This window comes from Lepidothrix coronata, unplaced genomic scaffold (assembly GCF_001604755.1).
Source record: "Lepidothrix coronata isolate B3197 unplaced genomic scaffold, Lepidothrix_coronata-1.0 Scaffold51, whole genome shotgun sequence".
NCBI classification, from domain to species: domain Eukaryota; kingdom Metazoa; phylum Chordata; class Aves; order Passeriformes; family Pipridae; genus Lepidothrix; species Lepidothrix coronata.
This window is the reverse complement of record NW_016690231.1, coordinates 4,278,378-4,422,556: the sequence shown is the minus strand read 5'-3', so window position 1 is coordinate 4,422,556 and position 144,179 is coordinate 4,278,378. Positions and strand designations below refer to the sequence as shown.

At 40.8% G+C, this 144,179-nt stretch overlaps 1 long non-coding RNA gene across 1 annotated transcript; it reads right to left on the bottom strand.

Annotated features, from left to right (window-relative positions):
• Positions 1 to 29,395: 29,395 nt before the first annotated feature.
• LOC108497708 lies at positions 29,396 to 137,279 on the bottom strand. The gene is made up of 3 exons (XR_001874938.1): positions 137,193 to 137,279; positions 49,986 to 50,172; positions 29,396 to 29,632 (listed from the first exon to the last, which is right to left on the bottom strand). It is a non-coding gene; the product is annotated as an uncharacterized LOC108497708 (long non-coding RNA).
• Between the last annotated feature and the right edge of the window lie 6,900 nt (positions 137,280 to 144,179).

Genomic DNA, 144,179 nt, shown 5'->3' with positions numbered 1-144,179 from the left:
AATTTGGTTTAATTAGATTGTGTTCAGAAATCTCAGTTTTTGTGGATAGAAGGTGTTGGAGAAAAACAAATGACTAATTTTTAATTCATGCTATTTTGCCTTTCAGTTGTAACACATGTGCTGCACAAGAACAGAGTGTAGAGGGATTTTGGGAGCACCCAACTGCAAGAGCACATAGTGGATATCTGCTTTATTCTAATTTTTACATAAACTTGAGTCAACTTCATGAGTATGAGTCTGATCTCACTGGTAGTTTTATAGTCAGGAATAGCATCACAAAAGCCTGCAAATGTACATCAGTATAAAATTAGGATTTATTAAATCCAGCATCAGATGTGCTATTTGTTGCTCTCCAGTATGAACATTCAGAAGGGGAAAAGGCTTACTGACCAATTGTAAAAGTCTTATTTGAAGGTCAAGGTTTCTTTAAAAAAATTCAATTATAAAAGTATTATAAAATATCCACTTTCAACTTTTATTCCACTCGCACAGTAGGTCAAAATGCAGATGGACAAAATACTACAATCACCTAATCCCAGATCAAGTGTTTCTTACGGAAGGATTTTAAGATCAAAGAAAAGAACTCTCTGCCCTTCAACACTCCGTAAAATTGTTTTGGAGACAGAGAACAGGTCTCTAAGGAGAACCTTTACACCCAGAGACTGAGGTTTGTATGTCACTGTCTATAGGAGATGACACATACCATTAAAAAAGCTGTGATCTTCCTATTCATTCCTGTGAGAAGGAAGGTTGAGGCAGACTTGAAAGAGCTACAGCTGTGGGAGGGAATGGACATGATCTCAATGCAGATTTGGGATACAAGTTTACCCTGTTTTCAGAAGCAAGAATGATTAATGGAGTACAAGCATAGGAGACATGAGTGAACTTTAACAAACTCTGTAGCACGCTGAGAGAGATGATTTGTGAGCTGTATTTTCTCTGTGGGCCTTTCCCATCTATGCATCATAAATATGCACACTGGCTACAAAATGAGACAGAGAATTCTGTCGTGGCCTTAAAATCTCTGATCCTCCTCCCTCTTCATCTTGCCTGTCTGCACGTCTCGCCCTCTTCTTTGGATAATTTATGGGCGTATCATCTTTATAAGCTTAAGCTTGAGGACGGAACATAAGAACTAATAGCTGGACACTGTGAATGCCAATGAACTCCAGAACCCAGCTGCCACTCAAACTTCTCTTATTCTTACCAGGTGTGATCTAGGTAGGGCAGATGGCAATTTTAACGTGTACCTTGAGGAAGGAGCAATTTATTGCTGCCCTGAGAGGCACATCAGAGATTCAGCAACACCTCAACCTCTTGTTCCACTGTTTTTTTCTGTAGAGAAGATGACCCCTCCTCCTGCATGCAGCTTCTTGAGCAGACTGCAGCACAGACTGGGAAGCAGGGCTCTGATCCCATCCATCTCTCCTGCTTGCCTACCCAGAGCAGCTTAGCACTCTCTGTTCTCTGCCCAGGAGCCGCAACCACTGAACGAGGCACGACAGAGACATGGAGTGTGTCTGCACTCTCCTCAAGGTCCCTAAATAAGCCCGGGACAATAATGTTTACCACAGTATTTCCTGCTCACAGGTTTGTAAATCTAGCTGCTTTTTGAAGCTCCCCTTTTTATTCCTGTTGGGTTTTGGCTGCAGGCAGAGCCTGTTGTGAAGATCAGCCCCTGCACACCGTGGGCATTTTTCATCCAGAGATTGTTTAAAAAAAAAATAAAATCTTATCCCCAAAGAGGTGCTGAGATCCAGGCTTCTGGCAGGTGGTCATCTCCTGAGACAGCTAACTGTGCTATCAGCAACGTGGAAACAGTTCTGGCATCCTGTCCCTTCTTTCTGGGTGAACTGTGAAATCCAGGGAAGAGCTGACAGGAAGGAAGTGTTTGCAGTGCAGGTCAGCAAGGGCTGCAACACTCACACTGTAGTGCCTGGTACCAAGGTCCCTCAACACCTCTCACTTCCTAATTAAGATCAGGGAATAATGCTTTTCAGATGATGGGAGGGGTGTGGGTTTGGTACTAAAAACTGCCCTTCACTCACTTAATTGCTGTATGATTGTTTTTGAAAATAAGCTTAAATATATCCAAAAGGAGTCTATCCCTGTTTGTTCATTCTAACCAAAGTCAGCATAGAGCTTCATTGACTTCCAGCTGCAAATTTAGAGCCTATAGTGACTTAAAACCCAAACCAAACAAATACTGATCTATTACTGTTTAGCAGAGCTGGAGTGAAGAAATTTCTCAATGAAAAAAGGCTCTTAAGTCATCAAGTGAAAACAGAAATTACAACATAAAGCTTTTTTTTCCCCCCGAAAGAAATAATCAGGAAAATATTATCTTCCTTCAAATATAATTGTCATTTTTAATCCAGCTACGCAGAGTATACGATCTATTCAGATGGAAGGCCTTTTTGTCAACAGATTGTAAACCAATTTGAAAAAAAAGAAAAGAACCCTTTGATTTTAAGCTGTAGATAAAAGTTAAACTCACAAAGCAGCTGAGAGGGAGCAGAACAATCAATCATTCCCCTACTTCCAACTGCAGCTAATTGCCTCCAGCACCATCTTAACACTATGGAACAAATCAGAAATCAAAAGCTATTTAATGTCAACACATCTAAACTACAGCATTGGTTTTCACCAAATTATTAGAAAGCAATTTTCTTTAATTCAGAAATGGAACCTGCCTCAAATTTCAGCCTTACCTAAGCTCTGGCAACGTACCAGGAGAGTAAATGCCAACTCTGGTTCCACTGAGAATGTTTTCCTTCTTGGATTTCAGAGATAGCTCAGTTTTCTGCATCCACAGAGACCTGGTTCACCCTCAAGGGCACTTGGCACCTAAAGAAAGAAATTCTGTTACAATTGCACTTTCTTTCCCTTCACATTATCTGAGTATTCCAGTAAGGATATATGGGCAGGACAAATGGTTGGGTTACAGCCCAAGGAAGTTTTCAATCCTCCTATTGCTGTTTTCCTCCCTTCCATTCAGAGCTATTTCTCCACTTGGCACTAACGAAATGGTCAGGGAATAGACACCCAAAACAACAGATCTCATGTCACCTCCCTCAGACCAGATGTAGTAAGTGGTATCATAAGCCCTCAGTGCAGTGCAGTGGTAAGAATAAAGTCCACTTACATGCACTTCCAAAGCCATGGAATAACTTGGCCACTGGAAAATCCCCCACCCATCCATAACTTGCATGCTGTGTGTTATATACTGTAGGTCAGCTGAGAGTTTTCTCGTTAATTATTTTTCCACAGGGAAATATTTATTAGTGACCAACTTTTGCCAAAGAAAAGGGTTGGGAAAGGGAGCCAAATAAAAAGAACTATGGTGTATAAGAATTCATGTCTTACTTTCCACCATGCTGGAAGTTTCCTATTCTATTTGGTCTTGAAGTACTTGAGGAAGTTTTGAACTCTAAGGAAATGTAAAGGTCTTCAGCTCTCCTTTATGAAAAGGGTATACATTTTTTTTTAAGATGAAAATGTTTTTTTAGTAATAGAAAAATCAGTTTCTGCTTATTTCTGTCAGATTTATACTTGGGAGCTCCAAATTTCTTCCAGCAGAGGGCTGTGGGATGCACACCACAGTTCTCAGGCAGTTCATTCCAATGTCCTCGTAACCAACTGTGACTTTCACCCCAGGGACACACAGGCTGCACTGTGAAATGCAATGATTAGCCAGGAACACGTTTAACCAGGAATTTTCATTGTACATAATAGTTCAGTGGCCATTTTATTTCTCTGACTTTAGTGCTCTCCTTTCAGACGTGTACACTGTGCAGGCACCTACAGCTGTGTTTAAAGCAGTTCTGTTTTACACAGGCAGCCTTTGTTCTCAGCTTTGTTTCAAGTATAAAAGTGAGTTCTGGGTTGGTAAAACATACCCAATATATCAAAAGATGGCAATTATTTAAAAGCAGCAGTTTCCAAATAACATTTTTACAGCACAGAATTAACTCCTTGACTATTTCTGACATGAGATCATGTTTTGGAGACATTGCAGTGACTGCTTTTGAACCCAGAATGATTCTACCTCACTGAGTCCAAAGCCTAGAATAGGACAGCCTCTGTGTGAGGCAGAGGGCAGGAGTTAAAATTTGCTCTCCTGTGGTTCCCAGTGTACTGCATTCTACTACCAGCATGATGGTCTTTATATCTGCAGTGTACCAGAGCACACCATTTCATTAAAAGGGTACTAAAGGTATCCCTTCTGCTACCTTTCTCCCCTTTAAAATACACCTAAATGACTTCAAAAGCCAGAGAGTAAGCAAAATCTCTTCCAACAGTGAAATATGTATCAGAAAAGAGAATAGATGTTAGTTTCAAGTTTTGGAGAAGTTATTAAACAACAGAGAAAAATGGAGTCATGTCCAACAAAAAATTCAACTGAAAGTCCTCATTACATTAAACACTGGTTTTTGGAGTGTGCCTCCTAAACATTCTCTCCTGGAGCACCTTCAATATCATCCCTTCTCCCCTGGAGTACATTGAACATTATCCCCCCTCCCCAGCCAGCTCCCTGTTCCTGCATTCCCAAGCTCACACCTCCCTCTTTGTCTCTTCCATTTGTTTGTGTTCATCAATACTGCACTGGAACCCCCAGCCAGTGACCTAATCCTGTGCCAAGGGAAATGCAGATGGAAAGGGCAATGATTCCCATTGCCTACATCCAGGCCTGGGCTTAGAGAGCACTTCTGATTTGTTCAATGCTCTGTGCACGTGAACACAGCCCAGAACAGTGAGGCTCTGGGGGTAAAATGAGGATAGAGCTTGGGAAAGCAAAGGTGCATCCACACATCACATGAGATGGCAAAAGTATCATTGCAGCATTTTGAGGAGTGCCCAGACAGTGCCCCAGGCAGGTTGTGAACCTGCCACTTAAAACCTCCCCTCTGATACCCACGTTTGGACATCCAGGGGCACAGGAGAGCAACAGCAACAACTCCAGAGGAGTCAGTCCCATGGCACAGCCTAAGACAGGCAGCATGAACAATCCTCAGAAATTGGATCTTTTTCTCCCTGGCCTTCATTTGAAGGCCCTGTGAAATGTTTAGAACAGTGCCTAACTTGTGGAAGGTCAAAGATGGGTAAAATATTTATCATGAGCTTCCTTCAACACCTTTAGCTGCGTGGGTGCCCTGGGAAATGCTTCTCAAGATAATTAATTAATCAACATCAACAATTAATTCAAATTGTTATCTTTTCAAGATAGACATCCTCCACAGGTTTTCTTGGGAACAAAAAAAAAGCAGATTTCTTTTTGTCTTCTTGTGTGTGTGTGTGCCACAGGTTTTGCAGAATTTGGCAGCTTGAGAAGGCTGACATGATTGCAGTGATTTCTTTCTAAGTTTTGCACTTCAAATTCCATCTTTTTTGCTAAAAAAAAAAAAAAAAATCTTGTCATTAATTTTCTCACATTTTCCAAAAAATGTGAGGGCTCTTTAGCACTTCTCTTTTGTTGTCATATTACAAGTCTAATTGATGTTTCTGTCAGGCCTGGGGGGCATGGCCAGCATACAACGTTCTGTCTCAGCACATACCTACCAATAGTGTCAGTTCAGAGGGACTGAAGACAAGATATTAAAAATTGAAGTTAACACAAGAAAAACACTTAAAACTTGCTTCATCATTCTCTGAGAACAGTGAGCATCTTTTGACTGGATTCAGTAGACTTCAGGTCAAGCCCACAGAGCATCTTCCGATGGATGCTTAGTGTCTCTGCCCCTTAACCAACACATTACCGTGGGAGAGAAAACCTCTTTTTTTGGTACAGGTTAGTCAGCTACTGCTATATCTTTTTACTGTCATGTACTTTGGTACCTGGAGACTGCCACATCATTCACCTTCCCTGAGTAACTCATTCATTCAATGGGAAAAGCAAACTAGCATCCCTGACTATATCTCAGCTCCCTCACCTTTCTCTCACTCTGATTCTGTACTTAATCCCACAGCATTAAAAGAAGTGCTATCACTCACTGGGTCCTACTAATGAAACAAATGAAAAGTGCATCTCAGAGGAAACAAACACCTTCAGCAGTTTAAAATGCCATTCATATTTATGCTGCAAGACAAGACGAGCTACATTCATCTGAGATGAGGAGTTAATGTAAGGTAGGTCAAATATCTTGGGTTCTGAGATCTGTGAATCCATGAAATATGGATGCTTTTGCTTTGCAGAGGATATTCAAATAGCTGAATTAGGGTTCACTTCACCTCCAGCACCTTTGTGTGTTTGTTGGAATTCCCTTGACATGCACCCTGACGTGCTAAGGTAAATATAGTCATAAAGATAGGATTGTTTGTAGAATAAAGGAAAGCTTCTATTCTGGAGAGATGTTTTTCAACACAGGGACTATTCTCTGGTGTTTGTATATCATTTACTTTAGTAGGAACATGAATTGACAGCAGACAGTGGTGCTAAACAATGTGTCAGATTATCGTGGTGATAAACTCGACACATACAAAGCTCCAGCTGGTTTTTAGGGTTTTACTCTTAGACTGAGTCAGTGGGAAAACTGCCATTGACTTCAGTGGGTTTCTGGATCAGGGCTCTCCAGAGAGATAATTTCCTGAAATAAAACCCAGCAGATTTCAGCACAAACATCCCTCTGGAACTGAACTTAATTATTACTTTGACAAGCCTGTACTTCTTTCATTTCATCACGGATTTAGTGAGAAATTCTATGATGCTTCCTTTCTCCTGCAAATATTTAAATACATGCACTATTTCATTATTGCTTTTCTCTCTCTCTTTCTCTTTGTATAAAATTCCCTGCACAGGATATATGCCCCAAAGGGATCAAAACAGAACAAGGATAAATGATAGCTTATTAAAAGAGGAAAGGGAAATATCTTTCTGATTACTTCTTTACTTCTCTGTCCACTGTTAAACCCTGCTTTAATGGCCCTTAATGATCAATTTTGTCATGAACTGTGAGGCACTCATATGACATTGTTGACCTAATTTTTGGTCAGCAATACTTTGCTGCACAGGCTCACAAGATAACAACCTTCTCCAGTCGATATGGGCTGGATGTATAATAGGTTGAACATCAGCCAGCCTAAATGGGGAGTCTGTCAGCAGACAAAGCACTGCACTGGAGACTGAATGGACAAGAAGGAACAGAGTGAAGTGAAGCATAATTAAATATGCTGGAGCTATTTTTGAACCTATTGAAATAGAAGACAATTGAATGGAAAAGAGCCAGGAGAGATTAAGTTATGTTATAGATGGACAAGAGAAGTTGCATATCAAGGGTATGGACCCAATCATCGTTATGTTTGAATTCTGGAAAAGGTCAAGAGCTTGCAGCACTACAGATTGGGGTAATGAAAGAGGAAATGGGGTTAGCAAAGATGATGGCAGCTGCAAATGGACCACACAGCCATGAGACCTTCAGAAAGAGTGAATAAAAAAATAGGCATGAGTTCTTAGGGAAAAAAAATAACAACCCCCCTCTCCCAAAAAATCACAATATGGGTCTGTTTCTGCAGATCTTTGGGTAACTATAGTAATACTTTGGGCCTTTAATGCCATGGTATTGAGAAAGCAGCTGTGATCTGTACCTGGGAAACACTAAACCAGCACAGTGGTTGTTACCAGCCTGTGGGACATTGATCAGCGATTTTTGCTGAGATTACCTCTGGTTTCAGATGTCAGCAGCAGAGGATTAATCCAATTGTGACAGACAAAATGACATTGTTACACATCGAAACTGGCTCCCTGGTCTGAGAATTGCATTTTGATGTGAATTTTCAGTTTGTTCATCAGTGCACAGCTGCACTCATATTGCTGGATAAATGCTCAGTTCAGTGCTAGTCTTTGCTGAGCTACTTCCAACAGCTTGAAACCGAACTGGCTGTACGTGCTCTTGTGCTTTGCCTTAATCTTTGAGGAGACACAACACGACTGTGAGAAGTTCTTTTGATCTCAATCCAGTCCAGCAGGCAGCTTTTAAGCTGTAACACGTTATCTCCAAGCCTAAGTGAGGCTCACACTACATAGAACAGGCAACTGCAAATTAGAAAGTGTAAATTGTGCTGAGGAAGAGGGATACTGAAGCCAGCAGCCCTCCTCTTCAGCACAGTCCCACACAGTGTAAACAACTGGAACACAGAACTGTCCAGTGCAGCTTTCTGTGGAGCTGGGGTTGAAATCCATCCCAAACTGGCTGCTCAGTTTGGAATCCAGTTTAAACCAATATTGGCCATCTCCACAGTCAAGAGAGAGGGAGGAAGGTACTTCCAAAAGGTTACTCCTGTGTTTTGGAAACCTTCCACTGGGACTTGAAGGAAGCTGGGTGATGTGCTTAGACAGTATTTTTAGATGGTGAAGTTAAAGTTAAAGAAGATATCCTCACAAATTTTCTGGAAAGTTGTCTTCCCTGGGTTTATGCTCCTGTTCACAGAAGGGCTTCCTTGGGGATCACTGCAGACAGTGCACAATGAATGCTGAGCTAAGTAAGAGGACAAATTTTTGCCAAGAACCAAAGCCAGTGTACAGTGTCCAAATGAACCCTTTAAAATTGTTTCCTATGATTTAGTCTTTTTGCACTTTTTGAACTGAATTACATTTTTCCAATTTCCCACCCATAATTTGATTATTACAGGTAATCTCTATGATTACAACTAGTAAAAGTAAAGAATTATAGACTAAAGCACTTGAACTTAATTTTCTGGAGTTTTTAGTTTGGCATAATCATTGAACTAAACACAGAAAATTAGGAATATGCTATTTAGTTATTTCTTGTTCAAATGGGATCTTCATCAATTAAACCTCTTATGGATATTTGGATGAACTATGAAGTCTGTAGAGTTTATTCCAGATCATAAAAATAGATAAAGGAAGAAAACCTATAAAATCAGCCTTCCTAGAGAGAATAAGTAAAAATGGCAAGCACTTAAATTTTCTTTTAATAAACTATATAGTAATATTTATTTAATGATTGCCCAATTCAGCTACTGTAACATTCTTTAATAACTCATAAAGCATATTTTATGCCAGCCATGAGATTTAATGTCATCACAGCGGAAGGAAAATATATCTTGACATGAAGTTTCTGAAAGCAATGGGGAAAAATGAAGCTGAGGCTTTTGGAAGGGAATTTTTATTTTTTTTTTAAATGAGTTAAATGCTTTCTATCACCTTCTTTGTCTGTGTTCTGTAGCCAGGCAGCCATTATATGCAATTCGAGCCTGCCAGCTGAAGAGCGTGATGCATATTAGAGTGGGTAAAAGTAGTTGTGAGCAAGTTAAATTTAGACCTCATTACCTGCATTATGTTAATGCCTCTAGGTGCTAACAGATTGAAACCCGTTGTGATAGACACTGTACAAGCACATAGCAAGACAGGAGTCATTCAGGGCATGGACTGAATCAAAATAGACAAGACAGAAAAAGGTAGGAGGCTTGGAGATGAAAGCAGAGAAAAATAAAGAACTGGCAGAGTCAAGGGAAAAAACGGCTTATGATTTTTTTTTATTTTTTTTATTTTTTTGGCAAAAATATATTTCATCTATAAGTGAACATTTGTCAAAGCCCTGAACGGTTTTCATGAGCGACATTCTTCCCTGGGCATGTAAAAGACACACACACCAGTTAGTGCAGACCACGTACAGATCTGATCTTCACAGATTAAAAGAATTCGATCTTTGGTCTCCTAAAGAGTGACCTCGTGACCAAGCTGCTGCAGTTCCTTCAGGGTGTTTTTCTGAAGACAAAATAGTGAGGCTCCTCGAAACTTCACAGGGTTTCATGGCACGGGAAACAGATTTTCAAGACATCTCCCACCAGGAACATCAACCTGCACCCCCAGAGGCCTCTCCCTCCCCAAGCCCAGCCCGGTGCTCTCCCCCATGGACTGGGCGCTCTCACACTTTAGAAGTACTCTTTGTCTTTTTCTGTTATTGCTTTGATTTTTCCTAACCACAAAAACCACTGCTCCCTTTGGACCTTAATTTTCTTCTAAGCAAATAGCTGCAAGTTTGTAAACTTTCGTTAAGTACACGCCCAAGGACTCTGTTGTTGTTAGAATTAGAACCACTGGTGACACAGCTCACTGACAGCTGTAACCTCAGTTTAACTCCATGTGTCCAGTACATGTAGTAGAGTTTTACACAGCACCTCAAAGCAAACCAAAATTACTTGGTAGATTATACTAATAACAATCACTGAGCTGTGAAGTGGCACAATGATAACTTGAAGCTGTGATAATGGAAGCAGGGAAGAGGAAACTGTTGCTGGTCTACTGATTATGGGCATACTTTATTTTATTTAGCAGCTAAATACCTGCACAGAATGATTTAATACAAGGAGACACAGAACATGTATGTGTGTAGATATCAAATTAGTAGCTGACAAGCTCTATCATATTGTGGCTTTATTTCTTTGGCTGTTCTAAAATTTCCATTTTAATGTCCTTTCAGGTGACTGTTGCATGGTGACAGACGAGGAGAGCATTCCCATGTTTGAGAATTTGGAATGGATGTCATCACACAATGGTTTGAGGCTTCTCCCTAGCCTTGCATTGCAAGGATGTGAAAAAATACTCCCCCAGGAACAGCCCAATTCCCCACAGCAGCGCAAACAAAGTGCTGTCATTTTGGTGAGTTTTGTTTTGAAACTTATACAACAGCTGATGGCATGCCTGGAGGAAGGCAAATATCTCTGAACTGTCTACGTTTCCCCAGAACTCCCACATTTCAGCAGAAGAAAAATTGAAACTTCTTTCCCCATCCCCTTTCCAATCGTGTTTGTGCTCCCTGGGTGCCCGTGAGCCTGTCTGATGTCACCACAGGGGAAGTTATAAAAATGGATGCTTCAGAACCATTTTCCTCTGGCAACTTAATTTTAACAGTGTTTGCAGCTTTACTGAGCTTAATAATGGCAATGGGAAAGCCTAATGAATACAACTCTGGGCTGTGCCTTGGACCTAAGGATGGGAATGTACTTTCTTCAGTATTGGAGTACAGGGATGGATGGAAAAGTGATATGTCACATTTAAGTATTAACACTTCAGCTTTGATATTTTGTCACGTTTCTCCACCTTGTCCAACTTGGTTGAAAAGCATCAATAGGAAAATCAGCTTCACTGGGTTTATACAACCAACTCTGTCCCTTCTTCTGTCTGACAAAACTGCAGCTTGTCACAGCCACATACTGGCATCCTGCTAATGTACAGAAATGTGCCATCAAGAAAAGCTAATTGCAGTCTAGTCCCAAGAGCAGAATAAGGTATGAAACTGTGAATGTTTTGTTTTGTTTTTTTTTTTTTAATATGCTCCTTTTTTTCTATAGCTGACAGGAAGATGGAGGTTTTTCTAGATTTATGATGAAACAAAACCTGAACTTAGAGCTGCCCTCACTCTGCTGAGTTTGACTTTGCATCCCCAGCCCTGCAGAACCCAAACAGTCCTTACACAGCTCTAACTGCATTTACTCATCCAACCACCCAGCTTGTTCTTGGTCACAACCTTGAGTGTCTGGGGACAGCACAGGGAAAACTCAGGACAAGACACAATTCCAGATCACTGCCAGTTATGTGCAGGAAATAATTTTTCCGTAATTAAGTGCTGATAATAAAGAAAGAAGCCTTGGCCTGGCTAGTACCTTTCCTTCATTTACAATTCACCTTCCTAACTAGTTCTTTAATTTTTCTAAATTTTTAAAGAACAAAATTACCAAAGGTAAAGGGGTCTAATATGGACACTGAAATCAAAACAACCCTGTAAAGCAAAGCATCTGAAACAGTCTCAGTTTGGAGCACCAAACAAGTTACAAAACCAAGGTGAGTACCAAGAACATTGCTTTGCAAATTTCTGTAGCAGGTTATGTGGCCCCCACTCATATAAAAGCCTCAAAGACTTTAATTTATTTGTCCTCACAAGATATTACACTAGGGAAAGTGAAGAAATATTTCTCCATTCATTAGTCAGAGAGAGACTGAGAGACCAGACCAACACAGAATATATGTTGCCACTTACTTCCCCCTGAAATGGCATTAAGGGAGAACTAGAACAAGTAACATGCTTACATAATTTATTTACCTATATTGCTATTACCAATAAAACTCAACAAAAACATACTAGGGAAAAACAAGATGAGCATCTACAATATGGGAGCTCAGCAAAAATGCATCAGAGTAGGTACCAAACACACTCCTTCATTTGGGATGCCCTGACCCTTCGTGTTTCTTAGTGACTGATTGATATTTATGCAAACCACCACTTCAATTAGAAACCTGGTGGGATTAATTGGATGGAAAAATACTTGCAAAGCAGCACATAAAGGAAAAAAAATAATCAAAGAGATCTTTTCTCTCTTTGTCTATTGCCACCAAAATAATGCAGGCAGTTACATGTTTGCTACAGGGCTGTACCCCCTAAAGTGTTTCAAACTAATAACCTTTGAAAGGGATTTGCAGCCTTGGAGAGGCAGCAGGGATTCACTAGGGAATAAGATTTGATTGAAGATGAAGCCTGGCTCACGTGCTCATTAAAGTAGCTTGCTCACCAACAAAATGTCACACCATCAAAGCCATCCTGGATACTCAGAAAAAATCTCAGTTTCAATTATTTTACCCCCTCAGCCCCATGGACTGCATGAAGTTGCATGAAGTGAAGGTGGTGCCTTAATCCTGGAATTCCAGACCATTAGGAGTGGGAGCAAAGAGCCACATTGCTGCCTCCCCTGTGGTTGTGTGCACAGCTACAGCAAGGGCCTTCTCATCTCAGCCCTGCTTTTTTCCCATCAAACTTCTAAAGAATATCACACAGAGGGTTCCATTAACATTGTGTGTGTGTGTGCATTCAACAGGCTGGTTCATGTTTAAAATAGTGTATGAAGAGGAAAAAGAGAGAGCTTCAAGTGGCTTCAGGATAGATTAAAGCCCTTGCTGCAGACTGCATGCCATGGAATTCCTTCTGCTTCCTGACTACATTCCAGTGAGTTCATGTAACACCTCTCCTACAGATCACAAACTTTCCCAGTAGCAGGAAACTCAAGATCACAGACAGGAGACTTCACTTTTCCTAAAAAGCAATTATCCACTAAAGGCACCCTAACTCTACCTAACTTTGTCTGACAGTCCTGTTCTCACCAGAATGCCACTGCTGGCACACTGAGGGCAGAATTTTGCCCACACCCACCAAGTGTTGCACAGAAAAAAGGAAGAAATTGCTTGCTGTGCTTTTTAATGTTACCACTATATTTAGACAAGGGCTCAACAATACTTCAATTGCAAGATAGTTGTGAAGAAACTACTTTCATGAGGCACAAACTCACTAGCAGTTGGCCTTACCTAGAAAGGAAATTCTCCATAGGCTCATACCCATGAAAATAAAGATGCAATAAGATATTAGATCTCTGCAATTAAAGAGAACATTTTAAACGCATATATTTCCATTTATTTTTTAAGTTTTTCATCTATACCTCCAGCAATCCATCACGTAAGCTCAAAACTGAGCCATGAAGTATAATATTTACCACTGAGCCCTGGAACACTTGCTGCTCTTATTTACACCCAGGAGGCCTCAGGTCACAACCTGTTGTGGAACCAGTGCCAATAGCTGTGGGATGGATTCACAGAGTCATCAGTTTAAGGACAGGCAGAGCCAAGAAATAATACATACTGTTAATCATTGTGGCTCATCCTATCTGGGTGACCAAAGACAAGCCCCAGCCTGTCAGCAGGGTGAATGCCACACAAAGGGGAGAGTCCACATGCTCTGGGGTGCAATTCAAGAAAGTATGTTTAAGTAAGTGAACACAGTGGAGGAGGATCAAATACAGAACAAAACAGGAGGTTTTGTATTGTTTTCCATTAGAACTCCCTTTACCTACATCATCTGTCAGTGTAAAACATGGTCATTTTTCCATAATACTTTAAATAATTGTCTACATCTCTCATTTTCTGTTTGGGAACAGGGCTTTACCTGCCCAGAGCGATGCCCACTGATCATGTTTTTCTCTCATTCTCCAAGTGTAATCCTCTTCAGAAACAATGAACCTGGATCTTTCATCAGTTTTCCTAAGAGTTTAATTCTATCATCTCAGAGAAACTTTCTGACCACCTGCACCTGAGTGAGAAGCAGGCCCTAATCCTCTTCCACATCCATGAGCTTCCCAGCCAGATTCCCATATAAATACATAAAAATCAAAGAGGTTTCTTGTAAGAAGTCAAATCCCTTTCTTCCCCTCATTGCTAAAACAGTGGGCCAGTTGCTTGAAAAATTAATACCACCTCTCTCCTCTCTCCTTTTTCTTGCCAATGGGTCATGTTTTTCCTCAAAACTTGGCTTCAATTACCACCGCACTAAACCACTGTACACAGTGTGAACAAATCAGGTCTTCTAAACAAACAAACAAAAAAGTTTCTAACTGTTAAATGGAAAACTCAGCTTCATTCTGCTGTCCTTAAAAATGGTTATTGTGGATGACAGAAATAACTGTTTGTCAACGGAAAAAAATGTTATGGGGTAAAATGTTTCAACCTAAATTATTCAGCTAATGTTTATTACCTCTGCAAAATGGAATAAAGAGCCTTGCAATGCTGCTCTGGCTAAAGCAATTTTGCTGCTGTACCTACAGAAGTAGTGTGAAATGTCTCCCCTAAGACAGCACTCAGAACTTCAGATTCTTGGAGAAAGAGCCACTGCAGAGGCACTTGCATAGTAGATTTGAAGAGCTTGATTACACTCCGGTGTACGCTGCTTTTTCACTTTTGGCAGGGAGTTTGGAGCTGTCTGCACGAGCTCAGAATCTGATTTGCACGGTTCTGCTGCTGCTTTTAAACAGTCCCTTGCAATGCTGGTTCGTTCCTGCTGCCGTTTGGAGGTGTTTTCTGCTTTGATGGACAAGATGCTGGGTATGTGCTTCCTCTTAGCAGCATAATTCACAGACTCCTCAGCCTTCTTGGCATATCAAGCGGGAAATGGCTTATTGTGCACTCTGTGTACGTGCGCTAATTTTGGCAACCTTCGCACTCAGCATAAGGAATGTAGGATGCCTTTGGCTATGTGCCCTCCTCAACCCCTAAAAAAAGGCACCTTGTCAGTGGTTAGCAGAGCTGACAGGGTAGGAAGTTTGCCTCTCAGCTTCTGTTGAAATGGCCTCAGTTGGGAGTGGGCTGACACTGGTTTATGGAGGGGTTTTCTACCTGAGTCCTGCTCCCGTGTGAGCTGGTTCAGCTCCAAGAAGGTCAGGGAAAATCCTGTTTCTTCCACAATCCAGGATCCACCCAGGCTGGCTCTTTGCATTTCTTCTCCTCCACAGCATTTTCTGCTGCTCCCTTCCCGCTGTGTGACACACAGGTCTGCCTCCCCTGTTGTCACACGAGCTCTCTCTAACCAGCTCAGGACAGCAGCTTCCCCGAGGTGCATAACTTCCTCTCCCACCTACACGACTACTTTCTGCTTAAACAGCAGATGGAACAGTGCTCTGCGGGGAAGGAGGGCTCTGACATAGCTTTAAATCCCACACAGACAATACTGTTTCCTCTCCGGGCTGCCCACCACCGGGAGCTGCCTGGCACTGCCTCTGTGCTCACACAGGCACCCTCCTCCCTCTGTCCTCATTAGGAGTGTGTGGGTGCTGCTCTCCAAGCTTCCCTGAGCCCATTCTGGCAGTTCCACATCGTTAGTGATGCCAACAGGTCTCACAGCACCCTCCCGGCTGTCCCTCTGCCACCATCACGCACAGTGGAGCACAGGGAGAGAACAAAAAGATGCTGATCAAACCCCATGGATATGATGTCTCAAAAGCTCAGATATCCCTGCAGCTCGCACAGCTACCCTCCAAAGCTCCCTCACACACAAATACATACACGTACATGTATATATATGGATTAGTTCTTGGATGGATCAGTCATCTACAGTGATAAAATGCATTTGACTACCTGATAAAGATGAGGATTTAGCAGCCCAAGTGTGTGTTAGAGATCCACAGGGCAGGACTCATCTGGAAAATCTTTATCTAAGCTGATCTAAACTCAGAAGTGAAAAATCTGCTGTTGGCAAAGGACCTCATTTTTTTGGAAGTGCTAAGTGTCTGTCATCCATCTGTATTTCTTTGTCACCAGGCATTCCTAAAAATCTTAAGCCAATATGTATTTAATATGCTTTTGTAGACCAGTCATGGGCCATTTGCCATGGTTTTAAAGCACAGCAATGAGCTATAGATCATATTATCTGACCCATTAGAAGGGATTTAGCTGTTCAGTCATTACGAACTTTGAAGGGGACAGGTACGGTCAAGTACATTCTCCTCTTTCAAACACCTCTGCTCAGCATTACTAATCAAAGTGCTTAAAATCAGAAAATGTTAATATTGGGAACACATGTATGACCGCAGAACCACTTTCTTTAGTGACTGATGACACACCGTGACACCGTCACAACCTATTTAAAAGTGATACCGTTTTTTATCCACGACAGAAATCAGAATTTATACCAAAAATTGTTTAATTTCAAAAGTAAAGCCACATCAATGAAAGCAGTTTTGTGCAGGCTTTCCCGTGTGGATGATGCAGCTTTTCCCCATTGTAACCACAAAATCTACACACATACTGACAAGGTGATAACCTGCAGGATCATAATAAAGATGTCTGAAAACCTGGATCCACTAAATGGGAGATTTTCTACAGTCTTCAACAGCACTGGGATTCACATCACTGTTAGCGTAGATCCTCTTGGGGAAAACAAGTGTTTTTGTCACATCAAAAATATGAACCAAACTTAATATTTGCTACCTGAAATACTGGATTTTTTCCCCCCTAATTTTATAAGGAAGAAAAGATCAGCATCACTGTTAAGGGATTTTTGAGATTATAACTAAAGAATCTGAGAGAGCAACTAGTACAGTTTTAAAGTTTATATATAAAAGAGATGCAAAGCTAATGTTACCTATTTAGGAAAATTTTAAAGTAAAAATTCCACACTCAAAGTCTGAGATAGACAATCATTTTCTCCAGCTGTGGTCAGAGGGTCACTACATTCCTCTTGTTTATTACCTGCTATTTAGCTGAAGAGGTAAATAAATAAGGAAACATGAAAAAGGATGTAATCTACAAAGAACAAATGCAAATTTCTGCATTGAAGATCAACCACTTTTACAAGTGCAGAGTGAAGGATACAGGCTGGTCCCTTTTCTGCAGAAAGAAAAACCCTGAGATTATAGAGAGTCAAAAGCAGAACATGAACCAAAAGTTTGACAAACCACACAGGAAACACAAATAGTAGTTTAGCTCCAAGCCATGTGATTCTCTACTCTCCTCTGACTGCATCAAGCTTTGGAAACTACACTTCAGGTAAAAAGTTGACTCATTCTTGCAGTGAGAAAGATCAAAGCACTAAACTTAGGAGGTGAGGCTGAAAGATCTGGGGCTGTGCAAACTAGAGAAGAGACGGCTAAAAGAAGGGATAACAGCCTTCAAAGTACATAAAAGGCTGCTGCAAAGGAGAAAAGGAATAAGCAGTTTTTGTGTGCTTATTTTAGGGAGGAGTAATAGTAATGGGCCTCATCTGCAACAGGAGAAAATTAACTTAAATATAAGGAACATTCTGTAAAACTAAATCCTGAAATAGATTGTGTGGGGAGATGGGGAATCTCTGCCTTTGAAGTTTTTAAGGAATGTGCCAGGCAAACATCTGACACAAATCATACAGGTATATTTTCTCATGCCCAGGAGTGGGGAGATGAACTCCAGGAGTCTGTGGATTATCTGTGCCACAGGGCGAAGCCAGGAAGCCTGGAAATACTGCACAGACATAGGGACCACCCCAAGGTCCTGCCAGGCTTGGAGGGTCACTTCACCATCTCTGTGGGCCTGGACAACAGCCACAGCAGTCCAGCCTTGGGTGAGCCTGCTGATGGTGCCCCAGGAAGAGGAGGTTGATCAGCCAAACCTTAATGCCTGTCCAGCCTTTCCCCCTGTGACCTGCACACTGACATGATCAGGGAAAGAAATATGTCCATCCTCAAGTTGGGTCTATCAAATGGAATTGTTGTGGGCAAAGCCAGGAAACAAATTATTCATTGAAGGGTTGCTGCTGATGTGAAAATGAGCTGCAGAAGAGCGTGGGAGGAAGTAGTTTCTTTGCTTAAGGGTGTGAATGTTTCAACCTTGTCCCCATGGCAGACGTTCTGGTTACAATCCTTCTGGAAGAGGTATCACTGAGAACATCTGTAAAGAGTCACCTCCAAGAAAGAGTAAGACCTGTGATGTTAATGTCTACAACACCATTTCTGTGGTGTTGCTTCCCTCCTCCACCATGCCCTGACTGTGAATTTGAATAAATTATACAAGTTGACTTGACGAGGGAGCATTAATGGGGCCATTTACCACCTGAGAAGTGCATTAACAGGTCCTTAATGTGTACCCTGCAGTGTTCTGCTCTTAGGACTCAACAGATATTTCATATTTTTAAAAAGATTATTCCTTTTTTTTTTAAAGCAACCAAAATTTTTTACTTCCATTTTTCTCCCTTCCTCTGCATAACTCTTTAGGTTGTAGGGGAATAACAATTCATTAAAAGAGAATGAAAAAAGAGTTAAATAAGAGCAGCAGCTTTCTGTTATTCTGTGGACATACATAGGAGGAACATGCCTATTCTGTGACCTCTCTTCTCACAGGAATATGACACAGTTTCACATAAGCTTCAGTTGAGATATTAATGCCCTTAATTCAGGAGACTGACCAGAAGGAAAGCTGAAATCAGTGAAGCTGAGAGTTCTCCCAGCTCCTAATTATCACACGGAGAGCTGAGGATGCCCTGCACTTCATACAGGTAGGACTGGATGGGGAAAAAAGTAACTCAGTGCATGAAACTGTGCCAGGATTAGCCTTTGTACTGAGGAGAAAGTGGACACTCAGGTTTCCACAGCCCTGCTCTCAGTGCAAATGTTGCTTTTTGAACACATGAGGCACTGTCGGGTCGTCAGTGCTGAAAGGAACACGAAGAATCAAGAGTTGAATGAAAGCCCTTATTGCAATGTCAGAGATGACATCATTTTCCTTTTTTCTTCTCTCTTGTCTATACAAGTTTGGGGATGAAAAAATAAGGTTTTAATACCATCGGAAAATTTGCTGTTCTATCAGAAATGTGTCTTTTGCCAAATGAATGCAGATGTTCATGCCAGGACAGGAGTACTTTGTAATTGGAAAATAGCTGAAAATAGAAAAAAAGGAAGTGTATTCCTACCATGCCTTAAATTGCCTGTAATCCTTCAAACATAATCAATTGTATTCAGCTACACTGAAGTCTTTTGCTTGATTACTTCTCAGCCTGACAACAATAGTTGGAATTTCTATAAAGGGAGCAAGTGCTTTTTAAAAGATAATTAGTCCACTTTGATGTGCATTGAGAATTTTTTGGAAGAGGACAGTACCTGTCTAGTTTTCATGCATTCACTGAGCCTAAGAACAAAGAGCAGTAAAAGATACCAAAAACTTTTACAGCACCTTCTGAGTGCTCTCCTCCAGAAAGTGCACTAGACACTGAGATCTGCTCAGCAAAAGAGGTGCACTGGGGCTGGAAATCAGACAACATTATCCCCCTTGGAATTCTTTCTTTGTGATCACTTGTAAGCTTTATTTCTTATAAATAAATGGAAATGTTGTAAATCACAGGTAAGGACTCTGAAAGTTGGATTTTTCAGCTCCTGAAAACAATGCAAAGGACCCTGATCACAACGGCAAAATGCCTGTGTGCACGAAAGGAGATTCTGAAGCATTAGGTCATAAAGAAAACCAAGGACAGGAAGAGTGATGTAACCAGAATTTCAACAAGTTTCAATTTCAACTTTTATTTGCAGCAGCTTGAGGCCCAGAAAGCAACTCCTCAATGCCAGCAGTAATGAACTGAGCACTGTGAGCACGATGGGAGGTCACAGATCAGGGTAAGGACTTAGGACATATTCACACCCCACCAGGAGCCATGAAAAAATGCATCAGGTTCTTACTTTCTAAGAATTTTTGTGGCTCTGTGTTCAGGTACTTCCGGACAGAGGGAGCCAGACTCTCATGAAAATTGAAGTCAGGCCTTCGTAAGATCTTATCTAAATTTAATAACCCAAATGAAACATGCTTCTCCATCCCACTCCATCTGTAAGGCATTATTATTGAGTTTGCAGTGAATAACTGTTTATTATTTTCTTAATTTTCAGCCACAGCACAGTCTATTTTAACATAGCAACCTTCCAATGAGTCTGGGCTGCAGAATATGTGACTGTCTTTAAAAATAAAAAGCAAACTAGTAATACAATGAGAGGAGCAAGCCAGCCTGCAGGCTATGGATTTCCAAGAGAAAACGTTGATTGAACTGACCGTGCTTGGAACAGCTTTTAGTTTGAGCTGAAGGAAATGGATGTGGCAATAATCCCATGTTACCTATTGAATGATAATTTCAGAGACATTCTTTGCTGAGTGTTTGAAAGGACAAAATTTAAATTCTAATTTCCAGAGAATGCAAAGGCATTTTTAGCAATTGCCTTTGTGTAATTGCTAGAATACAAACTGTATGCAGGGGCACAGGACAATGCATCTCATAAGGAGTCAAAGATAAATGACTTAATCTGAGATCTACAACTCTAATTATATACATCTCTCTATCCTAAAGGGGTTTATTTTGCTATAGTTGCTTTTAGAGCCATTAACAAAAGGTTGCATTATATCTCTGTTAGTGTGGGGGCATGTGCAAAGATTGCATATATGCCTAAAGCCTATTTTTGTATTGAATGAGCCCTAAAATGGAATTCAAAATCAGTTTGTTTCTATTACAGTGCTGTGTTCATTACAAGTTACTATTTTTAAAAAAGTATTGATAATCACATTTATGCATTGAAATGGTGTATAAGAAAGGAATAGAATTCATATTAAAAAGGTGAATTAGGAAATACTTACAAAGGAGCAAGCAAAGAATGAATCTGGCTACAAATGCATTATCCCCTTAGCAACACAAATCTCAACCTAAGCTTTCCTCAAGCTCAAGTTCTGCTGGCTGCAAAAACAACATTTCCTCTGCTTCCACACTGAAATTGGAACTCTGACTTCTCCATCCTGGTGGAAATGTGTAAAGATTTACTTGCAAGGATGGGAAATTACAGTTCAGCTGAGCAGCACAGATCATCATTCCAGGAGGATCCACATTACCAAACACATCTGTTGAGCTACGTGATGTAAGAAATTATGGGAAAATATTATCGCTACTCTGAAGTTGGAGTAGCCAAGGGTGGCTCAGAGGCACTCAGAGAACTGCCAGTCAACTATGCAAAGTTTGATATTAAAGTGATATCCTCTGTTTCTGCTGACAAAGGTCACAAAATGCACAGGATCAGGTTCTGCATCTATAAAGTGCTCCCTCTATCAAAGCTCCTACAGTTGCATCAAAGTGGAACTCCTGGATAAGTTTTTTTTTAACACTATAGCAGTATAAGAGAAAGCAGATACATTTTCTACCTGTGTTATTTCTTACTCACTGGGTAGATGCATTTCCTATGGAAAAAAAGGGTTGTATATCTTCAAAAACAAAAATTAAAAAGAAGGGAAATACAGGCTAAAAGAAGAAGAAGAACATGCAAATTAGACCTGAAGTCATTCACTCAACAAGTTTTCACTGCAAATCAGAGATGCAGGGCAAGTTACAAACAAGGTTGATTCTACCAAAGATGTTCTGGCTACTTAAGAGATCAATTGTCCATACCATGTCTTTGATCAAGAAATCCAAAAGCACAGACCAGCTGCACAACCACAGCATAAACAACATTTACTGTAGATAACCCTGGGGCTCCCAGAATAGGTTATAAGCTTCAAGCCAAAAGAGAATTACCAAGAACAACAATCAGCATAGATTCTTTGTTCTCTTAATCCTTATGGTCTAACTTTGTGTTCTCCAAGCTGCTTGGCCCTTCAAAGCAGAAGAGGTAATTGAATTTCAATTGTGTCATGGTCTGATTGAAAATAACCCATAATGGCACTCATTCCAATATTGCACAGTGCTGATTTTTATTCTGGGGGTAGTGTCTGGTCTTTGCTGTAGGAATTTCCATATGCTCCTTGCCCTGAATTTCAAAGAATAATTTTGCCTAATGAAGTTGAATATTGAGATTTTCCCCCCATGACTTATGGGTGCAATTTGAAAGGGGGGGGGGGGAAGCAACATGTAAATGAAAAGCACGTACAACACTATGTGATGACAAACATTTGCTTAGCCAGAGCTTGTTTTTCATTCCCAGAGGCACCAGTCACTTTTATCATGAGATGACAGCTGAGTTTTATTCTTAAGATTGTGCAGATTTCTCACCTGACTGGCTCACGACTGTATTTCAGGTCAGAGAGCAACACAAGCTGGGCTCTATTTTTCTCTTCATGGCCTTTCTCCCCTGTCATTTCTTTATGTTGATTTCCTTTTCTCAGTCCCACCAATAAGTTCCATTTCCCCAAATTATTTATTTATATATTTAAAGGAGATTTTAGAGCAATCCACATGCCTTCTTTCACAGGGCATCTCGTGCATGGCTCACCCTCCACACCCTAAACACAGACCCGCTACGCCGAGGGCTGACTGGTGTGTGATCACAAATGTCTGCTTTCTTCTTTCATCACCATATTCATCTGCACATTGTGAGCACTTGGAAGTCGCATTTTCTGTGCTACTGTGAGCAGACAATTTGCTGTAGTGTGAGAGTTAATGGACATGGGAGACCATTAGTGACATTTATCGGTAACAATTTATGTAACTTAAAGGGTAGAGCACTGACTGCAGTTCAGAAGTTCAATTATCAGCTCTGCTGCTGGTCTGCACAGTTACCTTGGGCTAGTTGCTGCCATCTGGTATTTTAGTTTTCCACTGTAAATGGACAAATTATGCTTCTTTGTGAAATCCTTAAATCACATGTATCTTGTATATGACAGACTGGCTGCCTAGAAAACAGTGTCTACTATTTTTAAATGTGCCTATAAACATCTGGCAGGGAGATATTCTCTATATCAGTTCAATAGAATAGGATCCATTTCTGAGTCCCTGGCTTTGAGGCAGATTGGTAGCATCATCTCTACCACATAGTTGAGCAATTTTTAATTGGTTGTTGCAGGACTGGAATGACAGTAAGAACAGACCTGACATTTTTTCTGCCAACCTCCTTTTCCAGGGCTATCAAACTAGCATTGCTCCATTTCACTGCTTTTGCTTAATAAAGTAAGTAATAATTAAGTACACAATTCACATCTGCACTGACAGGTCAAAAAATCAGAAAACTTGGATAAACACCAGCCAAGCCAGATGGGACATTTAGTTAGCAGAGACTGCAGTGAAAAGCTGTATTAAAACTTAAATCACGACGGCTGTTTTTCAGGGTCGGTAAGATCATCCTCAAACACTGCTGCTGTACTGGGCCATGTCAGGTACTGTTAAGATCAGCTCAGAAAATTCAAGGTCCCAAAAGGGATGAGTAGATTGAATCCTCTCCAGAAATTTTGCTTCACCGATTAAAATCTCTGCAAGTTTCACGCACAGCTCAGGCTCTGCTCGGCAGCTCCCAATATTGAGAACATCTATGCCTTTGAAATCATCTTCCTCTAGGAGTGTACACCATTTAGGGAGTTTTAGCAATAAAATCCAGACTCTATCCTACACTTGCAATGCCACTTGTAAGACTTAAGACCATCTCTCCATACTATAGGTTCAGGATCTAGTTTAAGAATGAAAAACATCTCAAATCTGAACATTTCCAAACATATCTTTTACTTGTCAGATGAGAACATGGTTTTCACATTACCCATGGCACTTGAATTTATTTATTTATTCCTCAAAGTCTTCCTTTGGTAACCTTACCATGTGTAAATTTCAAGAAACAAAGAAACAATTTTATAAAATAATGGAACAGTTTCCAAAATCTGCTACAATTGGATTGGAATGGAATGTCAAGCCCCTGAGGACCCTCCCGTGGTTTTGAACCATTAAAGGGATGAAGGATGAAGTGAAGCATCCTGGAGAAAAGGGTTTTAATATTCTCAGTCACCAACTGGGCAAGCAGAAGCTCAGCAGATTTTCTCATAGATACTTGCACTTATGTGATAAATTCATGGATGCACAACGATTTTAATGGAATATCTTAAACTTTCCATAATTTCTATGAATTTCCTTACAAAGAAATGACACTCAAGCAGGAGCCACTTATCAGAAAATTCCTGGCCAATTTTGTATCATATACTGGTGGGGTATTGCATGGTAAAAAAGCTGAGTTCTCTCAACACCTTTTTAGATTTTTACAAACAAATACATAGTTAATCACACATAGAAACTGGACACTTCACCTCTGACAAAATGAAACTTCAAGTCTTTGGATGGCTAGCTGGGATTAGGTTGTTAATATTTCCTCTCCCATTTTCCCCCCTTTCTATATTTTCCCCTGAAAAACAAAGAAAAATAAACCCTGGGCTCCTTTAATCCATTTGAAATGCGTGTTGGCCAAGGAGCAGCATTACGCTCATCTGTGGAGGCAGCTGCTCGCCCACCCTTCTGTCTGGAGAAGAGATAAATACAGAGGCTCAACAGAATTTTTCATTTTTCCAGTGTTTCTTGCCTACTTAATCAAAATCCAGCCTTGCTGCCAACTGTCAGCAGACTCGCGGTTTATAAATGTTGTAGTTCAACAGGCGCTAACGCTGTATGTTATCTTAAAATAATTACAACTTTCATCTTGAGTAAAATCGAGATTTTTTTTTTTGTGTGAGGAGGAGCACGCTTGCTAATGTTCAGCTTTAGTTTAGTTTTATAACAGTCTGGCGGTTTCAGATGGGGGCTGAGCACTTGTGTTTTGTGTGAAGGTGTTAGAGGATAAAGCTACTGAATTTTCTTTGATGTTATGCTAAGATTCAGAAAACTTGGGCAGCATTTCACATTCTGGAGCCCTGATTTTTTACTAAGGTGGGGAGGTATGATGTAATAGATTTACAGCTCTGTAATAGAAAACATACAAATGCAGTATTCTCAGGGATTGTCAGAAAGTTTTTTACTGGGAAGGATCCACCTAATCCAAGTCCATCCTCCCTGAGATCAGAAAACTGCCACACGCAAACAACTAAAAAATAGGTTTTTAACTTCAAGCATCATGAAAAGGAAAAAAAAAACAGAAAGAAAATAATTCCCATCTTTCTGAAAGATAATAATCCTATCAGATTTAGAAGCAGACCAGCATTTCAGAAATAAAACCTCTTTACTGCACTCTTGTGAGCAAACCCTTTGTCCTGCTGGAGACCCTTGGCCTCCGTGGGTCCACACCAACCTGGGGCACGTGGTGTGTGGGTGCATCTGCAGAAGGAAGTCCTGGCAGTGCTGTACAGCAACAGAACTTTCTTTAAATGGCCCCAGCAGGTGAAAGGGCCATTTCATGTCCTCATAAAGATCTCCTATGGAAACTGGAGTTCTTTGTTTCTCTGACAGAATGGGGTTTGTTTTGCTCCTTCCACTGGATTAACTAACTCCAGAACATCATAGCTCTTAACCACCATGATTTATGGCATTCTTCCTACAGCTGTGAGAGTCAGACACTGCTTCAGGGAAACATTTGGGAACGTTCGACCCTCCCATGGCTGCACAGACATCCTGCAAACAGAAGTAGCCAAGTCACCCTTAAAACACAAATTGAAATGATACTTGACAACAGGTTGTCAAGCCTGTACCTTCTGCACCAGCCAACATAAACAAAGAACTCTGGGAAAACAAGGAATATTGAGAGCAGATTACACAGTCGCTCTCTTCTGCATCTCCCACCTGCTTTACCAATTTAACAGCACCAGTACCTGAGCAGAGACTTGACTGTAGCCTTGAGGGGGGATATTTCATTATCTTCTCAGAAAACAACATCTGGCTGCATAATTGGCTGTGGCTGCTGCTCATGAGATTGCAGTGGCTTGGATGAGCAGGACTGGAGAAGGAGTCAGAAGCAGTTTTGATTGGGAAGACAGAACCTGATCCCTTCCAAACAAAGCCAGCTTAAAGGGGAAGACCACAAGGTTAAGAAAGAAATTCCTTTGGGATTGGTTTTAATAGTATCACACAGAGATTAAAAGTGCTTTATTTTGAGCATGCAACTGAGAACAGCTCTTTTCTAGCAATCCCTGCCTGAACTGTGAGACTTGATTTCCTCTCAGGAAAACTAAACCCCAGGTTTGCCTGCAAAACTTTCAAATACTTAGACTGATTTTGTAAGTATCTTCATAAGGGATTAACACAGAATTTTAAAGTGAAATTCAACACTAAGACATCAGGATAGGCAAGAAAGGATCAGCTTGTCACTTAACTAAAGGAGCCTGGAAGGAACTTTCCCATATCAAACTGAAAGGATGCAGAAAAATACCTTGTTTGTTTTTATGATGAATTCTGCCACTTATGTAAATTAGAGCAGAGTTCAAGAGATGTGGTATGTCTAAGTGTGAGTAACAGCTGGGGAAAACTGCACAGCAGCTGCCAATATCAATAATTTATTATTAATTGGTTCCACAGCCATTTCTGAAACAGTCATGCCAAGAAGCTGTGCAACAGGATAACGGTATTATAGGGTAGGGTAAAGCCATGCATTTCTGTACTGCTGTCCTAGAATTTCCCCAAATATTTGTGTATTGCTGTGTATGCAGCTGTTTTTCTTTGAGATACAAATGTTATTACAAAATGCAACCAAACAACAACGAAACCGGCAAAAAGAGAAAACAAATCCATGGATTTGTGTTCACCACAAGTACAGGAAGACAGACATGGAGGTGGAATATGTGCTAACCATAAGTCCTGTGTTGCAATTGCACAAATAGATATGGTTTCTCATCAGAATGAGATGGGGCTTTGCAAACCTCTGCTTGAATTTGTGGGGGCTAAATCCACTTCTGTTTTGATATTGTATGTTATCAATTAATTTGACTGAACTTCCTGGGCAAGTTATTAAGTCCCCATGCCACTTTCTCATTATCTGTAAAATAGGGCTAACAGTATCAGCCCTAGCACTTTACAAAGGAGATCAAGGATTATATAGAACGACGAATAATTCACAAATCCTGGTTGAAAATTGCATGCCAACTTTTTCCTCTTATCTGAAAACCTCCAACCTCCCTCCAGTGTCATTAAAACAAGACTTATTCCAGCATATTATTTTATAAAAACAAAATAGGCAGTAAGTATTTAAGATGATTATTTGCCTACAATCATAGCTTGACTGCCATTCTCCTTGTTTTCTAAAAGGAATCTATTTTTGAAGGTGACCTGCATTACTGCAGTGTTAATAAAAATGCACTGTGTGTAATCAGTTATTATTTTATCTCTAAGCATATTCAGTCATTCCAAATGTGTAAGCATTCTCAAGGGGAGCATCATGCCAGCAAGAGAAGACTCTTCTTCAGGAAAAAAGGGGGTCAAATCCTTCCCCAAAGTACTGAGTCCCTAATGATACTGATCTATTTAAACACTGCACAATACATTTCATATTTAGATTGTTATAATGTCTTGGACTTTGTCGCATATTTTATGTTTTGCCACAAGAATAACTTACTGTAAATGAAGGTGCCTCTGAGATCCCATTGGCCACAGTTCAGGTGAAAATATTTCTCATGAAAAAGAATTTTTTAAAAGTAATGCTGAGCTGCTGAAAAACAATTTAATTTTCATGAAAAACTGCCCAACCATGTGCATCCTCTTTTTTTTGCTTTCAGTCATGCTCTCTTGATTCCCAGAAAACTTGAGATTTCTAAAGAAAAGCATCTCATTTTTTTATGCTTAGTCTTAGGAGCACAATATATGTACAGGATTCCAGGGTTAGGGGGAGGACAAACCCTCTGATTTCCAGTGATTCCCAGGAGCAATTTCATGATGGAACCTAAGTAGCTATGGAAACAATCTCTTTTGTTTCCTGTACAATAGTCTACGTTTCTAAAAGCTTCCACTCACAGAGAAGGACACCACTCCCTCACAATGACAGTACCCTTTTCCACTGAGACACGACATGAGTTCAGCTGCTTCACTCCAAAACAGGTGAAGCAGTGAGTTTGTCACTCTGGAGGAATATACTGGATCCGTGGGGAAAGGCAGGGAGAGGAGGAGTCCAACTAACAGAGCTCTCAGCCTGAGCTGTGCAAAAGGGGTAAGTTCTATTTAGAAGAAATATTACACTATATAATACCCTGAATTACCTTCTGATTATCTATAAATAGTAATTACATATGGTAGCTGTGGTCCTAGCAAATTGAAGTGTGAGGTCCTATAAGGTAGGAAATTGGATATGGAATGGGCCAAGAATGAAAAGAGGTAGGTGAAACTCCTTGGTTAAATTTAGATATTCTGTGTAAACTTGGGCAAATCAGTTCATCGTTCCTCCTTTCCAATTTTCACAGAGAAATGGGAATCACACATTGCAAGAGTTGTACAAGGACATGCACAGCTTGGCTCATACTTTCAAGGCACCTAATGAAAGAAAGGTCTACAGCTCATTTCTCAACAATTATCTCTTCCCCTGTGATCACCCAGGATGGCATCAATCCTCTGGGTCATTTCTTGCCTTACTGGGGACTAGAGAGGCCACAAGAAGAAGCCACTGTCTGACACCTTCTCTCTGCACAGCACCCCAAACGTGGCAACTACCCACAAGATTCAAATACAGCTCTCAAAACTAAATTAATTTAGATAGTATCCTCTACTGCCATTATTTAGTAGATGCCATTTATTAGAGTAGCAACAGGAGACAGTTATGTCTTTTCAACCTTTATTCCTTAGCTAGGACTAATTTTTAGTCCTAGTTATGAGTTTTGTTATTTCTGTGCAGTGCATGATTATGTCTTTACCAAGCCTCTCCTGTAAATGAAATCTGCTGATTCCATAGAAAACATCCAGCCAACCATGATTAATAAAGCAACAGAGAATACAAAGCATTTGAGTTCAGCTATCTTTCACACAAGTTGTCCTATCTATAGGGGAAAACTGTCTTCAAAAAGAGAAAAATTTTAAAAAAAAATACAAATATACACACATATATTTGAAAATTTCCTTGCATGTCATATAGCTTTGACCAGGATGTGATGGACATTCCAGAGTTGACAGCACCAAAGAAAAGTGATACTTGTTCCACATTCACACTGTGGCTGGTCTGAACTTTATAAAATATGTGAATTCGGTAAAAGAAGAAGCCCTGAGTAAATGTTTTATCTTGGAGTGTCCAATCCAGTGTGGGAATCCCCCGTGAAGGGACAGCAGTACAGAGCAAACCCAGCTGCACTCACCCCAGTGAACCACTGCTTGCTGCTCTAAAGGTAAAACAAACGGGATCTGCTCCACACACAAACAAGCATCACAACTCACAGTCACACTCTCAGGTACTTTAAAGTGCCTTCTCTCCATGGATTCCTGGGCACATACTGAGTTTTATTTACATCAACTTAAATCTGGCCTCCAATAGGCCAGACCAGTAGTAGATTAAGATCTGATGTGGATCTGGGAAAATCAGGATTCCCTTCTGCCTCTACAGTGATTTCCAGTGTGACTGTGGTAAAAGTCATTCTGTGTCCTTCTGCCTCAGTTTCCTTTTCTACAAGAACAGGACAATGACATCCACCTCCCAGAAGTGTTTTAAAGTCTTCTGATGGAAACTGCAAAACGAGAGTGGCAAATATATTTATCAGTGGAGAGAAAAATAATCCTACCGCTCTCTGTACATATATTGAAGAACGGGGCAATAGATTTTCTTCATCTGATTTGTTCCCTCCCCAGCAGATTTAATTCTTATCTAAAACTTACTCTTGAAAATCCCATTTAGTTTTATAACATGCTTGGGAATCCTTTGGAACAGTATCTACTTTATAAATGCAAGATAATACCCAGTGTTTCCAGGCTTCTGCCTCTAACTAACATTCATCCAAAAATGTAAACAGGCTGAAAATTTTGTCATAAATGCTCCATTTCTTTCCCCAGTGTTCCATAACATTTGAGTGGGGGAGCAAAAAGAACTGCTCTAACCACATTTGCTTTTTGGTAGGTTACACAGAGCTCATTAAATCATGTACATGAGCTGGATGCCAAACACATCTATTGCAAAATTAACTCAAAAAAGAGGCCATATCCTTATGCATTCAGGCCTTTGGGCACCAGGGCTGGGATACACGAACACTGCCCAGTCTAGAAGAGTCAATAACAGAAAACCAATATTCTCAAGTAATATTTGGAATCTCAGGAGAGCAAGAACATCTTCTACTGCTTTCTTGGTTTAAGTCACTTGATGACAGCTTCATTTCTAGCTCATCAGATGTCATACTAAATCTGATTTACCTTACTGTAATGATTTTTCAAGGATAGGGTCAATTTTTCTCATTTCTTTAGTGTATTAACATTTAGAGAATGAATTCGACTCCTTTCCTCCATGGATGCACACTACATAAGGTTACTAGATGAAAAAAGACTGCTTTAAAATGAACCTAATGACACTTTCAAAGACCCCTGAGTCATTCCAATCCTTGCAAATAGAATTCCTCCTGCCTTTGGAGAGGAATTCTGGTTTCTTATGAAGGCTCTGATGTACATACGGGCCTGGAACGTGCCTAACAAACCTACAGCTGCAAAAATGGAAGAGCCATTTCAAATTTCAGCTGTGGGAATGCAAACTCCCCCTAATCACACCTTTACTAAACTGGCATTCCCAGACTTTTGGGAAGGGACCGTTCTGACACATCCATTGAACCAACACTGGAATCCAACTCCACCCAACGTTATTTTGGGGGAAGGCATATCTTGCTGTCCCAGGGCAGCTGGAGAAATTGAAGTAAAAATCACTCTTTTAAAAATACCTCTGTGGCACATCTTTCAGTATTAGACCTTTTAAGGATCCTTATCAAATACATACTAACCAGAGGCCTCAGATTTCCCTTGCTGGACTGCCTGCCTGCTTTTTACTGACCACCACTGTTAAAGGTAATTTTTACTGGAATAGTTTGAATAGTTAGCAGCCATTTCTGTAGCTCACTCACCTGTTTTCTGGATACTGGTACATATTTAAAACTACTTTCTTCATTGATTGGCTTTTCCATCATCCAGTCTTCCCAGGGCTGGAATACCAGCAGTTCCTAGCCCTACTTTCAGGTGTACAATCCTGAGATATCAGTGTCTTAGGGGGTAACCTAAATCTTTTGCAATATTTTAGCTACTACCATCCACTGCACCCTTCAAGCTGCTACACAAGCTGCTTCTTGTACCACATTGTATTTTTAAAACCACAGGCAATCTGGACTTTCATTTCAGTCCAGGGCTGGTGTTCATCCCCAAACAAGAGAGGTAATTAAACGTGCTAATTGTGTTCATGTGCTTCTGGTACACGACTGACACCATCACATTTGAACCATAAATGGCAAAAACAAAGCCAGAGAATGGAATGCACTGAATAATTGAAAGGGATTTCCTTTCATGGACACCCCCCCCCCCCAAACTAGAGAGCAGCACTACTGAGGGTGTGAGAACTACAGGTTCTGTGAGTCACTCCACATTAAACCGGGATTACTTTCCTTGATTCCAGGGAACACGAGGCCGTTTGTAAATATATTCAAAATTATGAATCTTACCAGCAGACCTGCATTCCCAGAAGCAGCTCATCATGGAAATAAATAGTCTGAAATCAGCTACCAGAACTTCCCAGTTCAATTATTTCAATTTGTTACAAAGAATGAGAAAAAAACATGCAGAGCTGTTCTTTGTCCATGGTGCTTCTTCCCTCTGTGCAGACAATGTCTCAGTAAAGCAGCAGTGGTATGAAGCAATGTTTGCTGCTGCTTTAGAAGGGGTTTTTGAACAAAAAGATAGTTCTCTGCAAGCCTCTAAAATCCTCCTGCAGAAAAGGAACTTGGTACTTTAGGCAATACTTCAGGAAGATTAAGATATTATTGCTCTGATAGAAAAATAAGAATTACACACAACTATTAAAAAGACCAAACAAACAAACAAATAGCCAAGAAGGTAATGAAACAGCCTAAGAGATCCAACATTTAAGCAAGTAACTTTGCTTGAAAGATGAAGACAACTTCAAGCCCATCTTTATAACTAGAATCAAAAATCCAGATTTATCTTGCTAAGAATAGAAAACCTGACAGAACATAAAGCAGGAGATGAGTGAATAGATCTGATACCATTTTCTCTGTTCATAAATTGTTCAGTAAGTTTGGAGACCTTCTTCCTGTTTCTGATTAAAAAACCCTAAACCAGCACCAAATAATCAAAGCCCAAACATATTATCCAAAGGCCTAAATTTCTGAACTAGCTGTGGAACTCAGGGGTTAGTTTGAGCAGCCTGGAAGGGATTACACCTTTTCTTTATGGAGCCTGGCAGACATGCTTAAAATAGCCCAGCCTGAGATTTTTGTCTGTGCCAAGTTTCCCAGCACTGCAGTAAATTGAGGGCTGTCAGCTGCAAGTTTCTGCAAGGGGAAGGTTAGAAGTCTGTGCACTTGTAGATAAAATGAAAAAGTCCTGATCCCTGAAACCTTCTGAAAGTCATTGGGAACTCCATCCTGAGAAGTTCCAAGAGCAGAGAGGAGCCATCTCCTCCTGAGAGCTGGCCTGGCTTGGAAGACCTAACAAAACTTTGGCCATGCTGCTTGTGTCAGATACACACCAAAATAAGAAAATATTTGAATCACAGACCTACATGCAGAGATGCACTAATGATTCTTTTCCGGTTTAACATGAAGAGGTTGGAATATTCCATATTCCTTATGCAATAATTTTGAGGAGGGTGACACAGGTGAGGGTGTGGTGCTGATACCAACAAGAGAAGTAGATGAACACATTCGACAGCTGCTACAGGATCCGAAGGGTTCACAATCCATAAAAATAAAAGCTGTGCTCTAAAGGGTATCTATGCCATGGTTTTTTTTAACCTAGATATTATTAGATGGTGAAGCTTTCTATAAGTGAAAGCAGTTGTGTTTATTCCCTTGACACACACTCAGCTGAGATCCTTAGTCAAATTGGAGGAGATTTTTTAACCATTTTCTTTCAACTCATGCTCTTCAGGTACAAAATGGCACAGAAATGTTTGGAACAAGAAGCCCTTCTGGATTCACTCTACTGAGCACTGGTTTTGCAAAGCACTTCTAGGCCACGTTACTTGAAATTTTGCTATTTTAAAGGTATTAAGTCTTTGGCACCATCTGACATCCTGACTTTTGCACACAATATCTGGAACAGCTACTTGTTAGAACACATCATCAAATTGTCCTAACACACAAAGATGTTATTTCAGACTCCAATAGAATCAGTCCTGCTTTGTTATGAGGAAAAAAATTGTTTCTTCAAATCATACCACAGAGCCAGGTCTCAGTTTAAATTCTCCAGCTTATTTTTCCTACTTTCAATGTTTGATCTCAGTATTTTATCATTTTCAGGATTGCTCTCCTCTCCTAGTGACATTCCCTAGATGAAAATCAGGGAGAAGAACCACCCCTCAGAATTTTTATTAGTTTTTCTGATTCGGGACATTTACTTGCAAGAAAGGTTGCAGGTTTATCAACAGTGACCAAGGAAATGATCTCAGGAAATGTGCAGAAGGTCAGAAGTCAGCCCCTCCACGTCTTCATATCTCATTGGAATTTTACTCCTGTGCTTCTTTTGAATTCTCTGGCAAAGAATTTCACATCCCTAGAAATGGTTCAGCCACATTGAGAGAACATTTTTCAATCTGTCTCTTCCTCATAGTTTTATCTATAAGCTGACTTTGGCCATTACCATTTTCTTTCAAGCTGTCCTTTCATCACTGTCTGCACTGCAGTCTGACAGCTATTTTGCTTCAGTGCCCTGAAGAATCTTACCCTGTACTGACCCCGGACTTAAATTCAGTTCCTGCTTTTACTTTCACTCATGAATATTTAACTGCTGCAGTTTACACCTGCTGGATCTCATTTTCTGTCATTAAGAGCATTCAAGTTTACTGTGGGGGAAAGAAAATAAAGTGCTTTGTGATGTCAAATAATTCTCTGAAATGATTCTCCTCTCAGATCTGGTCCCATCATACTCCTTTTAACCTCTTTTTGCACCGTCAGGTCTCACTCTGATGATCCCTTTACTCAGCTGCCACCTTTCCCCACAGCACAGGCCTTTGGACAAACCTTTTCTGAGTGTTCTTATCCAAGTGAAAATAAAGAGAAAACCCCACTAGAGGGTCACCTTTATCGTCTGAATGGGGGTTAAATTCAAATCCCATGAACTTGGCTCCAAATTTATGATCATTTCGTTCCTTGCACCAGCATGAAAACGAGATCAGTGGGACCAGCAGCTCTTTCCAGTATCTACATGTGACATTAACTTCAGAGGCTGAACACCAATTTCTTCACTTTGAAAGCTTTTCCAGCCTGCAGCCCACTCAGTTATTCTACACATTGACAGACTTCGAAAGGAAAAACCAATGCATTTAGATATATATTTATATATATATATATATATTTAAGTTTGAATCAGAACAAGAATTTTATTCTTAAGAAGGGATGATAGGCTGATGTCCTAAGTCCTGCTTTGGCACCAGTGATGCAACCCTGCCCAGCTCTGCTTCCCTTTGCACACCTTCCTTAGCCACACAATCTCAGTGTAGTTTAGGATGGGAGGAATCTAAGGAAGTTACCTGCTCCAACCCTGCTCAAAGTATGGATATGACACTAAAACAGGAACAGGGATTAAAAAAACCCCTTTGTTTCCTATTTCTTAAAGCAGTTAGTCCACAGAAAGTGCCTTCCCCTTAGCCTATGACAGCTCAGCTACTTTCAAAAGTTTTGATGATGAATCTCACTTGGAAGTTTTTTGCAAATCCATCTAACGCAGCACAAACCAGATCACCCTTCACATATTTATTGATTCCATCAGAAAACTCTAATGGATTTGTGAAATATGACTTTCCTCTACAAAAACAATGTTGTCTTTTCTCCAGCATATTTATCTAGGTGTCTATCAACTCTGTTTACTACACTTTTCTACCATTTTGTCCAGGAGAAAAATCACACTTGCTGGTCTGTAGTTTCTCAAGTTTCTCCCACACTTTTTAAAAGAAAAAAAATCCTAGTTTTGGTTTTATATGCCCTACCTTCCATTCCTTAAAACCACTGCAGAGTTCATTTCAGTTCTCTGGAAGCCCTTAGTGCAGAATTTTGGTTGCTTTGGTAGGGTAATGTTTCAGTTCTTTGACCCAGGAGAAGAAATAATACAGCATTTCATGCATTTTTCATCACTGTTTATGACAAGTCTGGCACAAACAGAACTGGTTTTTTAATGTTGCTAATATGACAACTGGATTTTTGGCTAAAAACTCACTTTTTTAAAAAACTGCAGAGGAGGTTATGTTCCTGCTGTTTCTGCAAGCCAATGCCAGAAAAAGAAATGGAAGATGGCAATGCTTTTACACTTACAGAGGAAATCAAAAGAAAGAGCAAGTTTGATCCTTTACCACTGATTGAACAGAATATCTTGTGGTTGAACTCCAGTTATGATAAGAGTGACTTATTTACATGGTAAAATTGTACCAATTTTGCACTGAAAGTGATGAGAAAATAGGAATTGGAAAGTTTTTAAACTATTATAAATGTAAAACACATCACCCATTCTGACTACATGTAGATCTTTTGTGTCAGGAAGTTTTTCCTTCAGCCTGCAACAAGTGGAAATTTGTTCTGTTATTTGCTGATATTTAGACACAGGAATAAAGCAAATGAGCTGTAAAGCAGAATCTTCCATGTTATTGCTCTGCAGATTAGGAATGTTGTTTGTTCCCAAGTTGAATCACAGTCTATTAATAAAGCAATAAACAGTTTGAAACTACTTAAATTTTTAAATGGTATAAAATGTTTAAAATTAGCACTTTCTTTCCATAAAATAAATCTGATTATGTGCTCTATAGTTAGATTCAGAGAGATAAAAACAGATTATGCAGGTTCTAAATAATCTACTTGGCTGTTGAAACCCGATTCTTATTATCTTGTTCATGATTGAACCAGCAGAATCCTAATACATTCCTGTTTGCAGCATGTATCTCACTAAATCAAACCATAAAGTATAAATGCAGTGTCCATTTTAGCCAGTGATCAAACCTGCTGGTATTTCCACTGTCCTTGTCTGGAAAAGGGACACTGTTCATTTACAGGAGGCAGGAAACCTGGATGGTAGAGCTGAGTACTCGAACACTTGCAGAGTTAAGTATACAGTGTTTTAATGGAAGCATCGGTTGCCAAGCATATTATACAGGCTGTAGTAATAAACATCAGTGTAGAGAGAGAGGTCTTGGGGAAATAGGGACATATTTCCAGATTAAATTCACTGGGTGCAGCGTGATTCCACAACAGAAGCATTAGATGGAAGCAGTGGGGTTACCTTAATAGACCATATGGTCACCACCGAATGTCCCCATAAACCTTGGAACACAACACTGACCTAGAGAGCACAAAGGCATGAAATAATGGCCACTGCTTTCCTCTTCTTATAAGACTTTAATCTAAATCACTTCTTCCTGCTTCTATGACTGTACTATTGACTTCAGGGAAATTACTTGCATCAATAACCAGAAAGACATCGAAAACCCCAGGAACTCGTGTTCTTTGCTCTCTCTGCCTCCTACAGACACATACATTGTCTTGCCCAACCAAACCACTCAGAACTACACAATAATTTTAAATATATGCCAAGGTCAATCTGAACACATAGAGAAGAGATGGCATTTTAGCCTCAGTCTTCACATCACAGCACATAAAAGGACAGGTGCCAGTGGAATTATCTCTAATCACCAAATGCTGATTAGGAGTAAAATGACTGCTAGGAAATGTGTTGGGGGAAAATGGAAGCAGTTCTCCTAATCCCAGTTCTACCTTCGACTTTACCATTACTGTAAAGTAAAAATTCCTGGGTTCCAGAACTGTTTTGAGACCTGTTTACTAATACCTTCTTATAAAGTAAGGATTGACATCATTTTTACAGCACCTTGCACAGCAGAGCCATTTCCAAAACCAGAGTTCTTAAAACACTAAAACAAAAATTAGAAGTTACTGTCTGAGCCCTTTGATGGTACCCAAACCCACAGCCCCACTGCACTATCACCAGCAGAGACAATCCTGCTCACAGATTTGTTTCTTTCTTTCTTTGTCTAAGTGAGATGCTCAAATCATCTCCTGAAGGTCACACAGAAAGTCACCAGCAAGGAATGGAGCTGGATTAAATGTTTTACATTAAAAAATAAAAAAATAAAAAAATAAATAAATAAAAAAAGAACAAAGTCACGACTTCTTGCCTGTTTGAGAGATCGAGGACCAGTGTATACTGATATATTTTAGGACATAATGACAGAGTGCGAGCCAAGGCACATGAGCTGTGCTATGCTGCAAAGTATTTGAGTGCTCTAAAATATTTTCATACTCCAGAGGTTGGAATAGGCTGTGAATTTATGCTTTTTGTTGCTATGGTAATTTGTATTGTCAAAGTTTTAATAACCTCATCAAAAACTCGCATTCAGGAGCAATGTGGCACCTCTACGTAATTTAACACCAATCCACTCATAGCTTGTGGTACCATTTGAAACACTGCACAAGGAAATTAAAAACAAATAGAAATAAATCACCACAATAGGGAAACCAATAAATATTTAGGCTGAAAAGGTGAGCAGTCAGTGGAAAGAAAAAGACATTTTCAGAGAAATGATGGAAGCCTCTGAGACAATTATTCTCCTACCAACAGCAGCAGCAAGGTTAGCCAACATCAGTGGTAATTAGCCAAGAACTATGGGCTTGTTTGCTTGTGTGTGTGTATGAAAAGCCATTTTAAGCAAAAGCTTTTCAAAATTCAGATTTGTTAGGCTCGAAGTACAAAGTACACATGCTGCTAATATTTAATTAAGGCAGGTTAAAAATTACAGGCTAAAATCTACACAACGTTAGGACTATACACATGACAAACTCTTTTCGAGTTCGACTTCAATAACATCGGTGGGATTTCATCCGGGTGTAATTTGGTCCTGTATCTAAATTTCCTCAGTGTCCTAATACACCATCAAATTACTCGTATCATTTGTTTGGTAGCTTTACATGCTGCTCGTGCACCATTTGCAGGAAGAGATAATTATGTTTCAGCTCTTTGGTTTATTTTTCTGCTTGAACTTTATTGCGTTTTAATAGTTTTTCTTGCTCTCTCCAGCGCCGAAATAAGGGAAGGAAAAGGGTCTTTAATAAATAATTATTTTTTTCATCACTGTTATGGCTCAATGTGTGAAAATGGCAACACCTTTGACTTCCTTGAGTTTTTAAGTTGTACTGGGAGAGCTTGAGTTATACGGGGCCAAATACTAAACACTGTGTATTAACTTAACTGAAGCCAAAAAAACTTCTGCCAAACAAGACTCCAGTATAGTGAGAACTTGAATTAACTTCAATGTCTGGCAGATGCACAAAGTGTACAACCCACAGTTCCCCTCTGAATGCCTGGTTTTCCTCTGGACAGTTTTATTTTCCTCTGGACCAATTCTCTGCACCTCCTCCCAACGTGTATTCTTGCCTTTTGCAGCCACAGTTACACCAGAGCAGCTATTTCAGTATATCAACTTGGTTTAGTCTTACTGAAAACAAGACGACAAATATTTATTTATTGCCCTACCTCCCACTTGCAGCAAGTGTATATAAAAAGTGGTGCTGATCCTCCTGGCTTCATACTGCTACTGGATCAGAGAGAAGGACAACTGAAAAGCCAAGTGCTTCAAGGCACAAAGAGAAATTGGCATTTTCATGGAATGGACAACACTGTCAGTGGATTTGCAGCAATCCTTCCAAACCGAGAGCTCCAAAGAGACTGGCAAAAAAAACCTGTGGGGAATCAAATTTCCTTTAGCGCTGTGATGATGGGGTTCATAGTGAACCCAAACCCACAAATTACAGCACAGGTAGAAGCTCCTGCATTACCAAAAGCATCTTAACAAAACCAGCCCCTGCCCCACTTGCTAGAGCTGCTCTGAGGGCCAAATTGTTTCTTTCCCATGAGAAGGAAGAGTTCACAACCTGAAACGCCTCATGAAGGAACTTCTTGATTTTGGTATCTGCCCTCCCAAGTAAGCCAGGTCTGTGCCATGGCAGCAGTGAGCACTCTTACTGCTCTCCAGTCCTGGAGGAGCTGAAGTTCTCCCTCGGTGCAAGAGGCACATTCACCATGAATATTTTAATAGCCTTGAATACCTCAGGCAGTAATCAGAGGTTCCCCAGGTGCACAGTTCTAAATGAATCTCATATTGAGCTTTTATTTTTAGAGAAATATAATGATCAGAATTCAGAATAGCGCAGTTACGGTTGTCACTTCATTTCGAGGGACTTCAAAAATAATCAGACTTAAAACGTTTATGGTTAATTAAGGAAAACAAAAAGATTTATAATGTATAGAGAAGCCCTGTGTAAAAAGGTGTGAATGACGAGTGATCTAATTTCTTTGATGGCCTGGTGATGTGAGTGGGGGTGGGAAGGCAGAAATACACAGAATAAATAAGACAAGAAAAGGTTTACTGTAGGTGGAATTTGGCAAGAAAGTCCCATTTATGTCAACAGTGTCATCACCTATGGAAGAATAAGAAGGATTTGAACATCATGGGAGGATGCAAAAAGAATTAAAGGTCATTCCATCAGCTCTTCTTTACTGTCATAGCAGGATCTTCTGAACATTGCTCCACTGGTTCCTGAACACTATGAGCTATTGAGATATCCTTGATGTTGCAAGTTATAAACTATTCTTTCCCAGCTGTATGGTCAAGCCTACCAATGTTAAAGTAACACTTTTGTTGCAGCCACAAAATTACTTTCTTTTTCTGTGTTTTCAATTTTCAGACATTTACCATCACTAGATTTTCTATACTGAATATTATTAACAATATATACTAATTTTCTTTGCTCTCTTTTCAGCTACTGTAGCCTCCAGCAGAGACAAAGGCTCTTTCTGAACCTCTCCAGAGCAGATAATCTCTTCCTGATGGCAGAGAGTGCAGTTGCTTAGGAGACTGTAAGGCCCTGTAAGAATTTTAGTAGCTGTAATGTGGGATGCTATTGTATCAAAGCAAGTCTTAACATCAATAGAATAATCACAACTCAATTTCTCTTTAAAACACTGGGTTGTTTCTTTGCTCCACCTCATAATTAGAGCTTGTGTCAGAGCCTAAGCAAGAAGGCTTTTCAGATACCTGTCTAGAAATAATGAGAACTTGACTCTGTGCAAGCTGCTTGAGAGGCAGGCAGCTGTCTACTCAAGTCCCCAACCTGAGACCAGGCTGCATTTCTCTGATAAAACCAGCTACAAAAGCACTTGAAAGCAGAAAACTTGGTCCGAAAACACATTTCTTTCTCTACTTTAAATGTTTCCCACCCAAACAGAAAAGCTCTGCAGTGTTGTAAACTGCATCCCAGGTACCAGTGACTAGACCAGTCAATACAACATTTAGACAAATTGCAATGTTGGTGATATTGCAGTAAAGTGTGTTCCTGTCACCTATGCACCTGGCTCCTTTGGCAGAGGTTCTGGGCAGAAGACACTAATCAAGCAAAGTACTGACTTAGGAAAGATTTAATCAAATTATTTCCATAGATGCCTTATTTTCACAGTCTCCCATGAGCAGTTCAGGATTCAGATAAGAGACTTCATGTCCATCTCTGCTTGCTCTTGATTAAAATCCAGCATCATTTCTACAAATACTAGAGATCCAGACACTTTGGAGGTTTGTTGTCACTCTCTGCTTCGCAAATACTTTAAGACCAGGCTGTGTGGTAAATACTCCCTAATCCAAACTGGAAAAGCCTGGTGTGCAGAAGCACAGCTGTCAGTCTCAGATGGCATTTGCACAATTGACTTTTTGCCTTTGAAAGACAAGAATCTTCATGTTTCAGCCTGGAAGAGGAACACAGCCCTGTATTTATACAGTATTTTACAGTCCTTCCCCCACATTTATCAGATATGTCCCCATTCTGCTGCCATCTCTTCCTACACTGGGGCCAGATTTGGGATCACTGGTCTCCTTGTGTTGGAAAGCAGGGGCTGGGAAGTGAGGGAGTAAGGATCACTGGTGTCCCATTGCCACCCCTTTGTCATGGTGATGACCTGCCTTGTTCAGGAGGCACAGCAGGAGGGATGGGCTGTGTCAGACCCGTGCAGGGAGGGGAGGCAGCCCTGGCAAAGGTGGGACCACTTGACTCTAGATGATGATTCTGTCCTGGGCACGGTCCCTGTGTGGTTTGAGGGATGTGCTGTCCTTCACCACAGGGAACTGCAACAACTCAAACCCACCCTTCAGTGTTCTCACAGTACGGGAGGCAGGACGTGTCTGCAACCCAGAGGCTCTGCTGTTCATTTTTCCAAGCCACATTCCAGCCAGGAACAAAGCCAGAGTTCTCTGAAGAGAATTAAGTCCTGTGAACAGCTCTGTCCAATTATTAAAAAAAATTCTTTGAAAATTTTGCTTACGGACATGAAAGGGAAATCTGACTTTGCGAACACCACGTTTGGGGGGAACAATGAATTTCCATTTTCAAAGTGAAATGTCACCAAGGTTTTCAACAGAGGCTATCACAGCAAGTACAGCAATTTATTCAGTATTCTAGAAACTGCCAAGGCAGAAGTGGTGATAACATGGCCAAGTTTGCAGTTCAATTTGGTTCCGTTCTTTTCATTTTTTAATTAAATCTTGATAGTTGTAGGATAGGACCACTTTTCTGTAATGCAAGTGAACAAACTAAATTCAGATGCTCCTTTACCCTTTTTCTTCTGGTTGTTCTTATGACTTATTAGAGAAGAACCACATATGCTGCATTTGACGAGAAAAGGAAATATCCAGTACAAAGTGTCCTCTGTGAAATGATGGCAACTGATAACATTCCCTTTATCATCTGGCATTTAGCCAATTAGCAGCAAGAGATTGCAGGAGCTGATCAATTAGGTCCCATAACCTGCTTAAAGTTAAATGCAATTTTAAAAAAGAAGGTGAAGAAGAGTGCTGATTTTCTGTACAGCAATGAAGTGATCATGCCATTAGCTACAGTAAATGAAGAACAGTTTCTCTACAGCTGGTCAAAAATAAGTTGAAGCAGTTTTGACAGAAAAAAACTCCCATCTTTCGTCAAAAGCTCATACTTGAAAAACTTTAATTTGAAATCTTCAACTTTCTCCAAGTTAATTTGGAAACAAAATATCTCAACAAGCAACAGAAGTTTTGTTGCTTGTCGAAATACTATGTTGTGTTCTAGAAGCATCTTTCCAACAGCTCGATATTTTAAGTCTGTGAAAATCTTCAAAATTGCCTGCCACAAATTTATCACTTTGTCCATTGGAATACTCACCCAAAAAAAACCCCTCAAGAAGGCTGTTGAAAGGTGTCATAGGCTCATTAAATCTCTTTTTTGCAAAAGTGAAGTGTGTAAGTATAACAATTAAATCACTGCAGACTTTTAATGCACAGACTATGTCGTGTTGCATTCCAGTTAATCTTTGCACTGACACCTGACTTGCTGCAATGTCTGTAGAACCGAAATTATAAAAGAATGAAGACCATAATGTGCTCCTAATTGCTGTGCTAAGCCTTAATATAAGATGGGGTCAGAGAGACAAGGAGCTTAATTGATTTTATTGCAGGAAACAAAGACAGCATGCAAACAAATCAGCTGCTCTGATATCAGTGGGAACAGTCATTAAAAGCTTATTAGTGGGAGAGGTCCAGGCAATAAGACACAAACACAGAATATTAAAGGAAATAAAGTTTGCCCAACAAGAGCAGTGTGGTTTTATTTTCGTCACTGAAGTTTCTTCTATACTATAATATGATTAAGATAATTAACACACTGTAAATGTGAAACTTTAGAGCCTATCCAGCTTGCAAAGATAGGAGTTCAGTGACTGCAGTGAAGCAGCAACATCTAAGGCTGAAGATAGACCTGGGACACAACTGAGCTCTCGGAAAGTTTGGTTCCATAGTCTGCACAGCTCTTCCTCAATCCTGCCTGCACAGCCATTCCCATCCTTATGGGAACTGCAGCATAAACCCACCAAGAGCTCAGACTATGCCTGCTGCCCAGGAGCATGGGGGAGCGGTGACATTCCTCTTGTCACAGTGAGAGAAATTGCAATTCCAGGCTGCAGAGGAACAGGGAACCCTGAGCTAGCAACAGCCCTGCAGCATGAAGGAAGCCTCTGAAACCCCAACAGAGAGGAAATTCAGAAACACGTTGGATGCCTAATGGTATATTTATCAACATGTCAAAGGAAGGAAATCATTTACATTCCACTTAATGGGTAAAATAAAGACATAACAATATAACAGGCAGGGTTATAATTTTCAACGTGGCTCCAGTGGCACAGCTGTAGGAATTTTTTGTAGTTGACACAGAGACTCAGGAGAGGGCCTTGGTCTGCCTTCCCCAAATCCAGAACAACTAAAAGTGCCCTGAAATACAGCCTCTTTCCTTGAGCCCCATTCATCCTGCTAGAAGTATGTTTGTAATTTATATTTTAAATAATGAGTATTTTATGTCTCATAGTAACATCAGCGTTATGATCCAGAAGACCTTTTGGAAAAGCAGTAGTTTAGTATGGTCTCAAATGATGAATATTTACTGCCTTTGGACAATAAATATAAATAAAAGTCTAAACAGACACAGCAGTTCTGTGTAAGAGTCTGAGGAAAGTTTAAGACTCAGTAGCTTATCTACATGTTTAGTGTGAGAAAGGAAATATGTATATTTGTTTATCAGAAAGGTAACTCTTGATATTTAATAACTTTTAATTTAAGATAATATTTATTCTTCTCATGATTTGTGGGCTTTAAGGAAAGAGATTGTTCCCTATGCTGAATGTTGGGCTACTGTCACTTAGGGAAACCTGAGTTTACACTCCTTCAACAGTCAGATAAGAAAGGAAAGGAGCATATCAGCAAGAGGTAATATCTTTCTGATGACCAAGAGCAGATAAGTGGTGTTTCAGTCAGCTAATTTGAAGCCAGTGCCTAAAATTAATAATATATCAGCAGAGTCAGTGCCTGTGGTGAGGTTACCAGAGCTCTTTGTTTAAAAAGTGCTTATTGTTTAATATATCCTTCAGGGCAAAGCAGTGCGCTGGGAATTCACAAGCCATGTTGCTGCTTCTCTCCCTTTTCAAGTGGCTTCCTTTCAAGACTGGCTGCAGCACCAGAGGCAGAGGGGGAAGAATAATAGAGTGCAGGATCCCTGTGGAATGTGGGTTTCAGAGAACAAGCAGATGAGAAGGGGTTTGCACGCTCCCAGCTCTGAGAGGCCTGATATCAAGAGAATTGGGGTTTTTCATTAAAATAAAAAAGCAGTGAATTGCTAGGACCCCATCAGATAGTGAAGTCATTCACTGGAGGAAGACCAGACAGAAGAATAAAAACCCCTTACTGAATGATTGGCAGAGTGGAAGGGAAAGCACAAAAGATCAAGAAAAGCCCAAACGTGAGCGAAGTGAGCGACTCGTGCCTGCTCTGCTGTGCCTTTGCCAGTCCCTGTCCTTGCTGAGCTCTTAAGGGGTAAGGAAGTGCTGGCATGGGGAAGATCACAGCATGAAAATGTACTCAAATGAGCAACTCATTGAAAATCAAATACATTTCAAGTTAAAAATAAACCGAAGTGGAGAAGGGAGAGGCTACAGTCTGGTTAAGGCACTAAGATTCAAGACACTGGGGTTCAGTTTGGGGTTTTGCTGTGGATTTTTCCTGTGCTAATAAGGAACTGAAGGTCCTTGAGATGCAGCAAGAGGGGAGACTTCCCTTATTTCCACTGGCAGTCAGGAATAAATCTCCAACTCAGCTGGAAGGACTTTAGACCTTTTAAAACCAGCAATGGGCTCTATGTGGGCATTTCCTAATGGCAGTTCAGCAAATGTCCAAGAACGGCAATAAATAGCATTGTTTGCTATTGAAAAGTAAATTGAGGCACAAAGCTGTCAACAAACTTATCCAAAGTCATACACAGAGTCATATACAAAGTCATGAACAGATCCAAAAATACAAAATGACAGGCTGTGGAATTTGGGGGAATTTGTTGAGGAGATGAAATTGCAAGTGAATTGATGTGAGAAAAAAAATTTGATTTTCCTCTTGTAGTGCAGGAGTGAAGGACAGGTAAATGGGTGGGCAGAGGAGCTCAGCTGCCCGAGATCCAAAAGCACAAGGTTTTTATTGTTTGATATAGAGCCCTGCAAATGTGGGGGAGAAGGTGGGCCGAAAAAAGAAAAGAGAGACCAAAGAAAAGACCTCAGAACAAGATTCTCTTTGAAGAGAAAACCAGGGTCCAGACACAGATCACATTGGTATTCCTACTGTGTTGTATCTGCTTATGCAGCAGTGTCATTTCTGACCCCAACAAATCACCAAAGTGATTATTCTCCCACCAATCTTACGTGGGAAGAAAGAATTAGGCACATAACAGAGGCAGGAAAACAGATGTCAACCCTGTCCATGCTGAATCACATCAGATCTTTCAGGGAGTCCACTAAAGAATTAAATTCAAGTGTAATGTGCTGGACTTACTAAAATCAAAAGGAAAACTTCAGTATCTTCAGTGAATTCAGGTTTTATCGAGTTCTCTTGCTACCCTTCCCACACCTTGACATATTTTCCTACCTAGAATATTTTATCTCTCCTGTATAGTGAGAAAAATCTTAATCTGGCAAGATCTTAACTCTTCTATTTTCAGTCTGAACTTAAATCTGGTATCAGATTGATATCTGCCTGATATAAAAACAGGAACAGAAGAAGCAAATGTCCCCCATTCTGACTTGAGATTTGATCAAATCTTGTTCAGCTGCTGTTGTCACTTGTAAGTCAAGGAGACCAAAGGATGATACTCTTGGCTCCTATGCAAACTACTTTATCCAAGAGCAGCTCCATGGAGATTATACACAGCTCTTCATGGGCTGAGGTGCTGTGCTATCAGAGTCCAAATCAGTGTAAGGAGAGAGAGATAAAAATGTTCTCACCTAAAACAAAATAGTGTTTGGCCACAGTGAGGTCTGCTTTGGGACTTCACACCTTTCAGTTTATTAGGCAGACATAGAATGAGGATTCTATGCCTCTTTCTGCATATATACAGAATTATATGCCCAGACACTTTTTCAGACACAAAGATAACTAGCAGACATATATAGTGGATGAAATGTTTTCAGAGACAAAAAAAATTAAAAAATAAAACTGTGGGAAAAAAACCCAACACCTTTGTGAATGGTATCAATAAAATTACTATGATCTCTGTGGCTGCGACGATCATATCTCCACCTGTAATGTAAATAACTGAGGATTTTTAACTTCTTCTTCTTAAAAAAAAACCAACCAAACAAAACAACAGCCAAACAGAAATGTATTTTTAATAACTAGTATTGAAGAAAATTTGGCCCAGTGTGTAAGCAAATTAAGAGATCTGATGCTCTCTGCTTATTAAAGAAGCCTACTGTGGAAAATTTTTGTATGTTTTTTTATTTCAAAAGCTTCCAAAGCATTTCACTCATGAAAATGATACCACACTTTTGAAAAAATTGGTTACCTTGAAAACAGAAGCTGACAGTGGAAACAGAAGAGATACTACAAAACTGTGATCAAATGAAAAACGTGTTGCTTCACAAACATTCCACATAGGCCACACAACTCTTCCCACACAAAATATTGTCAAAAATCTTTTACCAGTAAAAACAAGTGCCTATTGATATAAGAAAACCCACCCAAAATAAAACACATTTTTAAACTTACAAATAGCGAGAAAGGAAAGAACGAAAAGAACATGGGACCTTAAAGAAGAAATTCCTAAACTCTCATCCTGGTATTGACACCGACTTTTTACATGGCCATAAACACAGCCCTTCACGCTCCCCCCAAGCACTGGATGTCTATTTAGTCAGATTCTGATGGAGTGTAAGTAATATTTTACTCAACTAATTTTACTGACTTATGAAACAAAGTGAATCATCTGGTAAGAAACCGTATCAAGGTCTGACAGGACCATTCTGAACCAAAACTCACTGATTTCAAGCCACTGTGTATTGGGCCTTTTGTTAAACTGATTTTTTTGTAGATATAACTCTCTCTATAAACTCTAAACAGGGCTATTTTACCTAGTGTGCTTTTGTTTTAAAAAAAAAGTCCTATTTGCAGAAAAATCCAGAGACAAATAGCTGCAGTTCCAAACAAATGCACACCAGATGTGGATCACAGTGCTGAAGTACAAAGCAAATCTAGATAAGTGGATCTACAGAACCTGCAGATGGCTGAGTGCACGACTTACACTGGCAAGTTAATTGGACAGGTAAGCCATCCCCCATGGGAGACAGATTAAGCTATAAATTCAAGCACCATCAATCTAAAATTATGCACTTAAAATTGCTTCTTCTCTTGTTTCTGCATTGCACTGAGTTGGATCATTAGTTTTTATTAATATATGACAATGCTGTTGAGTATGCTACTAACCAGCTTTTACCAGGGAAAGAAATAGATACAAAAGACCATAAACTTATCCTGCTGAATGTGATCTGGTCATAAATACAACTATATGACCTGACTCAAAAGAGTAAGACATTACATCCAGGTCACCTCAGAAAAATTTGAAACTATTATCTAGATGCAGCAAGAAGGCAACTGAAAAGGCAAGTGTAGGAAATCCCCTGATTTGGGAGAGAGGAGGGCTGAGCAAGAGGATATTTTTGATACTGCGCTGGATTTTATGTATCATAAGGATAGGTTCAGTTTCAATTAGAAAGCTTGATTGAGAAAAATACTTATGTCATCAACAAATAGCTCTTCCATTTGGTTGGTGTTCAGAACTTTAACAGGTGGTTAACTAACTCATTATTTCATGCAGGCTTTTTACCTACCTTTGTTTCTGAAGGCAGAAAAAAATTCTTTATTGTTACGTGCTTTCTGGTAATACAGCAGCTGCTGTTTATGCTAATTCCTGCTTACTTGCAAATAGACCTGTGTTTATTTTGTGCCACGCCAGCTGTCAACAAAGACATTTGAAGAATAATTTCCATACTCAAAGGAAAGGCTCTGCTCCCTCTTCCTATTGCTCATTTCTTTCTTCTGCGTTTCAGATCCAACGGGTGTTCAGCTGGAGAAGTTTCTAACTGTGAATTATGAGGTGAACTGAACCCAAAATGCCTGATGGTCCCCTGGGTATCCATCTATTACCCTGAATACATGCACGGGCCCCTCTGATCTCCTTGTCTTTATCACCACTGTGAACTTGCTCTCCAGCACACTGCTGAGGATGCTGTGATAGTCGCATTCCCAAATGGGAATGTCCCACTGTTCCAAGAAAACTGACTCGCAGGCTTTGGTTCTTACCCCTGTTTGAGATGAGTTGCTCTGTACAGCCAGAGTATCAAAAACTTCAAGTGCAGACTCCCCACACAGAGCATGTCACTGGATTTGGATGAGGTTTAGAGAACCACAGCAGACTTGGGGCTCAGCTCTGATTTTGTCACCAACGATAAACAAATGCTTTTATCAATCACCTGTATTTTCTTAATAAATCTTAGACCTTTAACAAGCTCAGTTTTCCCTGGGCTGAGGCTGCACCACTGTTTTTCCAAAGATCCTGGAATTTCTTCTGAGATGTGAAGTTGGCAGTACCTCACTCCTTAAGACAGCACATTACTACCCATTAGCATTTAGAATTAAGATCAGAGAATCCCTGAGGACAAAGCACTCTTAAATCAATCATTCAGTGACTCACAGTCCTGATCAGCAGAGCTCCCTTATTCCCTATAGTTTCTATAGAGAAAAAAAAAATCCATATAGTGCTCCCACAGGAACATGGAACGGCTGTTTAGTGAGCAAAATGATGGAGTACTGATTTATTGCTCAGAACCTCCCCAACAGAGGCTTGGGGAGCAGGGTCAGTGCACTCCTGCCCTGGGTGTCCATACCCTGCTGCTGGGGGCTGTGGAGGCTCTCTGAGGGGACCCCAGGGCTGGCCCAGGCTGGTCCCACTGGCCCCAGCAGAGACACAGCTGAGACCTCAACCAGGCTGGGGGTGGCCCAGGGAAGGCCATTTCAGAAAGGGCAAAACCTGCTTGGAGTGAGGAAAAAGGTGTGAGAAATGACCCTGTGAGCACCCAGGTCCGAGCTGGGGGAGGAGGAGGAGTCTCCTGCACCATGAGGGAGAGGCTGTGGGGAGCAGGGAAGGCTGTGAGGAGGATGAAGCTCTGAGGGACTGACCACAGCCCACCATTCCACATGATTTTTAAGTCATTTCCCTGTCTGTATATTGAGCCACATGATTTTTTTCCTCTTTCTCCTTTGTCCTGTTGAGGAAGTGGAGTGAGAATGGCTGGGTGGGCATCTGGCAGCTGGCCAACATCAACCCACCCAAAATGCAGATGCATGTTTTCTGGTTTATGATTTTGGTATGAACCTGCCATCACACAAGAAAACTGTTTCCTTCATTTTCTGTAATGACTTTGTAAGCACACCTTGCCACAGCTTTCACACACAAGCTGCAGTTCTTCCCATGGTGTGGGTAAATGTTCTCCTCTGATTGGGAGACTCCACCTGGTGAAATATCTGCCAGTCCCAAGCTGTAAGTGTTGTGCTGTTTTATACAATACCTATGGCCATGATATCCATATGTGCCTCCTGCAGACCTACCAATGCATCCTCACAACACTCCTGTCTGGCATAGTGAGATTAAACAGTCTATTCTCAGTCAGACTGAAAGTCTGTGGCAAACCAGGAACTCAGCTGAGAGCCCTTAAGACCAAGTTTGCTACAATAAGCACCAAAACATCTCAAATTGTTTAATTATGTGCCATAGCAGGCCAGAAAACTTCTGGGGACAACAGCTATTTCACTGTTTTGGAATAGATTCATAGCAACTCTTTGTAGCCAAATTACACAAGGGTATGTTGTCACCACCACATCTCATTGCTGCCTGAAGTCAGCATTCACTTATTGCCAAGTCTTTGCTGGCCATGGATACTTACATTTATAAATCTAAGCAGGCAGAAGAACATGCCAGTACAAGTTGGTGATTTCTTCTTTCTCTGCTGCAATTACTTCCCAGCCAGCAGACACGAAGAGCATCACGGAATCCATTCTCACTCCGTGCACTCCATATGTTCCCGAGGACTCAGTCTCAGACGATGCCAACAGGAACGGAGAGTTACACCACTGTGATATATTTTATACATGTTAACTGTCTAAAAGTCACTTATCCAGGTTCAGTTAGAAGAAACATTCCCCCAAAAGGCAAATAATCCTGTTACAAGCGGTTAATTAATGAGTTTGATTCATCCTCCAGTTTTCTTTGTATTCGGAGAGGTAGCAAAGATTTTCCTGTCCTTACATGATTACATGTAAGAGTAATCATGTTTATAATATCATTTTATGTGTACATACAGACCTCTGCTTGAAAAAACTGCTTTATAAATGAATAAATTGCTAGAGAAATCAAAAGCATAGGATTTGAGTATGAAGAGTGTTAATCAGCTGAAGGAACCGGTCCCAACTAGTTATTTTCCTAAAAACTGCTATTAGCTAAAACATTTACCTGAGGACTGCTTTACTCAGTGAAACAGAGGTTCTAAAAGGAACAGGATCTGTGCACATTCCACATATCTCCATTGCACCCAGGAGTTTGCTGGGCAAAAGGACAGGGACACATCTTTCTAACCACAGCTTTTTATGTTGGTTTTCCCTTGAACTGCCTAACCAGAAAGGAAAGCAGATAGGAAAAGGGGATGTGCCACAGTAAAAACAACCCTGGCACATGGGAATTTCCACACAAGCTCCCTTCTGTCTTTCACTCAACCAGGGCTTATTTCCAAAGCTGAGTCCTGAGTAGGGAGAAGTGCAGGTAAGTCACTACAAAGTGAATTACCAGAGTGGGAAGAAGGAACAAGATACGGTCCCAGCTGGACAGACTCATGTTAAATCACCATTTCAGAGCTCTGCAGTGCCTTGGACTTGAATGGCTTTCACCAGGCAGGAGATTCCCCAGGATGGTGCTTCTCAGATCCTGCAGCTCTGAGCTGGTCTGGCTGCTTCCAGGCCAGCAGTTGGCAGCTAATCTTTGAAGCCACCAAAAGTATGTCAAGAATTACAAGCTACCAGCACATACATACCCAGCCTTCAGATCTGAACTCTATTTTTGGGGAAATGTTCTGAATTTCCATGTGGTAAGTGAGAGAGAGGAAAGCAGGTGGAGGAGGGAGAGCGATTGCAGTAAAGCAGAGAGGCTCCATAAAAATTGCCTCATCCTGTCTCTGGGAGCAGCTGAAACATTGTCAAGGGGTAAATGGGAATACCAGCTTTCTGTTTAAATGTCTTCAAGTGTTTTTCTTTAATAACTTGTCACTTCCTGGTGAAAAGAGCTTCCACAGCAGTGATTTGTGGTGGTAATTCTACACAGTAAAATACACTGTTGGAATTAGGAAAAATAAGATCCTGCTGTGCTACTGGGTCACAGAATCTGTGTCAGTTGAGAGAAAAAAAAAACAAGACAACTGGGCAAGAAACAACTTCTGTCTGTCTGTGAGCTGTCTGCCAGGAAGCAGCTCTCGAATGGGCTCTGAAGTGAGATCTAAGGAGGAAGGTACTGGTTTATGAATGACCTCTGAGCAACAACACTACCAGGTACGTCCAACACCTGCAGCCCAGCAGGACATGTGTGTCCGTGTGTACTGCAAGCAGAGCCTGTCTAGGACCCCTTATTTAGGGATCCAGTGAGCATTGGAGAGGCTAAGCATGTATCTTTAATCTTTCCAAGCTTAAGTGCTCAACATCCTAACTTGGAATTAGAGCTGACGAAGCTGCCACTGAAATCTGAGTTTGTGCTGTTGAGCTCCTCACTCTTCCCCCTGAATAAAGGTGAATATTCAAAGGTCTGCAGCTGAAGGAGCCCAGATTTTGGTCACAGAACCTGTAATACCTGGCCACACATGCACCTACAGTGCTGGGTGGACAAGTTAGGCCTGTGTTGCTCGTGAACTTCTGCACGTCCATTTGGATTTGATGAAAATGAAATACATCATTTCTGAAAGACACCTGATGAATTTTCAACATTTTTCTCGTAAAACAGTAAATAACTTCTCAGAAAACGTTTCATGAAAGATGCATTGGTTTCTGGCCATCTCTCTTTCCCTGAGAAACTTTGCAAACCAATTCTGTGAGAATAAAGGCTCTGGCTTAGAAAATAAGGATGGTGCAGTCCTGAAGGGTACTTTCATTTAACAGGTTCAAATTTTTGGAAGGAGTTCCTATATGCTATTAACTACATGCAGTATCTGCAAATGAAGTAATGAATAAATTATCATGAATAAACAGCAACATCCAAAGTCAGCCACAGAAGAAAGTAATAGTAATGGAACTCCAAAAGAAACATTGTCTTTTTTTGAAGAGGTACTCCGAACACACTAGGTGTCAGGGTGGGAATCAATCCATCAGGACAGAAAAGGTTAGACATTTTTGCTAAAAAAGTTGTCTATTAAAAATTGCTCTAATGGTAACTAAACTTCAAATTCCTCAGCACAAGCTGTTTACATGGATTCTGCATGCACCACATTTGTACAGATTGGCAGAATATAGGCAGGCAGATAAGTGTGGAGGCATTCACATAGATTCAGTATCCTGAGAAAAATCTTGACAGGGCTCACAGATACCAATCGACAGTATTGGGAATACAGAAGCCAAGCTGTACATTCCTGAATTATGCAACTGGTATTTCTTTCTCCTGCAGCCATCCAACTCAATAAAATTTTAAAGTCCTATAAATCCCCCTATAAGTGCTCCATCTAGTCACCGTTTTCAGCCAGGAATAAATGTATTGTAAAAATATATAATCTATGTATCTCAGTGATTTCATTCTCTTACGAAGAATTCACACTCAGGCATTGCTGGACAGAGACATACTGTATTGTGTCTCACCAGGTATCCCTTAAAGGATTTGGAGCTGGGTGAATGCAGCAAAGGTGGTGAAGCATAACAAAACCAATTAAGCCAAAAGAGATCTTTGTTACAGAATGCTTCGTATCAAAGCACGGGAGCTGATGAGCAACTGGCATAGAAACACATGAAGATTTAGAAAATTTAACCTCCATTTGGAATCAGTGGAGTCACCTGAGCTGGATTTAGGTATCTAAATGCTCCAGAAGGCCAGGGCTCCACTCCCTCCCTCCAGCACAGAGCCTGCCCTGCAGCACCTCCTGAGTCTGGCTGAGGGCCCGGCTGGCTGGACAAGGTGCCAAGTGATGTGTGCATGGAGCAGAAGACAGGATCTAGTCCTGAGAATCTGTCTGTTGCTTCCAATTAGTGTTCATACAATAAGACAAGAAAAAGGAAACACTCTGGAGCTGTGAACTCTTTCTGTCGCTGTTGTCTAGAGATGGGATCAGAAACAAAGCTTCGGGCAGAACATCTGTAATGTGGACAGGCAGATGTCTGCACTTGCAGTTCTGTGCTTTAGCTTCTTTTTCCAGATATTAACACATATTCATGGAATTTCTTTTCCTCTCATGGTAAAAAAAACAAGTTAATCCCCCCTTAAAGCAGTTCTATCTTCTGCTTTACTGTAAATGGGGAGGTGGGTGAGATTTATTTGTTAAACATTGCCATAAATATTTAGCAGAGCAGGGCTCAGTTGAGAAGAGGACATCTAAACAGATTGCTGGTGAGCTAACCCTTGGAGATTTTCCAGATTTCTCTCTCTTTCTCCCCATTTTTTTTTTCTTTAGAGAGAAACTAAATAAACATTTGAAAGGAAGTGCACGACTGGAACAAAACCCCCCATAAATAATTCAAAAGAAAAGAAAATTAATAGGATTCAAGATACACTTTCTGATTATTAGCATGGCTGCTACTTTTTAGTTTATTTTTTTACAGTAACAACCAGCTGGTACAGTGCATCATGCTAATCAGTTTGGTGTCTTTCACATTTTTGAAACTCCTTGGAAACACATCTCCATCAAACCGCTTTGAAGTTCAATTTTAATTTAGATGCAAACTATCCCAAAAGTACTGATAGTCTAAAAAGCGCCTCTGGCAGCTTGTAATTATAAGGCAATAGAGCTGTCAGGTTTGATTAGGATGCTGTTTCAGTCACTCAGTCCGTGCAGCACCGTTTAGCCTCACATGATGGTTTAAACATTCCTCCCCTCCACTCAATACCCAGCACTTGGGGATGTAATAGATGGGGCTTTATTTACTTGCTGGTTTTCAATCACCCAGACCCTCCAGACCGTTGCAGTGATAAAGCTCTGAAGGAAAGCATCCTCAAATCTCCTTATCATACAGATATTCCTGCTGCAGCGTTTCATCTGCAAGAGATTCACAGCGTGGGGCTTAAAACAATCTGCCAGTATTATGGCTTAATAAATGTGCAATATTGTATCACAGTGCTGGGGTTTGAAGAATATCACTGTAGCTGAATAGACCAATTCCGACCCAAATAAATAATATTTGGAGGATAAGAGTAATTCTTCTGAGAAGAATTTCTGCGTCTTTGAATGCATCATGTGTCCCACTACGCAAGTGCAGCACATTCAGCTGACTTCAGAGGGGTTACCTGAGTCAGGTACCTGCACCATAATTGATATTTGCAGTTCCTGCTGCTTTAAATACATGCCATCAACAGTGAAAACAGAGAATGTGAATTCCAGAAAACACAGGCAGCTTAAACAGCACATCTGACTTCAGATATTCAAAATAAAAGCCCAAAGAACCCCTCTTGGCCTAAAGCTCCAATCCAACACCCTGACAGTGGCTCCAGGAAGGGCACTGGGGAGATGCACTGTCACGTTTGAGAATGATATTAGAAATATCAAAAAACTCATATCTCCCTCAAGCAGAAAGGCAACACCAAATACAAAGAATACCAACTTCTGTCTGTCTTTGGGGTTTATTCTGTGTGCTCTTTCTCTGCTTTAGGCCCAGGGCCAGCACGCTGCCTCTCTACTCTCCCTGTGTATTCATTCTTATCCCTTATTCTTGGAATTGTCTATCTGAAACAGGCACTGCATGTAATGCCTGAAAAGAAGGAGGCTTTTAAAATCTTGGGACATGCATTTCCTCCAGCTCCATTGTCTCGGTTGTTTAAAGAGGTGAAGAGAATCTGGCAATGCCCGGGATTTGGCAATGTTGGCTAACGTTACCCTTCATGATTCTGTCTCTTCTAGATGCTTTTCAGAAGCAAAGACAGAAAAGAAATCACAATTCTGAAGGCTCATCCTTCAGATAGCCCAAGTGCTGTGAACCCCACAGACCACCAAGGTTCTCCCTATAGAAGCTTTTCCTCCTGCCCACATGTTAAATAAGATCTCATTCTAGTTTAAAGCTCTTATTCCCAGCCAGATCTGAAGGTCACAGGAGCAGCCCTGCTGATTCTAGTACCCAGAAAAAGTGTAACTTTCCATCCCTTTTACTGTGTGCCTCAAACACATCCATACTCTTTTGGGGCTCTTCAGGGTCATGTTGAAAAATAAGCCTATTAATACAGCAGGGTTTCAAAATATTTGAAGAGCTAATTCAGCAGAGTTTATATCTCTTGTGTCGGCTTCACTGGAGCCAGCATTCTTCACTCTGTATTCAGTCACTCTGAATATCAGTCAGGGCACTTTACTCAGCCATAAAAGAACTGCAAGCAGAGATGAATCTCATCCTTTCTTCTCTCAGATAGCTAAGGAAGCCACCAGCCTCCCATTTTCAACCTAACTACAGAAGACAGCTTAATGAGGCTCAGGGAAGATCACCTTGAACGTTAGCCAACAGCCCATTGTCACAAGAAGAGTTTCTTGCGTCAAAAACTGTATAACCCTTGAATAAATCTCTTTGATGCTGCTTACAGTGGGGCTGTGCTCATTCTTGCTCCTTCAGCTGTCACAGTGGGAGGTGTGAATGTGTGTGGGATGCTTACGGTGAGAAAGAACAAGGGTATCATATTAAAATCTTGGTTGTAATCATTAATTTAAGGATAGGTATAGCAAGCAGGGAAGAGCGAAGGCTTTACAGACAGACCCTTTCATTCATTTATATGTCTGTAACAGAGACAGACAACACGAATTAAAAGCCCTGCACACGTGCACAGACACTCAGCTCTCAGCTGCTGCTGGTTTGGGAAACTTTTCCCTATTTTCTTGCATGCATAAGTACCTTCTTATCATAACACCAGCGTGAGAAACAGCCCATTACATGAAGAAATTAAGAGCAAATAAAAATCATATCATTGTAAGAAAGTATGTTTCCACGCAAGCAGGGAATATATTAATATTCCTCGTTCCTCAATAACAGATGAATATACCAGAAAATGAATTCTTGAAAAACTACTGCTAATGCTGACCTTAAAATGGCCCAGAAATAATTTCAAAGGTTTTAGCCTGATTGTTTAAATACACCTTCAGCATTTTCTGCCTGCTAATCAGACATTTATTACTAATAACTTCTTCTCTCTCAAACATTCACCTGTAAACCAATCATTATAATTAGGCAGCAAGGGTGCTTTGACCACGGCTTAGTATGTGGAGCACAGGAGTCCCATTTCCACCTTGGATCCTCTCATCTGGTTCTTACGGTGCCTGCTGTCCTTTCATGTGTAGAAGCTATTTCAGGCAGAGGGAAATCTTTCTTCTTGAGTTCTTGTAGAGCACCTTCCACACTGGGGTTCAGAATAAAACTTCTGGTCTTGTTATATTGACTGGTTTTGATATGAAAATCATGGCATTAAAGGAACATGGGACTGTGAAGCAGTTTGCATCAGAAAAAAAAACGGGTTTTTTCTCTTTTCTTAACAAATCATGCAAGTTTTCTCATTTCTCTCATGGATTAAGAATGTATTTAGTCAAGAGAAAACATCTGTCCAAGCAGCGAGGAAGGAGAGAGAGCCATATGCCTGAATGAACTGCTGCTCAGGAATAAGTAAAGGAAATCTAGAGGGCTGGTTTGGGATTTAGTTCTCTGGAGGAGAAAAAAAAGGAAAAATTCACTGCAATCTGTTCCTGCATGAGAGAGGGACAGAGGCAAAGATGGGAGGGCAGGAACATCTGCAGAGGTAATATTTTTGAATAACAAGCAGCACACACCGGTTTAGGACAAACATCTGTGCAACAGAAACATCCACACCAGTGTAAGCAGCTCCCTCTCCTCCCAGTACTGGCACAGGAAAGAGTTGGGAAGGACAGGACAGACTGAAAACAGGTGAGGGACAGATACTGCATTAAATGGCACAGCAGCCATTTCCTTCCATGTGCTCAGTCTAAAGGCACTGTTAATAGGGGAAGCTGTAGGCAGGCAAATTACCTGTCAGATGCCAGAGGCTGCTAATGAAGAAAGATTCAAAGAGCACGGGAAAATGCAGCCAATAAAACATCTCTGAATGCAAAATGAATGAGAAAGCTTGGCAGAGGTGCAGTTTTTCTTTCAGAGTGGAAACAGAGGGCTTGGAAGAGCAGATGGAACATGTATACCCTGAGCTGGTAAATACCCCTCCTAATTTAGTTACTCTGCTCCGGGGGTTACAGGATATGAGACTCTCAGAGAAGGGGTGACTGTGATTAGTTGCTATAGGTGTGTGCTGGAATGCAAGAGCATAACGAGAGAATCATGGAATTGTTTAGGTTGGAAAGGACCTTTAAGATCACGGAGTACAACAGTTAACCCAGAGCTGATTCAACAGTCCTGTTCTCCAGGGCTGATCAGATATCAAACCGGGGGAAAAGAAAATTTAATCAAGTAGCAACATTTAACCACTTCATTATGGGATTTATAGCTTTATCACTGGATTACAACTCTGGAGACCTCATTTTAATTGTGCAGATTCTTTTGACTCCCATCAGTCTCTGAATGCTGGGTGGTTGTCTAGGCTACCTCCACAAGACAAATGGTACCTCTTGAAATAAGTAGAATAAATCACCCCCTGAAAGTCCCTTTCTCTTTACTGAATGTAGAGGCAGTCTAGTTTATTTAGACCAGAAATCTATTTTTCATATGTCTAAAGTTATGTGAGATAAGCCTCACCATTTTTCTACCTTTTTTTCTGAGTATCTGTCAGCAAACTGGGAATTACATTTCCAGTTGCACTGCTGCACAATGAAGACATCATCCATTACTGTTTCAGAGGCAGTCACATACAATTGTACTAACAACAGCTCTGTAAGAATATAAACAGATTAAAAAGAGGTAGAGGAGTTTTTTTTATCATTATTATTATTATTTATTTGTGGTCTAGCTTTCAACACTAGTTTTATTTTTCCTATCTATCAGGAATTAAAGGTTCATGTGAACTGCAGCTCTAAAGGGAGTTCTATAAAATATCAAAGGCAATGCTACAAAGCAACTTTTTTATTTGGATGTTTTTGAAAAAAAACAAAGGGAGAGGATTTTCATCTACATTCTAATAGTCTCAATTCTGTGAAGTCCGACAGGAGTAGTACTGCAAACACTCTTATCAGTCATGGTCCATTTCTATATTGGGCAGATGAAAAAGTTTCCAGCTTCACAGATTGCAGCCAAGAGACCACTCTGCTTCTAAATGGAAGAGTCTTATGTCTGAAAACAGATTTGACAGAACTGAAGCTCTTCACAAACACATAGTGATCTCTTGAATACTTTAGATAAAAATCAGTTGAATAAGGTTGAAACATCTGTTTGTCTTGAAGCATGAACTAAATGTTTTAGGTAGCTATGATTTTTAGATTGTATGTTGAATGACACCTGCCAAGAAGATACAACTGTAATAAGTCAGAAACACTGAGATTAAATATTTCACAAAGTTAATTATAAGATCTCTGACACTTCAAAGGAATTTCAGTGGTGGTTTTTTTCCCTATTTTGAACAAACTCAGAGTAAGAAGTGACACGTCCTCAGGGAGCTCAAATCCCATTTCAGAGCCAGCTCCATTCAGATATCAATACGACCATATACCCTGCTGTTATCTGTTAGTTATACTGGGGTAGTGTCTTGAAGGAGTATCAGAGTGAAGACACTACACATTTCAGGGGATCATTTCCTGTGTTATTCATCTAATTTGACATTCAGTTGTATTGTGAGCATGAGCAAGACCCAGCACAACAAAGCCATTTAACCACAGCGCTGATTTGAAGGTGTCTGAGCTTTTGAGTTACTTGGATTTCTAGGGAATTATTTATTATTTCACTACTGAAAATTATTATAATATTATGCAAGCAATTCTTAATGCTACTTTTCCACGTTAAATCCACCATTTCTCAGGAGGGCTCGGCCACCAGGTGCTATTTTGATTTAAAATGTACACAGGAGAGATTAAAATGAGTAGAGTATATTATCTCTGCATGCATTTGTTGCTGGCAAAACATATTAATTGCACATGGAAATCAATGCAAGGCAGTGTAGTTTTCAGCCAAGCTACAGAATTAAATACAGGGCCTATCAAAACTGATAATCCCTTCTTGATTCAAACACATTGCCAAGGTCAACAAAAATAAGCAGTGTGTGAAATACATCAGAGAATAGTAAATCACATGCATAACTGTATTGGTGGATATGTGCATTATACTACATATACAGTACAGCACTTGCCATTAAACATATCCACAACTACGATATTATCATAAATAAGAAATATTTTCCATTAGAAATGGGCAGGGTTGAGGAAGGAGAGAATGCTCCTGTGGGACTCAAGGAATTTAAACTCCGTTGGCTTAGTCTTAGAATTTGTGCAAATTACCTCATCTTTGTCTGCTTTGGCTCTATAATTGTTACTAACCCTGAATCACAATATTGGCCTCCCCCATGGAGCAATTCAACTCGCACTGAATTTCAGGAACTGAATGACATGTGTCACCAGAAGGGGCTTGTTCAGTAATGCAGCTGTCACATGAGAATGTCAATGCTTAGCACTGAGTAAAGATTTTGAACACAGAACTTTGGTGATTGCCCATTAAAGCAAATAGCAGGTTGCTCAAACTGAGCATCACTTGTACATTTCAATACAGTGTGCAGCCATTTGGACAGGCACTGATGGACACTGATGGGGTCATCTGCCTGCTCCCTACACCACTTCTGACTTACCATTCTCTCCTCTTTCTGTTTGGCTTTTTACTGCAACATCCTCCCTCTCCTCTGGTTTCTCTGGGTAGCTATCACCTCCCTAACTTGAACCCACTGGCAGGACTGAAATTACACAACTGCAGACATCACAGAGTGAAAAGGGTGTTTGCAGACATCGTATTGTGAGCTCATCAGGACCTGCTGTTCCTTTTCCTCACCCTTTATTCATCCTGTCTCTTTGGATTTGTAAGGTCTTTGGGTCTGGGATTGATTTTTGCTCTCCAACAGAAGGGGGGCTGGCAGAAATGAGCAGTTCTTTGCTAGTCCTTAGTCATCCCCACAGGAATGTCATATTAGGGCTCACAGGTAGCTGATTTCCAAGTCCCCACCAGACTTAAAACAATGCACAAATTTATTACTTTTAAAACAATGCACAGCTATTCCTTTGGTAATTCTGGCTGTTGCATTCTCAAGCGTTCCTTTGATTTATTAGCCCAGTGTGTTATTAAAATAATGAATTATGTGTTGGTACATTGCATTTAACGCAGTATACACAGGGGCAAGTACATCTGCTACCTATTAATCAAATATTCACGAACAAAGGTTGATTAACAGCATTTTACATATTTACAGCAAGAATGGAAAGCATAATAGAGCTGCACTGAAGATAAATGACAATAAATTATTAAAATGCATTTACCTGTGCACTTAGTGGATGGGGTAGACAGAACTGCAGGTACAGTTTTGTTCATCACACAATACCAGTTGTCTATTGAAGCAGACATTCATTTAGCGCATTATTTTCAGCTTTTTGGGGCAGGAAAACAAGCCCCCAAAAGCTGTGTACAGCTGTGCTCATTTTAAGTCAAACCTGAATTGAGTTCCACCACAAAGAATTTCCATGTCTGCCAAACTACTGGTTGAAGCTCTCAAGTCACCTGTGTTGTTGATGTGCAGTGGAGACCCTGACATTTGCACACCCCAATGCCAAAGTTTGTTGTGGCTTTGGGTAACTCCCTTCCAGCTGTTCCAGCCTGCAGGATGTACCAGAAGTGGACATTTGCCAAGTAAGTACCAAAAAATCTGAGGCCTTTTAAATGGATATTTTAGAACCTCTTTCTGTTAGGAACTGGAATTACAAAATCATATTCTTATATTTCATATCTGGAGGAGAAGGCCAGGAGCATTTTCCTTTTTACTGGAGCTGAACTGATTTGCACAGAGCTAAGCCTAATTTTCTTGCATAGGCCCAGCTCCCAGCTATGACAAAGGATTAATGGTCTGGAGACCATGGACCCCACTAAATCCTACTGAAGTTAGTAAGAAATCCATGGGCTTCCAGGCAGCAGGGTTGGTCTCCCTTGTTAATTATTGGCAGCTTCTTTAACTAGACTTCAGAAAAAATCATATTTTTTTCCCTAAATTGCCTTTTTATTGATTTTCAACATAACGGAAAAGCAAACATGGACTATAAATGAGAGCTTAAACATGCAGTGCACATACTGTTGAATAGGGGAGAAAAATACAGTATGTTAATAAACCCAGCTAAAAGAATACAAACCAGAAAGTAAATAAACAGATGCAGGAATTATGGGAGTTCAGAATTTGAGTTCAGGGAGAAGAAATTAGGGTTTGCATTAGAGAAAATTACAGTACAAGGAAAAATATTATGGGAAAAATATTTGCAGCTGATGTAAATCAATATTGACTCTGTTAATTTACTCCAGCTGAGAATCTGGTCCCTGCATCCTTTATGTTAGTATTTAGAAACACAAGCCATTTGTTCTCTGTGGAAAATAATTCCATATGGAAAAAACCCTCTTTTTTCTGATCACTTATCTAAGAGCTCATTTCTAAACCATTCTACTGAGAGTAAAATCACTTATCAATCTTTCCCATAAAACAAAGGCAGAGATAGAGTCTCAGGTTTAATCTGCAGTGAGTGGCACTGTGTGGCCAAGAAAGCCATTTATAAATAAGAGTGCAATTAAAACGACCTTCAGAGTTTCGCAGTAGAGCCTAAAGAACCACAAACTTGAGAAATTTAAACAATGAAGAGCATATAAGAATGTAAACCTCATGTCTCTTGCAGATGTTTCTCTTCCAGAGTCTTAACTCACTTCCAAGGACACAGCTGGGGAGAAGGCATTCCATGTGTATGACAAGTGGTTACGCTGGGGTTTGTCCCAGTGCTAAGTAATTCTTTGCCTGTATTTACCTGGGGATGTTGTGATGAGCTGGATGTGGAACAAAGTCCTCAGGAAACCAGGTTTGATCAGCTTGACCCCTCAAGAACAACTTGGTTAATTTTTTTTATGACAGATCAGGCTCCCTTATCAGATACAGAGAGTGGAGGAGTCTGCACTGCTTCACAGGAGGAGATCAGAACCCAAAGTGATCTGGACAGCCAGAGAAATGGGCCAAGATCAATGGGGTGAAAGTCAACAGACAAGTGCAAAACACTACAGTTAGTAAAAAGGAATCAACTGCCCAAGTACGAAATAGGGAATTAACGGGTAGGCAAGACTACTGTAGCAGAGGAGCTGTTACACCATGAACTGTCAATGAATCAACATGTCACTGACCCCAAAATAGGCAAATCCCAGTCTGAGGTACATTAAATGGAGTTTTACTCAAGATACAAGAAGGAAAAAAAGCAGCATCTCAGGAATTTTATAAATAGGTTAAAGAAACATAATTTGGGAAACCTGATCCTACCTCAGCGTGGGCAGGCAAACAGCAGATCTCATGAGGTGCTTTACAGCCTCAATTACTGTGATCTTATGCTCCCAGATGCAACTTAAAAGTATGAAGCCAGAAAAAAACCCCAAACACAGAATCATAGAATGCTTTGGGTTGAAGGGACATCAACAACCTGTTGACTTGATTTCCTGTTTGCATGGATGGGTACCTGCCCTGCTAATAACTTCCCCCAGACAGTGATTCAGGAGTCAAGGGAAAACTACATCTTATATTCTGTGCTGAACTCCTCAAGTTCATGAACCTTCCAAGACAATCCAGATTGATCTGAAGTGTTACAAGCTATTTGTAGTTTTCTTTAGTTTTGATGAGTAGTAGGTTTTTCTGAGTTTATCTGAAGTTAGATTTCAAAAGATAAAACTCTGTAGAAACACAAACTAGTTTTGCAACCAAAGCCACGATATGTTGTGCAGTTATTTTGAGAAGTGAAAATTATAAGGCCTCTTCTTTTTCCCCATCCACAAGAAACTTGGAAAACATTAGAAATCTGTCAGATGGCCAAGCAAAGAGATGCTGTAATCACACTGGGGGATACTAATTGCAGCTCCTGATTGAGCTCTGGAGCTGCAATCAAACTAATGCCAGCCCTACCAGGAGTCAGAAGTGAGATCCTGTGCCTACCTCAGCAAGCAGGAGGTTACAAATATACAATAATTGGAAGGAAAGGTTAACTGACTGACATTTCTCATTAACAACCCTATTTCTCATTTTTAATAATGGTGCCACTTTTCTGCTTCCAATTTCTACAAAGTTTCTACAAAATAGAAGTAATTGTTTTTGATAAAGACAAATTTTAAGAATTGCTTTATTTTTTAAGTTGTAAAAAAGAAGCATCTTCTATAGTTTCCCTTCCAGTTCTAAATCATGAGAGTCCATGTAATAACCTGTCCAAGTGTCATTATAAAGCGAAAGAAAAGTTCTAGGGTGCTCTGTCAATCAACCAAGGTCAGAACAAAGTTTATTAACTAACTCTCAGAGCTCCCTTCCTTCTGTTCTGGCAATCAGAAAGATGGAGCAAGAGGATCACACAGAGCACACCCGGCTCGGGTACAACCAGAATCCAATGGAGACATCACTCTTTGGTGCCTCTGGAAAAGGGTTGAAGCAACAGGAAGGGTCTCTGACACTTCTGTTCAGGTGTGTGCAGCCTTTTGCTGCCACAGCAACTGAAAAACCTGGCTGTGGTGGGAGCAGGAGGGTTGTAATGGAGCACAGCAACACAGAATCCACTGGCGGCTCTGCCCCTGGCTGGCGTGACCAGAGGAGGTGGCATGAGGAGCCCTGGTCCCCTCCGTTTGGATGGTTCCCCTCAGCCAGACCATCCCACCCTGGCACAGCACCATCCACTGGAATAACACCAGGGCTGCTGCACAGTGACCTGGATTGGGAGCAGCAGCAGCTGACAAAGAGCCTGCCAGAGATACAGAGATTTGCTGCAGCGTGTTTGGAGATGAGCCGCAGGGAGCAGCAATTATGGAAATCGGTGCTGCCACTGAAAAAATACCTCCAAGTATGGCCTTGGCAAAGCTCAGTGAACTGGGGAGCTCAGTGCAGATGCTGATCTCCATCTCTAAATCCGTTTCCTCGGCATCTACACCCTCTCTTCCTTCTTCCAGTCATCAAACAGTTGTGCACACACATGACAACGTGTGCTGCTGTGTTGTAGAGACGTCGAGGCAAGCAAGAACATGTCAGAAAGTGGGCTGTAGTAAAAATGCTTAATGCTACATCAAAGAAATTAAAAAATAAGCAGAGACATCATAATTGCTGCTAGCAGTTCCTTGCAGCAGAATCCCATAAGTTCTGTAGCCTGCTGACTCTTTACAAAGCACAAGTGTCTCAGTCCCTAGATACGATCACAGTAATCAGTTTTTCCTACCACACCTACCATATATTACACACTATCATCTACATCATCATTTTTCCTCCACCTGAAAGTTTATCACAAACATAAGGTGCAGCAAAGTTGCTGAAAACCTCTGGAACTAATGAGCAGAGCTCCTGAGAGCAGCAAAATTAATTAAGATGCTAACTCAGGAAATGTTGACATCAGATGACAAAGGGGGTGAGTTAAAAACCAAACACCACAAAGCCTAGTGGAACCCAACAGCATGCTGGAGATCTGGTGGGTCTGAAAGAGCAATGGAAATCACACACAGTTCCCAAACTGTGCCATCTTTCAGGACCTGTGGCATCCAGGTGACTCTAGGAGAAAGACATCCTCCTTCACCCCTTCCTTCTCCTCTATCTCGGGCTGAGATCAGGGACTCCCTCACCTGCTCCCAGCTCCCAGACAGAGCTCTGGCTTCTGGAGAAAGGACTCGTGGTTTCTTCTTGAAGCAGTGGCTCTCCACTTTTGAAGGGCCATTAATCAGATGAGAAATGGATACAAGGGGTGGCCCAGCAGCACAAAGAAGGGATGTTTTGGTGTGATTGCTGTCTGATGGAGTTCAGCTACAGCTCTGTGCATTTGCAGGTTGTAGACTGTTCACTCAAACCAATGTTTTAACTAGAACAAGTGGAGCAAATAATTTATGCAGCATATTCAGCCTCTGTTTCTGAATTGATAAGAATGATTATTAAATGTCATTTACTTAGAACATCTTCTACTTCAGTCTTTCTTGATTTAATTTGATATTCCCTGGTTATGAGTTACCTAAGCTCTCCATGCTTCTGAATATGTCTTTTGTTTTTAAACAATATATTTAATCTTAGCAAATACCCATCTTCATATCATACTGATTGGTGCTCATTGCAAGCCATCATTGAAGATGTAAGAGAGTTTACATGGGACACTAAGCATATGTGTGTTATTCTAGAATATATTTTCTGATTATTTTATTATTAGAAATAATGTGCTGCTGATGACAGATTTTTTAAAATTTAAACTAAAATTGGATTACAATATCTGCTAGAAGCTTTTCTGTAACATGAATTGCCCTTTTTCTGTACTTTTGACACAGAATTCTCTTTGTCAGATTTATCTCAAACTTACAAAAAATAAGAGCAAGTCTGATTCTGGAAATATACAGCTGCCAGTGGCTGAGAGAATATTTGTGATCAATCACCTGCTCTCTAAGCTGAAGAACACATTCTTGCTCTGAAAGTTTTTCTCTATCTCCAACATACAAATATTTCATTATATGACATGTCATGTGCTGGAATGACTAGAAAAATACAGGAACCAACCCCTAACCATTACATTAATCATGTAAGCAACATGTTAGATACAGATCTTGCTCTGCTACTCATTTGTAGCCAATCACAGGTGGGAATGAAAGCTTTTCAAACGAGGTTTCAAAGATCATCTTCACTGACATCTTCTGTGTCTGTGGCTGGGAATCAGTCAAAAGCCTGCTGTTAGTGTGTCTCAGGGCTGTCAGTACCACAGTGTGCATGGCTGAGGTTGGAGAACACTGGGAAAGAAATGCCAGAGAGGGTGTGATGGGGTGTGTTTTCAGCTGTAATGAACACGTAGCTCCCTTGTGTGATAATGGTCTGAAGGATGTCATGAGTTTCTAAGCTCTTGCAACTCTACTGCCTTAAAGCTCCTGATATAATGGAAGTTATATGACCATGTCCATTAGTTGTATAAGCTGCATGCTTAATGGTAAACCTTGGTGTTGTGAAACACAAATCACATTCTTGGTTCTAAACAGCTCCAAGTTCCAATTTAATGAAGATCCTGCTATGGAAAAGAGCTCGTATTAAGAAAAGCTTTCTGTGACAAAGGTACTACTTTATCATTTAAAAATTTCAGTAGCAGGGAGAAATTTTAGTGCTAATGAAATACATATTTTTCTTCTGTCGCAGCTCCCACCCCAGGAGCTCAGTGCAGCCTAAGGCTAGAAATGAATCTCCCTGTAGGTACTGTGTTGGCACTGCTGTTCTGCTTGCAGGGCAACTCACACACAGAATCATGGAACTCTTCCCTGAGCCAGCACAGAGAATGCACTACTGGTGCACCTCCTGTCTCCCACCAGCTCCTCTTTACCACTGCCCTGTGCACTGAGGACGTGCAGTCTCATTTTATGGACACAGAACTGATGTGCAGCCAAAAGGGCTGAGGTTACTGAACTGCAGCTCCAAGCTGAGTGCCAGGTTGGAGCCCAGACACTCCTTATGGTCCGTGGAGTAGAACAGGTTCTTTCTTGGGATGGCTGAAAGTCCTGCACCTGAGTGCTTGCCCTGCAGCAGAATTTCCTTTCCCTTTCCTTTCCCTTTCCTTTCCCTGCTTAGCAACGCACTGGCAGTCCAGGCAGCTCAGCTACAGGAGATGAATGTAGCATAAGCAACACGCCCAGGGCCATGCTGGAGGGCTGGACAGAACCTGAACATGAGCTGCTGAAATGCAAGACTGGTGTCTACTGAATATCACCCATCCTCCAGCTCCCAGATGGAGCCTGTGGAAGGAGGGAAACAAGGAGCCATTTGCAGGGCACAGCAGTGCCCAGGTACTGCAGACTCCACGTGCAAAGCTGCTGATTTTTGAGCACCATCTACTGGCATGTGACCCACCTCCCCTCCCATGCACAGAGCAGCCTTTCAGAACACCTTGGGGTGTATGTCAGTGCCAGAGAGGGAAATGAAGACTCACACACAGTCTTGAACCTTAATAACACCACCCATCCTCTTTGTCAGACGGGATTTACCATCACGTTCTGTCGTGTCTTGCAATAACATTTTTTCAACATATTCAGTTCAGCTGAGTGACTGCAGCACAGCAACCCTTTTGCAGTGACTGTCAAGCTCCTAAAGTTACTACCTGTGAATTTGCACACAAAATTACTGTGTATCATCCCTTCAAACCATAAACCCAGGTAACTCAGACTTGTCAAGAACCCTGCATCAAATTCATCCTTGGTGTAACTCGGCAGGAATCCAATGAAGTTTGTATTAGAGATGGATTTTGTCCACTGTCTCCTGATTCTTGATATATTGGGATCAAAGCCTTGCCAGGGACCCCGCTGTGTATGAAATGGTTGCATTTGTCACTGTTCAGGCATCCAGCGACACACTCCCCCGTGTTTCCTCCATTCCAGAAGGAAACAAAACATAGTCAATAATGAAAACCTAAACCAAAGAGAAGCAACTGCAAATACAGAAAATGTGACTTGATCATCACCAGAAATTAATCAGAATCTGACAGAATATTTCTGAATGGATTGCCTTCAGAATGTAGTTTTCTGCTACATTTTCCTTGCATTTAGCAAGACTGGGATACTCTAAACCTATATCATGATATTTTTTAGCTTTTTAAGTGAAATATAAAAATGATCAGTATTATTTTCAATGGGAAATAACCCTGCAGGAAATAGAGGTTTATGCTGGCCTGACAGGAGTTAATTTTCCAAGATCAAGTTCCATCTCCTGTGAGTAACACAGGAGCCATCAGCATCACTGTTTCCTGAATACCTTCCACCTCCCTGAGAGTTTCATGTTCAAAAGTAAATTGCAGCACTCTCCCTGAATTTCAGTTACACCAATGCCTTTTATTTAATGTTGGCAAAGGCTGCATGGTTCTCTTTGTTGTAACAGTCCTCTCAAACAAGCAAAAATCCCAGAGAAGGTCAACAGAACACATTTCTCTTTCCTTGCATACACCAACAAAACCTTCTAACAAACCTGTCTGAACATCCATCCATCCATCCATCCATCCATCCCCCTGCTGCAGTGCACCGTTAGCACTCAAAGCTTCATAAACCATCACAACAACAACAGTGGCACACACATATCCAGCAGATATGTAGGTTAAAATTAGGCCTAGAAGCATGTTTTGGTTTGGCTTTTTTTATTTTGAAGAGCAGTGAGTTTAACACATCTGGCTTAAGCTTTGTTCCTTACTCTCAACATATATACCAGAAGACATGTGGTAAAAGTATAATTTCTCTTTTTAAAAAGGGAGGTTTTTTTCTGGATTTCTTCGAAGAAAAAGAACTTTTTTTTTAACCATATGTCTTCTCTGTGTATGTATTGGAGTTGGAACTGTGTGGCAGCTCACACAAGGAAGAGACATATGTTAAAAGCTGTTCTCTTTTCTCTGTTCAAGAAAATAAAAAGAAATAAATAGCAGTTGCTCCCACAGACACTAAAGTCAAACTAATACCTCACATTGATTACAGTAGTAATCAAGTTAGAGCCGTGCTATTCCTCAGAGTGATTATTTGCTTCCTTTTCTAAAATTAAGTGGAGTGGTTGACAGTGTGCTGTGTTCTGGCACTGCACAACTGTAACACAAAGGGAGCATCAGTGAGACAAGTTAAAGGGATTCAGCAGAAGTGAAGCGTGACGAATTAGGAGAAACAATCAATGTCGACATCATTATAAAAGTCACATCAGTGATTTAGGCAACTTAAAAACATCCATAAAACCCCACAGTGCTGTGAATTAAACAAAAATTACAGATTGCAAAAAAAAAATCGTCAGGAAAGGCTGTTTTGAGTGAACCTGTCAGCCTCGGTGACACGACTGTAATTTCTCACACGCTTAACTCTCGCTCTTCTCTTCTGCAGCACCTCCAATCCAGCACAGCACTGCACTAAAGGGAGCTGCAATAACTGCTCTTGCACTGAATTAGTGCTCAAATGATTATTTAAAGGACTCCACCCATCTGAATGCAGGGTATAGTCAGTATAATTAAATAGCCATTGAAAGGATTAGCAATCCTTAATTACTTATACTTTCCTCTCATGTTTGTTCAGAATGAAGGACAGACCTGTCCCATCCCATCCCATCCCTTCTGTGTTTGACCATTCCAAGTATGGTATTGGCCACAGTGTCTCTGATAATGTCTTTCTTTCCTTTCAGAAAATGCTGCTGTATCTTAGGGAAATTGTTTTTCACTGGGTTATGGCCACTGAAAACCACCGTTTTCAAAAAATTAAAGTAACCAATAATCTCTGTTTGCTTTCAGATACAGCCTTATCATTGTTGCATGCTGATCTTCTTGTAAAACATTCAAATTCTTCAGGAAAACACACGTTTTTCCACAAAAGAAAAAAAATCATTTTTTAATTTTAAAAATCAGAAGGGAAAGAATTTCAATTTGTCACATGGCTCTGAAACTTAAACACTATCCATTCACCTTTTTTTTTTTTTACTTAAATAATGGACAGAAATACAGAATAAACATGAAAAAACCCAAAAGGCAGATACCTATTTTGTAAATTCCCATAGAAAACTGATTGTCTGCATTACTGGATTCTGTGGTCAACCACCTCTGAACACATGCATTCATCTTGTTTTTACTTGAAACTCTACATTTGCCAAAGTCCAAGGCACGTTTTGACCTGTGAAATACCCTCCATCACTCCTGTTTGGCAGTGCTCAACTGGCAAGTCCTGCAAGTAATTTTTTTAATTTTCCAGCTCCTGAAATACTTAATTTAAGGTATAACTTTTCCATTAATGAAATCAAAGGGGCTCGGTGGAAATATTCTGGAGGCTTTTTACCATTAGGCCATTTATAGAAAATAGAGAGAGGAAAATTAAAACTGTGATGTCTGGAGGGGAAAAGTAAGTGAGGAATAATTCAGAAAGCTGAAGAAACAAAGGGAAGGGAAAATAAAGGAGACAATGTAAATTTTATTCTGATTTGCTTTTAGAGCTCTTAAGTAATTTCTCCCACTTGTGCTCCACATTATATTGTCTCTGCCCTTAAAAAGCAAATTATCATTTACAGACTTCTTTTCTCTGGATGTAATAATTTACTCCCCTTTCATAACTGGCTCTGTCAGTTAAACAACACCCAACAGTAACAAACTGTATCATCTCTATCTTCCCCCTTCATTTCCCACTGCCCATTCTCAGTCCCCATCATCCAAGTTGAAAAGAACCTCCTGACCCCAGGGGGTATCGAAACACCTGCAAATGGCTGTGAAATGGGAAGTCAGAATAATGATTTTTTTTCTAACATTTTCTATTAAAACCAAAAATGTTTAATATGAAACACCTCCCTCCCCCAAAGCTTTTCTGGCAGGTGGCTGATGGCTCTGCACACCTGTCACCTGAGGATGGGGAGGAGAGTGAATGTCACACTCTCACAAGAAGTGGGGGGACACAGAGAACTCCAAGCACCCAGCCAGTGCAGAAGCCCCTCTGTACTGCATAAGGAATGCACACTGATAATGGTTTGATTCCTTGCAAGAAACAAAAAGTGAGAGCCTAATAGTAAACTCTAATTTTTCCTCTTGGGTCCTAAGTTGCTTTTGCTGTTGCTGTTTTGCAGAATCAGAATAAACAGCCACATTTAGAGAAGTGTTCCCAGGCTGCCCCGCTCAGTCTGGCAAAATCTGTGAGTCCTCTCTAGTTTGGAAGAAACAGTTTACCACAAAAAGAACTTGAGCAGTGAGAAATGAGAGAACATAAAGGATGATTCAGTTGAAGATTTTCTTATTAATAAGTTGGCTGCTACTTTCCTATGAGGTGACTTCTTTTCACTTACTTTGGCTTGTCACAAGTCTATTTTATTGCATTGGTTGGGTTTCTAACACTGCTCTGACTCACTGTGTTTATTAAAGCCAACAACAAAGAGCCATGTCCTAATGTAGGCTTAATAACCCTTATTTACACCAAATGGGCACCGAAAGACTCAAATTGTTCCTGTTTGTATAGGGTTTCAATATCATCAATCAAAGGAGAGCAAAGAATGCAATAACCAAAGAAATTATTGTCTGCTACCATTCCAGTATAGGTTGCAATAAGAATGCACAGAGGGGTCTTCACAAAGGCTAATTTTAGGCACAGAAGACTGCTCTCTGTAAGCACTTTCTGTAATCAATAGAAGGAGACAGGCACCTTCAGAGGGCAGTTCAGAGCAGGAGCTAATTTAAGTGCTCTGAATTGCACTCCTGAAATCCCCATCTCTCAGTGTTTTATATATTGGAGCCCGGGGAGGCATACCTCGAATTCTGACACAGAAAGAGCAGGAGAGAAGTAAATCTTCTGTGCTTTGTAAAAGAGTCGTGACACTTGTAAACTGAGGGCGTGACAACGCGCCAAAATAAGACAAAGTGCAGGGAGGCCCAATTTCACCCTAATGTGTGCTGGTGAGTCCACAAAGCAAGGGGACAAGCCCTGCTGGAGAGGTTTCTCATCTCTCCTCAGCACAGGACAGAGCAGCTCTGCAGTTGCAGGCTGATGCAGGCAGGTCCCCAGCCCATGGGGACCATCCAAACCTTCCCCGCAGGCACTCGGCCTTTCCTGCCTCCGACTCCCAGGGGACCTGGTCCTGCTTGGTTTTTTCCTCCTTGTTAGAGAGCAGTGTCCCCTCAGCTTCACCAAAACCAGAGAAAAGCATGAGAGAAACAAAAGTGCTGGGATTCCTCCTAACATGAAACAACGCTGATTTTGGGACAGATAAACAGAAGTAGGACACGTCAAACGCGCACATTACGTGAGATGATACCTATTCATGTTTACTTTTAAACAGAAGGCTTACTGACAACTTTGAACAAACTTTTGTTACTGTTGATGCACAAAACAGAATAAATACATATTCAAAACCAGTAATGAACTTATGGGCAAACTCTATTCTATTATTTTTGAGTTGTGACAGTAAGGGGGCTACTGCACTTGGTCTGCAAAGGAGGTGTTTTCTGAAAATCATTTCTGCAGAAACATCACAGTGTATGAATCAGCAGGTTAAATTCATCCACCCTGTAAATCAGTTGGAATAATGGGATTTCCAGCTTTGAACCCAGAGAATGCCATCTTACGGGTTCTTTAATTTATTCATGTTTGTTATTTGTGAGTGAAGTACAGAAAATAGCTGCACTGTCTCCAAAGGCCCCCAGGGAAGGGGATGGGACTCAAAGAGCTGCCTTATTCCTGGACACACACTTCCCTACTATGACAAGCAACTTATTTCATAGCCACTACTACCACAGGAGGGGAGCTGAGGGGTTGGGTTGAACCCAGTGATCTTAAAGGTCTTCTCCAAGAATTCTATGACAAGAAAGGAGCAGAAGCTTTTCCCTGTCTTCTGCCACTGCCTGTCTCTGGCTTGCAACAAAGGGAGCCTACAAGGGCACTGTTAATACCTAGCATACAAGGGCTACTAGGACCATCTTCTTCCTACAAACTCTCCTGAAGATATTTATTATTTACCTGAGGCTAGAACTAGCAGCAAGAAAAAGAAAGAGAAGCTGAGTAGAAGAGTACTTATAGCACTCTCAGAAAAAAAAAAAACAGGAACAGATAGGAAGGAAAGGAAATCAATATGTGTGATTGTTCTTCTTCATCCACTGTAAACATGTTGGTGAGGGACATGATTCATCTCTGCTGGTGAAAATTGGATTATAAGTGTTGTTGAAGCAGAAAGGGAATTTTGGAAGGAAAATATGTTCCTGCATTTATGGCTAAGCATTCTGCAGCGAGACTTTTAATTGGATATATGACAAATCCTGTAAAAGAAGAGTAGTCCTGGCTAGAAGCCTGAGGAGCAGAAGTCAGCAGTTGTCCTACTTCCCTGATGTTATACCCTGAACCTCTTTTATAGATGACTTTACAGTCCTTGGGCTTTCTGTAACACCCTTCAGTGGGAAAGGCACACAGTCAGAGCACAGGGGAAGCTTTCACGTGCCAATGCTCCTCTTAAGCTTCCTATCAGAAAGGAGACAGGTATTAATACAAATGTTTTTCATTTACCTAACTTGTTCCATTCAACAGCATTAACAGTTTTGTAAATACTTTGAAACAAAGACAGTGTGTCTGAGAAGTAAGATAAAGTAGGAAGGACATGAAAAATGAGGGGAGTTCCTTAAATGACCACAGTGATTTTAGCTTTCAATGATTTTAGATTCTTTTCTCAGGGGCACCTCAATATAAATGAACCCACACTCTGCTGAAGGATGAAAATGACAGATTTAGTTACCCTGCTTGACCTCTGTTCTTCTTAGTTAATGGTGAGAAAAGATGAGGCAGGTTTTATTCAGCTAATTAAGCTCAAGTATAGAAAAGAAATATCAGAAAATCTATTTCTTGCTGCATTCAGTGAGGACAGTGACTAGTTAGACAATTAAGCAACCTCATCACATGCAATGTGAGCAGGTTTGTCCTCTCTGCCACTGCCTGACTGTATGATCTTGAGCAAGTAGCTACTAGTCCAGGTCACCTTTCCCTGGAACTGAGTCAGACACAGCTCACCCACAGCACTGAAAGGAACCTGCACTGATGGCACTTCAACTTCCACCAGCCACCAAGGAGCCCTTAAAAGTCTCCCTAAATGGCTCTTTTTCAAGACTGCTAAAGAATTGCTGGCTTGGCAATCCAGTGCAAACTAAGCAAAACCTATTAAAAATTATTCTCAGCTTGCAGTTAGCAGGGCACAGGCTCCAGAGGGCAGGTAGGAGCCCCTGGAACACCAGGGCTCCGAGGAGAAGGATCCAGGCTGTTCTTTCCAAGGAGAAAGCAGCAGCCACATTGTCACTGTTGTCATGGAAGTTTTTTTCCCATTCTGAAAAAGTCTAGACAAAAATAAATTTTCAGCAGCTCTACATAGTCTTAATAATCAATATTTAAAGCATTGTGGAACATTATAACAAAGGGGTTTGATTTTAGTCCCTGACAACTAGAGAGGTAACCTGATTTAATAAGGGAATGCAGCAGCAACCATGCTTTCTGAGCCATTATGGCTAATTCTAAAGACCTCATAGTGATAAAGGAACAATAATGACTGAGGACTAATAAAAACAAAATCAGTGAGGGTTTAATCATCAGCAGAAGGACATGAATTGAGTGTTAGAAAACATCTTCTGTTTAGAGAGTTAAGCTGTTATGCACACTGAAGCATAATTTGCTGTCACTGTTTTATTGTCATGCAATATATATTGTAGAGTAATCATTTTAATCTGCATGCAGATTATTAATTAGGGAAATAATAATTTAGCCCAGAGTGAAAGCACAGGCAGGATGAGGAAGCAGCTGGTTATTTCTCCGACCTTTTTCATTTCAAAAGCTACTCCATAATGACCCAGCTGCTGTTTGGGGACAATTTTTATGATAACTTTGTTGTAAAAAAATCTGTACTATGTGTAAGGCTGCATTATGAATATGTCCTTTCAAAGATTTAGATGCACATCTATTATTTGTGCCAGGCTAATAAAATACATTTCACCATTAATTTCAGTGGACATCTACTGCTGAAAAGTGTCTTTCACTCACCAAACTTCCTTGCAGGTTGGTCCACAGTGGGAGTGAGTATGCCAGAGCCTACCAAACCAGTAATGCTAAAAACTCCAGGACAAATGGAACACAGGGCTGGCAGAATTGGATGGTTTTTTCTTTCCCTCAGACCAAACTCCAAAGTGGTCCATAGGTGAGTCCTACCATGCACACACATAAAGTAACCACCAGCAGAGATGCTTAATCTCTCTGGCATCCTTTGGAATCTAAATAACTCGGCAGTTTTGGCTCCATGGTGATTGCTTGCATTCCTGTCAATAGCTCACTCACTCCTGAAGGCAAAATTTAGGACTTGAAATACTCCAAGGGGGATGAAGGATCCCATGCCTCAGCCTCCAGTAAAGAGCTGGCCACTGGAGTGGCTCATTCCTGCCACTAAAACCTGGTGTCATTCCAGTGTCCCAGGGCTGAGACCTGCAAAGCTGCATTGTTTATATAAAAATGAAATTCCTATTAAACTTAATGAATCTCTGAAATACCTTGCACAAATGATAGAACTTCTGCTTACTTTTGGATAGAACTTTTTACTTACTTACCAGGTTACTCTGAGCAACCTGGTCTAGTGGAAGGTGTCCCTGCCCATGGAACAAGATGATCTTTAAGATCCCTTCCAACCCAAACTATTCTGTAACTCTATGAAATGGGAGAAGATATTTAGGGAACCTTTTCCCTGTGGACTCCGAGGAACTCTCATTTTGGTCTCCCTGCTCTTTGCATTAGCAAAGCTTATCCTTCCCCTTTCCCACTCCCTATAGAGGAAACATTGAAATGTTTCTCCCTCCCAAGAAAGATGTGCTAGTTCACAAAACTGATAATGAAATATTAATGACACTTAATGTATCTCCTTTTACTTCAGTTCAAATCTAAACCAGAGTACACAAAAACAAAACCCATCCTCAGAGGCTCCTCTCTTTCTCTGATTTTCCATAGGGAATCTGTGGCTCATTGTGTCGTGCTGGCATTCAGAAGGCAGCATGAAAAACCCATTTAATGCAGAACCCCAAATGCAAGTGGCTGAGAACAACGTGATTTTTTTCTGGCAAACTCCTTTCACAGAAGCTTGTGAGTAAACACAGTGCAATGTGCAGCGTAACTAAAGTTTTCTAATTCAACCACACCTGAGTGAATTTATGTGTTCAGCTTCAAAGGTGACGCTGCCCAGCCAAATCTGTCCTTTGCCCATTGTGTTTCTGAGATTTGCAGCAAGCCTGCAGCCTCCTTGGACTCAAGATAGACAGCTGTGGGCAGCTATAAGCAGCAAAGTAATTAAGGGATTTGCTGACTTGAGTGAAAGCAAAACGAAATGAAACCCAAATATAAATATATGTGGGAAAATCAATGCAAGATATGCAATGGGGTTTAAAAAGGCTTAAAGAAAGGGTTCCCAAAGCTCGGGGTGTCTTAGAAAGCTTTCATGTTCACCTGATTCAATACTATAAATTGTTTTGATAGAGAGAAAAAAGTGATCTCAGAGATTGTTGCTTTATCTCAATCTGGGATTTCTGAGGAATGTGTTTTGACTTCCAAGCAGCCAGTCTGTTCCATTGCTGAGGATTGTGCCTGGCTGGCACTTAGCAATAAGATTTCTTTTAATCTGAATGTTCCAAAGGAGACAAGATTTGTAGAAGGCTTAGGTGAAAAAATACCCAGTTTCTTGAGACCTCCTATATCGTACATTTTGTGAATATGCCTTCCCTCAAAGGCTTTTTTCTTCCTCCAAGTAGGCTGAGATTATGAGGGCTCTAGATATCTTTGAAAACTGCAGAGCACACCCACGCTCAGCCAGCACTTTTCTAATTATATCAGCAGGTCTTTGAATTATTGCTGGTTAAACTCTATATAAACACCTCTGAATAGAGGTGATCGGGGATTGTACTCCACCTTCATTAGGCAACCTGCACAAAGCAGTCAATTTTTGATGGTCTAAAAATAAAAGCCTTAGTTTCCTTAGTAAGGGAGACTTATTAACTGACTACAGAGCTTTCTTGCTTCAGGGCAGTGCAGCAGCAATTGAGGGGGAGAAGGACTGAAAGTTGTTAACATCAGAAGTTTGTTTTTAATCTATAAGGAAAAATAAGATGGTCTCACACCACTGCCTGGAGTGTTAAATGTCCAGCAAAACAAGATACCTTGCAAGTTGCTCTCTTTTTTATTTCAGAGTAAAGCCATGATTTTCATAATCAAGTCCCAAAAATCCTATTCACAGGACTGTCTCATTAATTCAAAGCAGAGTCTTTTCTATAGTCAAAGAGATCATCTAAAAATAAAAGTAAAACCATGACAGAGTATGTCTTACTGTTTGCAAGTTTCTCCAATTTATTAAAGTTTAATAAGCCTTTGGCTTTCCCCCAGACTCATATATATGTGAGAATTAACCCTGTATTGTCAGAGAATGCCACTCAATTCAACGCATTTGTCTTTGAACACAGTTACCAGCAGCTCACTTTTTAAAGAAAGCATACATTACACAACTGAGTTCTGCCCAGAAAAATACTCCAGGATAAGATCAGAAATGACTCAGTGCCTCACCACTTTTGTGTGCAGGCTGTGGCTGAACACGGATCACACGAGGTGGATCCTCACTCTCATCCAATACAGTCAGGACTGTCTTGCTGCCAGTCCTCCCTCCAACATACAAACACATTCATCACTTGGATTTATGCCTTTTCAGCTGGTTGCCCCCCTTTCACAGTAAGCTTGTACCACGTCATGAGTTCAGTGATATTTGGTTTTATGGTTCATTCCACGGGATGCTGCCTGAGCCCTGAGTACCTGCCTCAGGTGGGCCCCCAGCACAGACATTTGTTACTCCCTGCTCAACCCCCCCAGTAACTGCAGGGGGTTTGAGAGCACCCACCCAAACACTGTTTTGTAGTGGAGCCTGTTTCCCTTCCCTGCAGGCTCCCACTCCCCTGGGAGAGCTCTGTCAGCTCCGTGCCCTCCCCACTGGTTCCCTGCTGGAAAGCCAAGCAGGGCTGACCATGGCTGGCAGGGTGCTGATGAGGAATGGCATTCATACACATCAGAACATTACACAGGGTACTGGATCTTCTGCTGTGACATCAGCACAGTGGAGCTGCTCAGACTCAAGCTCTTTAGAAGAGCATAAGTTACTCTAAACCTACACATTTAAAATTTATAGACAAAACAGTTCATGTAACTGTCATACTTAAAAATTAGCAAAACTCCATTAATGCTCCACTAACTTATCAGGAAAGTAGACAGGATATTTGAACACATCTGAGAATCTGACAGCTAAGTGCTATAGATCAGGACTGCACCTTGCTAAGCCATACATAAATTCCCCTAGTGTTTCAAACAAGAAGATAAATAAGCTATAACATCAGATTTTTTTTGGCAATTCTCCTTGCTTGGGATGATATGTAGACAGAGTTTCTTCATCTACAGAATTTTAAGAAGGTTTTCAAACAAAAGACCACACCAGCCAAATACTCTTTATGCAGAGCTTCTAGTGGCTTCTTTCTGAGTTTGAGCACATTGTTGCTGCTGCACTGTGATGTTTAAATACAATTTGGGGGCATCACTGACCAGCATCTTCAATGAGGTTAGAATTTAGTTTTCTGGATAGGTATAGGAATGTCATTCACTGCTGAAATGTATCCACACATAAAAAGAACATCAAAGTACTCCCACAATTTAGGTCAAATAAGACCATACTTCCCAAAAGCATGATCAGACATGCATATATATCTTTACTTTCAGGCTATGGGGACATTCTTTAGCCCCCTACTGTGAAGTCATACATGCAAGCAGCAGTAGTGCTGGTGAAAGGCATCTGAGCAGGTACAATACACATGGAGCTTTGTACCCTGCAACACGGAGTATCTGAAATAAGCTGCAGTCTCCATTCACTAAGTACATACTGAAAATGGCTGTAGAAAGTACATGAATGATTTGAAGAGAATATACCATGAAAGAGGAGTGTTAACTGTGCAAAAACATGATTAAAAGAAAAGTAACAATAGAATGGTTTACTGACCCAGAAAAGGATGTTGGCCACCAGGTGAACTAATGCAAGTCTCTCATTTAGACACACACTCATATATCTGAATCTAGAGAAAATCCTCTCAGCTGTTTGTAATTCATATCCATGTGCCCTTTAGAGAGACACAGAGTCAAAATCTGTTACCTTATATTCCTGTAAAACAGAAGAAACCCACCTAGTTACTATTTGTCGGGAGCTGGATTAAACTAGAACACAGGCAGCTGGAATGGAGTCAGGGAAGAAAAGAACAATCAGCCACAGGAAGTTTCAGACTGGTTTTAAATTGTCAGCCCACATCCCACTCCTCTGCTGACCCCCAGCTGCTGAACTCTGCCAGGGGACAAAGAAAGCTCAGCGGTGCAAACCAGCCCCACAGACTGCAAACCAAATCCTCCTGGAAGAGCAAGGACTGGAAACGTCCCAGAAGGGAAGAAGTTGATATTTTCCTGTTTGTTTTTTTTTTTTTTTCTCTGCACTTTTTATTCTTTCAGCAAAATCACTCTTTGTGTCTTCATTTCACAAATCAGAGCATACAAGAGCACGCTGCCAGAATCGCCCTCCCAGGCAACTGTATTGTTGGAAACCACTAAAGTTTTCCTCAAAATAACTACAAGGACAGCTGTTCTGAAAGCTGCAGGAAAAGAATTCTACTTGGGAAGCTGAAAAGGTTTAAGCTGCTGAGAAAATGAGGACCCAAGCTGATACAGAGATTTAGGGGCTATTGTTTTTAATCTCTCTCTCTCTCTCCCTCCAATGAATGCTTCTTCCTACACAGAGTTGCCATAGTTTCAGATTTCTGTGGCTCCCTGGTTGCTGGTTACTAGGACATTTTTATAAGCCCTGATGATTTTATGATGTGTACAGTGTTGATTTGTTTTAGCACTCTATATGGCATCACGCCTTACATATTAAAACATTACATTAAACCTTACATAATAAATTATTCTTTACTCTTAAAATAATCTCTTTTCAGTGTTGTTTTCCTACTTGAAACATAAAAAAAAAGGAGTTCAAATTCCTTTTTTAGTTCAAAATGAAGCTTTCAAGAATCTCCTTGAAAACTATGGCTTAAAGAAAGAAGTAATTAAGCTTATATTATCAGAGTTTTCTCCTATGTTGCATACTAGAGGGAGCCAGTAGTTAATATTAATACAGACAGTCCTGTGCTGTCAGTGGGGAAAAGGCTACTGGGAGCTCCAGAGTAAAACTTATTGGTTTCTTTTCCTTTTTACAGGTAACCTACAACCTGTATATTATAAGTATGACACTAATAAACAGGTATTTATGGTTTGTGTGATTTTTAGCAATTCAGCTTCCACTCTTGGAGGTGTTAAAACATGGGATTTGAAAACTCTCTCTAGCCTCATTACTTTTCAGCCTTGTCCCCATTTCGATTGACACACTGAACTGGGTTCTGTTACAGAACGTTTGCTTCTGTCCCTCTTTTCCCCAGCCCTACGTGTCTCTCTACAATAATCTTTGCCTCTTCATTGTATCCCAAAGAAATCATTCTTTCCAAGTCTCTTTTTCCAGCTCACCAGTCGTCCTTTCTTTGTGCCTGGTCTTGGCAAGATCTCTTTGCACTTCTTTCCCAATAAGGCCAGGTTTTAGCTTTATCTCTGCCTCATTTATTTTGCAGCTGCTTTGTTCTCATGCCCAGGCTATTTAGCAACATGTCCTGTGGAAATGTAAAAAATCCCCCCCAACAACCAAACATCTCGTCCCTGTAATGTGTTTGAATCAAATGCCAGTGCTGCTGCTTGAATCCAATTTCCAGGCATTTCCACTAATTTATTCCATCCCCCTAAGAAAAAAAAAAAACAAAACCAAAACAAACCTGAACGACGTGGCCAGTTTGGACTGGAAGCACTTGGCTTCAGAGAGCCAAGCACCATTACTGGGATCCAGGAATGCTGCAGTAAGCAGCCCCTGGTCTGTCTGGAAGCAGGATGTGGTCCACTGCAAAATGTTTGTTTCTAATCTTTCTTTTCCTGCTTGATTTTTTTCTTACTGTGCGTTCATGTTATCCACCAGCCACTCTCTCTGGATGCAGAGCTGTGCTACACCTTGATAAAAGATCTCAAGACAGCACTCTGACAAAGAGAGTCCTGCTCTTTTAATGGATTGTTTCTATACCCATCGGTCCCCAATTCCTCATGCCACGATCTCAGGCAGCACAGCTGAGAGATAGGGAACTCTATCATATGAGACTGCAGGAGAATGTTCCCTTCTCTTGGCTTTGCTGCTTGTGATTGCAGCATGAGAGTGGAATACTCAAACACCCAGAGGGACATTTAAATCTCCAGGGCAGAAGCCTTTTTGCCTCACTGATCCAAGCAAAGTGAGCAGCTGGTGAATCACATTAATATTGGTGTTATTTACCTATCATTTTGTGAGTTTGGGTATATTTTTTAAATTGGCTGCCTACAGGAATGCTGATCCTGTCCCATAATACCACAATCAGTAGCTGCTGTTCTCCTTGGACAGAGATAACTGGTTGCCCATTACTGTATGCACAATTTCATCTTTTTATACACAGGATTTGTCGCTAATAGAAAATTCTTTAAGGGCCACTAACCAGTTGTATGAAGATAAATTACCTCTGCTTAGCATCAATGTGAAAGCCACTCTTTCTACAGCCTGATGTCACGAGTTTACCCCTGAATTGTGTGACTGAGATCCGTGGAGTGAAGGATACCACAGGATGGTAAAGGAAGGCATTGTATGTTTATAAAGACTGATTTTACTCCAGAGATAAATCTGCAGTGCATCACTGTCTTATTATATCCTTTCCTTACATATGGAAATTATTGAATTTCTTTTGCCTCATTTAATTCTTTTTAATCTCTTTTCTTTCCTTGCCTTCTGGTGATAGCTTTTGCTTACTAATTGTCCGAGGCTGACACCCAATGGGTAGCATTATGCTCTAATGCTCACAAAGCTCCATCCACTTCCCAATGGCTGCTACTGAAGGAAAGCTCAATTATGGCAAAATATATTCCTTTTCTCCTTCTGTGCTGCTGACAGGCCTAAGGCATTAGCTTCTCTTATGTTATGGGAAGTGAAACAGGATTAAGATTTGCTTGCTTTCAACGACATTGTAGAATTTTGAGACAGGCGGGTTTACACTCCAGTTGCACACAAAGTAACTTACAGCTGTTAAACAGTTTGAGTCAGTGTAAATCTGGAATACTGTATTCCTGTGAATTTATGCTCACCCAGCTACAGCAGCTCCATATAAGAATACTTGTATGCATAGTCATCCACTGGAACAAGTATTTCCACCACTGTCCCGAGGTAATTTTGATCTCACTGGGATCTCAGCTCAGGATTTTGTCCATCCTGTATTAACCTGCTACTCAATAAGCATAAAGCACGGCCACAGGGAGTGCATTGCTTCTGTTCCATAACCTGCTCCAGCCCATCCAAGCAATACATTCAGAAGAATCATGCTGAGAACTCAGTTTTATTGTGAATTTGATCATGAACTACAAAAACTAAATATGCATTACAGGCACAGGCAGAATGGGGAAGCCCACTTGCAAAATACATGGATTATTATCATCTTAAAATCCCAGCAGTGCATTATGCAGCAGACCTGAGTGTGAGATAAAGTACAGGCACCTAAAAAATGTTATTAATGCAATTAATTAGTTTTTGTTTCTTTGTGCAGCACTTTAAAAAAATAAAAAAAGACAGAATTTTAATATAAAAGAGATCCTCCAGGAGACAAATTAATCAGCATTATGATACCCCAAGTGATTAAGATAAAACACAGGGAGGCATAATGAGAATGTCAGCATTAGCAAAGTCAAAATTTCTCACCCTAACACAAAATGTTATTAAAAATGCATCAGTGTATTTTATTTCAAGGACTTACAGTTCAGATCTACATATCTTAAAAATTTTGGTTTTCTTCTCCTAATTGTATTGTTTACTTCAAAATACTTTCCTGTGTTCAAAAATTAAGAGTTTCCTCCTGATAAACAGCAGAAAATGAAGGTCTGATAGATGCCCTTTGAAGTCAAGAGGCAGCTTATCTTTGGCTTCTGAGAGCTGCTTTGTCAGATGTTAAAAGCTGAATTCAGAAACCCCACAGTTTCATAAAAAAAAAAAAAGGGACATTCAAACACATCACTGCTTCATAGACTAGAAACTGTGTGTTAAGTCAGGGACCAAAACTTTCAGTAGACAAAATCTTAGCCAAATTCTGCCCTAAACCTGAAAACAGAGGCACAGATGCAGTCTGGGTTTGGGATCTCTGGCCAGGCTGAGCATTGTATAAGCCAACAAGGGACAGGAGAACTGGTTGTAGAACGTACTAAAGGGTCTCTTCCATCATGCAAGCAAGGCCAGAGGGACAGATCTAATCCTGTCTCTGCATCTACAACAAACAATGCACTGAAATATTTCTTCATTATGGTAAAGTACACACGTAGCAAGTTTTTGGAACCCCAGAGACAAAGCTAAATATAATAAGATAGCTAAGTATCAAAGCAGATATATTATCTTAATAGAGAGCAAGAGGAGAGGGGAAAAAAAAAAAAGGTGATCTCCATGCTCAGGCTGAGTCTTGCAGATGTTGATTTTCATTAAACCACTTTGATGTTATTGATGTTCTCCCCCAAACAATACCAAACATTTGGCTTCTGCATAAATGGCAGAAACTGCAGTAAATTAAGCACCAGGCTATCCCCTGCCTTTGGAAAATTGCCATGTAATAGCAAAGGAGCAAAGCACTCTGCTGCAGCCTTTAAGAGCCTGATAACAGAGGAGGGCTTCTCATAAAACATCTTTTTAACCTGAACTCCCAGGTGGGAGAACTGCTATGTGATCCCATTCTGACCTTTACTACCAGATGTGAATGATCTCCACAGAGTACTGATCTGTTCACTAGTTATTGCCTTTTTTTTTTTAACAAATCACTTAGTAGTTTTTTTAAGTTATTAGTGCTTGGTTCTGTCATCTGTTGCCTCTGAAAATCTGTCTTTGTTTTTTAGGGGTTTTCCTCTAAAATGGCAAAGCAAAGATGTTTCAAATGTACTAACAAGTGTCAGTCAAAGTCTAAAAGATATAAGGCTGGATCCTACTCTGTATAAATCAATTTTTTCCTGAGTATCATTGGAGTTACAGAGATTTATGCTAGGAGAGTATTTTGCCCTACAAATGAAGAAAAACTATCCAAAGATTTGCTGCCACCCACTCTAACTGAGCCACTACTGACCATCAAAATGGTTCTCATATAATTGAATGGCAGGTTTTAATGAAGCTGCTGAAACAGAAAAGCTGAAGGCAACCTGAGATTTAACCCAAGATCTAATACTGGTTGTGAGGCAGAGCAGAAAGGGGGGTTGTGTTTTCAGTGCACCTCCACAAAACCAGCAGGTTTGCTCTCTAAACCTGATATGCTTTGTTTTGGGGCAGCTCTTTGGGATGGTCTGTATCATTTCTCCCTGATGTTCAGCCCTTTTGAGTTCCTACAGGTTTTGTCTGCAGCAGCTGGACAAATTTAACCCAATCTGACAATCACTAAACCAACTCTTTCCACCATGGCAAGTGAAAGGACATTTTAAAAGAATTATTTTCTTATTCTTTTTCATACTTGTGTGCCTGCCCATATGATAAATGAAAGCAGGGACTCGCTGGCTGAGGGGACAGAGATGGAAATGAAAAGACTGAGGGTAGGAGGAAGGACTGGTTGACATGTTGTGAGCATTTCCCACCTTCCCCACATCTGTCTTTCCAGCACGAGCACTGTTGTGGTGGAAGTTTTATTTGCGAGTAATAGACAGGTAATGGAAAGCAGAAATTCTGTAGCTCCGACACAGCTTCGCTGGGTACAGAATATTGTAACTGCACCTATCAATTAGTGAGGATATGCTGCAATTACTGCTGCTTTTGTTAATGCTGCTCTGTGATTTTGTCAAGCACAAGATTAACGCACAGGACCAAATTCTACTTTGAGTTACGCAAGTTTGAAATGAGAGGAAAAAAACAAGCAGCAGCACAGTACTAAGGAACAGTCTGGAAAAAGATATTTTTTAAGGGACAACAATCCTATGTAAAGCTGACTGATACTCTGGAGGAAGAATGTGCTGTTTTGTCACACACTGAGACAAAGCCAAATAGTCTCAAATTGCTGAAGATCCTGTGGGCTTGGTTGTTTTCAAGGCTCATGTTTTTGACTGACCAAGCCAGTTAAACCCTCTCACTCACACACCCCCTCAACCCCAGCTACCTTGGGAGGGTCAGACCAAGACAATCACATCCAGGAGGTAAAATGCAGCATTTAACATCCTGCCAGGCGTTATCTGCTTTTGCATGCAGAGCAAAGTCCTCAGTGCTGCTTGCCTTCCTACCAGTCAGATAACATTTCTAGAGGCCAAGAAAAACTGCCCTACAAGGCAAATCCAACCCTTCCATTATTGGGACGCCCTTGACCAAAGCCATGAACTTGCCACATACCTTGCTTAACTGCAGGGTTTGACTACACTCACTCCTTCCAGCAGGATTATTTCCACACTTAAGCAAATTCTGTGTGCAGAATTGGTGACTAAGACCCCCATACCAATGTGCACATTATGAAAAATATATGAAACTGCTTCGTGAACTCTAACAAGGAGAACAAACTGATTCCCAAGCTAAGGAGGAACTGATAGCTATTTTGATGATCTTGTGCATCTCTCACCCCTCAGCACTGACAATCGGTCTCTGGGCTAAATTAAGCTTTTTCTCACTTCTAGATGAATCATATTTACTACTGAACTGATTCCATGCATATTAACCCCACTTATAAAGAAATTTATACATAGATAGCCACACTGTATCAGGTCTTCTATAGAAAGACAGTATCTCTTGAAGAAACAAATCCAACCAGAACACAAGAGCGTTTTTTTTGTTCTCTTGGTGGCTGTGGCTGTATTTCCATGGGCAGGACTGGTTCACCTCCTACACAAATCACCAAGGTTACTTCTGCACCACATTCTACACGGATGGTTCAGATGATGTCTCATTTAATTTGACTTGCCAGTACCTGGCTCGGTCATCCACGATGGAGGAGAGAGCTTTACTGGGCAGTCAGCTCCCAGCACCTCTCCAGGGGAGATCAGAACAATGCTGTTTCCCACACACTAAGGCTCCAGTTTCATGTAAAAATCCTAATCTTACCCTTTCTGATTAAATTCTTGACTCAGGAGGTGCAGATGGTGGGAGACTAGTTCAAACCAGCTCCAGCTCCATGCCTCTCTAATTGCCTGAGCCCTTTTCTCACTGCAAAGCAGGAGGTTTTGCTGCAACAGATATGGTCATATCCATACACAGTTATTGTAGGCATTACAGAAAAGTCTCTGGGGGTTAGGAAAAAATCTCCTCTTTGGTGCTGGGTGCTCTGGTGTGCAGGAAACTGGTCTGTGTTCAGCCTTCTCTGTTCAGTTGTGGAGCCTTAGTAGCAAACCTCCTCTTGTCTGGCTACTGAGTCAGTTCTCCAAGAGTTAAACTAGGTATGAGTTCCAATACAGCATTGCCATAAAGTTCTGGTGATGGATGTGAATAGGCACTGAACAAAGAAACTGGTAGTTTTTGTGCCCCAAAAGACCACACAAATCATCTTTTATTGGAGCACTTTCATTAAAAAAAGAACGTGTATAAGATGCAGGAGCACTAAACATGCATCATAGATGGTATTTCAAAGGTTCAAAGCTAAGTTGAACCTTGTCTTGAACACTGCTAACTGTTGGAGGCTGCACTTCACCAACATGCCTGATTAATTGGTTTCCTGCTATGTTTATTGTTTGCAGCAAAATTATATTAATATAGGAGTGGAAACAGCAAGAACAGTACTATAAGAGTGCCTGGCTGCGAGAACAGAAAAAATAACTCAAGCACTTGTGATCACTGATTATTACATTTTCAGTGCTGCTGAAGAGAATTTTTTTGAAGTATGTTTACAATCATCTCCAAGTTCTATAAATATTGCTTTGTTATTGACTTTGTGCCATGAATCCAGTACCGAGGAAAATACTCACCCTTCCCACTGCCAATGGCAAATCAATGCTCTGGCTTTGCTTGGCTTTTGCGCAGTTTTAGAATTTGTAGGAATGGGAGTTCAATGGTTTAAAAATAATGAGAATAGAGTGAAGAAAACAACTTCTGCCAGAATGAAAGAATGGTACAAGTTTTAAGTGCTAGGCTGTATTTACATAAAAGCACAGTAATAACACAGCTGGCAGCACTGCAGCTGTTTGAAAGGTGCCACTTGTAAGGAGAAAGCCTTGTTAAAAATGGCCAGGCAGGAAAAAAAGGATCTTTACCTGTTCATTATATTAACAGAAATTGAAATGCTCAGTTAATATTACTTTTAAAGGAAGAATACAAAATCTAAAATACAACATTTCTATAAACAGAGGGAAGGAATTTGCCCTCAACCAATGGAATGCCATAAAATCCCCTTGGATAGGGACTGATAATATTCCAAACAGCTCCACAGGGGTGAGCACTGTTGGCAGGGCTGAACAGCAGCATTACAGGAGCTCAGGGGTTTGAACGGGGCATTCCTATGGACCCCTTTACAGTTACCTAAAGAATGACTGCAGTTACAGTTACCTTCTTTTACCCTAAATTCTGAACCCTGACAGATCAGATTTGCATTCTGACACAGTTACAGATCAAATACGTTGAAAATGATACAAATTAGAGAAGTCATGAATAGCCAAAGTCTTTAAAACCATTAATTCCGTTCAATTCCTTATAGAATTGAATAGGGATGAAACTATTAAAAAGTTCCAATTCCTTCTCCAGTTTTGTAATTTGATCTGAAAACTAACATTTCTTCTGCAATGACAGGACTTCACTGGAGATGCAAAGGGCAGTTATTAGAATTCCTGAGTTCTGGTGATAAAAATTGATGTATCTTTTGCTTATAGGTGGCTCGTCAGACTTCAAGGCACACAGCCCATGGAATTAGGGAATTCTATCTTTTTGCAGTAACCAGCAATGTTTCTCTGAAAGAGCTTAGGCCAGTGGTTGTGTCCAAGGTGATGGGAAGGCAGGGTATGGTGCCAATGGGCTCTTCTCCCCTCTTATTGAAGCTGATGTAGAGGTGGGAGCAGCTGGAATAAGAACCATAAAGTGAATTTTAGGAGGAAGCTGGAGCTAAATGTTCTGTTATAATCTCATTCATTACTTCATTAATAAAATCAAGCCCAGCAAAGAGGATGTGCTTATATTGCTGTGCTGAGTGTGAATTCATGAGTTACCTGAGAAAGACATTTCTTATTGCTACTGTGATTTGAGTTTTATTGACTGGCTTCTAAGGGCCGTATTTCCCTTGCCAGAGTGACTGTGCTGTTAGGACAGAATCCTGCCCCTGAGAATTTTCAGTCTCAGTGTAATATTAAACACAGCAAACAGGACAGAGGAGGCACAAGGAAGGAGCTTACTGTGCTATTACTATCTTCACTCCAGATGACTGGAGTTCTCCAGGGATATCGACGGGGGTAAGTAGGATCTAAAGTAGAAAAATGTGCTTTACAGTGCCTGTGTCTTCCTCCCTTCCACCCTCTGGATTTCAAACTCAATTTTACATGCTACCTAGATATCAGAAACAAATGCTTCCAACTAGTTTAGTGCCAACAAAAGGCACACAGATGAGAGCAGAGCCAGAAAACTTTGGGCATGGCTCGCAGGCTATTTAATGCACGAAGCTGAGACTCAGCTGAGCTTGGAATAAATGTGAGAGGCAGTTCAAGGACAAAAAGGATGTGTGCAATGGCCTGTCTCCACAGTTAACCCTCTCCCTCCAGAAAAAGGAGTTCTGCCTGTTTGCCTATTGCAGGAGATCTGCAGTGGACAGCAGGTTTCTCACTGTGGACTTAATGAAAATACAACCAAGTTGTATTTGGAGACTTCGAGGCAGAGAGGGCTTTTTAATTTTTAAAGAATTTTTTTTTCTCTTGGGAAGGTTTATGGAGGTCACTCAATTTCTCATTTCTTCCCCAGCAGCAGAGAGCAGCAGAGCAAAGCACAGTTAGTTTAAAGAAGAGTTGTGGTGAAGTTGGGATGTTAATGTTCATCTGATGCTAACCTTTTTACCATTTACCTTAATCATTCCTCTAAATATTGAGTTTCCTAGGAATTTTCACAATTTTCTGCCTTGGCATAGAGCTGTGTCACCACATAAATCACATTGTGAAGGAGAAAGAAAACAAAGATCATCCTCAGTCACTCATCCCTCCTTGCACTCGACTACACTGGATCCATCAACCAATATTTATGCCGTAGCAAAATCAACCAGATGCATAAGGAAATGGCACAAGTGCCCTTTGAGATAGAATTGGATTCTACTAAGCGTTTTTTTCTAGTTGCAGTATCTGTTCTGACCAACACTGCTGCCTCTTACACTGCTGGATAAAGTTCTACCACACTCTCACGAGAATCCTCTTTTCCCAAACACTCTTCACACCCCTCCCCAGCCCATGAATCCCCCTTGTTCATCTCTTTAACATGTATCTTGTCTACTTTTTGTTACATCTATTGGCATTTGGTTCACGATTGCATGTTTCCCAAAAGATTTCCTGTTTCTCTGGCAATACATCTTAATCACTGGGGGCTCTGCCTTTGACCTCGCTCCTGTCTGTTACAAAAGTTTGTCATGCAATAGCAGTGCCCTGGGTCTTCTATCACACCACACTCTTACAATCACCTTCCATTGTGTTTTTGTAGGTGATTCACTCCTGTCATCTTGAAATGTTATTTTAACCTTCATTCAGTAACTAGAAAAGGAAACAAGTTAAAAGAGCAGAAATGGCTCAGCTGCCTCAATCCCAGCAAATTGGCTCAGCTTCATAATTTAACTTTATGCAATTATATTAAAATTAAGGTTTCCAATAATTGCTTTTAAAGCAGAATATTACAAAATATTACTAGGAGTTAATAAAATACATTAAATTTCAACAACCACCAGTAAAAATCAAATTGAGTTAAGCAATCGGTGTACTCTAAAATGAGGGAGTAATATAAGGAACAAAACCACTACATGGTTGTATAAGTGGTTTGTCATATTCCCCTGTGGGTCATGTCACGGGGCTTGTACTAAAGACAGATGAACCTCTGAACTCTGGGGAACCTGAGCCAACTCTTTAAATCTGGCTCCTCACTAATTGCAACACAGTCATAGCAAGGAAAAAAAAAGTCACAGCAGACAGGTATGAGATTTCATAGAAGAATACAAGAAAAACATCATTCTGTGAGAACAAAAAAATAGCAATCTGTGACTGGACTGAGTGACTAAGAGAAACAGAGGGAAGCTGCTGACAGATCAGACTGATATTTCCAGGATCCACAGCCCAGTTTGATGGCAGATGGGAAAGTGGAAAGTTAATGACAGACAAGATGGATGTAGCTCTTGGTTGGCTAGCTGCTGTTTACATCATGTGAGAGACTGAAGTTGCCAGCCAAGGATAAGCAGGAAAAAATACTTGATAAGGGAAAAAAAAAAACCAAAACAAAACACTCAATACATGAGAAAATTACTTTCATAGATTTCTGTGATTGCTCTCCACTCATTGAAAGTGGATAATCTGAGTTCTTCCCTTGAAGAGCATTTTGCCAGTGGTCTAACACAACTGCCCGTTCCTCTCCCTATAAAACATTGCTCCTGGTGATCATTGTAATCAACCAAGCAACAGGAAAATGAATGGCATAAGCCTTCTAAGTAGTCCAGGATGGGCAATTGCTGACTGATACAAACCCATCTTGTGTCCTCAGGAGTCCCACTAAAGAATATGCAAACTATGCACGATGTTAAGAATTAAAACTTGCCTTTTTTTTCTTTTTTTTTTTTTTTTTAAGATTGTTGAATTCCATTGATTTCAAACAGTTGTGCAATTTCCTGGCATTTTTTTAACACTTGCTTTCTGAAATGACCCAATGGGGCAAGTTTAATGTGCCCCATGCTGACAGACACAGCACTGTCTGACATGCTCTGACTTGCTAACATCAAGGTCTCTGGAAAAGCAGCAGTAACGTGATGCAGAACATATTTCTGAGCTGTTTTCAAAAGGCATTTTGGTCACTGCACTGTAAGAACATCCTTTTAAGAGAGTGCAACATTACAGCTCAGGGCAAGCCCTTTGAGGTGTTTTGTTAGAGAAAAGCATTACCTGGCTGTTGCCTAAAATAGCTCAGAGACAAGTGGAAAGGGAAAGGCATCCTGGTAAGCAGCAGCGTTGCTCTAGGGCACAAGGAAGATGGGAAGGTTTGAATATCACAATGACACTTCCAAATACTTCTTCATAAAACATTATTGCTGAGCTTTGGACAGGAACAAAGCAGGTCAAGGTTTGCAGCAGGTTTCTACAGTCAGTACCTAATTCAGAAACTAGTTCAAACATTAATTAGAAAATATTGGTGCAGGAAATATGAAAACTATTTGTTATATAGACCAAATAAAGAAATGTTTTTATGGGAAAAACGTGCCCAACACGAAGAATTCAGGACAGCGTGTTTTGTTTCCCTTCCTCCCCTGATTGTCCAAATTAGTATGTGGTTGTGCTCTTAGGCTTTACTTAGTTACTATAGAAAATAAGAAAGAAATCTGCTCTGAATATACTTTTCCAAATATTCTTAATTGTATTTTTTTAAAATATTCAAATACAAAGTGGTTTGTAGAGACTGTGCACATTGTCTCTTGTGTTCCTGCATCCATTCAATGCCCTGAAATGGGAATTTTGCAGAGAAGTAGTTTTATGTACAATAAATACTAAATTCTCTAACACAGGCTGTCTACACAATGCTGACAGATCATGAATGTGAAATAGCACTCAAGAGATCACTCAGAAATCAATAAACTCAATCAGCTAGAATCCTAGCACTGTCTACAACGATAATATGGGGAAAGTGATGAACACTGCAAGGTTATTTGATGATTTTAAAGTGAAAACAGAAAAACTCCCCTAAATGTTTTCCTTAGGCTAAGGAGTGGAGTGGAACAAAAACAACAAACAAAAAACCACAAACAAAAACCTAAAATCAACAACTCAATCTAAATTATGTGCCCCTTGGAAGCGTGGAAAGACAGAAGATGGGACTTCTCATCACAGACTGGTTGAAATGCTCTCTCACTGTCAGTGGCCAGTCCCAAGTGGTTCAGGAAAAGATAAACTGACATAAGATTTTTTTTCTGCCTCAGACCATTTATAACCTTCTAAGTGAGGATGGAACAATGAAAATGAGATTCAGATCTGCCAGTTTCAGTCAGTTGGATTTGCCTTATAGAAAAATAAACAGACTCAGGCATTTTACCCAAGGTACCAATGTTTGAGAAAACAGAGATGAAATCTGTGGGCTAATTTTAGCAAACTACAATGACTCAAAATGTAGAAGCAGGATTTGTTAATAAAAATACCGAGCTTCCTTTGAATCACTAATCACCATCACACTAATTTCGACAGGAGCAGCGTCTGACCAAAACCATCCTAAAGAATTCCCAAAGCCATTACCTCTTCTGTGCAGAATGACTGAGCAATAACAACAAAAGTTATAATGTCCCAAAAGAAACTCCCTCAGACCATGTTTCTGCCAGATGTTCTGAGGGATTGTGCCACAGTCCAGTCAGGAACTTGGGATCCCTGTATTTCAAAAGGATTACCAGAAGCAGAACTGGGCAGGCAGGAATGGTTGAGGTGAGTCAATGGCACTCCAGGTACCCAAAGATACAGTACAACAAGAGAGGGAATGAGGCAGCTGACAACTGCTCCTAGGAGGGATGACAGGCAGGAGACAAATCTGTCCCCTTGGACCTCAGGAACACCAGGGCTGTCGATTTATGGCGAGGGATTTGAAGGACTGCTCAAAGCACATCTTCATGCCACACACATCAGCCTGGTTATCCATGATTCCACTTCATTCAGCCCTTTCAAATACATTTTTACATCAGCTTTGGGTCCTCCATCAGGACATTATCCAAGCATCACATGACACCTCTCAGTGCCTCCCTCTCCATTTTACATAAAAATAAGCAGCAGCAAAGGAATAAGGAATTTGCTACTACGGAAAACCTGAAAGAACAGAGGCTTGAACGCAGCCTCACCAGTCTCCCAAAAGTGCCACCCACTCTCCATCCCTGCTCTTTTCCATCTTCACACACTGCTATATATAAGGTTTTCCCCAATGCTGGTTACTTAAAGACAGCCACATCATTTCCCAAATGAATAATTTTATAGAATAAGTCATAAGGAGCTTCTTAAGCTGGTGAAGTTACCAAGTGTCTCAGTTTCAATTCTGAATGCTTTCAGTTCCATATGTTCTTAATAACTGCATTCCCACACCAGCTGATATTTGGCTGCTGCAATTCATTTGCAAACATGATTAAAAATTCAGTCAGGATTAATCTTTATTTTTCACTCAACTACCTTCAAACAAAATCACCTACAGCAATGTGTATCATAATCAACCCACGCTAAAAAACTTAGAAATGGGGAAAAAACATGAGTAAAAGGCAGGGTTATTAAAATTTGAACTATTTCTTTCCTACAAAGTTTTAAGATAGTGCTCTTTAACTTTGGATATGGCAATTCCTCTACATCTGCTCCACCTGATGTGAATAAATCACTGACAGTGATTTGACAGCCCTTTAGAAACAGCACAAGAAATACATAAATAAGATGTTACAGAATAATAGCAAGCCTCCACACCACAGACATGAAAGAGAATTTGCTTGCAATCTGTATTGTAGAGACTTGACTGCATTTGAAATTACTTCAGAAAAATATTGGGACAGCCAAGTTACACAGAGGAATACAAATACCCTGAGGGTAGAAGAAGATCCACCAGCACACACAGCAGTGCTGTGCTGATGTGCCTCCGAGTGCAGCCTTGCTCCAGAGAGCCCCTGCTGAGCAGGTCTGACAGGAATGCACCGGGTCAGCAACAACACCAGTGCTCTCTTGTGACACATGGAAGTCCTCAGAGCAGTTATAAAAGGCTGTGGTTTGCATTATGAACTAGTTTTGCATTGTGAGTTGCGTTATCACGCCGAAGTGGGGACTGAACTCCTCTCAATACCCACCTCACCAATCACCAATCGCTTCTTGGGCAAACCACAGCCCAAAAGAAAGCAATGGGGGGAGTGGGGATCTCCTTTGCTCCATACAGGTGGTTGGTAGAAAGCATCAGGAGCAGTGCTGTTGGATTGCTCTTGTTGATTCCTATGGATTAGGTGTGTAAATACTGCACTGCAGCATTTATGTGGTCTGAGCACTGATGGAACAGGCACAGAAATCATGCCATGCTATTGATACTGGGTGGTGGCTCTGGCCTGAGAAATGCTCTGAGAATCCCAGATGAAATAAAATACTTTGGAAGGATGCTTACTGTTCTGACAATCGTATTTCTTTTTTTAGCGTGGCATACCCAGATATATAGAAAAGGCAAAGGTGAAGATGCAGGGTTTCATTCTCTCCAGTTTGGGAGCTTCTCTGGGTTCAGGAAAGTTTATTTACTTGGTTCTTAAGGCCACTCCTAGTCCTGACCGAGATTTCAGTTGCTTCCAATCAGTTCTGATCTACATCACCACTCTTTGACCCTACAACAGTAGGGAGAAACCCCAAAACACAATTGTTTCCAATTGTGGGAGTGACAGGGAATCAAACCTTTCCGGAGTTTTTCTCTTCTGTTTCCAGGGGCATGCAGGCTGACTGAAGGGGTAAGTGGCTCAAATAAAATGACAGTGAAAATGAGAAGGCACAAGCACATTCACTGCAGGCAGAATCAGAGGTGCTGTTCCAAAACAGAATACAATCAACTAGACTGCTCAGTAACACACTAACAAGAGTTGACTTGAAGCTACAGAACTAAACACTTTCTTCCTAATGCTATCTGAAGAGGATGAGGGTGCCCATCTAAATATAAGAGAGTGAAGAGTGTCCACAGAACTTCATTGGAGTGTGGAAAAACACAGCGATGGAGAACATGCTGTTCAGAGCCTGAAAACCCCTCTGTGAGCTCAGGGGAAGATCAGAGCTCGGCCCTGACTAGGAATGTCCCACGGCTGGGGGACTTGCTACCTGTGCAGTAACATCACAAGGCCCTTCCCAGCAGAGGAACTGTTGTCCTGAGTATTTATGATGAGACAAAGAAAGACACACTCACATTTTGTTCTGCTCTGAACTGGCTTCCAGGTGAGCCCTCCTGGCCAGATCCCACCCCCTCACAGCTGCCCCACTGCATGAAGATGGCTTTTTGCTTTCAATCTCTCAGAATTATAATGAATTTGGATTTGACAATTCCGTACTTTTCTTCCTATCCCCTAACAGCAAACTCAAATGCTGATGAACACATAATATGCAGGGAACCAACATGCAAAGTGACAGCTATTCCAGTAATGTCTGTAGCCCAGCAACACTTGGAAGGCACTTGGACAGCAGCACAGGATGACCTCTGCTAAGAAGGTGGACTGGGAAAATATGTTTCTTTTCTTTAGGATATGAAGTGAGCATAATGTTATTTCAGAAGCGATAAAGATCAGAGAGGTGTAGCATCAGGAAGATGAAATCTGACTCACTGACTTATTCAGGCTGGAATCTCCTATTGATTCCCTCTTTCATCACAGACAGCTCATCTGTGTTCAATTGAGTTTGGGTCAAAGCATCTGCAAGTATTTCATTATTTAGACAAGTTAACCTACTTAAACAAAAACATTATCAGCTACTGCAGGATGATTTGAAATGACATAAATCCTCCCAACACTAAACAAACAATGACAAAAAGCAGATACTGATGGTAATAAGTGTGCAGCATCAAAAGGCTTCCAACAGCAACCACCATTTACTTATAAATTATTTGTTCCACCATCTACTAATGTGTAGAGGAACATATTCAGAAATTGTTGCCTTGGGAGCTTGAAAACTACTGTGTTTTCCAATCTGCAAGCCTCAGAGTTCTGCAGCTGAGGAACAGATAATGAATTTCAGTTTGTCAGTGATGGCCCAGTTTTTATGAGTTGCCTCACACAGACCCTTCAGAGGAAGTCATGCACCCCCACTGGGACCTGCAGAGCAAAGGTGGAAACCCGCCAACTTAGCGGGTTTGACTAAATTTGAGAAGGAAAAGGAATTTCTATTTCCAGGGGAAAAAAAAATAATTTCCGAGTTTGTTCTACACACCTGTTCCAAAGAAAAGCACAAGAAAAATTTTGGGGTTTTTTTGAAGGGAGGAGTTTTCCAAAATTTTTTTTCAGTTAAATCAAAATATTTTATGTCAATTTTGACTTTTTTTTTTTTTTTTTTTAAATACAGAATACTTTCCCATTGAAAGGTCATTTTAAAATGAAAATTTCTAATGCTGTTTTCCAATATATCTAAAACACTCCCTTTGATCTGGTCAACAAATCTGAGCAATCACAACAAAATAAAATAAAATAGGCTCTGGAAAAACGTAAGGTCTGACAGATGCTAGGAAAAAAGTCTTTAATAAGCTCCATCTCTGATCTACTGGGCAAAAATGATCTTTTCACAGCCAACTAAGCCAGCAACTGTAGAGAGGATGAATTTGTAGAAATTTAAAAGCTTCCAAAAAGAACTGAAGCAGAACACCTAGAAAATGTACATAAATCCTGCTTAAGAACCCCATTTTGGAATCACAGAGCAAATATACACGGACAAGATACTGAGATTTGGGGTTTTGTGAAGAAACGGGCATTCAGATAGAAACCAGTTAAGGTTTGCAGAGTTGAGATAAAAGTTTTGTCATTATTGAACCTCAAATATAAAATGCAGAAAGTGATAATGGCTTACTTTAATGTAATAAAGAGCATAAGGTTCCTACTAATTGAGTAAGAAGAGCAATTAACCTTGTGGTGCATCAATACGTCAGGTCTGAAATATTTGTAAATTAGGTAATTAGGATGTTTTCGGTTTCCTACACCAGTCAAGTAAGTCAAGTAAGTCAAGGAGTCTTGCAAAGCCAATGTATAATCTCGAGGAATTTTTTAAGTTCAGTATTATGTAAGTATGAGGCACATATTATGTTAGCCAGCAAAACAACACACACAACAAATTAGTCCAGTTTACAAATGCACACTGATGGTTTAAAGACAAACCCCATTCTGTGTGAGTGCTGTTTGCTCAGAACAAAAGCTGATCTGCATCTCTCTTTTGCATCTACCAGGTTACAGAGGCAGGTGATGATCTGGATTTGCAGAGATTTTCTTGTTAAAAGTGTATCTTCTTTAATGCTATTTTTTTTTTCTGATATACACTATAATAAAAAGTTGTATCCAGTAGAAGGGAAAATCTAAATTCAGAGAACCTATTTAACGAGCCCAATTATAACTTTTCCTCATTCTACCTGGGAAAAAATGGGCAGGTACAAACAAATCCAAACCTCTCCCTGTAAGAGACCATTGTCCTGCAAAGCCAGGTGTGGTCCAGCAGCCACAGAGTTCCCTGGCATCCTCTCTGCCACGCCACCCTTTGCATGGCAAACAGGAAGGACCACGAGGAAAAACTGCACCGATATTTTCCGATAGTTTAAGAGGACTTTGCACAAGTTATGTGCCTCAGAATAGCTCAATGGGCACAAGAAAATGATTTAAAGGCCATGAATTTAAAGGCCACAGGGGAACGGTTTTATCTGAATACCAGTCTTGATATTTCACTTAAATATAATCACTTAGTGCTTGACTCTGATAGCTAAGGTGACTTTTTTCCTCCCTTATTCAACACAATGAAAAGGTCCCTCGGGTATTTTTATATTCCCAGGTGCCTTCATTAATTGGGTAATTCACGTGCTATTGTTTCTCCAGTACCATTGCTGGCACTTATGGTTATGCAAAAGCATTTAAAAACTGTTTGTAGGGACTAGTTCTGCAAGTTGCTGTGAACAACACACACAAAGCCAGGGGAAGGAAAGAACTTCACCACTCGGGATTTTGTGGAGATTACAACACAGAAGGATAAACAGGGAATAAGAGAATTCTTCTAAAATTGTGCAAAATGATTTGCAGTGCCTGTCCAGCTCTTGGCATAGTGACCTTGTGTTGTCCAAGTTAATGGGTCTTTGGAAAAAATCATGAAAATTAATAAGCCAGTGTATTGTTCAGGCCATGAGCTTGGTCAATATATGTCCTTTTCTGTGATATATATATGCAGGTGTTGGTACATGATTGATTCTTGCTTATCATCATCGACTGGAAAACAGTCCTTCCACTTCACAGCATATTCTCCTTGAGGTGTAATGCACATGAATCACCCCAACAGTTACCTGTGGCCATTAGTGTGAGGGATGAAAGGGCTGGGAAGACTGAGGACCCAGGGAAGAGTAAACAGGAACACCGGTGTGGGCAGGGATTTGAATGAGAAATATTGACTGCAGGGGACTTCTTCAAACACTAACATGGCTATGATGGTGGCCTGCAGCAGACAACCCCGTCTCATCCTTTGTTATATAAATATGAATCAGCAAGTGCTCCACATTTGCTACCAACTGGCAGCCACTCTTGCCTGCTGTTTTGTTCAGCCTGCTCTGCCTAGTGGAAATCAAGCATTTCTATAACATTTCACAAATGTGAATCTTCTCTGCAGGTTTCAATAACACCAGCTAGTTCAAACAGCACATTTGTAAATATTTCAACTCCTCTTATCCAGTGAAGAATAGGAAATTAAATAATTTCTCCTCGTGCCCTTTCACTACTTAAATTTGATCAGCCTCTTGGACTTGTGCTAAATGAGTGCAACTTTGTTTCTTCCTTTTGCTTTCCATTTAATTATTTAAAGCCCACTTCAATAGAATCAGTTCCCCATCTGCTAAGGGAAAGGCCAAGCAAACAGTACATTCTCCTTAATAAGCAAATCCTCATGGCAGCTTAGGGTACGAATTCAGCCACAGACATACCCATTGAGCAAACAGAAATTCAGGGGTATTTTTGAAGTTTCCACGCTTCAATTCCAGTACAGACCGAGTATTTTAAATATGTGGGGTGTTTGTAGCTTCTCTTTTTTTCTGGTAATCTTCCATCAGCATCTCCCTGCCTAGAAGCCCACGTGATACTGCGCTGCTTCCCCACACCCAGATATTCCCTTCGATCAGGGGACTGGGCAGCCTCAGCCACACAGCGCCTGATGAAGCACCTCCATGTGCCCCGTGAGCAGCTCTGGTTGCTGCAGCAAAGCCACACAGCTCCTCTTCCTGCACCAAACAGGCAGCAGGAGCCCAGCTGGGCTGTTGGCTCCCACCACACCAGACCAGAGGGGAGCCCACGGCCCTGCTCCCAGACTCTGGCACTCCAAGAAAGCAATTTTGGCACAGGCACCTGCACCCAGCCTTGCACTTCAGCACTGGGGACCCCAGGAGGAAGACACCCCACTGGGACTGCTAAAGTCAGATTAAGCTGGTGAGCTAATGCTGAGAGGGAACCGCTCAACCCCGCTGGGCTGGAGCTGCTCCCCGCAGGAGCCGGGCACTGTTCCCGTGCCACGCTCGGCAGCGCGTCCTTCATCATCTTATCGGCGTCCAGATTTTCTCCAGCAGCCCCCAGATCTGAATGTTAAAAAAATATCAGATCATTGCTTTCCTGACAAATGGAACAGCAGATAACTTTCTAAATATAGAAGAGACATTGGTGTAGTACAGACCATCCTGCTACATATGCCTTAAAAAATTTCCATGGTACAGAGATGATGTGCAGGAAAAACTATGACCAGCATTGTGCTGAATTTGTTGGACCAGTATTCTTTGCACAGTCAACTGAGGGAACTGACAAAATATTAGCTCACCATCACCAACCCCCAGCAGATCCTTTGAATCCCAGAAAATACCACGAGATTGGGCAACTGGTTTCCCAGCTTTTGAACTGGCAGTGCTCCTGAAGCAGGATGAAAGAAGAGAAAAATAGGTTTAGTTCAGAGAAGTTTCTCAGAGAGAATGGACAAAAAAGGAAATGTCACTGCCATGAGCTGGCAGAGTACGTTTAACACAGTGGCTAATCCCAGGGGTCAGGGAAGTGTGCTGTTCTACCAGAAAGCCTATTAGGAGAAAGGAGACATCCCCTCAATCTATCCACAGAGAGGGTTAATGGGGTTCCTTAATTAGGTACAATGGAGAGGGGATTTTGGAATTTTATATTTTAGCTCTGCAGTCAGACAAGACCTCAGTACCCCCAGGGCATTGTCTTTAACAAGATACAGCAATGTGAATAAATCTGCAACTACAGAATCTAACAGGGAGAAACCAGATCCAGCTGGTTTGGAAACCACTGTCACAGAGACCATTTACAATCTGCAACCCGAGTTTTGCCAGACTTAATCTTCTTCACATCACTGTCAGCGCTGAATTTTACTTATTGGGCTCCATACGCCTCAGCCTGGCACCAGCTCTGCCTCCAGGTGCCAGCAGGAACCTGCTGGATGAGGAAAACCTTCCACTGGAGGGAGTTTGATGGCTGAGAGAGAGAAGCCATCTCACTCTCCTGGCCAGAGGACTCACACTGCAGCTGAACTGAACAGAGAGATGTGAGTACTTGGATACTTTAATGAATCAAAGCCAAGCTCTCGTATCGTGGGATCTGCAACCTTCCACAGGACAAAGGGACAAGAGCTCGCTGTCACAAACCTCCTGTTTCATCTGTCAGTGCTTCACCTCCCATTAGGGACGACAAAACTCTTATTCACGTTTTCAGAACACTGGTTTGAAAGAGCGTTTTCAGCAGTTCAGAGCACATTCTCTGCTGTCCTAAAAAGCACTGGAGTTTCTAATCGCCTTTGACCCAGATCCTACCTGGATGTTTCTCAACCCACTTTCAAAAGAATGAGATCAAAGAGGGGTCAGCACCTCTGAAAATTAGGGTGAATTCTTAACTGTTGCCTTGATCAGAGCTCAGGCCTCATTCTGCTTCTGAGGGAGGTGGATGGAGACACTCTCTTTTATAATATGAAGGCAAAAGGACTTCCTTTTGACCAAACTACTCAATAAATAAAACAAAGGAAGGGCAAAGTATGATGTAGAAAAACCCTGTGACTTCACAAGAGCTTTTGGAAGCTGATTCAAAGCCTTTATTCCTGAGAAGAGTCTAGGAGTCTCTAAGCAAGAAAATGATGCTATGAGGTGTTGAGGAACCAGGTCTTAATCCTTCCATGTTCTTACTGGGGTAGGTCAGGAAGAATCCCAAACATGGTAAACCTTGAAAAACTAAAACCAACCCAACTTCTGGGTGTCAGGCAGCTCTTTCTCCTGACTGTGCAGCCCTATCCTCGAGCTCACGTGCTGCAGGACTAATCTCAAGGAGGAAAAAAAGAGGTTAAAATAACTAATAACTATCTCCTCTGTTAGCATAAAGATGCACATCAAAGCATGTGTTGTTCTGCATGTTAATCACTTCAAGAGCCTTTCTTTAAAGAGGGAACTAATGAAAAGAGTCTCAGCATTTCATACTTGGCTCACATGAGAAAATGAACGAAAAGGGCAAACTAAATGAAGCTTTTCTGTCCTCTGGCATCGATGCAGCAGGAGCAATACTAAAGAAGGTAATGCATTTCCAAGGTGCAGGGAGAGGAAGAAACCAGAATTTCAAAGAAGCTTAATAGCAAGACTGTAATGAGAAGGTGAACATAGAGATGTTCACCTTATCCAGACTTGCATCTGAAGGTTGGTTCTAAAAGGGGAAGGTAAGTACAGGGAAATGTTTGTTCCAGAGAGGGTGAAACACCCCAGAAAGTTTTAAAATAGCAACTTTTTCTTATTGATCATCCTGGTTACATATCCCAATGCAGTCTAACTACAATTGTAAAATTAATTGTGGATCTACAAAACACAGATTTCCAGTGTCCTGCATTTATTGCAAATAATTGAAATCTTAGCTGGCCTGTGGAATCTTTCATTAGATAATTCAAATTCTAGAGAAGAGTTTGCATAACCTTCTTTGACTGCAAGTTGAATTTGCTTCTGCCTCATTTTGCATTATCCACTGAACAAAAAAATTGAAAGCTTTACACTAATGGCATGTTAACAAGCATGTATTAGCTGTGGCATGAAATGCCTTTTCATTCTCCTTGTTAATGGGGAAAAAACCCTCAAAGTTTGACCTAAAATACAACATCTAGTAATTCTGAGCAACCATGTTCTGCAATTAGAGTTGGAAAAGAAAAAAATAAAAGTTATAACAAAATTCTATTATACCTATTATAAGGGGAGAAAGGCATAATTCAACATTAGCTTTCATTAGTTAAAATTAATTTTCCCTTTATACTTATATAAAATATAAATTCCTTTATATATACACCTGTTATTTTTTAATTGAAGTTTAGTGCAACTGTTGGTACAATAGAGAGGACAGAAGGTTTGGATGTTTCACAACAGACATCCCCCTGTTCCAAAATGAGGTTTAAAATTTTTTTTCCTGTTTCAGAAGAATATCACAGTCCATATGCACTTTCAGCCATTTCAAGTTTTGTACAGTAGTACAAGTGTGCACTGGCAATGCCCACTTTAATAATTCAAAATAGACCTCACATAAGCAAAAATCTGCAATCACATCCTGCTGGAAGATAAAGTTCTAAGTAGAGAAGAACAGAAAAAAATGTTTTGTATTAACTCATGTTCTGTTAATATCAGGAGCAACCTTGTGGAACAACAACAAAAACCAAGAGGTTTGTGATATAAACTCGATTTGTAAACAAACCTCATATCAACCTAGGCCTGCCTATTCTTTGCTCCCATTTGGGTTAACATTTCAACTTCTGCTTGAACTTCACGTTTCTTCCTGCCAATGAACAGAGGGGGGAATGCAAAGTCAGCCTGACCACCAGACTGCCAGCATGGGAATAAAGATAAGTGTGAGTTCTCTAATACTTTGCAGTGCTTAAATGATGATAAATGTTATGCCATAATACAGCATCTAGTTGAATGTAATTGCTTTGACTAAGTCTAGAAAGAAATTCATTTACTCCAAATCAAATTATGCTGAGGACTTTAGGGTAGGAATTTTTAACTATTGTTGAATTCAAATGCTTAAATACTGTAGTGCCTCTATTAGTCTGGAGGGAGAGTACACTAACATTTAGCATATTGAATGACTCAGCCTGTAACTCCTTTATTAGGAGCTTTCACCAAGGCAGCAGGAATTACCAGCCATCTGAAACATGCAGCATTTACTTCAGAAACTACTGCAGTTACATGCACAGAACAACAAGTTTCTGCACAGCTCATCCCAACAGATTTGCAGGATACAAGATTTTTAGTAACTGAGTAAACTGTGTTTCATGAGCCACTCACAAAGAGAATAATTTTTCTGTCTGACTGCAGATTCAGAGAATTTCACAGACAGATTTCCTAGCAGGCCCATTGGTTAAAACTTCCTGGTACAGGTATCTGCCACAGATCCCTGTTCCTGAGGCAATACATTACCTCAGTATGGGACCAGGGTTCACGTTTCTGGATACATGACAATGTCACCATGTGAAACCTCTCTTTTGTAGAGATCTGTTCCTGCCTGACCAGCCAGTACCCTTAAATCTGTGATAAAGCAAGAGGCTGTCAGCAACATGCCTTAAGTGGCTTGTTCTAATCTTGCCAGGAAGTTAGAAGCTTTACTGTCTTGTATTATTACTTATCAATTATTTGTATTTATTGCTTGAGTGGACAACTATTAACAGGAAGACATTTCCTTTGGCCAACAACCAGAGTCTTGGTATTCTGAACTAAAAATGTGAAACTGTATTTCAAAGCCTTCATAAATAACAAGACAAAAAAAATTTCCAACAAAAATCACAACCAAAAAAACCCCCCAAACACAATACCATCACCTCCTGGAGGACCAGCTATACAAAAATCTAAATGAAAGTCAGTAATTTATGTAGGAAATTTAATCCCCCGTAGGTCTCCATATTATATATATTATATATATGCACACACACAGAGTACACATAAATTAGTCCCCTATTAGGAACTATTAGCAGACTTCTAGAAGAAAAGAATCCAAAGGTCTGACACAAAAATAAATTCTTAATAGTTTCCAAAAATGTCATGCTCTAATGAGAAAAAACCACCCAACCCAACTTTGAAATGAGATGGCATCCACAAAGTTGTCTCTAAAACATCAATAATGTGATAAAACACAAGCAGGGTATGGACAATGATTCTCTCTGCTCCTGTAAATGGATATCTGATAGCCTTGAGGGGTTTTCTAGTACAGTTCATCAATTCTTATCATATTTAATTCAGTTACTCTCGAGAGAACTGCAGGGAAAAGTGGTGATAGCTCAGCAGATAATTCCCCAAAGAAACCAGCATCTCTCTTGTGTTAATCACACGGCACAGCAACACTCCATGTTTAAGGAGAATATCCCGAGCTTTGGGCAAAGCCATCGTTCAGATGAACACACACAAGAGGTGCAGAGATCTTGGGCTGTGTTCTGAGTTTTGGACTGTGAGGAGTTTATGGCATGGGGTAACAAGTTATTCTGATCCCGCTCTTCCAGGAGCCTGCAGCTGGCTGACAAATCCACAATATACAGAGAGCGTGTCTGAGGTGACCTCAGACTGCTTCCCAGAAGATGATGACGTGGATACCTCTGGAAGAATGAAAGCATGGTAGGGAGATGTCCACAGGACATATAACATTGCTGTCCTGATTCCCAGACACCGTCTGCCACATTATTTCCTTGCCAACTTAAAATTATTTATAGATTTTAAAATATATATGATTATATATTAGATTGTAAGGATCTAATTCTGATCCATATAGCAGGAAAAATACCCTGATACAACATAGATACAGACCAGAAGGAATGAAAAAAATACCCTAAATCTTCAGGGTTTTTTTGTAAACCAGATCAACCTGAGCTTTTGTCCAGTTCTGACCAGCTTGGTTTAACTTTACCTTTGCTTCATCTCTAAGGAACCTGACTGCTTTCTCCTTATCTTGCAGGATGTCATGGTGGAGTCTGGTACAAGCATCAAGCACAAGTGAATTCAAACAGGGAGCTACAATAAATGAAAAGCTCCTCACAGTGATGGCTGAGCAGAGAAGCTGCCAGAACATACACTGAAATCAAGAGGATCATAAAGTGAAATGAATTCTAGCAAGGTCAAAAAGCATCAGCAAACTTCAGAGGAGCTTCTGTGCTCCCAGCTGCTAGCATCCATTCCTTCATCCCTACTCCTTGATGTGCCCATCACCCTCGGACAGGCTGCTCCTGGCTCTGAGCCTGTTTGAAGTTTGCCTTTCACAAATACTAACATGGCAAAGGTGAGTAATAGGGCTGTTGCATTGGCTGTTTCACTGTACAAATGGGCTTTGAAAAACATTTATAGCTACTCTCTAGCCCCTAGCACCTCCTTCTTCTTCAATAACTCTCTGAAATATAACTCTGTTTTAATTAAGGTCTCAGCCTCTGCGTCTTGCTTTCATCATGTCTCAGCCTGGTATTTAAAACTAAATCCTGTTCTTGTCCTACAAAGATCCATAGGCCCTAAAGGAAAGTCTGTAATGATGAACAAAAAGTACTTAATACTGTATTTTCAATTAGATTAAAACTCAGAAAAACTTTCCAGAAGCATCAGTTAACAGTCTGTTCCTGTAAACGAATCTTTTAGACAGACACGAACTAAAAGCACCGCAGTTCCTTGAACTGGAAGTTTATTCCTTACAAGTTACAGTTCCACTGACTGTTACCCTTGCAGGAGTAAGCACTGCAATTCAAGGGATATAAATATTTATATTATTGGAGGAGCCTTAAGGTAGCCTGAACTCTTGCATTCGCTCGTGATGCTGCAATTCCTTTTCCAAGGGAATCCCTCTCCAGCCGAGAAGCACCATTGCAGTCCCAAGGTCAGAACCCTCCTGCTCAGTCCCTTGGCCAATGCTCAAACAGCCGTGCCCTGGAAGCACTGCAAACACAAACACGGTGACAAACACAGCCCGAGGTGGGGGCCCCGAGGGAAGCTGCTGCAGCCTGCCTGGAACACGAGCTCTCAGAATTCCCTGCCTCTGATCTGCGGGAAGTTCATCAAACCTGAAACGTTCCAAAGCGAACATCTGCCACCAGGGAGGATTTGCTGACAAATCTGTTTCCTCAGAAAGTTTCTGCACTAATCTTGGAGTAAGCATGTCAAAAATCCCAAATTCCACCCACTTTCTATGGGAGCATTTACAAACATTCTCATTACTGTTTCAAAGAGCCGTCCCTTAATTGCTACGAGTTTCAAATAGGAAGGTAAAAAAGGCGTGTTGCCACAGAGCTGTCTGATAGTTTTAACAGATGCTTCTTGCCTCCTTACGAAGTAATTGGCATAATGAGTGTGAGCTGGCATTGTGTTTTGTGGTCCACGTCAAGGAGATTACACTATATGTGGGCTTTTTCCCTCAGAATCTGCTTGTCTGCTGACTGACAGCCAAAAGAAGCATATTAAGGGTTTTTAAATTCCAAAAATTGTGTAACAAGCTTTGAAGATTGCAGAAAGATAACTTTTTTACTAACACTTTTTACTGCAGACTGACATTTATCGAAAGACTGTTTTTTTTCTGGATGCATATTTCCCTTCGCTCTCTTGAGAACTTGCTACCTCAGAAAATGAACCAAAAGGGAAAATGACGCATATCTTTTGAAAAAGGCAAGATAAGGTCATTAGAGATTAAAAAGGCTATCCCTGAATATTTAAATATCTAAAGTTCATAAGTACTTCTACACAAGGTTGTGGGCAGGAACAGGACTCGATCCCTGAATGCTGGAAAACAACTGCAGTCCAGCGAGACTTGATTAAAATACATAGCAGTGGAATGCCCTTCAACTGCAGGTGAAAGGAGATCAGAAGTCAGCACAGACGGAGAAAAGTATTCAGAAAATACAAAGTAATCAGCAGGTTGCTGATGAGACGGTAAAACAACTGGCTCCTGGGAAGAGGAGGGGGAGCAAAGACAGTGACCTTGTAAAATGGGTGAGGTTTAAAGCAACACCAACTGTCTAATAGAGTTGTCTTTGGTGATATATTACCTTCAGGCTGTGTTTGGACATAATTGAGATTCATGTAGCAAGAGGGGAGGGCTCCATTCTGCTGGAGGGATTTGATTTTCAGGGAGAGAATAATGTGAGTGAATCGCTCACTTGGGCAGGTGTAACCAACCTGCCATACCCCAGCAGGCAACTTGGGGCTGCCGATTAATTGGGTCCATTAAACTTCATCTCGGAGCCCAGACTACTCAAACCTCAGAGAAATCTTATTAATCCCTGGATTTTCTTATGGGCAAACAGGGAGCTTGCACCAAAAACTTTCAGTTCAACTTTGGGCCTTAGAAAGTGAGGACAGGACCAGCCACAGAGCACTGCACACCAGTTTTTCACTGATGCTCAGGTTGGAGAGCAAAAATTTTAAGCCTGCTGTAACTGTAGAAAAGAGCTGATAGGCAACCATTGCTCCTTCCCATCTCCCAGTCCTCATGTAAACCTCAGGAGCTGGAAATCCAATTAATTCTCACTTTACCCAGAAAAGAGAAAACTTTTTGCAGTTGGGAACGATGGTGAAATATTTATGTCAGTCTGTAAACATAATTTCCACCCAAAAAAGTGAGAAGTACATGAACTTAATGGATGAATAGACTCAATAACCATGATGATGCATTTTTTTGATATCTGGGTAGCTGACCCAGTCCTGACTGTATTTGAATTTTTAATGTGCTAGTGATATTTAAGTCCTACAGAGACTCCTGTAAATCTATTTAGAAGCATAATGAAACAAAATTCAAGTTTGAGTAGAGAATGCATTGATTTTCTATGTCAGAAATGAAGCAATTTAGTATTTCTTTTACTCAAGGTGCTACTGTTCTGTGCCAGCACTAATTAAATTCTAATGTGTTCTGAGCATAGAAATTATGTTGCCTCATAGTAAAGCAACTATATCAAATTGAGGGGTAGAGACATTAATGGCCTGATCAGCTGCATTAACATAAACCAACAGTCCTTGTCACTGCACAAGTACATTTTTCATTAGAATTTACTTTTCTTGATGTTTTTAAAAATAGGCTGCTAAAGTGAGGGGATAGGAGGAGGAGTTATTAAGTGTTTTGCAACTCTAGGTGGTAGAATTAGGGACTGCAGAAAAGGAAGTGAAAATTGTTTGGAGGTTTAAAACTGAATTGAAAACTAATTCATAGGGCAGAAAAAGTTTATTGAGCTGTTCTTGTTTTCCTTTGCACGTGCAACTGCTTGCACACAGTCCTGCAAAACTGAAGGAGTTGCTCCTCTTCTCCAAGAATGATTAAGTAATTCTAAAGTCTTTTTGACTGTGCTGCCACTGGCAAGGTCTGCTGTGCTGTTAACACACAAAACAGCAACATGAGCTGCCCAGGATTCTATATTGCAAAGTACCAAGGAGTGGAAATCGAAAGTGTTGAGGGTAAAGAGCCAATTTCATTGAATTCATCCATTTGAAGAACATCTGCCCTGGTTAGAATCTCCCAATTGATATGCTTTAAATTTAAAAAAATCAGCTTGAAGGGTTACTTGCAAAAAAAAAAAGTGTTGAATTTAAACACAATTGTTTTGACTAATCTATTCTTTTACTTCTTTTATTAAAAACACAAATCCAGAGGGGAAAGGATTTGTATTCATTACTTCTCTTCTTGATTGAAGGTAAGAAAAATAATGAAATGTGAGAAATTTCCACATGACAAAAAAAATTTCCCACTAGGCTTTTATAAATAGCCTGGACTAACTCCCTTAAGATGTGATCAAAAGGATTAGATCACTTTCAATTAGTTATGAGTTGGTCTGCAGGTAAGAAATGTTCGTTTCTTGCCTTAGGTTAAGCCTCTCCTTGGTGAGTGAAACCTGTGTGGCCCCTCTTTGCCTTTCATTAATTTGACTCCAAAGGGCCAAAGTGAGATAGGAAGGAGAGATGGAGGTAAATCACTTCTTTGGGAAAATCATCTTGTTGATGCTGGTTTCCCCAATGAGCTCAGATACATGTAACACACCTAAACAGCCAGCAGAAGGTTCATTTCAGAGTGTGCCTTCGACCTACCCCACAGAGTGGTTTTGTACTGAATTCAGAAAATGTACATGCAGACATAATTTTCATCCCCTTCTCATCAACTGAGTCAGCTTTTTCCCTGCTACAACATAAATGCTGTGGCCATAATTATTGATAAGAGCCTAAACTGCCTTACCAGGGATCCAATGCAATGCCCACTCGAGGGCTGCCAGGAATCCAAGGCACGCTGTTCTCTATCCAAGGAACAGCCCAAGGTGAGCAGACCTAGGCCAGGTGACAGAATAGATTCTGACTCTTCAAAATCTTTCAGAAGCAGTTTTTCAGCTTTTGCTTTCAGTGGGAAACAGAGGTCAGGCAATGAACTTGATCCAACATTCCTCATTTCCAAGGCCAGGTTTGCTTTAACAATTAATTTTGGACATCCTGAGCCCGTGCCTCAGTTTACCTTTTTTGTGAACTTCGAGGAATATCCAACTCACAGGACTCTGCCAGCTCTCAAAATTAATGTACTGCTTTAACATGTTCCTTGACCAAAGTTAGCCATGGATTTGCATGTGGCAACAGCTCATTAGGAAATCTGGTGGAGATTGATGGGAACAGCCAAGCCCAAAGCTTTGGGCTGGTGTGCAAACCAACACTCACGTCACAGCGCCGAGGCTGATCAGACAGATGGGCTCTGCCAGCAGCAATGTGTCTTGGCTGTCAAACAGCCTGAACTCTCCAGCCACCTACACAGCACACAGCCACACATGTGAACACCCAGAGAAATTAATATGGATATTAGACCTCACCATTCATTATCCTGTCTTCATTTTAAAGCCCAATTTTGAGGTGAGAGGACACATGGCAGCTTTTTAATTACCACTTGCCCCAGCTACTGCAATTGCAGAACCATAAAGGAATCATGGCATAAATTGTTTTTGGCTAATAAATATCAGTCAGGGATAAATAATGGACCAGAGCTCTTTCACCTTTTTATTAATCTATGATATTTGCTGTAAAAGTCTTGATGAAAGGAGCTGTGCCCTTGCAAGCAATGAGCTGCAAAGGAATGCAGGGATCTGCTGGGATAAAGGCTTCAGCAATGACTGATGGGGTATCCTAGATGTTTAAGTAGGAGATGTGAGACAGGGAATGTCCCCCTCACAATGTGTGCAGCATTCACAAACGTTTCTTTGTTGTAATTTTTGCAAGGTTCACTTCAAATGCCAGGAGTTATTTATCTTAGTAAGAAACAGGGACTACTTCAGGGTTGGTGGGAGGAGGAGAGGAGCATGACTATGACTCCAGCACATGGTACTGGACTTCCAGAGTGGGGCAGTCATTTTGCATTGGCACATTTGTGTGCATGAGAGATTAAACTTTAACCATGTGATATTAAGAACATTTAAAAAAAAAAAAAATCAAAAAAGCTGTTTGCTCAGCTCAGTGCTGGTGTCAATCTGAGCAAATGGATGATTCACCTCCTGACCAAGCTGAAAATACAGGCATGTAGTAAGTGGTGGTATTTGGGGGTAACAGAAGACAGGCTGCAGCTAAGAGCTCTGTAGCAAAAGGGTGGTAAGACATTGGCACAGGTTGCCCAGAGAATCTGTGGCTCCCCCATTCCTGGAAGTGCTCAAGGCCAGGTTGGACAGGGCTTGGAGCAACCTGATGTAGTGTCAGGTGTCCCTGCCCATGGGATGAGCCTTACAGGCCCTTCCAACACAAACCATTGTGCAACTCTGTGTAAAACCTCCATGCCCATCAGTTAACAATGAGCAATTCTCCAAGAACAGGGGACTTCCAGGTTTTGGAGTGTGCCAGTTTACCATCTTAATTTCTATACTTAAAATCCTCATATACTCTTCATCACTTTTTATAGTCCATTGCCTTGTCCCACTCCCTTGCTGAAGGAATCAGATCGAGATCAAGGAGGCTTTGGCTAAAAGCTGGAGTTTGATGTACAGAGACAGGTCAGCCCAGGACACCAGCTCTGCACAGGTCCCGATTTTACAGCTTCTTTTCCATGTTCAGAATAACACTGGGATCCTCTCAACCAAAGGGAGCTGAAAGCAACCATGGAAAGCTACAGAGCACATGGAACCACTCCATCAGAGAGTCAGTAATGGCTCCCTTCTCTGGCACAAGGATGTGACAGGGTAGAGCCTGAGCTAAGAACTAGGGCTAAAAGACTCATGGGTGTGTTTGTCAGAACAACAGAAAAACAAATGAAGAAGGAAATAGTAAATCAGTACCCGGTTTTATATAGGTGTTCCACAAAATAGTTTATGGAAATGGTTTATACTTCCTCTTAATCTTTAAAACCTTCAGAAGATGTCATATTCCCACTGCTCATATTTCATTATGATGTCTGTATCTCACCCACATCCCACAAGGAAGGACAAGCTTTCCTTTTTAAACTTCTAAGTTTTTTACCTTTTCTCAACACCCCTCAAATTTGCCTAGAGAACACCTTCCTAAGGTGCTAAAGTAACTGAGGCTTAAACTTTTTGGAATCCTTCACCTCTTCCTTTTACTTTTGGTTTTCTTCACTTCTTGAAACAAAAAAAAAAAATCCTTGAAAGTTCTCTGTCTTGTTGAAGATATAATTATGTCTCTGCCTAGAGGCAGTCACAGCTCATGGCATTTTCTGACTCGCAGTAGAGGACTTTGGTCCTCCAAGCAGCACATTCTCCTCCTGTCTCCCCCTAGGAACAACCTTGAAATTTTTAACTCCAAAATTAGAATTCTGAACTTGCTCCAGAGTGCCTCAAAAAAAAAAAAAAAAGCTGTATGTGAAATAGCTGTTTCTTGTCAGGCTCCTAAAATCCCTAGCGGTTAAACATAATTCTTTAAAGGCTTTATTTGCTATCAAGCACCTGAATCCTGTATATTTTACAAGCTAATGAGTGAGGTTTTGAGGAGAAAATGTAGCTGTTAGGAATATTAACTGAAGTTATGCTTACTGCCGGAGTGTGTGTAGGGGGTGTGTGTAAAAATCCTGCTTTAATGTCTAATCTTGGAGTAAGTCCCAGAAGAGATTGATTCAATTTCCATTCATTATGAGAGCAAAACTTAAAATTACTCTGATGTATAGACACTCACTATTCCCAGCATCTTTCAGGCAGCAGAGATTAGTGAAGTGTGGCAGGGCCTACCATGGCTTGTAATAAAGAACCCTAAAATTCTGGTGCAGGGTGTGTTAATGGAAAAGCTGAAGGATTGGGTTTGTGTTACACTATGGGCTCTGTAAGGGACAGCTTTCATTGCCAGGTCTCCAAGCCACAAATCGGAAATCTCCAACTGCTCATCCCTTTCATATCAAAGGGTACTTAAGAGAAGCTCTACCTTATAATTCCTGGTCTGTGTTGCCTTGGGAACTAAAGCACAAGTTTTGAATAAAGAAATATTGTAACTTAAAATAAGGGTTTTTTACACAATACTTGAGGGAAACTAGAACATTTACACATCATCTGGTTTCATATTTGCCTTCAAGGTCCTTCTGCATCCCTGACCCATGTGTTGTAAATAGTTTTGTTGAGGCAAGTTCTATAAACCAAAAGAATCACAGAATCAACCAGGCTGGAAAAGACCTCTGAGATCATCAAGTCCAACCCTTGATCCAACCCCACTGTGGTTCCCAGACCATGACACTGATGCCATCATCTTAAAAACCTCCAGGGATGGAGAATCCACCCCCTCCCTGGGCAGCCCATTCCAATGTCTGATCACTCTCTCTGTAAAAAATTTCTTCCTAATATCCAACCTAAACCTCCCCTGGCACAGCTTAAGATCATAAGAACTACAGTGACTGTGAAACGAGCTCTTTGTTACAGAGTCAGGGACTTCCTCTGATCTTCAGCCACAAAAAACAAACCTCTGGAAAGTGTTTTATGAAATTCTTCTTGCTATATTTTGAAATTACGATTGTATGCGGAAAAAACTCCCCATGAAACTGTAACCAGCCATGGAGATACATCTGAGGCTTAGGAAACACCTTGTCCTTCATGAGCATCAGGTTCACCAAACAGAACATGTGCCATGGGAAGTTGTAAAACCAGAATACTCTGGAACACCAGAAATACACAGCAAATTAACGGCAAAGCTAAATCAAATCCCAAACTGAGTAGCTCCAAGTGCTTCCCTGTGGTTTAGTTCACTAGCCTGAGCTTCCTTGGGCATTCAAAAGGGAAGAGGTGAAGATGTACAGGCTAGAATTTGTTTCATTGCTAATGAGATGCCCTCTGGAAAGGATGGTTCAGGTAGATTCAAGAACCCATTCTAATTCCTGCTTTGTACAACATCACTTCTGTAGGCTCCACTTCTCCTTCCAGCATGAGACATGACATTTATGAAGAGCCCCAGTGCCACCCTGGTGCAGAAATAAGTCCATAATTCAGGTGATAACTCTCCGATATTTTTCATATCCATTGGGTATGACCAAAATAATTTTTCCTGGTTTTGAGTTTCAATGACTAAAGAAATTATTCTATATGGTGACCAACCTATGAGCTATGTATATCAAATAAGCATAGCTGAAAATATAGTTTAATAACATAATTGAAAATATAGTTTCAGCTCAGTTCATGCATCAGATTAGCAGTGGGTTGGCTTCCTTGGGAATGGATCAAAGCTAGGACTTGACTCACTAATTATGTGCACTCCTATGTGTATGTTTAGAAGTTTAATGTGTTGACATTTAATGAAGAATACGTGTGCCTCAATCAAATTTACTTCTCAACCTAATTTTGCACTTTGCCTGTTTCATAGGTAATTTTGTGGCCCAGTCCTAACGAATCTTTTTGCCAAAGATCCTGAATTTCTAACAAATATTTAAATTTTGTAGCTAAGGGCTGGAACAGACCTTGCATCATTGTGAAGAACCTTGTGAGCCCAGATCAATCCATTCCTCTGCCTCTATGCTGTCAAAATGCAAAGTACTTTAAGAGGTTAAGTCTTAAGAGGAAACATCACTGCAGTCATGTGTGATTTACAAGAGTGTCAAGACACATTACAGCTGGGATTTACTTCTATGCTCATTTATTTTGAGTGATGAAATACTTGTCCTGCCTATTAGTGCCACATAGACTTAATTAATCAGTGTGGCAAAAGCCTCACTCTTTTCTGGCTTTGATTATTTCAGTCCCAATTCTACAGCCCTTAGAATGTTTATAAAATCCTTATACTTTATTTGAAATTAGGGGAAAATGGAGCTTTGCTGACTAACACTCATTTAAGGGAATACGTTTGTTTAACTTGAAACTCACTGGGGCACAAACTGACAAGGGAAACACACTTCATGAAAAATCTACATTCCATTCAAACTTTGTTTAATCTAAAAATTTATCCACTAAATTAAGGAACCAGCACGCCTAAAACTGCTCAGAATACTGAAATTTTGCATTTTCATAGAACACAGACGTTTCACATGTGATATTCCCAAATGAAAACCACACACACTTTAAATGTCCAAACTGAGGATTTAGTCTCCTCAAGCCCATGACACACATACCCCATCTTGACCTTCTACAGTGTGTTGTACCTGTCTTCATCCTCTATTCCCAACTCTCTCTAAACCATCACAAAGGAAATATCTATCTGCTGTAAAACCTTAGAAATTGATACAAATTCCAATTACAGAACGGGTCTGTAACAGAACGCACTGTAAGGGTTGTACAAAGCACCTCCAAATAAGAAACTTCCTCTGTCTCATTAAATCATGTAATTGAACATGAGTGTTTGACTCTGAAAGGTTTATTGCTCTAAACACTATTGATTAATAGTAAAAAACACTGCATTTCTTAATTTACAATCAAGTAAATCAGTTCCTAACCTCTCACACAGCACTGCAGGAGCCTGGCAGAGGTGACAGCCCTCGGGGGTACCTGCACAAGGGAGGAGGTTGGCCACTGTCAGTTTAGTGTTTATTTTTCCTGATTCCCAGGACTTGTCTGATTGATGGAAATCCTTGGTTAAACGCTAGCTGACATTTCAACCACTTGAACTGTTCTCACAGGTTTGGCAGTTTTTCAACCTGTTTCTCAAATTAGTTGTTCAGATTCCACACACCCCCACCCCCTTTAGTTTCAACTGGTCTAATCAGCAAAGAGAAATATTCCTGTTCCTGTGTGTGTCTTCTTTGTCATTGATGCCTTGAGAACATCTAGGGCCAGTTCTTTAACAAATCCATCCCCTCAAAATGCACGTCAAAAGTCTAATTAACAGCTTTTATTTTTTTCTTTTTTTTTTCAAGGGGGAAGAAAAATCTGTGCTCCCTATACAGTTCTAACAATATATTTGCAATTTATGAAATCAATCAGATTTTTTGGGTTGCTCTGTCACAGGATTTTTGCTGATGGGCATCAAGTCCTACCACACAATGCCTCAAGTGGAAATGTTATCAATCCTACTATTGACAGGATCATAAAACAAGACTGGAGACATGAGATCCAATCAAGTAAATGAGATAGAATCTCTTAATTGCATCAGTATTAGGTCCAATCAAAAATAAAGGATTCAAAGCAAAGATACAGGGTTAAGTGCTTAATGCCAGGAGGTCATTTTTCCTGTACCTTATTCACTTTCTTCAGCCCCAGAGGGAGCAATCTGTGTCAGTAGGCTATGGTACATCTTCAGATCTCATCTGGGAAAGTGATTTTAAAGAGAACTGCCCCGGTTTGTAATCCCAGTGTTAGTAAATCTACAAACAATTCAATGACCGTTTGCAGATTTACTAACACTACTATTACAAAAATAAAAATGTATTGCCTGTAAAGCAGGGCTAAGTAAGCAGTATGAGGATGGTGACAGACAACTGAATTAAGTGTTCCTCTTTTAGTTATCACATGCATTGTTCATAAAGAGATTATTTTTCCAGCACAGTCTAATGCAATTACTCCACATAATCATCATTACAATTTGCCTACCATATAAAAATTTAATGCCATGCTCTAAAAACCATCATCCTGCAAGAGAACTTGCAATCAGTCTGAACGAGCTTCACATGAAAATTTATTTTCTCCAACTTTGGTGGATTTTTGAGCAACTAGAAACCTGTATTTTTTAATCAAATGTAACAGTTTATCTCGAGTTGAGGGAGAGTCTTGCAGAGCTCCTGCCTTTGGTTGTGTGTGATGTAATGGTGGGACTTGAGCAAGGTTTGATGAGCTTCCTGTTTATGCTGAAAAGATGTGGGGTTTTAATACCCATAATTCTGTTACACTTTTGGCAGGCCAGAGACTTCGAGGTGGAATTCAGCCTAAATGAGAGTCAGTGACTTATCAAGCCACTTTGTGCCCAGTGTAAAACTATGACTTGCTCCACTGAGCATGACTGAACACAGCTCTAGTTAACAGGTTTTTTAATAACCAGGAAGACCAAAGGGGGTCATTATCAAATCTAGAAAGCAAAGATATTTATCTGAGATCCAGGGGTGAAATGCCAGTTCACAAGTTAACGCTTTTACAATCTTTTCTTGGAAATTGCTAAATGCTTCAGTGTAACACTTGACTGCAGCAATTTTTTAAGGTTAAAAAGAAGTCCTACTGATTTATTATTTAAAACAAGTAAATTTCTAAAGAATATTTAAACCAGAATTAATTCTTAACGAAAATTCTCTGGTGCCAAATCAAGCATTCATACTCTAGGAAATTTCAAACCTTGAATTCTCTTCAGTTTTATTAATTCAGCTGCAATGAACACTGTATTTATTGATGTTCTAAACATTTAGTATTAGGCAATTTGAATGACTCTCTCACATGGAAAATAGAGGATGAACTGCTTTATTACCTACCTAAGCTCTGAGGACCTCCTTCCCAAGACCTCTGCAATAACAATCTATAACATGCAGGTCCTTCACTACCCTCACTTCATGTGTGTCTCTCCTTTGCCATGGACTGGGGCAGCAGGGGAATTATAAAATATAATGTATCGGCCTGTTTAATGCAGGAAGCATTTGTTAAAGAAAACAAACAAAATCACAAACACAAGCTGACAGGCTTCCCACACAGCTTGAGCTACAGATTTGTCTTGGGGGGATTTTTTTGTTTTATTTTTTTTAATCTAGAATTTCTGGAGAGCCCACAGAGACATCTTGTGCCTGGATAATATATAGCAAGGGTTCAGTATAGAAGAGGGGTCATGGTCTTTCTTCCTCTTGGGACACCAGAAGCACAAGACAGCTGGCTCTTACCAGCATCATGGTTTGTGAGTGCAAAGTTATTACCTCCCTTGTCTGTAGGTGGATCAAGAGAAAATGGTGGAAGCTCCTGCTACAGTGAACTGAGATTGGCCATGGCAGCATCCAGTCTTTTTTCATTAGGTAATATTTTTCAATATTTTTGAGTAATGTTGTCTTATTCAATAGAGTATCTTATCTAATAGCTGTTGGTAGATATCAATTCTTGAATTAAACATCTGTGTTACACGGTGGTAACTGCATTGCAGCAAGGAAACCCTCAAACACTATCACTGAGCTTTGAAACCAAACACTCAGATTCCTATCTGAGTGCTCTTTTTTCCAGTGGAATCCTTGGATTTAGTCACAAAACAGGAGCTAAACAGCATTCCAGAGTTTAAATATTTCAGGTAGTGACAGTGAGATGAAGTACAAGTGTTGTGAGCTGACTGGAGCACCCCGAGAGTGGTTTAGCCGTAGGCAGCAAGAGGGGCTGAAGCAACCTCAGAGAGGGCAGAGCCAGACTGAGATTGATTCCTGATAGACTAATTCCTCAGAGCATCAAAAGTTTCCCATTTTCCCCTGTTAAACACCTGTCTCTCACTCAAAACTACATACCACTCTACAGAATTGATATTTATATTAAGTTGGGAATCCAGAGTCAAATTATGCTGCAATTAATTTTTCAACAAACCTTTCAGAAGATGCCCTGATTCCACCTGAATAATTAAAGCATTCCCTGTTTTACTCCAGGATACCCCACACAGCTGCAACATTGCTGTGGTTGCCTTTGTCTAAGGATGTGAAGGAAGGAAGGTCTGCAGGGAGAGGTGCAGGCAGTGACACGGCTCTGCACTGAAGGGCACAGTGTCTGCAATCCTACAGAAAGCAACGGGGGGAATTAGCCCCAAGGACAAAACTGCTGCCTGCTGGCATTCCCTGCCTGTGAGAGCAAGCTCAGAGTGGTACAACAGCAGCTGGTTTCTCAGAGGACTCATATATCTGAGTGTGCTGGTTTTAGAGGACCTTTTGAAGTGTACCTGCTGTTGGGGCAGGCAGCAGCACCCCGGGCAGCCTCTGACTACTCCATTTGCATTAGGATTTTTAATGTCAGAGAGACAAAAAGAGAGGGTTTTTGGTTTCCTTGTTTGTTTGTTTTGTTGTTTTTTTTTTCTTTTAAAGACCCAACATCACGTGGTACAGGATAAAGATAAATGCTTGGACAACATGAAACCTGGGCTAGTTCAGGCTCTCCAGGAGAAAGAGAACATCAGGATTCTGGCTGCCCTCCCACCAAGGGTCCCCCAGAGCTGTCACTCTTGGTGCAGTTGATTGAACAGCCACTGTGACTTACAAACTCCTATGAAATACAGTTTTTTCCCTGCTCATTATTTGCTCCAATAGCAGCAGGTTATCCTACCCTCTCTCCAGCGGTACTTTAGTCTCTCACTGGCCAGTGAAGCTAAGCTGTGCTCACTGCTCCTTCAGTCCTTGGCTACACACTTTGTGGAATCACTGGGTCCTACAGTCAAAGTGCAGAGAACCCTTGTGAGATGCCCAATTTCCTCACATAACCATCAGATCACACTGCACCCCAAAGCACCCCCACTCTGGGCAGTTCACTCAAGAGCCAGTGTAGGGGGACAGGAAGATTTCTTGCGCACACACATCACGGTTCACAAACACTCCCCAGGAGAGCTCTCCTGATGCCATTTGTGAAGGTGATCAGTAAAGTTCTGCTGGTGTTCACTTAACCACCAGCTAAGAACCCAAAATCACCTGCAGAGATGTGGCTCACACTGAACATCACACAACAGCTGCCATCACCCAACCACCCTTGTTTCATGGCAATACTGTGCCAAGGCTTAGAAAAGCTATTTTTGTGCTGTTACTGCTACACAGGACGATAATTCAGAGAAGCATCCACTAGACTGGAAGGGAATGTGTAAGAAGCTCTGGAAAAGTAGCCCTGAAGCTATACTGGCAATGAAAATGAAGTTCTGTTACTCAGAGCCAAGAGTGAGGTCACAGAAGGCGAGGTTGGCACAGAATTTACTTATCCCCACTCTCAGAGGAGGCTCCTTAAGTTTATCACTGGCTCAAAGGTACATTAATCTTTCAGAGATGAGAGGAATGAGAGTAACTGATTTTTTAAAGGTAGATACATGAAGTAATTGCAAGTTTGCCTGGACAAGAAAATGCCACATGTGCTCTCCCTCTCTCCTCTGACAGATAAAAGAAAAATAGCAGCCTCTTGACTGAGTGTGGCATGTGAGAATTTCAGAATGGCTCTTGGCCTGTCTGGTAAAAGTAGATAATTTGCCAGAGCAAAAAAAAAGTAGGAGAGATGCTGGATAAGAACGTCACAGTTCCAGCCTGGGGACTTGTGATGATGCAACCAGCATTGAGGAGAGTAATAAATGTTATGACGTAAAGAAACAAATGAAAAAAACACCACACAAAAACATCCCCCAAAAAACCCACAATACACTTAAAAACCACCCATATATTGGAAAATGCTTGCATAGTTGGCATTTTGGACAGAGAGAGAAGACAATAGGTTTAATTCCTATCTGTGTAACAACCTTCTTTGCAAACCGATAGACAAATAAATTAATTCAGTCCCAAGCCCCTGGAATGGGCACTGTGATATTTACCTTTCTGTGATCTACCCAAAAGCTCTTCAGAAAGAGAACTGTGTCCCACTGCCAGTCAAGGGAGCAGATAAAAACCTCTGCCAATTGGTTTAGTTTATGACTTGCTTTCAGAGTGCCATGTGTTGAGCTGACCATCCATTTCCATTCAGAAAGAAGACAGTCAAATTCTTTCGGTATTTATGTCTTTATCCAGACTCTTTAGTCTGGATGATTTCGGTGGTCAGGCACCTACTTTGGGAAGTGTTTTTTTCTACCTTTAATGGATATTCACAATAGAAACTTATGCCTTCCTGTCACCAGATAAATAGGTTGCTCAGGTAGATTGTCAGGCAGGTTGAGCACTTTATAACACTTCCCTTTCCAGCAAAATGTATTCATTACTAGGCATAAAAAAAGAAACTGAGTAATAGCCAAACAGGCACAAAAGGAAAATTATTTAGCTTTAAATCTAATTATTTCCACACTTGCACGATATTTACACAAGCCCAATTTTATTAGACTTGATTTTCTCTCAGGATATTTCTGTCTGCTATAGCGATTTCAGCAGAGGGAATTTGGAGAGACATTACAGTGTTATTCTGGTTCATTCACATTTTACACAAGGGGAAATTGCTATCCAGAATGCAGTGCTGTGGACTTTACCTACCATTGAAGTTATTCCTCATGTACAGAAGCCCACTGAGATTACACTGATGTGAAGTTTGCATAAGGTCAGAATCAGGCTTTTTGTTGCTGGAGAAATTTAGATATCTTTGCTTCTTAAAAAAGTGTTGATAATAACAACAATGCACTCATTATTTCCAGCTGCATTTCACCTTTAAAATGTCACATTTAAAACTCAAACAGCATGGGGCAATTCATCTTTGGACTCATACAGAGCTCTGCTTTCTTGATACATGTTATCTGTATGGAACCAAAGCTCCACTGAAAAAAAAATTATTTTAAAATTTTTTTTTTATATTTTTTAAAGGATGAGGTACTTTGTGTAGGACGAAGGACAGAGATGTTGCAGGTAACATATTTTTTTTTAATGAGAACCCTAACAAAATTATTATTTGTATAAAACACTCTCATTTCATTTGGTTTGTTATAGCAATGTGACTGATCTCTCTGATCTATGTCATTCCAATCTTGCAAGCCATAATCATGCAATGTTGACAGGACTACCACGGAGCTGAGAATTACAAGAATGTAGTTTACACTGTAAATCTCTTCCTGGCTTTCACAGGTGCTCTAGAATCCACATACACACTAATCAGTTGAAATTTGTGACAGATTAATGGAACAAATTATATCTGAGCACTGAAAAGCACAGAGTACATAATCACATCAAAGTCAGCAGGACATTCAGAAAAGGACAGGAACCAAACCTGCCTTTATTGCAGGCAATGTTAAATATTGAAAGTTCATTGCTGTGTACAGTGGTGCACCATGAAAACCATCTGACATCTCATCTAATAAGCCACAGGAGTATAAAGAAACTATGGAAAACATTTCTGTATCTTTTAAGCAGTTTAATTCTAGAGTGGATCAAGTCACTTGTTTCTCTCTGATCAGGTAAATCTTGTCCTTACAGAAAAAGATCAGTGGGATGAGCCAGCATAACTGGGTATTTGGGAAACCACACTTATTTGCCAGTTGTGTTTTCAATGCTGTTCTGATGGTGATGCAGAATGGGAGGACCCAAAAATCTGACAGTTTGCCTCTGAAGGTTATTGTTTTTGTCCTTGCACTGCTGAACACACACTCTGCACCCAACAATGAAACAACTCTGGGCCAGCCCCAGGTATTCTCCTTCCAGCACTTTACATCTATCAAGTGTTCTGGCTTTAGGAGGTAACAACAACCTGCCTGAGTAGTCCATGTACAGTCACTGCATGTCTGCAGCCCTGGATGGTTCATCAAACCCAAGGTGCTGGGCAGGGGATGAGTTCCAGGCACAGCTGCAGAGGCTGAGAGCAGTCCCATCCAGCGAGTGCTCTGCACTGGAAGGAGACGCTTTTTGCCTTAGAAAAAAAATAGTGTTTAACTTCTCCCTGGGAAACAGTTCCCACACCATTTGCTGCAAGTAGGGCAGTCTTGAAATATCTCAGAAGCTACAACAGACAAGGTGAGAAACTTGTAACATGCTCTGAAATGAGGTATGTGAACATTTTAGGCAAGTAACTAAGGGGAGAGCCAACTAAAAACCCAACAGCCTGCTGTTGTCAAGAGCAACCCCACTTCCTCCACATGCAACCATGGCTGAGGTCTCCCAGTTTCCTTCATCCCTCCTGTATATGTACCACACTTGCTGTTTTCTGGCATGCTAGAGCTTATAGAATGTGCTGACATACGTACAATGATTTTTTTCCAACAACAAAATTCCAAAATTTACAAATCCAAGAGACATAATTCTGAGAATTGGGTGAAAGAGATGGAAAACAATTTCTCCTGTAAGATCTTAGCTCTCTTTAAACCCCAGATTTAAGAGGTTTGGTCTATTCAGGTTCCAGCCCTTTGCCTTTCCAACAGCAGTGGTATTTGTGTCTCTGCTGTGTTAATGAAGAGTTTGCAACCAAAAAGCTCATCCATCTCATAGAGCATTGCAAGAGACTAAAGCAGATCAAAACAGCATTTGGGTCAGTTGGTAATTTACTGTGGCATGAGAAGATTAAAAGCAGTTCTCATCTCTTTTGTCTCCCTCTGTATATTCATCTATTTTGTAGCTCTCATGCCATACAGTTTCCACTTCCCGTGGAGATCTGCCAAATAACATAAACTTTCATGAGAAAAAGTTATTGCACCGACAACATTAGACAGCTGGATAAAAGCTGATTCCCAGGCAGCCTCTCCTGGTCCTTGTTCCAGGTGCAGGATTCCTAAAAGTCTGTGGCACTGGAAGCATTCGAAAGGCACAGAGTCCTGCAGAGCCAAAGCAGACACAGCCCACCTGACACTGAGCACCCCTCCAGCTCAGCTGCCTCTGTCCCATCACACCAAAGCTGCTGGTTGGCAAGAGCTGCTCTTTATCAACATCATACATAATTATGCTAGAAGTTTTGTTTCAATAAACACATCATATTGAACACCACTGTTCCTTAATTTAAATCCAGACTTCCTCATCACAGAGTAGATGCTGTGTGGCTTTGCTATTGGCACTGGTGTGCAGCTCTAACCACCTCATTCCTCACCTACATTAACTCCTAATGGGTCTTTCCCCTCCTGCCCTACAGAATCTCTCCCAGCATTACCCTTCATCCTTAGCAGCAAACTTCAGCACATATGCTGCATTTGGAAGGACACAAGTAAGCCAGTGAGGCTGGATAGAGCTGAACTGACTCTAATTCAGCTGGATAACACAGCTTGTCTGGCAGGGCAAGAGCCTTTATTCGCTGTTGTTAACAGCCATGTACTCCCATACACCATCCAATGAGAGACTTTAACTGGAGATATCATATCATCCCTAAGAAACTACCCCATAGAATTCAGTGCAAATTGGCAGATATTAAATTAGCTGACACTTGTTTATTCCTTGAACCACATGTTTGAAGCCATAGCTGACTGCAACATTCGGAGGGCCGATGCACGATTCTCTATTACATTCCATCTATTACACAGGGAACAAAAGGCCAGAAAGTGCAGACATCGAGGGGAAAAATTCTAGTTCCACTACATTAGCTAAAGCTATCTACTGTTGGAAGCAATGATAGGTAATCTATAAAATAATTTCAACAACCCCACAATAAAAGAATCCCACTATCAGTGCAACCCAGTAGTACTAGTGGCTGGAAGAGAATTTATTCTACAGTGAAAGTTAGTCCCCAAGAAAAAAAAAAAAGATGTTTTTACAATATAAACCACATGTGTTTATGATGCATAGAGCAGCATCTTTAGAAATCACTGTGCATGAATTCGGAAGTTTCAATCAAGTCAAAGTTTGGGTGACATCACAAGGTTAGACATGAAGACATGCCTACCAACAAAAGGAACACTGTAGAAATCAAGTCTAAACACAGTTTGACAAACACTCTGGACAAGGAGCCCAAATTACTTAACTTATTGTATTTAGGATAAAATAAGTTTCCAAGTCACCCTCCAAACCAAGTTAGGTCCTTTTTATTCTGCACAATCAGAAATTCAGACCTCAACTCTTTGTCCTTGATAACTGCTGTAGCAGCAAACTTGCAAAATCTTTCCCTGTTTTCACATTTGGTGGTCAACCTCAGTGAAGTCAGGAACTGGACTGATGGTTTAGGCAGCCAGCAGAGGCAGGACAGACCTGCACCTCCAACATGGCCCTTATGCTTTCGAACCAGAGAACAGCAAATGTTAGCTCTGTGCTGCCTGAGTTTCCCTTGTGGTAACATATTCCGAGGTCACATGAGCCACACAGATCATTTGTGATGCAGACCCAATGCAGGGATCTTCCCACAGAATGCCAGGCCCTGCCCTCTATCCCTCTATTTCTGTTATTTGGTAAACTGGGATTTCCTCTGAGCGCTCACACAATCTGTCAGATTAAAGGGCATGCAAAGCATTTATTCTAAAATTTGCAACTGATATTTATGACTAAGCTTATTATTAGGGATTTTAAAGTAAATGAAGGACTTGGCAGTGTTAGTTTTACAGTTGGACTCGATGATTTTAAGAGTTTTTTCCAACTTAAATGATTCTGTGGTTCCCCATATATTTTCCAGAGAAGACCACACATAGTAATAATTTATTATGTTATGTGATAGGGAATCACAGCAAAGAGAAAAAAGATGAGCTGGAAAGTGTCCTTTTGTCTTTTGAAGGACTCATTTATTGGTCTATCACAGTGCTACCCAGCATCATTAACACAAAATGTAACTATGAGTATTGCCACCGCAGCTGCCAAAAACCGGCTGCATCATTCCTGGGAAAATGGGCATAGATTCAACCACAGAAAGGGAATGAAGGAGCAGTTCTAGCACATCTGTTTAGTTCTAGGAGACCTGTGAGAGTGGAAGGGTTGAAGCACCATCTTCTAACATGAATTGTTCCACAGCTCTGTCCTCCACAAAACATATTTAGAAGGTGACACAGAACTGGGCTGGAGTTTTCTGTGAACACCTTCAGACCCACACACACAAGCTCCCCATGGATCTGCTCCAGCACACACACAAGCTGACAATGCTTGTGCCTGTCAGCACCTGGCCAAGAGTCTGCAGAGACCATGTGGGGATGCCCAGTGCTGGCTCCAAATGAGACACGAAGGGAGCACAACCAGGGCTAACAGGACATGGCTGATGGATTCAGCTGCCTGGAGAGCTCTCCAGAGGGCTGCATTGCACTGCAGAAAGCCCCTCTGACACACAGTGAGAGACCTCTAAGAAAAAAGAATCAAAGATTACCACAAGTTATTCATTTTAACTTAGCTTATTTTAGGAAGCTTTTTTCCCCCCCTCTCTCCTTAAACTGCAAAGAACATTTTTCTGCTGCTCTAAATTGGGAACTAATGTTAAGTGGAATGAGTGAAGTGAGAAAGTTTGGTGTCAGATATTTTAGCTGTGGCTTCCTAGGAAGTCAGAAACATTTTTCTGTGATTTAGTGCAATTAATTAAATCAATATACTTGAAGAATTTCATGTGGTAGGTACAAATGAGGCAGTCTTGTTCATCCAGAGTGATATGAAATTGCCCCTTAAATAGTATTAGAATTCTTTTAAATCATTTTTCTTACTCACAGCTGTATTTCCATTCTTTAGTTAAACAGGCTGGCAAAGTATTCGAAAAAAGGTACCTTCTATTTCAATAATTAGAATGATATCTTTTTATCATTTGAATCAAGATAGTTTCTTACAGGGTTTTATAAATTATTTCGCTCCAATTCCAAATAAATGCCCAGATTTTGATATTACAATGGAGCGACTCATCATGCTAAGTGAAAACCACTTTTTACTTCTCTAACCCAGGACGAAAAAGAGACCTGCAAGAGAGGATGAAGTTCAAAAAGGGACAGACTCTCATAGCATAGAATGTTTTAATCATTGTCAGAGCCCACGTAACAAACCACACAGGCAAAGGCAGCGACAGCACAAAACTTCCCAGGAACTTTGCTTTATTGTCTTGCCATTAGACATTGGTACTATCAGCACTATCATTGTCCTCCTACAGCACTGCCAGAGACACCAGCAGCTCCAAGCTGCAACACTCCCCAGGCCCCCAGCACCGTGTCTGTCACCAGCACAGCCCACCCAAAACAGCAGCAGGAGGGTTTGACTCAGTTCTCCTCCACATGGAACCAAACACTGGGGAAACAACATGTTCCAGAGAGGAAGGTGGCTGCTGCCACCTCATTCCTGCTTCTCCTGATCTACTCCAAAGCCCTGGGCAGGCAGACACAACCTGATAACAGCTGATAAGGAGGTGTGGCTGAGCCTCCCACCCTGAACTTTTCCCATGTTCTTCCCCCTCCCACCTGGTTCCTTGTATGTCCTTTCTGCTCAGCTCTGGGCAGCCCAGATTTGGTGGGACTTGGGAGAGGGGAGTTACAGAAAAGCAATGATAAGCACCTCAACTAACAGAAATGTGAAGCTTGGGGAGATGTCTTCTGGCCAAACACAGTCCATTTATAGCAGAACAGCCAATTCAACAGCAGGTTCACTTTAGCAGACAGAGGAATGCAGCCCTTTGATTCCTCGTCTGAATCTCTGCAGAGTCAAACGTTAAAAATGATTCAAGGCAGAGATAACGCAGTTCCAGTCCTGGCAAAACCTCTTCAGCTGCTCATCATTCAGATACATTTTCGAATTCCTGAGCAGTGTAGGAAGCAGCAGTAAAGCTTGTAGTTTATGCCTGGCCCAGTTACAAATGGAGACAAGCTATTTCTTCCTCTTTCCAAGAACTCATTCAATTGAATCCAATTTTGAAAGCTCTGGAGAATAATTTGAAATATAAGGAATTTTAGGTTCCTTCTGAGCCTTCACAGTGCCTTGACACTGGCATTATTCATCCACATCTTGTCAGTGGCTTGGAGGCTACAAATTCATGCAGAACTAATAGCAAAACAGCTTCTTTGATTACATTGTGAAGGTGTAGCTTGTGTAAGCAAATATCTGGCTAACATTCCCACTTCTGTGAAGCTCTTGCAGATACTTACTTCAAGTGGAAGTATTTTTAGTATAATTGCCATTAAATGAATTATAGGAAGCCAATATAATTTTATAACTGGTGAAAAATATTGCTACTTTACATCATGAAAATGATTTTTAGAACTGCTGCAATAGCATTTTGCCTATATATTGTCTGTCAATATATCTGAGATTCATAAAAATAGGCCAGTTTCACAGAACACTTGAAGTGCAGTTTATGTGCAGCCAGAGACGTTTTATATTCTGCAATATGTGCTTTCCATTCTTCAGTGTGTGCTCATCGTACCATATACAACATATACTGGGAATACAGAACTTCTCCCTCTGCATTTACTGCAATGCCATTTACCAGTGACACTGTGTCAGCTATTCAGACACCTTCAAGCATGTCTTTCAGCCAAGACATGGTATCTGTGGAGCTACTGCAAAATTTTTGGAAGATCAGCACAAAGTTATGCCTAGAGATGTTGTCTCCACCAGCCTTTTATCTGGCACAGATCATTTTTCCCATCATAAACACCAATTCACGTTTTCAGGGCAGGCAGAGCAGAAATTCCATACACAGCCTGTCCCTGCCTTCCCACTCACCACCTGCTCTCTTGATAGGGGACAGAGCAGCCAGGAGGAACTCACCACCCCCGATGAGCTGCCCCTTATCACAAAGCTAATCAGGGCAGGGATGCTGCAGCGACTTTCCTCTTCTACCTTGTTTCCCTGCAGAAACACCAAATGCACGTTCCCCTCGCACCCAACATGATTAATTAGCAAACCAGCAAGTCTGAAAATCTATAGAGGATGACAGATGGTGGGGGCTCTCAGGAGCAAGCAAATAGGACTTTGCTTCCTGTTTGTTTATTGCTGGGAACAACATCAGCAGCCCAAGGCTCCCACCTCCCCAGCAGGCACTGCCCTGCAGTTCAAAGCAGGGGCTGTGGGGCACAGCTCTGCTCCCACCCGCACAGATGCCGCCTGTCTTTCACAAATAAGAGCTCTGCAGCACGTGGGGAGAGCAACAGAAGGCAGCCTGGGAGGGTGAGGAGCTCAAGCAAGAGCCGACCCCTCTGAATAATCAGAGGAAAGAGGTGGCGGTGAAAACCCCCCGTAATCTAATGTCTGCTGCTCTCTGTCATCCCACGTGACCCAGAACTCTGTTTATAAGCCACGCAGAACTTATTTTCCTCAGTATTTTTAGACTGGTCACGAACTGTTGGCTCAATAATTTGACAGCTTAATTCACAGACGAAAAAGGAGGGGGGAGAAACCATCCCAGAACACTAATGAGTGCTGGGAGACACGGGATTCTGATGAGAGGCCCATTGCTGGTCTTGCCATGCTGGCAAAGGGCAGTCTCAACAAACCAGCACAAACTGATTCCAGCACTAAATACAGCAAGAAAAAACAATCTGTCAGTGTTATTTTGCAGAAGAAATTGCTTAAAACAACAAACTTTAATATCTAAGATCAGCAGCAATGGCTGAGTTTCTATTTGTACTCTGTTTCAGGAGGGATAAATCTGCATTTTGCTTGAGCAGTCAATGGAAGAGAAATGACTGACTACTGCCATTGCTGGTGCAAATGACCAGCAAAGACTGTAAAGATGCAAAGGTGAGGGACATCAACAGGCAAAGGAAGGCCCAAGCCATGTCCATAGAATCAACAGCCAAAAAAAACTCCAAATAAATGAGCAACAAAAATACCCAACATCCCCTCCAAAAAAACCCAAGCCCCTGAGAAGGAACACAATGCACATTTTTAAATAAAATAATTCTCTGCTGATGACTTCCCCTTTGGCTCTGCAGTGATTCTGTTATCAAGCTTCCCTAATGACAAAGAAAAATAAATTCTTGTTTGCCATTCTTTTACTTCAGATAATCTGCTCTAATTGAGTGTTTTACTGAGCAATCAATTGCACTTCACTCACTTTCCTGGGTCTGAATTACAGAATTAGAAGTAAAAAAGAGCTTGCTTGTTAAGAGCACATTGTTTTCATCCTACTGTCAGGATGAAGTTCACCCTGGGCAAAGGATTCCTTTTGCAACATTTAAGCCCTGTTCTGAGTAGTCAAAAAGGAGACCTTGTGCTTCTCCTCTGCACAGAATTGGAATTCCTTCTTAACCAGTTCTGAGAAGTTTTGGAGAAGTCAACACGATCCCCAGAGGAATGACAGCTCACACAGAAGCATTAAGGGCTGTCCCATGTCAAAGTGGTTCTTCTATTTACTGCAGAAATAAACTGCAAAATAAACTGTTGTAAAACACATCAGGAAGCATAATGCAAACAAGAGAGGGAAGAAATAGCTGAAGTCAAATAGAGTATTGCCCTGTAATTTATACATAATAGGCATCATACAAAAGATGTCATATTTAGATTTAATAGAATTTACTATTCTAAAAGTTAGAATTAGCTTCCAATGCATTCTATTAGTGAAGCTGCAATGTATTAAGTTAATGTGTGAAGGCATTTTTAATATTAGGTCTGGCTACAATTTCCCATATAATTGAATGGAGAGGGAATACACCACCACAATGGACAGTTACAAGGGTTTTTTTATGGCTCTCTTGTAATGGAAGCATCAAGTCCATGGGTGAGCACTGCAATTGTGGGGAAAAGACAGCAGTATTTTATAGTATGTGAAGAACCAGAATAAGCTCCTTGGTCTCAGATTCATCCCAGTTCTTTGCCTCACTGGAGCAGCAGAAAGGGATGACTTTGGCATTTATGGAACGTGTAATATGATCTGATAAGGGATATTTGTTTTTCACTGTTGCTGGCAGATAGCCAACTTTTGCAAATGCCAATTTAAACATTTGCCTGAAACGTCCACGTGCAGCACAACGTTTGGTTGTGTTTGCAGCTGTCAGACCGAGTGGCCCCCTGTGCGTGGATGATCAGAAATTGAAAATATATTCATATAAAAAGGTTGGAGGGGGGTTGTCTTGGTTGCAGTAAAAGCTACCGAAAGAGAGACTCAAAAAAGTAAATATTCTATAGAAGTTACCAGCGTGAGGGATGGTAATGATGGGATGACTGTCATTCTAATGATAAAGCTGTGTATTCATCTTCACCTGAAAGATCCAGTGTGCTGTTGATTATTTGACTGCCAGCCCTGGAATATACTGGAATGCAACAATCCTTGTGGTTACAAGCAGACATGAAAATGCTGCCTCTCATTATGTATTTTCCATTAGAGGGAAAACATATTTAATTTCTTTCACTTAGTCCATTTGCTTCAGGATCTTTGAAAGCACAAATGAATGTGAAAGTCCAAGAAGGACAGTATTTGCTTTCCAAACAGATTTGAATGGGTAAATGGTGTGAAAATAATTTACAGTATAATTATTTTTCTTTATGCCTGTATCTCCTGCTGTTATTGGAAGTTCTTTCAGACCTGAACTGTTTCTTATCATGGGGTCTATGGTAAGATAGCAGAGGTGGAAAAGGCATGGCATTTGCTATAGCAGGTTTTCCAACAGATTGTCCACTTTGCTTGGTTTTTAAGTCTCCAGGGCAGCTCAATGTTTCTAATAAATAGTAATTAAAGGTAGGGGTAAGGAGGAACAAAACCAGGAGACATTTTGCTCGAGAGAAAGGAAAGGACAATATCCTCCTTTTTAAAGCAGGTATATTAAAATGATACCTGCTCTGGCTTTGTACCAAGCTGCTTGCAGACTTATTTAAAAGGAACAAGCCATTTTAATTAGCTCTCCCTGGACTCACGTACGTGTGGGTCCCAGGTGGTGGGGGAGCAGAGAGAAATAAATATATATATATTTAAATGAAGAGCAGGCAGGCCTTGTTGCAAGCTCTCTCAGCTCTGCTGTAATCACTTTGAACAATATAAGTCCACAGTGACCTCTGTTGTTCCTTTCATAGTGGAGATTAAAAGATGAAGCACTCTTGTGCAGGCAGTGACCACGCTGCGAGCAGGGAAATCAATGACTCTTTCAGACAGGTCTCTGTGCAAAAACGGCTATCAGACATGAGATAATTAATTTTAATTCAACTGTTTAAAAATAGACACTACAAAGAGAGAAATGGCCTTTTCTTACAAAAACAAGGCAAACAGGTTTTTTTAAAGCCAGAAAATCAGATGCCTCTCATCTTAGAATAGACCTTGAATTATATTTTTCCCCCCACACTTCTTTTCTGTTTGTGTACTTCTTTCATGCACTAAATCCATTTGTAGGAGAATGTCAAGCAGTCCCCTACATGCTCTGATGTTCCATGGATTCTCAAGGATAGCTATCACCATCACCACGTCACAAAAGCCCATGAGCCGTGGGTGTTCAGGGACAGGAATCGATCCTAAGGCAGCTTTCCAGGGTGGTGGAGGATTAGAACAGAACTGTCCCTGGGTTACTTCTGATATGTTAAACTGCTCCATATTTCATCAGCACCTGCTGTTTCACCTGAAGACCATCAGGAAAACAAGCAGCATTTTCCATAGTACAGATAGAGACCCCTAAGACAGTGCAAAGCCCAAGCAGGACCTGAGTGTCCTGGTTCCTCTAGGAGGCAACAGATGGCAATATATTTAAATAAGTTGAAATCTGGCTTGTCTGCACATCAGCCTCACTACTCATGCTAAGAATGCAGCATGCAGGGGTTGGATACTCACCTGCACAGATGTGAGACTGGTCTCAGTCATGCCAAACTTTCCTTGGCATTCGGATTGGAGCACTGCTTTTCCCATAGCTCAACACCTTCTGTGTTGCTGAGGTTTAAAAGTCAACATCAGCTGAACTTGGAACTGAATCAATGTCATTTGAATGTTCCAGCCACGCTCCCTGCAAGGGGAACCTTTGAAGGCTTGTTTGCCTTCTGTGCTATCCCAAGCTGCTCAGGAGTGATAAGGAATTCCTCATGAAAAGAAGCTCAAGACACTATTTATTTTTCCTTCATGTGTAACAATAGCAAACTGTATATTGATCCCTTTTTTGGAAAATAGCCTCCATTTGTGACTCAGGAACAGCAGCCAGGCTAATTGCACAGTGCAGTTTGTTGTTTGACCTTCTACTTTTATCTTTCCTGGCCATTTCTACAATTCCTCCAGAGACCCCCAAATGTTTGAGTAGGTGATACCACACAACTGGATAGAGAGGGACAAACAGCAGCGAACTTCTGTCAACAGTGAGCATAACTGAGCAATGTAAGAATACACCAGCAGTCCTCAGGCTGGATCTCACATGTCCCTCATGGAAAGAGCACAATTTATTTATTTGTTTAAACACGGGAACGTTTACAAAGACCATCAGCTAATCAAAGTGCCATAAATAAGCCACTGCACAAATGAAAGTCATGCTGAGCACAACCAGACACCAGGACTGTGAGGGAGTTTCCTGGTGTTCATGCCTGTAGGGGAAAAGCATTCCTCCTGTTCCTAACACAAAGCCTGGAACTCTACCAGAACAGCTTTGATCAAGCACCACAGATGAAGGTATCAACAGATCCAGCAGATGCTTGTTAAAAAACATTCAATACTGAACCTTACAACTTCAACCTGAGCATATTTACCAGTGCAGTTCTTCCCCTTTGGAAATTATCCAAAGGGCTTGATTTTCCAGTGTATGCTCTCACTATTCAGGAGTTTTCAACCCATTGCTTTTCTCCTGCAGTTTTTGCAGCTCTAGATGTGATGTTTGCTGCCTAACCCCCTCTCTGGGGCACAAACTGTTCTGTGAATGTAAGGAGAGAGCTGATGGAGTGCTGTAACTGATTATGTGAGATTGTCTGGCATCAACTATTGCTCAAATCCAGTTATGTAAGACTCTGAAGTATTTAGAATAACTAAAAATAACCCCTCCTCCAGCTGGCTCCTCTCTGAACCATTATCATCTAAATAATGATAACAGTGGGGGGCCAGAGGCTGTTGTCAGATACAGCCTGGGTGGAGGGGGAGAGGAGGGCTGTAAAACCCTCTCCCATTACTATTACTGCACACTAGGGTGAACAGAGCCACTCAGAAAATTATATATATATATATATATATATTTCAGCATATCAATTATTGGGGTTTGCAGATTGATTGGCAAGGCAATGGATGCTTGGTAATGTCTTGAACTGCTTCTTCTATGGGACACAACACTCAAAATCACCACCTGCAAATCCTTTAGTAATTAATGTTACTACACACAAGGCTTGAAGGAATGGCAGTCAAGAAACGTCCATCTCCAAGAAAGGTAAAAGAACTAAAAAAATCCAGGCAAAGTATCCTTGTGTATCATTTCCCAGTAACATTGCTGCCCTGCCTTTGACATGCTTGAGTCCTATCCCACTTTTATGGAAGTTAGGAGGACCTCTCCTCACCTGGACTTACATGTTGAGGTTCCACACCCGGGCAGGTTCAGGTCCCAGTTCTAACAATGATTTATGCAACTCTCAGAGAAGACTTTCACCTGTCCCTTTCCACACTTTCACCTCTAAGACCACAACTTACTTAGAAGGGGTTTTTCCCCCCCCTGCACTTTGCACAGCACCAAATACATCTGTCCAGCCAAGCTCAAGAGAAGCTCTAGGAACGACCATCACACAAATGGCAACGGTGGCAGATGGAAAACACTGTTGATTTTACAGCAAATGAGGAATTACAGAGTGTCCCAGGCTGATCCATCAGTGACTCACCACAGTGATTCTGCCTTCCTTCCAATAATAGCTCTGCAGCACAACTACACTTCTAAGCCATCAGGAGCAATATTTGCCTGAATATTCTTCAGAATATGTGTCTGGGGCAAAAGCTGCAGCTGTAATGTCAACAATTAAAAATATTCCCCCTCATGCAGGGATTTAGGACAAAGCTTTATGCACCAGACACCTCCTACTATTTTGAATATCTGAGCTGCAGCAGGTCTATTCCACCACAATGAATTGCACCCGTGGTGATCACTGGGAAGTGAGAAACTGTTGGATTATTTAAATTATGGGAACTGAACGGGTATACTCAAAGTTAGGAAAAAAATGCTCGTTCCTTTTGATAATAGTTTTATTTATTAATGAAAGTCATCATGCTCTAATGTCATCTAAATTAGCCTCAATTAATTTGTGAATTAATCAGGTGTGTTCCTGGTAATTTCTTTTTCCTATTATACTTTTCAAGAATCTTCAAATGATAAAAGGAATTTTAGTACAAAGACATGGAGAGGTCTCTTTATAATAGACATTCAAGATAAGAATAGAATAGATACAGAAGTCACAAGGGTGAATCTCATCCAACTGCTTTGAAACCACATATTAGAAGTCAATTATTATATCAAAGTCACCACAAATCATCAAATATCCTCATTAGCCACTATTTTTGTTTTGTTTTTGATTTTCAAAAGTGATAAAGGCTAATGCAATTTCAAGTTTTTCATCCAAACTCCAAACCACCCCCAGCAGCAAATTAGAGTACCTGGACACTGAAAGGGACATGTGACTGGGGAAATATTTCAAAAAATATTGTGTGTGTGCCTGGGCCTCAATGACACAAGAAACCTTTGAGGACAAGTATCTCCTAATTCTTGTTAGAACTTTATTTGCACCTGAAGAAGATCAGACCAAGAGGGATTAAGGGGTTTGTGTTGGCATTTTGCATCGGGGTGGATTTCAGCCACCAACGAAAAGGAACAAAACAATGAGCAACCAAAACTGTAAAAGAAGCTCCTCAGGGTGCTGCCCTTTGCAACACCAGCCCTAAGTCCATCCTTGGTGACCCCGGGATATGGCCACAAGGTGCAACAGATGACACTTCTGCCCAGAATGGCTTTTGGGGTGTGGAGGGGGATTCATGGAGGGTCGCTGCATTTGTTAATCAAAATAAGAATGACAAGCAGTCAGCAGATTTTCTAGAAGGGATTTGAAGTGGAAAAAAAAAATACAAAAAACTCCCAGAAAGGAATAGTACAAAACTGCATTTCTCTCTCCACTTTCCAAGAATTGCCAGAAGGAGTCTTTGAGCTGCAGCTGATGTACACAGCGAGGCTGTTTTATCTAAATCAACTTGCTACAGTATATTACACATTCTTTACTATTATTTTGATGTTTCTAAAAATATTATTGTGAAGCTGTATAATCTGATATGAAATTACATCTTATTTTGCCACAGAAGGAGGGGAAAAAAAACAAAAAAGAGAAAAGAAAAGATACTGATGCCACTGACATGTTTGAGAACACATGATCTGTTTTGATAGCACATTGTATTTACAAAGCCTGTCCCCAGGCGGGCTGTGCTAAAATGAATTTGCAATCAAAAGGCATGCGGTCAGGATAACTAGGAATTATTCTGGTACCTTTCTTTCTAGCAGCACAGAAATGACAGAAGATCCAGAACATGCATCCAAATATATATCCTCAGAATTTAATTAGAGAGAATTATTCTTGCCTACCTAGGATAATTGCAACATTATGTTTTGATGGCTGTTAGCATCACATATGCTTACAGATTAATAGTGTTTCTTCCATGTCTGCTTTTGATTTAATCAGGCCATCACTCATTACAATCATGCATGGCTGGTTCCACAAGATGAGAAAGTATAAAAAACAAGTTGCCTTGTGACAAACAGACCTGGAGCTCTGTGGCTCTGGCACTCTGCTCAGCATTGGCTGTTCTCAGCTGCAACAGTGAATTCACCAATGGTGTTGACAAAATCCACACCTAATCTGAAAATGGGCATTGCCAGAGGCTCAAACCAGGGGTGCTCAACCCAGTGGTCATTTCTGGCTTTAACTGCAATGAACCTCAGAATTCCCTCATGCATCCTTTACTTGAGGGCTGCAAATCCACTGAAGGCCGTGCATGTCTCACTCATGCAAAGTTCTTTGGCACAAAGCTCCTGAAAGGATTGTTAAACACACACTTGGATGGCCCAGGAATGAAACCACGAATGATTTGGGATTTGCTGGCACACAGCCAAGCCACGGGTATGTGTTTGTGGTCAGCCCTTCCCAAGGCTTTTGGTCAGCTGCATGGTCTAGCTCCTGGTTGCTTCTGTGCTGTCGCAACAGCATCAAAACACAGGGGAACACTTGTGGATTTTTGTGGTCTTATATATACATATATTTTAAAAATGTAAAAGCATGTGGTTTTTACAAAAAAGTAGCATGTGGCTACTTTTAAGCACGTGAGTGGTAACAGTGGGACACATAAAATCAGACATAGGTTTAGCTACCAAGCCAAAACAGAGACTGTATCTGCATTTGAAGTCATACTGAGCAATTAATAACGGTACTTTTAAAAAACAACCATAAGAGAAGATATATCACTAAGTTAAAGATTCCTGAACAATTCTCCAAACTCTACATCATCACCAAGAAATTCACCGAATAACCAACCTCAACATGGATGAAGTAAGCAAACACAGATCTAGCAGAGCACCCCAAACCCCACCAAAAGCTCAGGGGACTGCATAGTGCTGACTTTTTTTCACGTGAGAGACATGGCAGAAACAATTTTCACGCATTTCCAAAATAAATTCAAGAGTGTATTTTTTAGGTGATAGTTCAGTTTCACAAATGCTGGCTGATCAAACTTGTCCAGAACTCTGCATTATTTGGAGCTGGTATTTTTTCTCTCTCTTTCCTTCTCCTCTGCCTCCTTCCTCCATTCTACAGGAATGCAATCCCTCTGAAATTAAGCTTCAATACCTAGGACACACATCTTTTAATACAACCCAGAAGCCACACTCATACCCTTAGAAACAAGCATCCGTAAAGCAAAATACACTCAGTGCCTGAATGCTAATGCAGCAATTAATCATTGTGATATCCTTGCTCTCTCCTCTGCTCATTTTCCCTTGATTTTTTGATGTCAGAACCAACTCAGTATAACACCACCCTTTTTAAAAAATCATCTTTCAAGCAGCAACATTAAACACTTCACAGTGGAAAGCAAACAAATCAATACATATTATAGCATTCATGGGATAGTGAGCGCTATAGTTAAAGCGGCAAAGACACATGTGCTAAACTCCTTTTTTCACTCCCTCAGAAAAAAACAAAAGCAACCCAGACACAGCAGCAGCTTTCTTCACACAACCTGCTGTGCAGCTGAGCTGCCAGGGGAAAACAGTGTTACTTCTTCCCCACACCCCAAACAACCACCACTGTAACTGTGCAGCCCTCCACAGGTGTCTGAAGGGAAACAGCTCCTGTTTATTCCTCCAAAAGCACCACACAGCCACAAAGCCTGTGCCAGGGCGAGCTGGGCGAGGCAAAGCTCTCCCATTAGCACAGCATGGCACAAAAAGCACCACTGAGGAGGCCAAAAGTGACTACAAAGCAAAAGGAGAACAAGGGCAAAAATCATTTCCACCAACAATATCTATTTTGAGGGTTCCACGCGAGGTTTTTGGTTAAGTTTTCCCTTACCTTTGGAAGCATAACCAGAGCCCAGAACATGCAGAGCAGGAGATTCCTGCAGCAGTAGGTGATGAGGGAGGGTTGTGGTGTGTTCCAGGAGGGTTGTGATGTGTTCCAGGAGGGTTCTAGAGTGTTCTGGTGTCTCCCAGCATCCCCCCAGCACAGGTGGGGTCAATAACGAGATCTCATTAGCTCCACATGGGCAACGGCTCCCACCTGGGGTACTCTGGTGTTTGGGGAACACTGTGACAGTGTGGGGCACGTTTGGACAGGGGCTGCACTCCCAGAGGGAGTGTGTTGTGTTCAGTGCGGCCGCATGAGCTGCACGGCTTGTGTGTGGGGTGCACTGCTCATACATGGGGTGCACTGCTCATGTGTGGGGTGCACTGCTCATACATGGGGTGCACTGCTCATGTGTGGGGTGCACTGCTCATACATGGGGTGCACCGCTCATACATGGGGTGCACTGCTCATGTGTGGGGTGCACTGCTTGTGCATGGGGTGCATTGCTCACACATGGGGTGCACTGCTTGTGCATGGGGTGCACTGCTCATGTGTGGGGTGCACTGCTCGTGCATGAGGTGCACTACTCACTCACGGGGTACACTGCTCATAGATGGGGTTCACTGCTCACAAGGGTTCATGCTCACACATGGGGTGCACTGCTCACAGAGGAGGCCTGCCATACATAGGGTGCACTGATCACACGTGAGATCGCTCACAGGGGGTGCATGGTCATACATGGGGTGCAGTGTTCATACATGGGGTGCATTTCTCGTGTGGGGTGCATGGTCACACATGGGGTGCAGTGCTCACACGTGGGTGCACTGCTCACAGGGGGTGCATGGTCACATATGGGATACACTGCTCATACCTGAGGTGTGTTTCACATGTGGGGTGCACTGCTCACACGTGGGGTGTGTCACTCAGGGGGTACGTGGTCACACGTGGGGTGCCCTCCTCACAGGGGTTCATGTTTATACATGGGGTGCCCTGCTCACAGCCAGGGCACACTCACGTGCCTGGAGCACTGCTGGCACGAGGGTCCCACCGCTGGCACATGTGCCAGCCCGGCGGGTTGGTGACAGCTCTCCCCATTGCTTAGTAACAGCGTCCTGCCCTGGGAAAACATTCAGCCAGCGAGGATGAAAATTCCCACCTCATGTTTAGATGCGTTGGGCACGGAGGTGCACACGTGGCAATTAACATTCATTTATAAGGACAACAAAATTATTAATCAGCTGGCATTGCAAATGACGTACCCGCACTTGAGGTTCATTCTGGTTTGCACTCTGTGTGGTATTTAGCCAAACTTTGATTAAAGGCCAAGTTCTGAGGCCTTGAAGAATAAACTTCAGCTTTGATGTCATTGATAAAGGTAGGATTTTTCACAGAATTAGACTTTGTGGGGAAGTAAAAAGAAATTAGGTGTTTTGCTTTTTGTCAGTGATTATGAAATCCAGGAGTATTTTAAATTCTGTGAAGGTTTGTCCTCTCCACCACATATGGGACAGAGGATTTTATTAGCAGAGGAGGGAAGAGGGACAATGTAGAGCAAGATTAATAAAACTAAAATGCAGAAATCATAATGACAGGAAACCAGTGTTTTGCTATTTCAAGTTAAAGGAGCTTATTCGTTGTAGTATTGATCCCAGTGTATCCAGAGAATGCCATGCATATTCAGAAGCAATGAATAAAATCATCTTGCATTGCTCAGTACTTGCTTGTAATGATATTTATCACTTTTTTATCATCATGGCTCTCTGATTTTTCAACAAACAGTTCATGTTGATTTATGGAGAAGAACTAAACTTTCCACCACGCTTTTGATTATTTCCCTGTCTTACTCCTGAGTAATTCTGTTGTACTTTGCCAGACTTTTGCATCCAAAGCTATGGATCACCTACCAACTTGTTACAATTTGTACTTGAGTACAGCAGTTGCTGAATACCTTGGTATTCAGGTCAAAACTTGGGACCATAATCTACTGACTGAGAAAATGGTGCTACTGCCTTTAAATTACCAAGGGTAAATGGATAAAATAATTCCTTAACTGAAGTGCTATTAAGCTACAGCGTTAGAGGAGAAAGACCAGAGTTCCCATCAAGGTTTCTTTCCATTACCTCAGGTCTGTCATGTTTATTACTCTGAATCTTTTGCTAGAGAATCAGCATTAGTAACTGACACAAGAAACTAGAATGAAATTCCCCTCCCAGTGCAGAGGGCAAAGCCAGATCTGTGATCACTTCTATCCCTCCTTCACACAGGGTTGGCAACACCTCGGTGCACGCAGATATTACCAGACTGAGCTTTTCCTTGCAGTGGTACAAAGCCACTTCACATGAGTTTTCACTCTGCCAGCCACAGTATGTCGAACTGGCAAGATTTATTCTCAAAAAGAATTTTAATAGAAGAAAATGATAAAGTTCACAACAGATATCATTTGCATTAGGTCGTTGAACCAACATGTGTGACATTTGCTCTGTCAACCGTCAGTTTGCGGATGAGCAGCAACAGTCAAGGACTTCATACTTCAGCCTGAGCCTTGCTAAGAATAGTTCTCCTGATAATTAAACACTAATGTTCTTTCATGAGTACATTATAATGAAATAAATTGCTTCGAGGGAACAATAAACTACAGGCAGCATCTGAAGCATTTTAACAGCACAGAGCATTTGGCTGCTGCAAGATTCACTGGAAGAGGAGAAAGGTAATAGCATCTCAGAAACAATTTAGGAAACAATCTTCTGAACTTTTCAGTGTTTGTAACAACAAACTGGGACACTCCAATGTGTGATTTTACTCATTCTCAATGACTCAGTGCCACCTGGAATGGAAACACACGGGTGATGCTCGTCTGTGATGCAGAGTCTCCCTGCAAGGACAGCGTTGGGCACAGTGACTCTGGGGTCAGGGGGAGGTTAAGGTAGGTTTGCAACATGTGATGTGCCCTGAGGACATCCCAAAACATTTCTCTTCAGTTTTCCTTGCTTAACTCTTACTGTAGCATCTCTCTGCTGTATTTTGGACGTGAAGACTGCCTGTAACTCAGCTGGGTTAACATTACCCTCTGTGGTGCAGGTAGCTCAGATGACGTGTTAGTGGTGGACTTGGCAGTGTGGGTTTACAGTTGTACTTGATGATCCTAAAGGTCTTTTCCAACCTAAATGAATCTACTATACAGCTGTGAGAACCAGTGCACTGTTCCTCCAGCCCCCAAAACCAACCACACTTTGGGCTAAAGTACTTCTTTCCTGCATGGAAAGGCTTGACCCTTTGGCCCCCGTGGTTAAACTGAATTCGGGTGGTGCTTGATGCTTGGAACTGTGAGGAGCTGTTCACAAGACTCAAGGTATTTTTACACAACTGTGATTTGCAGGCTCAGAGGCCTGAGCTCCCTCTGAAGGAGGGGGTGTTGAAAGCCCTGTGCTGCCAGGGAGTCTGTCTGGCCAGGACAGCTCCCTACAGCTGTCGGGCACCTCACAGCATCTCCTGGGACACAGCTCACAGCAAATCCAATACAAATGCCAGACAAAAGCCAGGCTCCTCACACAGCAACATGTAATTGTCTTCTAAAGCAGGATAAATGAAATTATCATTGCAGCTTCCTACTACTTAAGGTGTGCTATAGAAATATTTCTAAAGAATTGGGAAAGTGTATTGCATATGTGTTTTCAGTGAAATGAAATTGTGCGTGTACCTCCCTAATTTAAGATATTATCCTGCCATTATCAAACACTTTAAAGGTAAGCAGTAAGCACAGCAGTCAAAAAAATTTATCTGTCTATTCTCTTGCTGCAGGGCAGCAGAAAGGGGTTTTGTCTTTCTGTCTTGGCTACTTCGACATTTGAATGCTTGTGGAAAATACATATTTCTGTCCTAATGCTTTTAAAAGTAACTGGGTTGAGCCTCCTCTGCTTGAAAATTGTTAGCTGCTACAAAGAGTTGATACTATGCATGTTTTAAAAGAATAAAGCATATTCATTTTTATAATGCAATTTCCAAGCAGTATAAGCCGTTCATGTTAAAGACTATCTGGCATCCTGCTCAGAAGAGCTATTGTGATTGTTGCTAGGAATATAAAAGTATACAGAGATCACATTGAGTCATGTGGAACACAGAAGAGAAATCTTCCTTCTACTGCTCTTTGAGAGTGGCACAATTGCTTGTACATTGGCCTTTATCCAAGACAGATGGATTATCACTAGAACAAATTTCAGTAAACCCTCCTTGCATTTACATAATGTAAGTTTCTAACATTTAACCAATTAAAAGAATTGGTGCTTATAGCTTTAAAGAACTTGTGGGTTAATTATGACTCTCTCTGTGGATATGATAGAAGTGATAAAATAAAGCACTTTGGTACTTAAGGAACCTGCTCAGTGGTTTACACTACATGGAGCAGAATACTTTGTTGAAGGACTTTTTTTTATTTGAGGAAGAACAATCAGTGTTGAATTTCTATTTGTTTTCAATACACAAATCCCCTCCCTTAGTATCTGTTCTAACAGTGGAAGTCTTTTAGGATGCAACTGACTTTTTTAAAGTTATGAAGATACCGTTCTGTTTTATGTGAAGAAGCTCAAGACAGCATTTCTTGGCTGTATTCTAAATTTTACCTCTTTATTTGAACTCTGCACGTCCTTACAGTTCAGATATACACAGATCCTTTGCAAGAGTCTTCACACCAGTAAGAACAAAGCTGTGATTTGGTTGAAGTCTGTAACTCAGTATAGAATAAGTTGAGAAAGTATTTAATTTATTTTTTCTTTCAATTATCTTGGTTTCCTTTCTTGTTGTGACTCATTTCATTCTGAAGATGCTTTTTCTTTTAGGGTAAGAAAATAGACATTAAAACTCTCAGAGAAGTGTGAGAGTTCTGGCACACAGCTTTCAAATATAATGAAAAAATACAGCAGGCAACTAAATTGCAACAGAAAAGCTTCAGTGGATTCTCCTGTTTACACTGAATGGAGGTTATACCAAATGTTTGCAAAATTTAATAAGTATTTTTTATTACTATAACAGGGCATAGAGGCTTCAATCATCATCCACTAAAATTCAAAACAACTCTTGCTGTGTTAGGTGCTGCACAAAGATTGAGTCAACAGTCAGTACTAATAAAATCAAACAATCAAGGGAATCAGATCTGGGGGGGGAAAAGAGAGAGAGAGAGAAAAAAAAAGTGGAGTCTTTAGGATTTATCAGCTGATTTATTCAAGGACATTCAGAAAGTTTTCAACTGAACCGAACATTCAAACCCAGAGCTGTGCAGCCCTGTTATCTCCAGCCTTAAAGAACTGCCTGTCTCAAAATGCAAAGAAAACTTTTCTGACCTGTTACGTTTTTTGTTCTGCCCAATTTTATTACTTTAAACTACAGAATTTTTTTCTAACCGTGGAAGTGGTCCAAAAACATTTAGAGGACATTGAGTTTTCCTCTGTGAAAACTAAGTATCAAGAAACATTAAAGCTGCATCTTTTGATTTCTCTACACTAGATCAAATTTAAGATTGCATGTTAGTTAAAATAAAAAAAAAAAGAACTAATCCTTTTTCTGTGAAATCCAGCTCTGTGTTTACTTACTTTTTTTAATCTTTTTCTTTTCCATTTTGTTCTGTTATATAAAAATAGGTCTCCTGGCAAGTAATATCACTTAATAGCAATTACCTAAAGTATATTTTGTTTGGTAAAGAAGCAAAAATCACCCTTGATTTCTTGACACGTTCTGTAATCCATGTCATATGGATGGCTACATAACTCTTTCTAATGCCTAATAAAATATACTACTGAACAGCACACTCATTACATATTAAACTGAGAATTCTGTTGCATAAGCACTGATGTGTGGGTTGAAAACAATAAAACCAGCATGGAGTTATGAATTACAATCAGTTTTCTGCATTTCTGATTCATAAAAATACATTTTTATGTCCTCTCCTTACCCGGCATTTGAACTTTTCATCCAGCCTGTGCCAAGTGAATGCAATCAAAACATATTGTCTTTATTTACTGGTAGATAAGAAGATGTCCCATTGTTTCTAAATTTGGCCTCACATATATGTTCAGAAGGTTGTTTTTCTTTCTTCTTGTCATTCTTTGTTTTATTTTGTTCTCTAGGTCGGAGCTCACAAAATTTGAGTTTCCTCCTCTAAATGCTTTTGAATTCCCTGCTACCTCCCTGTGTATCACTTTGGTATTCCAATTAAAGAAATTTGGATTTTGCATATATTTGTGTTTTGTTTGGTATTCCCATTCCTCTCCCTCTCCTTCCAGTTTCTCAGAAGACATGATTACACAGGAACAGCCTATCTCAAAATAAACCCAGCAACCACAGCCTTTAAGAACTCTGTTGTTTTCCATGACTTCAACATTCCTTAAATCTCTAGCGGCACAAACTCCCTATACACAAATAATTTTCTTTTTGCCCTAAAGAATGTAATTTGTAGAAGAACCAGAGCATCAGTAACTCCAGCAGTGCATTGTGATGGGGAGAGGTAACAGAGAATTGACATCATCTAAAGGAGCAAAATGATTATCATTTATTGTCACCACTCAGCATTGTTAATCCAGATTAACAGTCAATAGGCTCAACACACGGAGAAAGGATAATAAAGAGGCAGTTTCTGGTGAATAGCTTGTGATGTGAAAAGGAATTAGCTCACAATGCTCTTATCACCCCTACAGCTACTCCCTGGGCTTGGATATTACAGCAGAGATTGATTGTACTTCGTACAAACCGATGGCTCTATTGGCCATTATTGTCTGATAAATACACAGAATCCATCAGACCAGCAGCACAACTGATTCTTAGGTAGAATTCACTAGAAAATCCAGGTACTAATCACCACTATCATAACAAAACCACAATGATTCATTAACGAATTTCATCATGAGGGAATAAATTCAGCTAATGCCATCAGATTCATTTTAGACACAGTACTGCTCCTGAGCATGGTAGTGTTGGAAGGAAACAATTCAGGAAAACGTGAAAAGC